A 132,125-nucleotide genomic window follows, 5' to 3' on the forward strand; every position below is an offset into this window, starting at 1 on the left:
GTCATGATCTCGCAGTTCACAAGTTTGAGCCCTGTGTCTGGCTCTGTGCTGACAGCTCAGAGCCTGGAGCCTGCTTCCAATTCTGTCTCCTTCTCTCTCTCTGCTCCCTACCCCACTCACTCTCTGTCTCAAAAATAAACAAACATTAAAAAAAAGAAAGAAAACTGAAAGGGACCTTACCCTAGAATCAGTTTCTAAAGTATTGAAGAACAGGGGCTACTGGGTGGCTCAGTCGGTTAGGTATTCTACTTAGGTTCAGGTCACGATCTCTCAGTTTGTGAGTTCAAGCCGCTCGTCAGGTTCTCTGCTGCCAACTCAGAGCCTGGAGGCTGCTTCAGATTCTGTGTCTCCCTCTGTCTCTGCCCCTTCTGTGCTCATGCTCATGCTCTGTCTCTCTCAAAAATAAGTAAAACATTTAAAAAAATTTTTTTTAAGTATTGAAGAATACCACATTAATTAGAACCCTATTTACGTATTTATTATTTTCTTGGAAGATTTATGTGAGATTTCTCTTTGAAGTTATTAGTGCTCTTGATGAAATGAAAGTGTAATTTTAAACACTATTGAACTATATACTAAACTATATATTTTCACAGCAAGAACAGACTCCACCAACACAAAGCCAGTCAGTGTATTTTATTCACTCAGCTGTGTGCCAGAATGATGGGTATTTCCCTAGAACTTGGCTCCAATGGAAAATGATCACAGGGGTCTTCCTTTACAGGGTACTAGGTGATACAGTGCTAAGAGAACTCCCCTCAACTCTGCGGCATATTGTGTTTGAAACAGGGAACTTAAGAAATCTACTTCGCAGCTCATAACCTACTGAAGAGAATAGAATGATAGAATGGAAAATAGCCGGAGTCATTGTGGTCAAAGTTTATTTCATGAAACTGTTCGCTTCAGTTACATGCACACGTATGCATTTTTATGGTGAACTGGAACAAAAAGCTGAAGAGCTACTGGTGTGTATTATGCGGCTGAAATGTGTGGCGCCCTGCAGTGGATAAGTAGTGAACCAGACGGGCCCGGTCCTTGCGGGCTTCACAGCTGAGGTGCAGGATAAAGGTCTAAACTGGCCTGATTGAAGACTGGAAGGAGAGGTGGAATCGGAGAGGCACTTGAGGCACAGAGATGCTTAAAAAGAATTCAGGTTTTCTTTTTTCTCAACTGCTGGCCAAGCTAAACATGCTGGGGGCAAATCTGCAGGCTGATGAGAGAACTCGTGACCCCGGATAGGTTATCTCGTGAAAACGCAGTTTGTCCATGAAGTTTACTTGCCGTTATCTCAAGACGCTGTGTGGTCAAAAGGATGAAAGAGAGCCCAGAAACACTCGGACTTCTGTGCTTGGAAAATAAACTGAACAGGATTGTGATTAAAGTCAGCGAACGAAGTAGATCAGCTGAACGTTAAATCGTTTACGTGAAGTCAAAGATAACTGAAATCTCAGATGAGGTATTTGAGACCGAAAGGAAGCACTTTTTTCACACAGCAAGTTCTGACCATGTAAAACTTAACTGAGAAGATGGAATTTGTGGGGGCACCTGGCTGGCTCAATTCAGAAGATCAAGATCTCAATTCTTGATCTCGGGGTTGTAAATTTGAGCCCCGCATTGGGTGCATAGATTATTTAAAAATAAATTCTTACCAAAAAAAATGGAATTTATTCCAAAGGTTAACTTTGTAACAGTTGAAAATAGGAGACTGGGCCCAAATTGGTTAGCATTCCTTCAGTTAGTGAACTAGTTACTGAGCGCTTGCTGGGCGTGGCACTCGGACTCTGGGGAATTAGAAGATAGAACATAGTTGGGCACAGGGAGCTTACAGTCTAACTGCAAAAATAGATAAGATCCAGGAGGCCCTGGAGACAAGCAAGGGCTCAGTAGGGAGCCAAAGGGGCAGAGCAAGGAGAGAAGGCTGCCTGCGCTTGTGGTGGACGCTCAGGCCCTACTGGGTAGCTTAGTGACCCGGGGCGGCTCTCAGAACTCTGAGCTTCCTTTGCTCCTTCTAAAACCCTGCGAGTGTGCTTGTGTACATTCAAGAAAATACAGGAAAATCTCTAGCACAGTCCTGGCACATAAAAGATCCTAGATGAGTGTCTGTCGAATCTAAATGGAGACGGCTTTTATTTATCTGGGACAGAGGAAGTGGTGTGAGGTAAAGCAAGAGTGACTGTATCTTCTCTATAGTACTACCAGGGGTGTGCTGAAAAATAGTGGAAAATAAAGTTGTAGGGTAGGGCCCAAGGGAGAGAACTCTGGAGGCCAAGCTGAAAAATTTGAACAGATACAACAGGCAATAAAGAAGCGTTATTTGTACTTAAGCAAAAAGGATCTTCTGCTATTTAATTATTCAAGGAATATCGATTAATCATTTATAGTAGGCTGGGCACTGCAGTTCGGATACTGGGGAAACAGCAGCCCCTTCCCTCAAGTGGCTTCACTCTGGCAAGAGAGAAGAGACCTATTGTTTTAGAGATGTTTTACTTTATTTAGATCCCATTTTAAAAAATATAAGTGCCATGAAGGCTAGGGTTTTTTCCTTTACTATTATTAGTAGTAGCAGCAATTTATTTTAAAAGTTTTTAAAAATGTTTTATTTATTTTTGAGAGAGAGCAAGAGCAGGGGAAGGGCAGAGAGAGAGAGGGAGACAGAGGATCTGAAGCTGGCAGCGCAGAGCCCAACACAGGGCTCAAACCCACGAACTGTGAGATCATGACCTGAGCTGAAGTTGGACACTTAACCAACTAAGCCACACAGGCACCCCTTAAATTTATTTTTATTTTATTTTTTAAGTAGGCTTCACACCCAGTGTGGGACTTGAACTCATGACCCTGAGATCAAGAGTCACATGCTCTACTGACTGAGCCAACCAAGCATCCCTCCTTTTTTAAAAAAAATCTATTTTGTTCACTAAGCATCTAGAACAGTACCTGGCACAAAATTTGCACCATAAATATTTATTAAATTAATGAATATTTGAGATTTTGAATTCTTAACCAGTACAATGTCCTTGAGACCATTACATAATTAAGATATGGCTATTCGAGGGGCGCCTGGGTGTCTCAGTTGGTTAAGCATCCAACTTCAGCTTAGGTCATGAATCTTGCGGTTCACAAATTTGAGCCCTGCGTCGGGCTCTGTGCTGACAGCTCAGAGGCTAGAGCTTGCTTTGTATTCTGTGTCTCCTCTCTCTGCCCCTCCCCTGCTCATGCTCTGTCTCTCTCTCTCTATCTCAAAAATAAACATTAAAAAAATTTAAGATATGGCTATTCTGTAGGTTGAATAAGAGTTCTGAGGAAGCAAATGCAGACTTTCAACCTCACTAAGAGAGTCCCAAGGTGATTAGTAAAATATCTGTACAATTCTAATGATACCAATATAGTCCAATTATCCATATTATAGTCGAGTTAAAAAATCTGGGAGCAGTGCTAAGTATGCTGCTTTTTTCTATTGGCTTTTTTCTGTCGTATATTTTTTATTGCTAAAAAAACTTTAGATGCATACTCTATTCTTAAATGACTAATGCCACTTAATATTGAAAACTCTACAGTTCAAAAAGTAAAAAATACATTATAAAAGATCATATAAGGATCTTCTGCAAACATACAAGAGGAGAAAAATATGGTTTTATGGGGCACCTGGGTGGCACAGTTGGTTAAGTGTCCTGCACTTGATCTCAGCTCGGGTCATGATCTCACAGTTTGTGAGTTTGGGCCCCACATCAGGCTCTGCACTGAAGGTGTGGAGCCTGCTTGGGATTCTGTCTCTCCTTCTCTCTGACCCTCCCCTGCTTGTGCTCTCTCTGTCTCTCTCTCAAAAGTAATAAATAAACTTAAAATTTTTTTAAAAAAGAAAAGTATGGTTTTAGTCATAGCCTTTTGTATGGAAACTCTGTAGCATATTTGAGGAAAGATCAAGTAGTACCCTCCCCATTTTGTAGGACATGATTATTCCATCTGCTCCTCTAGGAAACTTAGCACCTGCTAATTGACTAACATGATTCCCTGAAATTTTGCTGTAGCCATAGATGGTTCTAGAACATAAAAACAAAAGAGATCTAAGAACAGCTGTCATAATATAAGTTTCCTTTAAATTATAGAGGAAAAGGGAGGGGGTGGAGGGCTGGGTTAAATAAGTGACGGGAATTAAGGAGTGCACTTGACGTGGTGAGCACAGGGTGATGTCTGAATTGTTGAATCACTATATTATACACCCAAAACTAATATGATACTATATGTTAACTAACTGGAGTTTAAATTAAAACTTTAAAAATAACTAAGTAAATAAATAATAATTTATAGGGGGGGGGAAAGAATCAATATTGACCAACTGGGAAGAACTAAATAAATACTTACATAGTCATAAATCATTTTAGTTTTATATATCTAAATGTTTTAATGCAGTAATGTATAAAGCAGAAGCAATTAAGTAATTTAATACCAACAGAATTTATACTTCTGATGGGGGAAGAATGGATCATCTCAGTTTGTGGTAAGACACACAGATGCTTCCTGTTACTCTGTCCCAAACGATGTTAACATTAACCTCAGAAGAGGCCGTTAAGCCAGTTTTGAGCTAGAAATGGTAAGCATTGTGTTTCTCTCTATGGAAGGAGGGAAGAATTATGTTACCTAAAATGTATGAGCAGCAAAGTTAGAGTACTTTATACAGTAATCACCGATGATGTGATCAATGATCATTCCATCCATGCTGTATGTGTCCATCTCTCTGAAATAGAGCTAACAAAAAACGTATAGGGGCAGACTCATGATACCATTCCTAGAAAGCTCATGTAGCGGCACCTTGGTGGAGCAGTCGGCTAAGCAACCAACTCTTGGTTTCGGCGCAGGTCATGATCTCCTGGGTCATAAGTTTGAGCCCTGGGTCCTCTTTGCTGACAGTGTGAAGCCTGCTTGGGATTCTCTCTCTCTCCACGCTTCCCCCTGCTCATGCTCACTCTCTGGAAGTAAATAAATAAACTTTGAAAAAAAAGAAGCTCATGTAAATACTCCATGCAGGCCATTTGTCCTTTTTTTTTTTCTTTTTTCTATTAGAAGGGGGGTTTCTATCTTGTCTGAATTAAACTGTTTGAATGGTCTGTTACTGAATTCTTTTTTGGTTGCTTCTCTTTATCCTGACTTGAGCTCAGAAAATTTCTGAAATGTTCATTCTTTTAAGCTGTAAAAGGATCTTGTATATTTATTGTTTATGCCAACTTCTTAATTTGCAATAAAAGGAAAAAGCATACAGCAAAGCAACAGCCACAAAAAGCCTCCACTGTGTACTAAGCTTTCCAGATTTTCATTTTTGGATTATATCCATTCATAGTATTTGCTTTCATTAATCTGTATCAGTGCCTCAAAATCATTACAATGTTGGAGCATACTAAGTCTTCCAAAACACATCAACTCTTCCAGAATTTTTCTTAAAGGAAAACAGAACTATTAAAAAACAAACAGTAAGCAACAGAACTATTTCAGTTAACAACCTTTTATTTATTTTTTAAAGTTTATTTTGAGAGAGAAAGAGTATGAGCAGGAGAGGGATAGGGAGAGAGAGAGAATCCCAAGCAGACTCCATCATGACCTGAGCTGAAACCAAGAGTTAGATGCTTAACGTTCTGAGCCACCCATGCGCCCCTCAGCTAAGAATCCTAAAATACCACTACAAACTGCTATTTGTGTTACCTAACAACTAGAAAAACCGGGTTCCAGCAAGTGATTTATTTACGGTTATGTAGACTAGCCAGTTCTAGAGAGAAATGACTGCATGTTTTGTTGTAGTTTTTGTTATGAACTAAACTGCAGATTTCACCAGTTTACCACTACCATCTTGTGTCTGCTCCAGACCCTCAGTCTTTCCTTGTCTCTCATGATCTCAACCGCCTTGAAGAGTACTGGTCAGTCATTTTGTAGACTCTCCACTTGGGTTTCTCTTATGTTTTCCCATGATTAGATGAGGTAGTGTATTTTGGGCAAGAAAATCTCATATGCCACAGGTCCTTTTCAGAGCATCCTATCAGGGGGCATATGTTGCGATGTGTTACATCTGCATGTATAGTTTTCTTCTGCTGCTGGAGTAAATCACAGAGCCAGAGCTGTAAGAAGCCACCCACTTATTAACTTACAGATTCTGGATGTGAGAAGTCCAGGCAAGCTGCAGCTGGGCTTCCTGCTCAGGGTCTCACAAGGCCAAAATCAATGTGTCCGATGGCTGCATTCACATGTGGACCTTTTGCCCCTCTTCCTACCTCATGCAGCTTGTTGGCAGAATTCAGCTTCTTGGGTAGAGGATGGGCCCGTTTTCTGGCTATCGGCAGCCAGGGATCACTCGCAGTTCCTAGAGGCCACTCTCAAGTTCTGCTTGCATGTTGCCTCTGTCTACAAGGGCAGCAGGAGCACTTCCCAGACAATCCTTTTCATACCTCGAATCTCTAGCTTCTAGGCCAAGATTTAAAAGACTCATAAAGGGATTGGGAGAGCATGGGCCTCTTGATCTTGGAATTATAGGTTTGAGCCCCATGTTGGATGTAGAGATTACTTAAAAATAAAATCTGACAAATAATAAAATAAGTAAAATAAAAGGTACATACAATTAGGCCAGACCCCAACTGACCATCTCCGTTTTCTTTTTTTTTTTTTCTTTTTACAAATAGTTTGTCAAGTTGGTTTCCATATAACACCCAGTACTCATCCCCACAAGTGCCCCCCTCCGTGCCCATCTCCCCCTCCCCCCCACATCCATCAGTCCTCAGTTTTTGTCAGCATTCAAGAGTCTCTCATGGTTTGCCTCTCCCCCTTTCCCCCACCATTTCCCCCCTTCTTCTCCCCCTTGTTCCTCCATTAAGTTCCTCCTAATCCTCCTATACGTGCAAACATAGGATATTTGTCCTTCTCTGCCTGACTTATTTCGCTCAGCATGACACCCTCAAGGTCCATCCATGTTGCTACACATGGCCAGATTTCATTGTTTCTCATTGCCATGTAGTATTCCATGGTATAGATAAACCACATCTTCTTGATCCATTCGTCCATTGATGGACACTTAGGCTCTTTCCATGTTTTAGCTATTGTTGAGAGTGCTCCTCTGAACACTGGGGTACATGTGCTCCTATGCATCAGCATTTCTATATCCCTTGGGTAAATTCCTAGCAGTGCTATTGCTGGGTCATAGGGAGTTCTACTGTTAATTTTTTGAGGAACCTCCACACTGTTTTCCAGAGGGGCTGTACAGTTTACATTCCCACCAACAGTGTAGGAGGGTGCCCGTTTCTCCACATCCTCGCCAGCATCTCGCGTTCTCTGATTTGCTCATTTTAGCCACTCTGACTGGTGTGAGGTGGTATCTCATGTGGTTTTGATTTGTATTTCCCTGATGAGGAGGGATGCTGAGCATCGTTTCATATGTCTGTTGGCCATCTGGATGTCCTCTTTGGAGAAGTGTCTGTTCATGTCTTCTGCCCATTTCTTCACTGGGTTGTTTGTTTTTCGGGTGTGGAGTTTGGTGAGTTCCTTATAGATTTTGGATATTAACCCTTTATCTGATATGTCATTTGCAACTATCTTTTTCCATTCCGTTGGTTGCCTATTAGTTTTGTGGGTTGTTTCCTTTGCTGTGCAGAAGCTTTTAATCTTGATGAGGTCCCAATCATTTATTTTTGCTCTTGATTCCCTTGCTTTTGGGGATGTGTCAAGTAAGAAGTTGCTGCGGTGGAGGTCAAGGAGGTTGTTTCCTGCTTTCTCCTCTAGGGTGTTGATAGTTTCCTGTGTCACGTTCAGGTCCTTTATCCGTTTTGAGTTTATTTTTGTGCATGGTGTGAGAAAATGATCTAGTTTCATTCTTCTGCATGTTGCTGTCCAGTTCTCCCAACACCATCTGTTAAAAAGGCTGTCTTTTTTCCATTGGATATTCTTCACTGCTTTGTCAAAGATAAATTGGCTGTATACTTTTGGGTCCACTTCTGAGTTCTCAATTCTGTTCCATTGGTCTATGTGTCTGTTTTTGTGCCAATACCATACTGTCTTGATGATGACAGCTTTGTAGTAGAGGCTAAAGTCTGGGATGGTGATACCTCCCATTTTGGTTTTATTTTTCAGTATTACTTTGGCTGTTTGGGGTCTTTTGTGGTTCCATACAAATTTTTGGATAGTTTGTTCTAGTTTTGAGAAGTATGCTGGTGCAATTTTGATTGGAATTGCATTGAATGTGTAGATAGCTTTGGGTAGTAATGACATCTTATATTTATTCTTCCTATCCATGAGCATGCAATGTTTTTCCATTTCTTTGTGTCTTCTTCAATTTCCTTCATAAGTTTTCTATAGTTTTCATTGTTGTTGAGTTGTTTAAACACCACTTCTCGCCAGGTCTGACAGATCTAGTTCAACTTTGGAAATGTATTTGGGACCATCTCCCTTTTCTTAAAGTCAACTGTGTCACATACTATAATCTCATTACAGGATTAAAATCCATTATATTCACAACCTGGATGCAAGGCATATATATCAAAGGTAGGAAGGACAGAGGGAGTGAGCGGGCATCTTAAAATTCTGCCCGCCACACTAATGATTATTGATCTTGATTACTTAGTTAAGCTGGTGTCATCTGGATTTCTCCACTGTACAGTTACTGCTTTTCCATTTATAATTTTAACATATCATGGGAGGGGCACCTGGGTGGCTCAGTCGGTTAAGCATCCCACTTCGGCTCAGGTCATGATCTCACGGTTTGTGAGTTCGAGCCCCACATTGGCCTCTGTGCTGACAGTTTGGAACCTGGAGCCTACTACGGATTCTGTGTCTCCCTCTTTTTCTCTGCCTCTCCCCTACTTGAGCTCTGTCTCTCTCTCTCTCAAAAATACATAAAGATTAAAAAAAAATTTTTTTAATGTCATGGGAGACATACTTTGAACTACGTAAATATTCTGCTTCTGTTCAAACTTTCCCATATTAGTTGTAACATTCAATGGAATTGTCCATTCTCCTCCATTCATATATGTATGTATGTATGTACTTATTTTATTATGGAGTCATGAGTATATATTTATATTTTACTTGGGGAGTTATAATCCAAATTATCATTATTTCATTGTTCAACTTCCAGCTTTAGGCATTGATAGCCTTTTCAGGCTAATGTCTGTACCCTTTTGACATATGCTAAACTTTTTTTTTTAGCACTTTCTCACTTTCTGATACCAGAAAGTATTTCTAGATTCATTTTATATATTTTTCCTACCCCAGCCTTGGAATGAATCACTTTTCAAAGGATAACTCCAGTTTTGTTTTGTTTCTTATTTTCTTATTCTATTTATTTATTTATTTTTAATATTTTAATTTATTTCTAGGAGAGAGAGAGACAGCGTGAGTAGGGGAGGGTCAGAGACAGAGGGAGACACAGACTCCGAAACAGGCTCCGAAACAGGCTCCAGGCTCTGAGCTGGCAGTCAGCACAGAGCCCGACGCGGGGCTCGAACCCACGAACTGCGAGATCATGACCTAAGCGAAAAGTCGGACGCTTAACCGACTAAGCCACCCAGGCGCCCCTTATTCTATTTATTTTTAAAGTAGACTCTATATGCCCAGCACGGGGCTCGGACTCATGACCGTAAGATCAAGAGTCGCAGGCTCTACTGACTCAGCCAGGCACTCTAGGATAACTCCGGTTTTAATCCAAGGGAACTAGAAGTAAATTTCAGTTTGTACTGACTACAAATTAGTGTCTCCATAAGTTAAGTGCAGATTAATAAATGTATAATAGAAACTTGGTGTCCTAACAAAGTGCCACAAATTTAGTGGCTTAAAACAACATAGTTTAGGGTCACCTGGGTGCCTCAGTTAAGTGTCTGACTCTTGATGTCAGCTCAGGTTGTAATCTCATGGTTTGTGAGATAAAGACCCACATTGGGCTCTGCACTGAGAGTGTGGAGTCTAATAAGGATTCTCTCTTTTTTCCTCTCTTTCTGTCCCTATCCCTCCTCTCTCTCTCCCTCTCTCTCAAAATAAACTTAAAAAAAAAAAAAAACCCAAACCCCAAAACAACATAGATTATTATCTTACAGTTCTGTGGGTCAGAAGTCCAAAATGGGTTTTACTGGGCTGAAATTAAACTATCAGTGGGGTTGCATTCCTCTGGAGGCCACAGGGGATAATCTGTTTCCTTGCCTTTTCCAGCTTCTAGAAGCTACCTGAATTCCTTGACTCATGATCTCTTCCTACATCTTTAGAACCAACGGCACAGTGTCTTCCAGTCTCCTGACTCTCATCCTTCCTCCTGTCTCCCTGTTATTAGGATCCTTCTGATTACGCTGGCCCCACTGGGATAATTCAGAATAATCTCCCCATCTCAAGACCCTTATCTTAATCCTATTTACAGAATCTGTTTTGCCATGTAAGGTAACATACTCATATGTTCACAAAATTAAGACACGGACATTTTGGGAGCCATCATTAAGTCTATCACATGAATATATTTAGACTAATATATATGGACTAATGGGACAATCAGGCCATATAAATCAGGCAAAAGGGAAACATCTCTTTAATAACAGGTCCCTTTTTACTTTTCCTCCATAGCTCAGTAAGTCACTGTTTTAAAAATTGCAGTATTGGGGGAGTCTGGGTGGCTCAGTTGGTTAAATGTCTGACTTCTGCTCTGGTCATGATCTTGTGGTTCGTGAGTTTGAGCCCCATGTCAGGCTCTGTGCTGAGAGTGCAGAACCTGGAGCCTGCTTCAGATTCTGTCTTTCCCTCTCTGTCTGCTCCTCCAATCACACTGTTTCTCTCTCTCTCTCTTTCTCTCAAATAAATAAATAAATAAATAAAGAACAAAACATTAAAAAGGAATACTAAAATACAAAATAAAATGTATTTAAAATTTTTTTCAGGGGTGCCTGGGTGGCTTAGTCGGTTAAGCGTCCAACTTTCGCTTAGGTCATGATCTAGCGGTTCATGGGTTCGAGCCCCGCGTCGGGCTCTGTGCTGACTGCCAGCTCAGAGCCTGGAGCCTGTTTCAGAGTCTGTGACTCCCTCTCTCTCTGACCCTCCCCTGCTCACGCTGTCTCTCTCTGTCTCTCTCTCTCTCTCCTAGAAAGAAATTAAAAAAAAAACATTAAAAAAATTAAAAAATAAATTTTTTTCAGTAAAAAAATAAAAATTGCAGTATGTTTGCAAATTTGTCTAAATTCTTCATAAAAGTGTCAGTGCTCTTCCATTGGTAGGACATTGGTGGGTTTTTAAAAATTTTTTTTAATGTTTTTTATTTATTTCTGAAAAAGAGAGACAGCATGAACAGGGGAGGGTCAGAGAGAGAGGGAGACACAGAATCCGAAGCAGGCTCCAGGCTCTGAGCTAGCTGTCAGCACAGAGCCCGATGCAGGGCTCGAACCCACGAACCGTGAGATCATGACCTGAACCTAAGTCGGACGCTTAACCGACTGAGCCACCGAGGTAGGACATTGGTTTTGATTTGTCCTCATCTGTGTCTGTCTTCCTCCTTCATTTGTCACCAAGAGCACAGAATTTTACAGGACCACACACAGTTGTAAAAGCAATGACTGTAATATCCCATGATGCATTACTCTGTGGACCAAAGAGCTTGATTCATATAACCTGAATGCACTTTGCTGGTTGGAAACTACATTGCTGGAGCTAAATGAAAAAAAAAAATTAAACATTCTCTTCATACTTGGCTTTAACTGTGAATTTACTTTTTATTCATTTACTTATTGAGCAAATGTTTGAATGCCTAACTGTGTAGACACTGCACTAGGTACTGGTGATGACTACTACTGGGCATGTAATAAATCATGATTCAAAATATGGGATATTGCTTTTAGTAGCTAAACCTCAGGGAATAATCCAGGTATCCAAAACTTATATACTTATTTTCTGTCTGGAAGGTTACTTCTAAAGACAAGGTTTCCCCGTTCTTATTACTTTCAACTGACTAGAAATAAAACTTTTGATGTGAAGTATTACGTGGAAAAAGCCATAATGTTTTCTACTCTAGTCCTAAACTATAGATGGGTTGCATACTAAATCACAGACTTCTAGGCACACATTTTTTTGAAAGTAATCTCTACATCCAATGTGGGGCTCAAACTCACAATTCTGACATCAAGAGTTGGATGCTCTACCAAACTGAGCCAGCCAGGCATCTGTAAGTATACATTTTCATTCTTCCTTTTGAAAGGGTGAAATAAACACTTACCAAGCACTTACTATTGGTTAGTGCTTTGCATATATTATTTAGTTAACTCTATGAGGCAGGTGTTCTTATCATTGTCATCCCCATTTCAATAGGTAATAGTAATAGAGATAACCTAGCTGATAAGTGGTCGAGCCAGGATTTAAATCTGGGGAATTAACTGATTCCAGAACTTTCTTCCTTAACACACAAATCAGTGTGTACATTTAAAAAAACCTTTTTTTAACGCTTATTCATTTTTTGAGAGAGAGAGACAGAGTGCAAGCAGGGGAGGTGCAGAAAGAGAGGGAGACACAGAATCTGAAGCAGGTTCCAGGCTGAGCTGTCAGCACAGAGCCTGACATGGGGCTGAAACCCATGAACTAGAGATCATGACCTGAGCTGAAGTTGGTGCTTAACCAACTGAGCCACTCAGTGCCCCACAAATTAGTGTGTACATCATCACATAGCGCTACCACCCAGTAAATAGTGTTGGATATAATGATTGCCCCAAATATAGTGAACAGAAATTTTAGAAACACCCTCAATGCTGCAAAGGCTTAGTTAATCAAAGTCTTGTTGCACACAATAACTAGAACTTAAGTTCATCATTGAGTTCATTGTCTGTTTGATAGACAATGAACGTCAGGCTCTGTGCTGACAGCTCAGCCTGGAACCTGCTTCAGATTCTGTGTCTCCCTCTCTTTCTGCACCTCCCCTGCTTACACTCTGTCTCTCTCTCTCAAAAAATGAATACGTGTTAAAAAAAGGTTTTTTTAAATGTACACACTGATTTGTGTGTTAAGAAAGAAAGTTCTGGAATCAGTTCTCTCTGACTCAGAGAGAATAAAGCTCCCAGCACAGTTATTCAGAATAAGGCAGAACTCATGCTAGTACCTGTTTTGCATTGCAATTACTTTCCCAAAACTGAAAACTGCTGTCGAGTGGGTATTTGTTATTATTTATTTGTTATAATTTTTCCAACATTTATTTGAATGCTTGTGTCCCTTCAAAAATCATACACTGAAATCCTAATGCCCAGTGTAATGATTTTAGGAGGTGGGGGGAGATGCTTAAGTCACGAGGATGGGGCTTTCGTGAATGGGATCAGTGCTTTTATGAAAGAAACCCAGGAGCTCCTACCCCCTTCTACCTTGTGAGGCACAGAAAGAGGTGGCAGTCTGCAACCTGGAAAGGGCCTTCACCAGAACCTAACCATGCTGGCACCCTGATGGTGGACTTCCAGGCCCTGGAACTGTGAAAAATAAATTCGTTTATGAGCTACCCAGTCTGTGGTATTTTTTTATAGCAACCCAAACAGACTAAAACAATATTATTTTTCTAGTTCTTGGAAAAATCCTGAAACACTTGGGTATAAAAATTTTGGCTGCCTAGTGATAAATTCTTAAAAATAAATTCTATTCTGGGGTGCCTGGGTGGCTCAATTGGTTAAGTGTCTGACTTTACCTCAGGTCATGATCTCACGGTTCATGAGTTTGAGCCCTGTGTCGGGCTCTATGCTGACAGCTCAGAGCCAGGAACCTGCTTTGGATTCTGTGTCTCCCTCTTTCTTTGTCCCTCCCCAATTTGCATTCTGTCTCTTTCTCTCTCTCAAAAATAAATAAATGTTAAAAACAATATTAAAAAATATATATTCTATTCATCCCTAATTAGAATGTTTTTCATGTTTATGTCTACATTTGAGTACATACATGTGTCATTTACAAAAATGTGTAGTTTTCTATTCCAACACATCTAAGTCTAAAATATTTTCGTATCAGGAGGCTGGGTGGCTTAGTCGGTTAAACATCCGACTCTGGATTTTAGCTCAGGTCATGATCTCACAATCATGAGAAAGAGCCTAAAATTAGGCTCTGCACTGGGCATAGAGCCTAAGATTCTCTTTCCCTCTACCCTTCCTCTGTTCATGCATGTACTAAAAATAAATAAATAATATTTTCTTGTTGAAGTTTGTAGATTATTTCCTAATTATTTTTAAAAATACATAAATCGGGGTGCCTGGGTGGTTCAGTAGGTTGAGCGTTCAACTTCGGCTCAGGTCATGATCTCACCGTTCATGGGTTTGAGCCCTGCGTTGGGCTCTGTGCTGAAAGCTCGGAGCTTGGAGCCTGTCTTCGGATTCTGTGTTTCCCTCTTTCTCTGACCCTCCCTTGCTCACGCTGTCTCTCTCAAAAATAAATAAATTTAAAATTTATTTTATTTTGGTCTTGGGTAAACTAATAAGCAAATCACCCAGAGCAGAGTATGAAATTATCTAGTTTGTCAAATGGTAACTGCCTCTCTATAAATTTGGAAAATACAAAAATGTAGAAAAATAATCCATTTATTGACTAGTAACCCTTACGCTGTATAATTTATTGGTACTTTCATTTCTTTAAAGTTATTGATAGACAACCCTATTTGTGAATCACTTTCAAGTGATTCAAAAATAAAATAAATTTAATTTTAAAAAATTAAAAAATATATATATAAATCTAGGGGTGCCTGTCGATAGAGCAAGAGACTCCTGATCTTGGGGTTGTGAGTTTGAGCCCCAGTTGGGCATAGAGCTTACTTAAAAAATAAAATACATACACACACACACACACACACATATTGGAAAGGGGGGAAATGGATTCAATTTATATCACCATTTGTGCAAGTCTTTGAAATACGGACACACTCAACAAGAAAGGACATTAATCAAGATAACCGTAAGTTTTGGAATAAAATAGAAGATGAAATTTATAAAGTGTGACTTATATAGTCCAATAAAATACACATAATCTAAAATATAATTTGAAAGTTTTGTCAGCATATATATGACTACATATGATTAATTTCTACTGAATTGCTAATCACTTGGAAGTGATTCACAAATAGGGTTGTCTATCAATAACTTTAAAGAAATGAAAGTACCAATAAATTATACAGCGTAAGGGTTACTAGTCAATAAATGGATTATTTTTCTACATTTTTGTATTTTCCAAATTTATAGAGAGGCAGTTACTCACCATTTGACAAACTAGATAATTTCATACTCTGCTCTGGGTGATTTGCTTATTAGTTTACCCAAGACGAAATTTTAAGACCTTAAGCCATATTATGAACATAGTCCTCCTAAAGAAAACATACATATTCATTATTAATGGGAAAAACAAAGTGGTAAAAATTATTTCCTTTTTTTTTTTTTTAGAGAGAATATCTGTCCTAGCTTTAGAAAATTGATGATCATCACTGTAAACTTTGCTCAGGGGCACCTGGATTGTTCAGTCAGTTAAGCATCCAACTCTTGGTTTCAGCTCAGGTCAAGATCCCACATTTTGTGAGATCAAGCCCCATGTTAGGGTCTGCACTAACAACAGGGAATCTACTTGGGATTGTCTCCCCCAACCCCCTCTGTCCCTACCCCACTGGCTTGCTCTCTTTCTGTCTCTCAAAATACATAAATTTAAAAAAAAAAAAAAGAAAGAAAACTTTGTTCATTAATTTATTCATAAAATATTTATAGTGAGCCTACCTGCTAAAAGTATATCAAGACTTATATAGATGGTCACACAAAATAAATGGTTGAGAAACTGTCTCTACCAGAGTTTCTGATGCACATGTATGAGTAAGGCACATGTTATGCGTTTAGTGACCAAAAAGATACCAGATTTCAATTCCCTATCAGGCCCCATAGTTGTTTCCCCTGGTTCCTAGATGGGTATCCCTCCATTATAAGGGTTCTTAATGATACATATGAACAATGTGTACATTCATATTTGTGCCTCTATACCCATAGGTGGGAGATAAAGTAAGTAGTACTTAATATCCCCATTTTACAGATTCAAAAAAAATCAAAGACCTTCTCATTTAATTCAATCACTGAACTACCATGACCCAGGCCCCAGTCTAGGGCTCTTTGGCTTGTGGTTTACCTCTATGCACTTTTTTTTTAAATTTTTTTTAATGTTTTATTTACTTCTGAGAGAGAGACACAGCTTGAGCAGGGGAGGGACATAGAGAGAGGGAGATACAGAATCGAAAGTAGGCTCCAGGCTCTGAGGCAGCTGTAAGCACAGAGCCCAACGCGGGGCTCGAACCCACGAACCGTGAGATCATGACCTGAGCCGAAGTCGGATGCTTAACCGACTGAGCCACCCAGGAGCCCACCTCTATGCACTCTTAATCAAATAACAGAAATGATATGAGGAAAGGACTGCTTAGATAATTACTCCCTCAGATAAAGGACTAAGATGACTTTCTAGTACTTCTCTTAGTAAATTTTTATTTGATTTTCTATTCGATTTTATTTTTTAATAAGATTTATTTTATTTACTTATTTTTAAATGTTTAGTTTTGAGAGAGAGAGAGAGAGTGCAAGCAGCGGAGGGGCAGAGATAGGAAGACAGAGGTTCCAAAGTGGGCTCTATGCTGATAGCAGCAAGCCCAATGTGGGGCTCCAACTCATGATGAGATCAGTGACCTGAGCTGAAGTCAGATGCTCAACTGACTGAACCACCCACGTGCCCTGCTAATAAAATTTTAAATACAGCAAGAGGACAGCTTGTTGCCTCTGATAAATTGCTGCCTCCCTAAAACAAATGATACATTTGGAGGAAAAACTTTTCCTGTTCAAATAAAAATATACTGCTCTTTGACTTCATGATGTCATTTCAAGGAATTTGCCCTTACTGATATACTTAGAAAATGGGGTACCTGGGTGGCTCAGTCGATTGAGCATCCAACTCTTGATTTCAGCTCAGGTCATGATCCCAAGGTTGAGGGATCAAGCCTCACATCAGGTCCCACGCTGAGCATGGAGACTGCTTGGGATTCTGTCTTTCCCCTCTCCTCTGGCTGTGCCCTCTCTCTCTCTCAAAAAAAAAAAAAAAAGTATATAAATATTTATGCACAAGGGTATTCATTACTGCATTATCTATAATAAAAAAAAGTCTAAAAGAATCTAGAGAAAGGCCTAAATAACCCATCAATAGGGAAGCAGTATAGCATAGTGGTTAAGAATTGCCTGGATTCAAATCTCATCTCCACAATTTACTAGCTATGTGATCATGGACAAATTATCCCATTGTGCTTCTGGTTTACCCATCTGTAAAGTGGAGCTAATAACAGAATTTACTTCATTGGGTTGTGATATTTAGAACAGTGCCTAATCCATAATATATGCACAATATATTTTAGTTACTGTGTGGGTAGGAATTGGGATAAATTTTGGTAGAGGCACATATTAAAACACTAGGCAACGATCTTAAAAAGACATCCCTATATACTCTACTTAACCAAAAAGCAATGTCTACCAACTTAAAAGCAGTCTCTGCCAACTTAATCTCCCTCCAATGCCCAAGAAAAAATTTAGCTAAACTTAAGTTGCCTAAACTTAGTGCATATATACTGAAGAACAAAGAGCAAATTCTTTGAACTCTGGTGGAAAAAGCATCTGGGGGTTTTGGAGAAGGAAGGTGAGAAGCTCTGTAGCAACTGGAGTGTGAGGAGAGAATAGGGTAGCCAACACTTTTGAGGTATTAGCTTTGTGAGTAGGTTCAGGGGAGAAAAGCGGCCAGGGAAAGAACTAGGGGTGTTATCAGACATTGAAATTGGTATCTTTTTGGTCACTAATTGCATCCATGTGCTTTACTGCATCAGAAACCCTTAGCAGAGACAATAATTTCTCAACTGTTTATTATGTGTAATCCTGCTGAGTCACAGGGTGAGTCAATGCAGCTCTTTGGGAGGGAGGTACTCACACGGGAAAAGGAATGACCTCTTCTGGGCAGATGGGCCAATTTAGGAAAATTGCTTGCCCAGTGCCCTAATCATTGTATCTTGGTGCCTGGGAAAAATTGCCTGTTATTCCCAAGAACGAGCAGTTGACTTGTTCTACTCAACCTTGAGGATCAGGCTTAATAACTCAAGTTAACATCAGAATCTTCAAATATATAGAGAATGTTGGGTTCTGCCCAGGGAATAAAACTGAATAGGCACAGTTCTTGCCTAGTAGCCTTAATTGCCAAGCTATTAAGTATATTAGGAGGTGATCGTTAAAAGCACAGAAAGAAGCTCCTAATAATTTCTCTGGTGGTTCACCTGGCAGAAAGGTTTCCTACCCCTCTTAGGGTGTTACTCATTTTCCTTGTTAAAACTGCTTTTCAGGGCAGCTGGGTGGCTCAGTCGGTTAAGCGGCCGACTTCGGCTCAGGCCATGATCTCGCAGTCCATGGGTTCAAGCCCGGTGTCGGGCTCTGTGCTGACCGCTCAGAGCCTGGAGCCTGTTTCAGATTCTGTGTCTCCCTCTCTCTCTGACCTTCCCCCACTCATACTCTGTCTCTCTCTGTCTCAAAAATAAAATATACGTTAAAAAAAATTAAAAAAAAAAAACAACCTGCTTTTCTTGGGGCACCTGGGTGGATCAGTTGGTTAAGCATCCGACTTTGGCTCAGGTCAGGACCTCACAGTTTGTGAGTTCGAGCCCGGCATCGGGCTCTGTGCTGACAGCTCAGAGCCTGGAGCTTGCTTTGGATTCTGTGTCTCCCTTTCTCTGCCCCTCCCCACTCATGCTCTGTCTCTCTCTCAAAAATAACATTTTTTAAAAAATTTACAGAAAAACCTCCTGCTTTTATTACACAGGAACTTAATGAATTAAACCATAAAATATGAGTGGAAGAACCAATTCCAATCAAAAAGTTCACAGTGGAATAAGATGTGGATTCTTAAGACTCAAATATATTATTAAAAATGATTAGGTATCTCTTTTCTGGCCATCAGTAGATTTATACAGGGAACCAATGTTCTTAAAACCATTCCTTTACAAGATATTTGTCCTAATATTCCAATTTCAGATGAGAACTGTCCTGGTTTTTACCAAAGGGCAATACATTTTCTATACCCAGTCACAGTGAAGAAAAAGGTGGAGAGTATAGGGCAGGACAACTATAAATTGGAATTGGTAGAAAATGTACCTCATGTGTAAGTGGGAATGACGTGAGAGGGAAATATCAGGTAAGAACACTAGAGGCAAACCATCAGAGTTAGAGTGAAAGAAATAAGGAACACATCTCATCTCCTATGGAACAAAAGGTTTAAAGGGAGATGGATACCACATTTGGCTGATAAGGTGGATAAAGGAGAGGGCATAGGTCACAGAGCAAGGACACACACAGGAGTTACTGAGGAATAACCCCAATTTCCTAAGGGAATGCTGCTGCCCAGGGATACACTACCTTTCCCTTGCCACTCCCTGCGGGTTTGCAGGTACAAAACAAGCCCTACCCCATGAAGGGGTGTGCCTGTTTAGTTCCTGCTACTAAGCAAACAATACACTTCCACTTCATGCTTTATGGGAATTGTAGTTTGGGGTTTGGGGAACAACAGGAAGGCATATGCTATCTTATTACTTAACTTTATCCACGTAATGTTGCACCTCAGATAAAGACCAGGTTGCTTCCAGTCTTAAAAAAGAAACAGAAACAGGCAAACACTGTGTGGCCTTTATTCTTCTTGACGAGGGGAAAAGGAGATTAATAAAATTTAGTCATGCTTTACTGCTCCTTTTAGATTTCCAACATTATCCCAGGCCTTCCCAGCAGCAAAGCAGATGCTTCTATTCTAGAACAATGGGGCAAGGTCACCCCATCCCTAGTAGCATGAGGAAAATCCTAAAGTCTTAGAAGAGTTTAAAGACCTCAATATGCTCAATTCCTGTCCTAGTTTGCCTTTGTGATTACAAAACTTTCTTTTTTGGAGGATGCCTGGGTTGCTCAGTCGGTTAAGCGTCTGACTTCAGCTCAGGTCATGATCTCACGGCGTGTGGGTTCAAGCCTGGCGTCGGGCTCTGTGCTGACAGCTTGCAGCCTGGGTGCTTCTTCAGATTCTGTGTCTCCCTCTTTCTCTGCCCCACCCCCTCTCACTCTGTCTCTCTCAAAAATAAATAAACATTAAAAAAATTTTTTTTAAACCCAACTTTCTTTTTTTCATTCAGAAAACAATTAATATACAGTACACAGTTTGGCAGGGAGGTTACTTATTCTGCTGAATAATGTAGTAAATCCTCTAAGTGGAAATGGAAGGGAAGTCCCTAGAAAACTACAGTTCAGGTTCTATTGCAGTACTCAAACTGTGATACTAAATATGTTATCTGAGGAACACTACTTCGTTTGGACCTAGTACTTACTCAGTCTACAGCAACCCAGGCTGGACAATCTGAAAGCAACTTAACAAAGACTCATTTCCTCCTATAAATAGCCTTAAGCCCACAAAGAACATCTCAGCTACATATGCCAAGGATCTTCAGCTATATTTAAAAGCTTAAAGAATTTGAGCCAAAGGGAAGGGCCTCAACACTATCCAATATATAACAGGGCACTTACCAAGCAGCAGAGTTTGTATGTGGTGATTAGAAAACAGTTACAGATTAATTGGTATATTATAGACACTTCATTTTATAGCTATTAACGGTCTCTTTCTTTCTCTCTCTACAGTTCCCTCTTCACTGCTGTGGTAGACTCGGGGCCTATGGCAGGAACTAACTGTCCCTCAACATCTCCCCTTGTGGCAGTTTTAATTCTTTGACACTCCCCCCAGGAGCTGTATGCTTCCAACCCATGAATGTGGGTGCACTTCGAGACTGGCTTGACTAATAAAGGACAGTGGAGGTGATGGTATATAACTTCCAAGGGTAAGTCATAAAAAACCTTGCAGCTTCCTTCTTGGTCTCTAGGAATGCTCTTGGAGCCCTGAATGCTCTACAATTATCCTGACACTCTCATGCTGAACAGGTGGATGCTCTGGAAGACAATCTCATCTGAAACTGTCCTTCTAGAATTCCAGCCCAGGAGCCAAACTTGTGAGTGAAGACACTACCTGGGAACTGAGTCTTCCAGTCATCCAGCCGAGGTTCCAGCCTTACAGAACACACACATTGGTCGCCCCCATCTCTGCTCTGCCCTTTCTGTATTCGGACTCATGGAATCATCTCATGAGCATAGTTAAGATAGTTGTTGTTTTACATAATTAAGTTTTAGGGTAGTTTGTTACACAGCAAAAATAACTAAAACACCTTCTCTTAGAATTGTTTTAGGGGTGCCTGGGTGGCTCAGTCGGTTAAGCATCTGACTCTTGATTTCGGCTCAAATCAGGATCTCATGGTTCATGGGATCGAGCCCCACATTAGGCTCTGAGTGGACAGTGTGGGGACTGCTTGGGATTCTCTTTCTCTGCCCCTCCTCTGCTCGTGCTCTCTCAAAGATAAATCAATAAACTTAAAAAAAAGCAATCTCTGTTCTAGTTGGGTAGATGGCTATACAACTAGAAGTTATACTTCCCAGCCTCCTCTCTTGCAGGTGAATGTGGCTATAAGCCTATAGTCTATGATATATGAGTGGAAATGATGCAATTTCTAAGTCATGTCAATAAATGTTAAAGGGCAGGTGCCTGGGTGGCTTGGTCTTGAGTATCCAACTCTTGATTTTGTCTCAGATTATGATTCCAGTGTTGTGGGATCCAGCCCCATCTCGGGCTCTATGCTGACTGAGCGTGGGGCCTGCTTGAGATTTTCTCTCTCTCTTCCCCTCCTCCCTGCTCACACACACTCTCTCTAAAAAATAAAATAATAAAATATAAAATAAAATAAAACTCCACTTCCTGTCTCTCACCCACGTCTTAATGGCTGATAACTGGAGCAGCTATCTAGGATACACAGATATTTCGGATGGCTATCACGGATTGGATTCCCCAGGTAGCAGACTCTGAGAAGAGTTTAGTGTACAGAATATTTATTAAGGAGTTTCCTGGAGGTCAATATCTGTAAGGAGGGAAAGAAAACAGAAATGGGCAGAAGGAAAAGGTGAGCTGCAATGCAGGCCCAATGACAATCTCCTCCAACTCCACAGAGAGCTCAGGAGCTAGGATCTAAGATAGCCCTCCAGAGTTGTTCTCCAGTGGATCTAGAAGGTCAGGCCTTTATACTCCCACATGGATCACTGTATGTGAGTCATCCTACCATATGCTTTTGCTAGGTTATAATTACAGCATATTAGTGATCTATTATTGCATAATAAAATAACCCAAAACTTAGTGGCTAAAAACAACAAAAATTTAGTACCTCAGTTTCTGTGTATCAAAAATCTAGAAGTCTATGCGTTATAGTCAGCTCAATTGGGGACCAAAGGACTCAGCTCACTCACATGGTTGCTGAATCCTTAGCTGTTGATTGCTGGCTCCTTAGCACATGGTCCTTTTCATAGGTGGTGTATGTGTCCTCTCAACATGGCGGACGGTGATCTGAGAGGGAGAGAATCAGAGAACACCCAAGATGAAAGCCAGTCTTTTAAAAACTAATCTCAGCAGGGACATATCTACTGATTACAAGTGAATCAGTAAGTCCAGCCAACACATAAGAAGCAGGGATTACAGAAGGACATAAGGGCATGAATCCCGACAGGCAGGGAACATGGGGGTCATCTTTGAGGCTGCCTACCTCACATAACATGCACTTAATTGTGTATCATGCTATTTTTAGTTGTCACCAACTTTGATGTTTTGTTTTACTACATATTCATTAATAAAAAATTTTTTTTTAATGTTTATTTTTCAGACAGAGTGCGAGCAGGGTAGGGGAAGAGAGAGAGGGAAGCCCAGAATTCCAAGTGGGTTCCAGGCTCTGAGCTGTCAGTACAGAGCCCAACGTGGGGCTTGAACTCATGAACCACTAGATCATGACCTGAGCTGAAATCAATGCTTAACTGACTGAATTACCCAGGTGCCCCTACATATTCTTCATTTAAATGCTAAGAGTGTTGGGGCACCTGGGTGGCTCAGTTGGTTAAGTACCCAACTTTGGTTCAGGTCATGATTACACAGCTTGTGGTTTCGAGCCCCATGTCAGGCTCTGTGCTGACAGCTCAGAGCCTGGAGCCTGCTTCAGATTCTGTGTTTCCCTTTCTCTGTACTTCCCCCACTCACACTCTGTCTCTCTCAAAAATGAATGTTAAAAATAAATAATAGTAAAAAAAAAAAAAAAGGGCTGTTTCAAATAAAAAAACTGCCTATAATCTGTCCTTAATTCTCTATCTCCACAATTATAAAATTCACATGTAATATTAGATTTCTTCCTACAGCCCTTTTCAGATCCAAAATTATATGCTTCCAAATAAATGTTATTCATCTTTTGATCTCTTTACATATCAATTGAAATTAAATATTGTAAACTAATGAGTAGTCCTAAAGCACACATTTGTCATTTTTTTCAATATCAACATGTTTTGTAGTGTAAGTTATTTAAAAAATATTAAGATGTCAGGGGCGCCTGGGTGGCTCAGTCAGTTAAGTGGCTGACTTCGGCTCAGGTCATGATCTCATGGTTCTTGAGTTTGAGCCCCACATCAGGTTCTGTGCTGCCAGCTCAGAGCCTGGAGCCTGCTTCCGATTCTATGTCTCCGTCTCTCTCTGACCATCCCCTGCTCGTGTTCTATTTCTGTCTCAATAATAAATAAAACATTAAATAAAATTTTTTTTAATTTTTTTTTTAAATGTTTTTATTTATTTCTAGGAGAGATAGAGAGAGACAGTGTGAGCAGGGGAGGGTCAGAGAGAGAGGGAGTCAAAGACTGAAACAGGCTCCAGGCTCTGAGCTGGCAGTCAGCACAGAGCCCGACGCGGGGCCTGAACCCACGAACCGTGAGATCATGACCTAAGCGAAAGTCGGATGCTTAACCGACTAAGCCACCCAGGCGCCCTAAAAAAATTTTTTTTGAATATGAAGATGTCAAATATTTTTTTTAAGATGTCAAAGATTTTGAATATCAGTCATAGGTAAATAAATCCTTTAAATTTTTCAATGGTAAAATCCACAAATACTTTAAGCAAAAGGTATTTTGTTCCATGATCCTTGTTCTCTTAAAACCTAGACCGGAGATCTAGTCATAATTTTCTCCTTAGCACTGTCTCTTGGGCTAAATTAAATAAGCAAACGAATTAAAGTACTACGCAATTGTTAACGATATTTAAAATATTGGTTATGGGGCACCTGGGTGGCTTAGTTGGTTAAGCGTCCGACTTTCGCTTAGGTCATGATCTCGCGGTTCGTGGGTTCAAGCCCCGCGTCAGCTCTGTGCTGACTGTCAGCTCGGAGCCTGGAGCCTGTTTCAGTCTGTGACTCCCTCTCTCTCTGACCCTTCCCTGCTCGTGCTGTCTCTCTCTCTCTCTCCTAGAAATAAATAAAACATAAAAAAAATTTTTTTTAATATTGGTTATTAAAAAACTATTAGGCAGTTATCAACTGTCTTCATCATTATTCAATGGTGGCCATTTTTGTCTATATTCAATTTTTTTTTCAACAGAACTTCATCAGATTTTTTCACACTCATTTCCAAAAGTTGATTCAATCACAAACATAAAGTCTGCCAATGCTAAGATACGACTAGCCTCACAAAGTGTCCTAGAAAATAGCTTGTAATACTCACGTGTATCATAATTTCTATTTGAGCCCTCATTTTCACAACCATACCAGACCTTTTCTAACAAGAGATTTGTAATATTACCAGGGACGTCTTAACAGTAGTCATGACATGTTAACATTTTTAAAAAACACCTCTTAGCACTGCTTTACTTCTTTTCTCCTTATGTGTTATAGCAGGAGCATAACTGGTTAGAGTAACAATAAGGCTGAGTGCATGTTAGCCAGCTTATGTTGCCAAAAGGAGCCACTGGCTCCCTTTGTGCCCGTCAATTGCTCTGACCCTCTCTCTTACTCCATCTATCTATCTTACTACCCTTACTTTACTAGCAAATATTCTTCCCCTCTTCTGATATGGTTTTGCTCTTAGAAGCAATTTCTTTTAAGGGTCAGAACCCAACACTCAGTAAATCTACTTGACTGGTAAAAGTCCATCAGAAGAAACACAGAGTTCTGCATAATACATTTTCACAACCTTGGTGGCTGGTCTGTAGTAGCAGTGTTTTGTTGACTAGGTTGACCTTGGTAAGTCATTTAATTTCTTGGAACCTTAGGAAAGGAATGCATTTCTTTAGAAAAATATAAGCTGGAGATTATATTAGGCATGACTTTCTCTCACAATCAATAGTTGAGTTTTTCACTTGATTCATTTAGAATGGGGACTTTTAATTTTAGGATTAAGAACTCTCATAGGGGTGCCTGGCTGACTTGGTCGGTAGAGTGACTCCTGGTCTCTTATGAATTCGAGCCCCATGTTGGGCACGGCATAGAGCTTAAAAAAAAAAAAAATTTAAAAAAAGGAACTCCCATGTATGGTTAGTGGCAACCTCCAAAATTGTGAGCAAAATATTGAGTACACGTTTTCCTCTAATAATGGTCTTCAGATATTGAGCACATTGAACACTTACCATGTGTCGAGAAGTAAGCTAAGATTTTCACAGGTTTTCTGACCTCCTAATAACAACTCTTTTAGGTTAGAGGTAAATACAAAATTATTCGATTTTTATCCCCATTTTACAAACAAATAATATTAAAATTTTTCTAAATACATTTCCAAAGTTGAACTAGATCTGTCAGACCTGGCAAGAAGTGGTGTTTAAACAACTCAACAATAATGAAAACTATAGAAAACTTATGAAGGAAATTGAAGAAGACACAAAGAAATGGAAAAACATTGCATGCTCATGGATAGGAAGAATAAATATAGTTAAGATGTCATTACTACCCAAAGCTATCTACACATTCAATGCAATTCCAATCAAAATTGCACCAGCATACTTCTCAAAACTAGAACTATCCTAAAATTTGTATGGAACCACAAAAGACCCCAAACAGCCAAAGTAATACTGAAAAATAAAACCAAAATGGGAGGTATCACCATCCCAGACTTTAGCCTCTACTACAAAGCTGTCATCATCAAGACAGTATGGTATTGGCACAAAAACAGACAGACACATAGACCAATGGAACAGAATTGAGAACTCAGAAGTGGACCCAAAAGTATACAGCCAATTTATCTTTGACAAAGCAGGGAAGAATATCCAATGGAAAAAAGACAGCCTTTTTAACAGACGGTGTTGGGAGAACTGGACAGCAACATGCAGAAGAATGAAACTAGATCATTTTCTCACACCATGCACAAAAATAAACTCAAAACGGATAAAGGACCTGAACGTGACACAGGAAACTATCAACACCCTAGAGGAGAAAGCAGGAAAACAACCTCCTTGACCTCCACCGCAGCAACTTCTTACTTGACACATCCCCAAAAGCAAGGGAATCAAGAGCAAAAATAAATGATTGGGACCTCATCAAGATTAAAAGCTTCTGCACAGCAAAGGAAACAACCCACAAAACTAATAGGCAACCAATGGAATGGGAAAAGATAGTTGCAAATGACATATCAGATAAAGATAATATCCAAAATCTATAAGGAACTCACCAAACTCCACACCCGAAAAACAAACAACCCAGTGAAGAAATGGGCAGAAGACATGAACAGACACTTCTCCAAAGAGGACATCCAGATGGCCAACAGACCCATGAAATGATGCTCAGCATCCCTCATCAGGGAAATACAAATCAAAACCACACTGAGATACCACCTCACGTCAGTCAGAGTGGCTAAAATGAGCAAATCAGAGAACTCTAGATGCTGGTGAGGATGTGGAGAAACGGGCACCCTCCTACACTGTTGGTGGGAATGTAAACTGGTACAGCCCCTCTGGAAAACAGTGTGGAGGTTCCTCAGGAAACTAACAACAGAACTCCCCTATGACCCAGCAATAGCACTGCCAGGAATTTACCCAAGGGATATAGAAATGCTGATGCATAGGAGCACATGTACCCCAATGTTCAGAGGAGCACTCTCAACAATAGCTAAAACATGGAAAGAGCCTAAGTGTCCATCAACGGACAAATGGATCAAGAAGATGTGGTTTATCTATACCATGGAATACTACATGGCAATGAGAAACAATGAAATCTGGCCATGTGTAGCAACATGGATGGACCTTGAGGGTGTTATGCTGAGCGAAATAAGTCAGGCAGAGAAGGACAAATACCATATGTTTGCACGTATAGGAGGATTAGGAGGAACTTAACTGAGGAACAAGGGGGAGAAGAAGGGGGGAAATGGTGGGGGAAAGGGAGAGAGGCAAACCATGAGAGACTCTTGAATGCTGAGAAACAAACTGAGGACTGATGGATGTGGGGGGGAGGGGGTATGGGCATGGAGGAGGGCACTTGTGGGGATGAGCACTGGGTGTTATGTGGAAACTAATTTGACAATAAACTATTTGTAAAAAATAAATAAATAAATAACTCAACAAACAATAATGACTGTACTTTACTGGATATAATTATGAAGGCATAATACTTTTTATTAATGTATTTGTTATAATACAATTCACGATAAATTTGGAGAGCATTCTGTATGGAGCTTAGGCATTTAGATTTTACCTGTACATGTATTCAAGTTTCATAACTATCCAAAATGTTTATATTTGAGGCAACATGGGACAATAAAAATATCTCAAATTTAAACTCCCTCACCTTTAGACTCTAACTCTGTAGCTTTAAGCAAGTTAGTTGGTATTTCCTGGATCTCAAAACCTATTAGTTGCAGGTTTTTTGTGAAAATTAAACATAATGTACTTCAAGCTTTAGTGATACATATTTAGAAGGTCCTCTTTAAATGATATTATTCTTCCCACTGTTTCTTAGCCTTCTGGCTAAGATCAAGTGTAAATGAGTATCATTTTTCCTGGGTATTTTCAGACTTTTTCCTTCACCCAAAGGGACTTGGCCTTGAGCCTTTGTAGACCTTCTCATTGCTGACTCTTTCATTACTGAGAATCATAATTCCATCAGCCAGGTTAGTCTCATCTATATGTTTTCTCTTCTATCTGGGAGCTCTTCTTCAGAAAATCTTTTTTTTCCTAGCAACCACCCTTAATGTTTATGTCCACAATAACTTTACTATTAAGCATTACATGATTAATAGGCACTCATTAGACAGGATTGCCTTATTACTTTATGTGAAAATGAGCCAATTTTATCGACCACTGCTTACCCCAGACAGGGTACTTATGGAATTACAAGTTCAACACACACTGCCTAGATGGCAGCCCAAGGATGCTGCACCATTTTGGTTGTAATATGTCACCTCCTCTCCACTTGAACACAATGTTCCCTCACCAACAAACCTATGAAATCTACAAACATTCACTGAAAAGTACTGTTAAAATACAAAACTGGCAGCATATGCCCCCTCAAGGTCAGCAATAGTGCTAAGCGGTAAAGAAGAAAGGGGCAGAAAGTGTGTGCTAAATTCAAAAGCTTTCAACAAGAATTTGTACAATTTCAGGCAACTTAGAATTTTAAGTACTTCAACCAAAATACATTTCATAATGTATCACTAAAGGAGATAAAGTTCTGAAAAAGCTGTTACAGGTGACAAATTTTGTACAATTTTTGAAGATAAAGTATCAATGACTTACTATTATTTAAAAAATATTATTGTATCAAGAATATTGCATCTAAGAATTGGGCTAAGTCTTTAGTGAAAACAGGAATAAGGATTATAAAGCAAAAGGATTCTGACCTTAGGTTGTGAAAAAAATTTAATATGGCTTTAGCTTATCTCCTAGATTAACTGTAAAATTTTTACCTCCCTATTATTTTGACAACGAAAATTATGAAAGCTTTGGTTTTTTTCTATTATTGGAATAATTTAGTTCATTTAAAATTACAGATGGTATTAATATAATGAATATGGTACAATAAAGATCTAAATTATATCTCTTAACTCCTTCATGCTAGTGGTGTATGTGTGTGCATAATCTCTTACACAAAGAAAAATGTCACATAATTCGCCATGACATAGAAACAGATTCAAGAGAAAACAGAAAAATGGACCATCCATTAAGCTTCTCAACGCTAATTCTTAGAAGTAACAATCTATAGGAGCTGTATTAATGGGAGGGAATTATGTGTAGCAGGAAAGAACAATGGGCTGTGGAGTCAGAACTAAGCTTGAGTCCTTGAATTTGCTGTGACCTTGGGCAAGTGATCAAATATCCCTAGGCTTCGGTTTCTTCATCTGTAAAATGAGAGAACACTATCTCACTGAGTTGTAACAAGGCCAAAACAAGACAATACACATAAAACCAGAGTGCTCAGCACACAGAAAAAGCTGAATAATCATTATCTACCGTTATTATGATTATTAGTTATAATTATTCAAGACCATATCTGATGTAGGATTATATTTATATATGTATTTTCTGTTTACCCAGCTTGACAGAATGCTCAGATCTTTTCTTTAGCACTGGAAAACAGTGGGTCCTAATGGAAGGACCATTTTACAAACATAAATGATAAATGAAAATAAACAAAAACTCTTATTTTAAGGATTTTCTTTGTATGTGTCACAAAGATTACCAATGCTTTTACGTGAAAGAGCATCTGTAAATATGTTCATTAAACTATTTAACAATGTTTACACAAAACACATAAATGTTTCCAAAACGTCAAAATTTACTAATAATTGCAGTATCATTTCAAATAAGCATGGTACGACCTTAAATATTACATCATTCAGATTATTTTTTAAAGAGATAAACCTGTAGGAGATCACTCCAACATAATTGTCCATTAATTATTTGTAACAAAACGGGGTTCCTAGTAGATGTTTCAGCATATGGATGGCTCCTCTACTGCTTGGGCACCTTCTGTGACTGCTTTGACACATTTGGCCATGGTCTGTGAGGCTCTGCTAATTGAGTCTGAAAAATATTTTTAAAAGTGCATTTTGATAATACAATTTTTTAAAAAGCACACAGTAAAACTTTCTTGTTGCATATATTCAGAAATAACAAAAAAAGACTATAAACCTCTATGCAATTATATATATAATGTGAGAGCAACAAATTCAGAAGATAAGTCCCTTATTAGCTAATACATGTTTTTAATAATTACTCCTAGGAATGATTAAATAATTATATATAGCCATGGAGCACTTGGGTTGCTCACTCAGTTAAGTGTCCGACTCTTGATTTTGGCTCAGGTCATAATCTCACAGGTTCATGGGATCCAGCCCCATGTCAGGCTCTGTGCTATCAGCACAAATTGGGATTCATTGTTTCTCTCTACTTGTACATGCTCTGTCTCAAAATAAACCGAAAATAATAGTAATAATTATACACAGCCATACAATGTGTCAGTATGCAACCATTAAAAATATTATGGAAAAGTATTAAAAACAAGTAAAATATGTGCAAAATACTATTATGGAAAAAAAGTTTATAAAGTAGTATGTGTACAAAAATCCACCGAATTGTATACTTCATGAGTGAATTTCGCAGTATGTGAATATTTCAATAAAGATGTCAACCCCTCTAACTAGCAAATGAATAATCGTTATCTTTTGATTAAATAAATATATGTGTATATCCCTAGATGACTGACAAAATGTTAAAAAAAATAAATGTAGTTATTTTTCTGGATAGTGGGATCATAGTAATTGTTCTTTGCTCTTTGGACTTAAGTATGCATTCTATAACAAACATAACTAAAAAATAATTTAAAATAATCTTAGATACAAACTTAAAAAATTAAAAAATATACTGTTTTAGACAGAAAGTTATTTAAAATCATTTATAAATTACCTCATAACACAGATTACCAGGTGTTATTTAAAAAATTTTTTTTAATAGTTTTTATTTATTTTTGAGACAGAGAGAGACAGAACATGAGTGTGGAGGGGCAGAGAGAGAGGGAGACACAGAATCCGAAACAGGCTCCAGGCTCTAAGCTGCCAGCACAGAACCCGATGTGGGGCCCAAACCCACAAACTGTGAGATCATGACCCAAGCCGAAGCCGGATGCCTAACTGAATGAGCCACCCACGCACCCCACCAGGTGTTATTTCATACCAAGTGTAAGATTTGCAGTAAAGAAGTTTCAGTAAGTGTGCATTCCTTAAAAACATTCCTAACAATGTACATCAGAAGCACTATTTAACAGGAGTCATATTTAAATATTTTGATGTTTCTAATATATTTTCAGAAAAACTTTCGCAATTTTGTCTGTCACTTAAAAAAATGCTCTCTAAATTAATATACAGTGATTTTATACCCAACAGTAAAATTTTCTATTTAAAAATGCTTACATTTCAGGAAAAAAAAAATGAAGAGTAAAATCAGACAATATATAAATGACATTATTTCTGATGTTTGAAAATTTTTAAAAATTAAATAAAAAACATCAAATATTCTCAATAACAGGTTGGAATCATTTTTTAAAACATCCGTTTATTTTGAGAGAAACAAAGGGAGAGGATGAGTGGGAGGGGGCAGAGAGAGGGAGACAGAGGGTCTGAAGTAGGCTCTGTACTGTGAGCACAGAGCCCGATACAGGGCTCAAACTCATGAACCATGAGATCACGAGCTGAGACAAAATCAAGTCAGCCATTTAACAAATTGAGCCACCCAGGCGCCCCAAGACGTTGGAATCATAATGCTAACTTAGGTGATCTTCTACCTTTCCACCCCTCATATTTGGCAGGCATGCCGACAAACGCGTACCTGTCATGTAGAAGTCTTTTATTGTCAGCTGAGGTGGAACCAGCGGGTCAGCAAGAAGTTGCTGGTTCACTAGCTACAAAAAAAAGAAAAACGTATGAGATCAACAATAGAACTGAAAATTAACTAATGCCAGAGGATACACTATTAAGAAAACTGCATACAGGTAAGTTTTTACCTTGGAGAGCTCATTTGCTTGCTGGAAATAATTGGCTCCTTCGACATCATCATATCGGACAAGATTCGGAGAGACTTCCTCCAATCTGTTCCTGACTTGATCCAGAGTATCATATGGAAGAGTCATACCTGCAATCTATAAATTTCAGGTCCCCAAATTTGACATAAAGCTTTAGTACTTAAAAATTCAAATCATACATAATTGCAACTATAGTGAAATAATGTTGTGCCAATGAAATTTCTATTGTTCATTAGTATGTGTATTAAGTGGTTAAGTGGAGAACACAATGGCCAAAAATTCTAATTCGTAAACAGCTGTCAGTACATTAATTTCTCTTTAGAAATTGGACTGATTATGAAATAAATGATTAAAGAAATAATGGTATGCTTAATCTGAACGCTCTTGCTAACCTGATATTGATCATAAACAAAATCTACAGACAACTATGTACTATTTTAAATCTCATGATTTTTTTTTTTTTACAATAAAAAGAGCTAAAAAGTATTTTTAGGCAAAAAACACCCCAAAACTAAAAACACCAATATCAAACCCCCATTTTCGGAACATATTTTTCCAACAGAGATTATTCAAATCATCTCTGCACTTCAGACTTGCATCTTCCTTGACTTTGAAAATCAGTCTGTCAAGTGAACAATTCAAACATCCCTTTAGCAACATCATGAAGAACAAATACCTCAGAGAGGGCTCTTATAATTTTCCAGTCTTCTCTTGCCAAGCCAGGGGGTGTCACTGCTACTCTTGTCTGCTGAGCTCGGCCCTCAGTGTTGACATAAGTGGCAGACTTTTCTGTGTAAGCAGCGCCCGGAAGAATAACATCAGCCATCGGAGCTCCAACATCACCATGATGTCCTGTGAAAAAATGGAAAATGTAAACCATATTTTAGTAAAAAACTGATTAGGTATCATACATGAACACAGAAGATACCCTTTTTATATCTAAGAATTTAAAAAGTGTTAAAAAAAAAAGAATTACAAAATTGTTTACCAAATTAAATATATAAAACAATATAAAAACTTTCTGGAATAAAAAGCCCACACTGCCCACAATTCAACTCCCTTCCCAAAGGAAATTACTGATAAACATTTGCTATGTGTCTTCCCAGATTATTTTTTGCAAATACAGAAATATGTATATCATACATACATTATTATGGGCAACTAGGTATATTATTCCTCTTGATAATTACGAAGTGGAAGTGCTCAGATGTATGTTAGTGGAATTTGGTAAAGTAGACTGAAACAGTAGAGGAACAAAGATGTAGGACAGGAATAACAGTGATAATACTGAAAAGACCATAAACAGAAAATTATACAAAATAGTTTACTGAAAGACTGAAATAGTATAATGAAAGTTTTAATAGTTTAACAAAACTGTTAGAAGGGAAAAAAAAACTTGAATTAAATGAAAGTTACAGAACAATATTTAGAGTCTAATCTCATTTTTGTATATACACAGAAAAATATAGGAAGCACACATTTCAAAACCATCATCAATGATCATCTCCGGATAGGATTAGGAACTGGATTTAATTTATGCATCTTGCTTTAGTTTTATCAAACAAAAGATATAAAATATTATATAATGCTTTTTATGTGCCATGGCAATAAAAAGCTAATTAATAAATTTATGGTGTTTTGTAAAATGAAGTAGAGAGTTATGTAATACTTTCCCCTGTAAAATATCCAGGAATACCTGGACTCCATTTATTCCAAGGAAATTTGATTATATTTATGAGTAAGTGTTCAAGAAAATGAGTCAAACACAAAGAAGCCAAGGGAGTACTGTCAAATATATTTCATTAAATGTTCTATAACATAATACTCATGACTTTTAAACTTTTTACACTGTTCACATAAAAGTGCTTTCCTCTAATTATATAATAATGCTAAATGTTCTTTGAAAAGTAGAATTTTAGTGTTATATAATATTTAACCATATAAATAAACCTTAATTTAACCATTCCTGTCACTGAAGCATTTAGATTTCTTTTAATTCTTTGTTATTAGTTATCATTAGGTAGTAATTTTTTTTTAATTTTTTAAAATATTTATTTATTTTTGAGAGAGAGAGCAAGAGAGAGTACGAGCAGGGGAGGGGCAGAAAGAGAGGGAGACACAGAATGCAAAGCAGGCTCTAGGCTCTGAGTTGTCAGCATACAGCCCAATGTGGGGCTCAAACTCACAGACTGAAAGATCATGACCTGAACTGAAGTCAGATGTTTAACCAACTGAGCCACCCAGGCACCCCTATGTAATAATTTTTTTGAAGTAATCTCTACACCCAAAATAGGGCTTGAACCCACAACTCTTGAGATCTACAGTCAGATGCTCTACTGAACGAGCCAGCCAGGTGCCACAGGTAATAATTTTTTTTTTCTCTAGGTAACAATTCTCAATAGCAGTATCAACTATGTAACTAATAAAACCTATGATATGGTTTTTAAAAAAATATTGAGGGGCACCTAGTGGCTTAGTCAGTTAAGCATCCAACTTCAGCTCAGGTCAAGATCTTGTAGTTCGTGGGACTGAGCCCCACGTAGGGTTCTGTGCTAATGGCTCGAAGCCTGGAGCCTGCTTTGGGTTCTGTGTCTCCCTCTCTCTGCCCTTCCACTGCTCACACTTTGTTTCTCTCTCCCTTGAGAATAAATAAACATTAAAAAATATATATATTTATATTATATATGTTATATTATTAATATTAATATTTATAAATATATATATATATTTTTTTACATTGGAGCCCGTGTATGAAATTCTTGAGTGGAAAATATTCAATCCACTAAATATATTGCCATACAGTTTCTAATCTACACAATATTCGATTCTCTTCTGTTTCTGGTGTCACAGATGCTACTTACCTTGATAAATAATAAAACAATCCTTTGGCAAATCCTGTCGAGTGACACAACCTCCATCTGCTCCCAGGAGAAATAACACTTTGGGAGGGCTCTTACGAATTTCTTCCACCCCAGGTTTATAGCCAAGGTCCAAAGCAGCTACTTGGCTTGCAATCCTGTAAAAACAATTAGATTTTTAACACACCTGCAGTGTTATAATTATAAAATTTAAATGTGATTCTTGAAATGATACTTAATCTCTTTTCTAGTCAATGATGACAAAGACCTTCCCTCATCTTCCTTACCCATTTTAAAATAGAAGTCAAAACCAGAAACAGTAGTTTTTTACTATTTTAAGAATGCCAAACAAAGAAACAAGATGCTCAGAATTAATGGAATAATTCTGGAAACATTATGCCAATTGAAACTGTCCTAAAATTGATTCTCAGTTAACACAGTAAGCCAAAAAATAGTCGTTAGATAAAACTTAGATGATTTTGATAACCAAAAGGGAGAAATTAAAACACCACTCATAAAACTGTAACTTGGAGAAAACTATAATTAGTTCATTGGTGTGTGTCCTCATGGAGTTCTTTCTATGAACATATACTACTCTTATAAGCAGAAAATAGCCCTTTAAAAAAAGAAGTTGGGAATAACTATACTCTGAACAACTGGAAGTCTTCGGCTAATTTGCTACTGTTAACTTTCTTTCAAGAAATAGTAGCCGTTCTGAGGACCTACTATATATAAAGCAGGTTGGTGTTTTACCTATTTGTTTGCAGAGAAGAGCAGGTCAAACCAACTCCTACCAGATGCTACTACTCTGCCAAACCGGGTAACATCAAAAGAATGAAACATTTAAAAAAACAGTATCAAATTTACACAGTGAAAACTATAAAACAACTTTGAAGGAAACTGAAGAAGACCTTACTAAATGGAAAGACATCCCATATCACATGTTCATGGATTGGAAGACTTAATACTGTTAATACTCCCCAACTGAACTTATAGATTCAGTGCAGTCCTTATCAAAAATCCTAGCTGAATACTTTACAGAAACTGACAAGCTGATCCTAAAATTCACATGGTTTGCAAAGGACCCAGAATAGCCAAACCTATCATGAAAGTAAGCAAAGTTGGAAGACTCATACTTCCCAATTTCAAAACTAACTCAAAACTACTATTACCCCAATAGTAATTTTTAATGTCCCTCAGTATGAGTCTTAATATCTCTCTCTCTCAAAGATCTGGGCAGAGACTCACATTAACTTATGACAGAGTCAACCTCATCCCAAAAAATAAACCGAGGAAGCCTAAGTTTACCTTTGCAATAAAAGATACGTCCTAATAAACTAAAATGAACTTTCATAGAAAGGAAGTCTTTTAATATGAAGTGAAAAACAAGGTTAATAAATTAAAAATTACATCAATGTTAGTGGTCTCTAGAATGAAAACCGACAAACTGATGGAACAAAATTTAAGAAATTTTCTCTAGAGGTGCCTGGATAGCTCAGTCGGTTAAGCATCGGACTCTTGGTTTCAGCTCAGGTCATGGTCTCGCTATTAGTGACTTCAAGCCTCATGTCGGGCTCAGTGTTGGCAATGCGCGGTCTGCTTAGGATTCTTAATCTCCTTCTTTTTGCCCCTACCCCATCTGCATTCTCTCTCTCAAAATCAGTAACTTTTTTTGAAGTTTATTTATTTTTGAGAGAAAGAAAGAGCATGAATGGAAGAGGGTCAGCGAGAGAGGGAGACACAGAATCCAAAGCAAACTCCAGGCTCTGAGCTGTCAGTACAGAGCCTGACATGGGGCTCGAACCCAAAAATCCTGTGATCATGACCTGAGATGAAGCCGCCCACTTAGCCAACTGAGCCACCTAAGCATCCCAATAAATAAACTTAAAAAAAAGCGGGGGGGGAGGCACCTGGGTGGCTCAGTTGGTTAAATGTCCGACTTCAGTTCAGGTCATGATCTCACGGTTCGTGGGTTTGAGCCCTGTGTTGGGCTCTGTGCTGACAGCTAGCTCAGAGCCTGTAGCCTGTCTTTGGATTCTGTGTCTCCCTCTCTCTCTCTGACTCTTCCCTGCTCACACGGGCTCTCTCTCGCTCAAAAATAAATAAAACATTAAAAAAAAAAAAAGACATCTTCTCTAAACCCAGAGAAAAAGGAAATGAGAAAAATTATGAGAAAAGAACCAAAGTCTGAAGGCCACCAATGCATAACAAAAGAAGCTCCTGCATGAGAGCAAGTAACTAAGTAAACCAATAAGCTTTTCCTGAGCTTAAAAGAAAAAAAAAAATCAAATCATTTCAATTTGAAAATGGAGTGTACCTATGATATTCCCAAGCAAAGGCATGACAGCCAAGTGTCAACCACTTATATTCTGGTAGAATTTTTTTCTAATATCAAAAATAAGGAACCTCAAAAATCAGGAACCCAAAGGATAAGCAGGCAGACACATACACAATGTGTCAGGTCATTCTCAGTGACAAAACTGGGATTACAGGAGACTCTCCTTAAACATTAAATGAAAGGATGAAAAAACACTGAGTATTTTTATTAGTAGTATACCTTGGTTCAACAAAGGTAACAAGAGGACTTGTTGCAATTGAACCAAGGAATACTAATAGGATACAGATTTTCAAAATGTTGTCAGTATTGCTATTTCAAATACTTTAAATAAATATTATTTATTACCTTGGGGTCTCTCACACAGAAAGTAAAGGTGTTTAATGTACTTTGCATCTGCTACTGAGATGCTGTTAAATATTAAGCTGTTTGTAAATCTAAATGTGACAGCATAAACAGAACACATGTACACAAATTACTTGAATTTTACAGTATATAAAACAATTACTCAACATACCTATGAAGGATATTCATAACTTTCCAATCACCAGTAACACCACTACTCATCCGAATCTTTTGAGCAATGTTGGAAACAGTTGCAAGAATTGCTGCCCCATCATTTCTTTGGAGGGCAGAACTGCCTAAAACCACCATTGGCTTTTTAGCTTCGTGTAATACCTACTTAAAAAAAAGAATTTTGATTAAAAAAATCTTAACCATCAACGAAATCTAATCAGATTCACATCTACAATATGTTGTTCCAAGTTTAGGTTTTAATGTAGAATGTCTTTGATTTTTACTAGTCAACATATAGACATACATACAACCAGATTTAACCAAAAACATGTTGCCAATGCCCCTGTGAAATGGCTAAATGAGAATCAGATAACATAGATTTTCTAATACTAAGTATTGAGAATGAAAGCCTTTCCCAAATATCCTCTGGTCAGAATGATTATGGGGATGTCCCAGAAAAACTGGGCAATGTCCCTACAGAGATTCAGTTGGTACTAACAGGAAAAAATCCCACTCAAGTACCTACTCCCTGTGCTCCAGACAAGAGGAAAAGAAAGAGAAAGCAATGGTTACTAGGATACAATGCAGAGTACCGAAGACTTTAAGGGCTCTGCTTCCCAAACATCAAAACATAAAGGGGAGTGCATGCCAAAAGCAAAGGAAATCACAGATTTGGGGGAGGATAGAAAAATTAAAAGCTGAAAACTATACAGCTCACTCTCCTGTCCACACTCTACATCATTCCTCAATAAATACATGACCCAAATCAAAGAATCAGCACGAGAATTGCGCCTACATACTACAAGAGGACATTTATCACAAGAATTTCCCAAGAAAATGTGAAGTGTGACAGAAATAGTTTTTAATACCCTCAGAGAAAATGAAAAACATACTCTCACTTGAAAAGAATAACTAAAACAGTGACAAAACAGAGAGTATCATACAATAGATTTTTGTCACAGAACTCAGGAAAGAACTGAAAGAGAAACAAATTAGAGATGAACACCATTCCAGAAACAATAAAAAGCAAAATAAAACAGGGGCGCCTGCGTGGCTCAGTTGGTTAAGCGTCCCACTTCGGCTCAGGTCAGGATCTCACGGTTCGTGGGTTCGAGCCCCGCATCAGGCGCTGTGCTGACTGCCAGCTCAGAGCCTGAAGCCTGTTTCAGATTCTGTGTCTCCCTTTCTCTCTGACCCTCCCCTGCTCATGCTGTCTCTCTCTCAGAAATATATAAAACATTAAAAAAAATAATAATAAAACATGACTTCAAATATAGGGACAGGGTATAGGAAATCATATAAAGCAAACTAAAAAAGAAGGAAAGAACATAGGGAAAAGGACAGAAAAAAGATACAAGAGGGGATACAGTATCTGCTTCGTTGGTTCTTTCTTTTTTTGTTAGGAGTTCTTAACTAAGAGCACATCCCTAACAGAGAATAGACTTAAATTTAGTACAGTAAAAAAACACACTAATCGTCTTCTGGGGCTTGGAGACAAGAGTTAGAAAAGAGGGACACTTTTAAATAAGTATTTTTTTAATATTTTTGGTAACTGCAATTGTGATGTTTTTCTTTATTCATTCTGAAAATTTTTTTAACATTTATTTATTTATGAGAGACAGAGAGATGAGCATGAGTGGGGAAGGGGCAGAGAGAGGGAGACACAAAATCAGAAGCAGGCTCCAGACTCTGAGGTGTCAGCACAGAGCCCGATGCGGGGCTCGAACCCATGGACTGCAAGACCAGGACCTGAGCTGAGGTCTGGTGCTCAACCAACTGAGCCACCCAGGTTCCCCAGTGATCATGTTTTTCCTATTCAAAACAAAGGAACTGGGCTTAGGGGCCTTGTCCCACTTGACTACGCCAGAGGCCACCCATCTTGGAACCATGAGAAGAAACGTGCGCACGCGCACACACAAGTAAGCAAAGGCACAGAGGACAGGAAAGCAGGAAGGAATGCCCTTTCATGATGACATCCTTAGACAACCACATCGTCTGTCAAACTGCCTACCCTCCAGAACTGTTATGTGAAAAGCAGAAACTTCTTACAATTTTTACCAATCAGCACATTTACTCCTCCATACACACACAAATACTAAAATAAAAAGAACCTGGAATCTTCACAGTGAAAAGTGCAACAGAGAACATAAGACATATTCTGGCAAAGTTATTAACTTTCAAAGATAAAAATCCAAGTATAAAGCATCAAGAAAAAAGTTTCTAGGAGACACTTGGGTGGCTCAGTTGGTTAACTGTCCAATGCTTGATTTTGGCTCAGGTCATGATCTAACAGTTCTTGAGAGCAAGCCCCGCATGGGGTTCTGTGCTGACAGCACGAACCCTGCTTGAGATTCTCTCTCTTTCTATCTCTCTATTCTCTCTGCTCCTACCCTGCTCAAGCTCGCTCTCTCTAAATAAATAAACTTAAAAAAAAAAAAAGTACCTAGAGAGTTAAAAAAAGAAAAAACTAGGACAGGGATGGGGGAAATATGACTGACATCATACTTAACCACAGTAACAAAAGGCCATGTCTATAAAGTTCTTAGAGGAAAAAAAAAACGAGCGTGGCTCAAGAACTTTGTATCCTGCCAAGGCTCTCTTCAGGAATAAAACAGACATTCCCAAGCAAGAACAGTGTACATATGAACCCCTCTTGGAAAAGTAAATTAAAACCTATAAATACCAGACAGCAATGAGATACATGTAAATAAAGTACTCAGTAAGGAAGGACTGGTAAAATTTAACGATAACTCTTGAAGTAAAGATTTCCTAAAGTTGAATTGTGTCAGTTTCACTTCAATTTCTTTTCCGATAATTTCAAGTAAAATTAAACTCTGATACATAAAAACAGCAGGTATAACATGTTCTCATCTTTGTTTGCCTATCCATTCATCCATCTTGCTCTATATATGAGTAGAGATGATTATGATTTTTCATCAATACTTATTTGGGTTGGTGGAATTTGGGGTAATGCTTTACGTTCTTCCATTTTCTTTTCTGTATTGCTGTAATTTTAGATTTTTTATTATGTTTATTTTGAGAGAGAGACAGAGAGAGAGAGAGAGAGAGAGACAGAGTATGGGTGGGGAGGGGCAAGGAGAGAGGGAGACAGAATCTGAAGCAGACTCCAGGCTCTGAGCTGTCAGCGCAAAGCCCGACGCAGGGCTCGAATTCAAGAGCTGAAGTCAGACACTCAACCAACTGAGGCACCCAGGTGCCCTTGTACTGCTGTAATTTTTAACAGTAATCACATATCATTATTACAAAAACATTAACTTTTTAAAAATACTTTTTAAAAATCAACAAAAGTAGGTACATATAACTTGAGAGCACCTGGCTGAATGGATGGCTACCCAAAGCAATCTCCTGAAGAATTTTGGGGGAGTCTCCCAGATGGTCATATCTGTAAGTGAGATCCACTGGGCTGCCAATAAGGGCCACTTTTAAGTCATTGTGAAGCCAGCTGAAATAAAAATGACACACTTTGTAGAGCTAAATTACTAAATCAGAATAGTCATCAGTCTCATCAATGCTACAAGCAACATTTATTTACGTTTACAAATGTTAAAAGCACAAAAACCCTCACAGAACATTTAACCTTAACAGATATAATTTATTGCATACTTTTCAAAATAACAATGCTGCAAAAATTCACACTAAGCTAAGTCAGTGAATTAATTTGCAGTGTTAACTAATTAACCCTAAGCAACCTATAAATAAAACCTTTAATTTTAGAATAAATGATTTATAATTTTTATTTTGCCTTATCAAAGAGTTAATCATCTCTTAATTATCCATTAAGGCCATTTTAATATACTTTATGAAAACAAACAACATCGTTCATATTTATTCATTCTCTTTGACAGGGAAGTACGGAACCAGTGCTTCTAAAGTAGTAATAAATGTGGTGACCATGTATTGTTGTCTGAGGCAGTGCTGGTTGTCATCTGTTACCCTGGAGTAATTAATCATTCTCCCTTTCATTCTCAACAGTGTCTCACATTATAGACAGTAAATTACGCCAATCTATTTGTAAGTCTCTAAGATATGAAAAGATGGAGGTATTCTACAAAATATCTGGCCTTGCTCTTAAAGAAAGTGTCAAAAAAGAAAACTGAAGAGTTATGACACTAATTGCAACATGTGACTTGAAACTGGATCTTGGGCAGGAAAAAAATCATCATAAAAAATTAAAAAAGAAATTATGAAAAAATTGGTGCATCTTGAATTATTTCAAAATAAGAAGATAAAGTAAAAAGATCAGCAGGAGAAGAGGGAAGGAATGGACTTATTAGAAGCAGCCCTCCAATTATCTTTTGGAGCCTATTCCCACTAACACTATTAGGAATCAGCTAAATAGTCATTTTTCAAATGTAAAACAAATTATTATAATATTTTTAAAACCGTTAACTATTACTAACCTCTTTCGAATTCTAGCATTAAACAGTGGTGCCTCAAAACGTGGATTTGTACCAACCAGAAGGACAACATCTGCCTCTTCCACACCAGCAATTGTAGTATTAAGAAGATAATTGGAACGCAAATCTGTGCTAGAGATACAAAATTAAAATGCAGGTTTACTTCAAAACTAATACACAATGACAATCCATGGAACATTCTCATGTCAACAAACCCAAAATATTCCCAGACAAAAAATTCTTAGGAAGTATATATTTTTTAAATGTTTTATTTATTTTTGAGAGAGAGAGAGACAGCGTGAGCAGGGGAGGGTCAGAGAAAGATGGAGACACAGAATCCGAAGACAGGCTCCAGGCCCTGAGCTAGCTGTCAGCACAGAGCCCGACACGCTCAAGCCCACGAACGTGAGATCGTGACCTAAGCCAAAGTCAGACGCTCAATGGACTGAGCCACCCAGGCGCCCCAGGAAGTATTCTCAATTACATCAAAGTTTCAGATACTTACTGATAACTGGATTCTCTAATGGTTCCTGGCTTGATTTTGGTCTATATATGTGAAAATAAATTGGGGGTTATGATAGAGAATCCAAGCAATCACATATCAGTCACTGAGGCCATAGATGTATTTTTTTTAATATATCCTTTTAAGTAAACTTTACCACCAATATGGGCTCGAACTCTGAACCCCAAGATTAAGAGTCACCTGTGGGGAGCCTGGGTGGCTCAGTCGGTTGAGCATCTGACTTTGACTCGGGTGATGGTCTCAGAGTTTGCAGGTCTGAGCCCCATATCAGGCTCTGTGCTGATGGCACAGAACCTGCTTGGTATTCTCTCCCCCTCTCTCTCTCTGACCCTCCCCGACTTGCAATCTCTCTCTTTCTCAAAATAAATAAACTCCAAAAAGAATATTAGGGGGAAAAAAAAGTCACCAGCTCTACCAGTTGAGCCAACCAGGCACCCAGATGTACTGATTTAGACACAGCCTGTCACAACACCAACAAGAAAGCAAGCGTAAATGCTAGCGTCTACTGCTCACCCAGCTCCCGCAGTGGGAAAGACCTCTTCAGTGCACAAGGTGTCCGAGTCCATTCGATTAAGCAAATCTTTGAGAGCGACCAGGGCTTCAGCATCCACCAAGCCACCTGCAATTGCTGCCACATCCTTGCCTTGAACACTCCGCAACTAGAAATGGATGAAAAGGGTATCACCAAAACACCTCCATTCAGCAAAGACCACTGCTCAGAACACAAAACAATAAAGCAGTTATTTTTAAATTAATTTTAAAAAAATTTACATCTAAGTTAGTTAGCATACAGTGCAACAATGATTTCAAGAGTAGAATCCTTAATACCCCTTACCCATTCAGCCCATGCCCCCTCCCACAACCCCTCCAGTAACCCTCTGGTTTGCTCTCCATATTAAAGAGTCTCTTATGTTTTTGTCCCCCTTAGCAGTTATTTTTAGGTATAAAAAAAGCAACAAACTTTTGACTTAAAAGGTTTACACTAATTATTACTATGAAAGTGAGAAGCAAAGGTGTACACGAGGCCAATAATACCACCAGCTTGGAGGGAAGCTGTTTTAAATTAGGGACCTCATTGGGGCGCCTGGGTGGCTTAGTCAGTTAAGCGTCCGACTTTCGCTTAGGTCATGATCTCGCGGTTCGTGGGTTCGAGCCCCGCGTCGGGCTCTGTGCTGACTGCCAGCTCAGAGCCTGGAGCCTGTTTCAGTCTGTGACTCCCTCTCTCTCTGACCCTCCTCTGCTCACGCTGTCTCTCTCTCTCTCTCCTAGAAATAAATAAAAATATTAAAAAAATAAATAAATACATAAATTAGGGACCTCACAATAATGAGGACTGGAGAATGAAGACTGGAAATAGAGCTGAATACAACTTCTTCAGAAGTACCTACCGTTCCCTCAAGCCCTTTGTATATGCTGTCTTTCTCTGACAAGAAAGCCATTCTCTCCACTTTTGCTCTGGCAAGTTTGCATTCATTCTTAGATTTTGCCTAAGTCACCTTATGTAGGAAGGCATCCTTAGTATACTAGTGGTGGTTAGGCACCCCTCCCATAGGCTCTCTCATCCATGATTTCCTGCACAACTACCGATAGCAGCACATGTTACCTGACTGACCATGCACTTTTCCTACTACAAAATTGAGGGAAGTAGGGACAATATGTTAGTAGTCTCTATAGCCCTATTTCCAGCATATCTGGCATTTGGTTCTTTTTTCTATTTTGTTGGGTTGTTTTTTAATTTTATTATTATATTTATTTTAATGTTTTATTTATTTTTGAGAGAAAGAGAGCGAGCGAGCAAGGGAAGGGCAGAGAGACAGGGAGACACAGAATCCAAAGCAGGCTCCAGGCTCTCAGTTGTCAGCACAGAGCCTGATGTGGGGCTCGAACTCACGAACCGCGAGAGCATTACCTGAGCCAAAGTCGGATGCTTAACCAACTAAGCCACCCAGGCGCCCCTGTTTTTCAATTTAGAGAAGAGAGAGCAAGTGAACACAACTAGGGGGGAGAGAGGAAGAGGGGAAAAGAGACATAATCTTAAGCAGCCTCCACATTCAGTGCAGAGCTCAATGAGCGGCTCAGTTCCACAACCCTGGGATCATGACCTGAGCCAAAATCAAGAGTTGGATGCTCAATAGACTGAGCCACCCTGAAGCCCTCTGGCATATGGTTCTTCATAAACGCTTGTTAAATGGAAGGCAATCTTGGTAAGAGAAAAGAAGCAAAGACACATACATCCCCCCTCTTTGTTATAAAGATGTCCCTTGAAAACTGCAAATACTATTAATTCTAAATTTCAATTTTTTACCATTCCAGCTACACGAGAGAGTGCATCCTCCCAGGAAGTATAGGTTAAAAGCCCCTTTTCGTTTCTGACCATTGGCTCGGTAAGTCTTTGACGTTTTAGCCCATCATAAGCAAATCTAGGTAACAGAAAATACACCATTTATCAAATTTTGCTAGAGGCAACTATAGTTTTCAAGTTGACAATCTAAAACAAACGTTATTTAAATACAGTATTGTTTAAAGTGTCAAATAGAATAAATACCTGAAAACAAATTACTTCAGGTCTTCTGAAAGATGAATTAATAAATATTTTATGAACATCATCTAAATGAAAACATCATCTAAAAAGTTTGGGTTCTTGTGATTTGTTTTCAGCTACCTGAATAATCTTGAAATTATAACACAAAAAAATGTGACAGTGAAAGAAGCCAATTGTTTAATCATTTTTTTCCCAAATCATTTTTATTTATAAAACTTGAATACCTCCAGATATTTTAAAAATTATGATGTGCAAGCTCTAACTTATATTTAGCTTTTCTCCAATGAACAAACTGGAATAGATTAAATATCTTAATTCCCTTCAATTTTTCTATCTGGGAGGAAAAACGTATCTGTCAAAGTTAATAGGAAAGCCACTATTAACGCTAGTTTTGTCCAATTCTCTATACAAACAGTCCAGATTTACAATAATCTATATTTATTAACTGATTTATAAGAATAAAGGCAGTCACTTAAAATTAAAGTTACTATAAAATTTAGTTTAAATCAATTGCAACAGTAAAGGAAAACAACGTAGAACATACCTGGTTTTATCAGAGATCCACTCTTCATTGATGTCCTCATGCATCCTTGGCAAAATCCGCATCACCTCTCCGGTTCTTGTGCTTACCACAATATTACTTCCAACTGCATCCATTACATCAATGGATTCTGTCTTTCTGAGAAAATAAACACCTATATTAACTATACTGATTTTGGCAATAAGGACAAGGTTTCTGATAACTGGTCTATCAAAAACAAAAAATTTTTACAATGGCTTTCCTTTCTGAATTTCTAAAAATAATGGGACTCGGAGAAACTGCAATAAAAAAAATACCCTCATATTTGAATACATCACATAAATTCCTACTTTAAAAATAAGCTTTAAGAACTGTTATCTAGGAGCACCTGGGTGCCTCAGTTAAGTGTCTGACTCTTGATTTTGATGGAGGTCATGATCTCATGGTTCGTGAATTTGAGATCCGTGCTGGGATCCCCACTGACAACGTTTCTTATTCCAGGCTACCTGCGTGAAGACTGGGATTCCCTCCCTCTCTCTCTCTCTCTCTCTCTGCTCCTCCCCCCTTGTGCTTGCATGTGTACGCTCTATCTCTCACAAAAATAAACTTTAAAAGAACAAATACATAAAAATAAGAACTGTTAAAGAATATAAAAGCCAATGGTAACGGCTCTAAATGGCCAACTATGATTATCAAAATAAATAGCAAGAGGGTAAGATTTTTGGGTATGGCCAATTAAAAAGCCTGACAAATTCTTCCCACAAAAAAAAAAAAAAAAATAAAGCTGGACAAAATTAACAAAAACAATCAATTCAGCACTTTGGAAATCTACCAAAGGCAAGCACCATCATGAGAAGCTTTTATGTGAGGGAAAAACTACTGAACTTCAAGCAAGAAGCAAAGAGATCAGTGGGGGTGTGTCTTCGGGCCTGTTCTCATCCCTTCCTACCACCTGGACGGGGGTTCTGCCAGGCTGAGGAAGGCCGTGGAGATGGAAGTTTCTTTTCTGCTTGCATTATGGGAGACGCAGAAGGCAAAAGAAAAAAATCTCTACTTGAACATCTCACCTATGTTCTGTGCTCCATCCCCCTAATCCTTTGATATATATATAAACACATGGCTTAAAACCCAGAATTTTTGGGGCGCCTTGGTGGCTGAGTCGGTTAAGCGTCCAACTTCGGCTCAGGTCATGATCACACAGTTCGAGGGTTCAAGCCCCGCATCGGGCTCTGTGCTGACAGCTCAGAGCCTTGAGCCTGCTTCAGATTCTGTCTCCCTCTTCCTCTGACCCTCCCCTGCTCACATTGTTTCTCTCTCTCAGAAATAAATAAAACATTAAAAAAAAAAACCCCAGAATTTTGAGATATACCCATATTCTGGTGGAAGTTTAAAAATGTGAGGGCAATTTAATGATGTTTCCAGAACCTTAAAAACACTCAAACTTGTTGCAACTACCTACTCCATTTCCTGGTTTAGAAGAATCAAGAGATATACAAGAAAACTTATGAAGAACAATTTTTATCATAAATTTATAGCTATATAGAAACAAATGAAATAATAATAGGAATTGATTAAATAAAGGATGATATAGCCACATATTTGAAAATAATACAGAATGAGAAGAGCCTATACATTTTTAAAAATCAAGACAATATTACTCTTTTGAAGAACAAGTGAATACAATTGTGTTGTTAAATACTTTGAAATTATTTTCCAAGAAAACTATAATTAATTTGCACAGGTCATCCTATCCTTTAATCTATCTACTTACCTTCCATTAAGAGGGTTTTACTTAAAGCAAGTACATAAAAACTTAGCAGACCAAAACACTAGAATACAGGAAGAAAATAAATCTTAAAATTTTTTTGAATACTAGCCAATTAAAGGACAAAAAACAAAATGTCAAAAATTTGAATACCTTGTTTCCCAAGGGCGGGCAGTAAAAGCATAGGGCTTCGAAGTCAGGGCACCTACAGGGCAGATATCAATGATATTTCCAGACAGTTCAGACATGAACATCTTTTCAACGTAGGTGCCAACTTGCATATCATTTCCTCTGCCTGTTGTTCCCAAATCGTCTACTCCTGCAATCTCACTTGCAAACCTGCAAGATAAAAATGTACCATCAAATGGTCAAATCCAGCAAAATTATCTCCTTTCCTATGATCACAAGATAATGATTTTCAAAACACTAAAAAGACATGAGTTTATTTTCAATGGTGAGCAAAGTCCTTGAAGAAAAAATTGTTCAATATTTGCATGTAATTTAATCACAGCATAACACAAACTGCACAAATCATAGGTATAGCTCAGCGAGTTATCAGGGAGTTAATGCTTGTAGCTTTTTATTTGTAAATTCCACAGAAGTTATATTCACTGAAAGTGAACAATTCATTTTATTGGCTTATGCAGAAAACATTAAAAACATCCCTCTTCTCCCACCAGAAAAAGTTGCCTTTTTTTCCTAGTATTATTATTCTACCAAATGTTGTGACTATTAAGTATGTGAGCGATATTCCAGAAGAGAGAAAGAAAAACATTACCTGATGCAGCGAGTACACTGTATACATCTAGTCATGATAGTCTTTACCAATGGCCCAATGTTCTTGTCCTCCACAGCACGTTTCCCCTCTAAAAACCTGCTCCTATCACTTCCAAACATCATGGACTGGTCCTTAAGTAGATTAGGAGAGAGTTATTCCAATGCTGCTAACGAAATTAAATCCTGAGACAATCAAAAAGATTTATGAAGTCAGACAACATACCTGCAGATCACATTCACCTCCCTGGTCACAAATAGGACAGTCCAGTGGGTGATTTGCTAACAAGAACTCCATCACACCTTCTCTGTATGAAAAGTTGTAATATATAAAATGATATAAATTTTTGGCACTCGAAATAGCTTAGATTTAAGCTATCTAACCTTCAGAGATGTACCTTTTCATATGGTATTAATTCTACTTTTATTACAGAAATGCCAATGCAACCATCATTCTAGTATTAGACACATAGTCTAAAAAATGCTTACAGAAGTCCAGGAATAAAATATCATTAAAGAATCTAGAAACTTATGACTTTTAAAAACACAAAATTACCCAAAGTTGCTCAATGATCTTCAGAAAACATTAATTCAAAACAAAACAGGGTACCTGGCTGGCTTAGTCGATCAGGTGTCTGACTTCGGCTTAGGTCATGATCTCGCAGTCTGTGGGCTAGAGACCTGTGTTAAGCTCTGTGCTGACAGCTCAGAACCTGGAGCCTGGTTCAGATTCTATGTCTCCTTCTCTCTCTGCCCCTCCCCACCTCATGCTTTGTTTCTCTGTCTCTCTTTCAAAAAAATAAACAGTAAATTAAAAAAAAAAGCACCCACACAAATGCACAGCAAAAATGAATACAATTAATGCCTATATAGTAATAGTGTTACTTTAATAAAATAATCTCAGTTCAATAAGCCCCAGGCTCTTTATTCATCACAAGTTGAACAAGTTACTAAATAAGAGGTTTTTCTTTTAAGTTTATTTATTTATTTTGAGAAAGAGCATGAGCAGGGGAGGGGCAGAGAGAGGGAGAATCCCAAACAGGCCCTTGCTCTGTCAGTGCAGAGCCCAACATGGGGCTCAATCTCATGAACTGTGAGACCATGAACCGGAACTGAAACCAAGAGTCAGACACTTAATCAACTGAGCCACCCAGGCGTCCCTTAATGCTAATTCCATTCTAGGCTCAAATCCATAAACACCTGCCTTCACCTCCTCAACATGTACTTACTTCTACTGCTCCTGGAAGTCAAACATGCCAACTTTTTCAGAACTTGCTACTGAATTTCTCATCTATGGTATGGTCTAAATACTGAAATGTGCAATTTTCTGCTCTAAGAAAAGTTACTATGCTAGATAACATTCAAGTACCTTGCTTTCTTAGATTTCTCTGAGTTTGTCAGGATATTCCAACCTTTCATTACTGGCATGGCACAAGCAGCCACAACCTGGAATTTCAATGGAAAAATGTCTAAGTATTTGTATTTAATTGTAATTATAAGCAATCCAACATATAAAACATTAAGTTATACACTTGATGTCCATCGATGGAAGAATGGATAAAAGAAGATGTGGTATATATATACAATGGAGTATTACTCGGCATTCAAAAAGAATGAAATCTTGCCATTTGCAACTACATGGACGGAACTAGCGGGTATTATGCTAGGCAAAATTAGTCTGAGAAAGACAAATTATCACATGACTTCACTCATATGAGGACTTTAAGATATAGAACAGATGAACATAAGGGAAGGGAAGCAAAAATAATATAAAAACATGGAGGAGGACAAACCGTAAGAGACTCTTAAATACAGAGAAGAAGGAGAAGGTTGTTGGAGGGATTGTGGGAGGGGGGATGGCTAAATGGGTAAGGGGCTTAAGAAGTCTACTGAAATCATTGTTGCATCATGTGCTAACTAACTTGGATATAAATTATAAAAAAAGTTATATGTTTAAAAACAAGCACGGTATTTTTGAAGATTCATGTTTTTAGTTTTCACAGTCACGATACGATAATCTAACGCTACATTTCTCTTGGTAAAAAATAAGTCTTGTACTTCTGAATTCTTTTCTCCTAGTCAAAGCACCTTTATATAGAGACTATGAAACAGAACACAAATAACTGTGTTCTGATTATCAGGTACACTGAATTAAAACTGTAAAAGACAAAATGAAATTAAAAAGAAAGTGAATCTCTTCCACTGCAATCCCTTTCTCTAGTGAAAATGGCACTACGTGAGCGCTTCCAGCGTATTGCCTGACAATTCCACATCCTAGTTGTCACATGGCGATTTGGAAATACTGGCACTGTAAGAACTCACCTTTAATTTCTCAATCTGTTATAATTACATAGTGCTTGCATTTATAAAACACTTTCATCAATGTATTTCCAGTTTTGAAATGAACAGACTCAACTGCACAAAATAATAAATTTAGATACAATTAAACAGGGCTAGGTTTCTCCACTACGATTCTAAATTAAGTTCGCTGCAAGATTTAAAGTTTTCAACCTTCTACAGCATGGTGTGGAATTTTAGGTATCAAGTACCTTAGGAGCTTTCTCAATTTCAACAAGGCACATCCTGCAATTTCCAGCAACAGACAATCTTTCATGATAACAGAATCGAGGGATCTGCATGCCAACCTTCTCACAAGCCTAGAAGACAAGGTAAAAAATTCTTGCATTAGAATAATCTGACCTCATCCTTGTCTTGCCTAAAACAGCAAGGAAAAAAAATAGGCTATAACCACCTGCCTTATTTCTCCTGTCAATAAATATCTGTATCTTTATTCATTCTTCCTCTCTAAAGAGATTTCCTTCCTCTTTTGCTCTTGATTCCTGCTCCTATCTGCTCTGAAGCCTCATCTGAGGCCTCAGCAGAGGCCTACACCTTATGTAGAAGTAACTGAATAAACAAACCTCAGATTGTGCTAAAGGTCTGACTCTTCATTTTCACTCTGAATCACTGTCCACAAAGACACCCCTTCGAATTCTGTCCCTGCGGCTTCACACTTGGACTTCCCATGTACTAGATGCAGTGGGTCTAGTACAAGCAAGATCTTGTCCCAACCTTCATACTAGTTCACATTCCAAATGATTATACCCAAACCCTCATCTGGAGCCCTGACAGTCTACCACTTCTCCAAGTTTTAGACTTAAATAGTCCTGTGCATGGATATGCTCTATGGACAGTTAAAATTCAATCTCTTTGTCCCCTATGATACATCTCCAAATAAGCTAACAAAGCCAGAAACCACAAAAATTTTCCTGTTCTTCATTGTGCCTAAAGGCCAGTCTATCTACAATTCACTCTCCCTGAATCTATCCTCTTATTTTCATTCCCACTGCCACTATTTTAGGCCTTTCATTTTCATTCTACTAACACAAGATACTCGTCCCTCGTCTTTCACACAGGTGTTATTATTCTCCAAACCAACATCCTCTACAATCACTGTCAAGTACTTAATTGCCATGAAAACTGTTGATAGGTCCAACTATAAGCTCTTTTAGTATCATCACATATCTCTTCTTTCATTATTGAATCTCTTTATTAGAGTAATTTGATTTCCTGTTATCTCATCTACTATATATACCTTTGTTCCAACAAGAGCAAACTAAAGCTTCTTTGCCCAAATATAAACACTTAACCTTTAAAAATCTCCTCAGGGATCACTGGAGATATCCCTAACATCTCCATCACTTCCTACATATCTAGCAAAAATATTCTCCACTGTACCTTGAACATATACTCTGTTATATATTTATTGTTTACATGTCTATGCCTGGCACTGCTAAATTAATAAAGAGCATTTAGGTCTTGATAACTTGGCAGACAGAATGAAAGTATTACTTCTTCAAAACCAACTTTGTTAGTTCTCAAGGAATCTGGAGAAATTATACATTTAGAGCACGAATTCAAGAATGTAACACATTTCATTTATTTACCTGCTTTGTAGGACACATTCTTAAAAATATTACTAAAAATAGAAAAATCACATGAAATGAAAAGCATCAAGCAGTTCACAACAAGCAAAGATTATCTTTTCCCCAAATTTAACTATATTAACTTATAATTTATTTTTGGTAACTTCAAATTTCTAATGGGTATTTACTTGGAAGGCAGAAGTGAAACAAAATAACTACCATAATTCACTAGGAAAATCAGAAATAGATAAATGATGGCTCACTTTGAAATGCCAAGATTTTAAATCCAACTTATTTTCATATAATTTTACTGTCCATAGTTCTTTTATGAACATTTATCAAAGAACCTGGAAAATTATAAAAGTAAATAAACAGTATAACAGAAATAAATTGATATAAGAAAACAGAACATATGTAAAAGTAAAGAATGAGAACATATTCCTACTTGGAGGACGGTAGTTCCTGGTTCCACCATCACAGACTGACCATCGACAAACACCTCAATTAGGTTGCTTGCTGCTGTGGTAGTTGTTCGAACTGACCATCAAAAATATGGAAATAAGAAATAAATTAACAGAGTTAGATTTATTATAGCAGAAGATGATGGATTAACTCTAACCTACAAGCCTAAAATTTTTCATTTTATTCAATTCCCCTCTATTTCTCTAGATGCCAACTTATAAACTACTGAATTAGTAAAAGGTTTTCCAGTCCTGAATACCAAGGTAGAATACGGCTGCCCACTTTTAATGGTAGTTTAAGTTGAAATTTTTAATGCCACTTAAAGTATGTTCATGGGAATACTACTTTTCAAAAGCAGGACAGCTTTTTCCATTTTGGCACTGATAGACAGTTCCTACTACTTTTTATTCCATGACAACTTCTATAAACTATTTAAAGGTATATTTTTTAAATTATTCTATTCAACTAGGGTCATTTGTTTCTGTTTATTTAAAACAAATTATGAGTTTAGGGTCTTTTAAGAAACATCACATAAACCAATGAATTTACAAAGATAGTAAATGCAAAAATAGTACCCACAAATGCAAAAAAAGAAAAATACTCACCACATCCTTTATGAGACTTAGAAAGGCCTATTAAGGCCCTTTTTAGAGGTATCCTTAACATGCTGCTAAAAAAAAAAAAAAAGAAGAAGAAGAAAGTTACGTTATATGAAAAAATAAAACCCTAATTACAAAATTTTTGGTAATAGTTCATAAGTTTTCTAGCACTTTACATACATTATTTCATCGAACATTCACAAGTCCTGATAGTTTTCCTCAAATTCTAGAGATGAGAATACTCAGTTTGAGAGAGAATAACTAACTTGTACAATGTCAAGGAGCTGAGGAGTAGCTAGTATACAAATTTATGTAAAGGGCAGTTTTTTTTTTTTAATTTATTTCTGAGAGAGAGAGAGGCAGTGTGAGCAGGGGAGGGTCAGAGAGAGAGGGAGATACAGAATCTGAAACAGGCTCCAGGCTGTAAGCTAGCTGTCAGCACAGAGCCCAATGCGGGACTCAAACTCACGAACCGCAAGATCATGACCTGAGCCGAAGTCGGACGCTTAACCGACTGAGCCATCCAGGCGCCCCGCAGTTTTATTGTTTTTAACTATCAACAAATAATCAAACGTAAAATACTACTACATAGTAATATAAATTTTAAGAATAAGTGAGCTTATCCTTAATACTATGTAATAAATACCTATGTTTCTGCCTTCATTTCATATCAATACTCATTCTAACATTTCATGTTCTATGCAGTTATCTACTAAATGTTCATGAGATTCTGAGCTGGCTCAGATGTCGAAGCCTCTAACGTATCTAGAGTGTCATTTTCTGTGCTGAGTAGTACAATTATTTTACAGATTTGCAATTATATGTCTGTTCTACCCTCACTGTATTAATGAACTTCTCGTATCTTTATATCGTCAGTGCCCATTTCCAAGGCTGATACACAGTAAGCTCTAAAATATTGGTTCTCAGGGGGCGTCTGGGTGGCTTAGTCGGTTAAGCGTCCGACTTTCGCTTAGGTCACGATCTCATGGTTCGTGGGTTCGAGCCCCGCGTCGGGCTCTGTGCTGACTGCCAGCTCAGAGCCTGGAGCCTGCTTCAGTCTGTGACTCCCTCTCTCTCTGACCATCCCCGCTCACGCTGTCTCTCTCTCTCTCTCTCTCTCCTAGAAATAAATAAAACATTAAAAAAAAAAATTTAAAATATTGGTTCTCAGGGTGCCTGGGTGGCTCAGTCAGTTGGGCAACTGACTCTTGGTTTTGGCTCAGGTGATGACCTCATGGTTTGTGGCTTTGAGACCCATGTGGGGCTCCGCACGGACAGCATGGGGCTTGCTTGGGAATCTCTCTCCCTCCCTCTCTGCCCCTCCTTTGCTCGTGCTCTCTCAAAATAAACTTAAAGATTCTCTTTCCTTCTCTCTGCTCCTCCCCCACTCACACTCTTTCTCTCAAAATAAATAAAATTTTAAAAACAAATAAATAAAATAGTGGTTCTCAACCAGGTACAGTTTTGCTTCCCAGGTAACATTTGGCAGTATCTGTACACACTGTTGTCACAGCTGGCAGAAAGCTACTGGTATCTAGGGGGTAGAGGCCAGGGTACTACTAAACATCCTGCAGTGCACAGGAGTCTCCCATAATAAACGTTTGTTGAATTACTGAAAGAATGGGAGTGAATTATATAAATAACATCAATTAAACATATACATAAGCAAACAGAAACGTCCATCCACTTGATCATAAAGGGCTTAGAACTGAACATTTTGTCTATTCACTTGATTAAATGGACTCCGTATCTAAATTATAATTTTTCACTTGGGGGGGGGGGCGCCTGGGTGGCTCAGTCAGTTAAGCGCCGGACTTTAGCTCAGGTCATGATGTCATGGTTTGTGGGTTCAAGACCTACATCGGGCTCTGTGCTGATAGCTTGGAGCCTAGAGCCTGCTTTGGATTCTGTGTCTCCCTCTCTCTCTGCAACCTCCCCCCCCCACCCTGCCTCAGCTCCCACTCTGTCTCTATCAAAAGTAAATAAACATTAAAAAATAATTAAAAGAATAATTTTTCACTTGGAACCTCTAAAAATGGAAAATTACATGATCAGAATGCATCAACGTAGGGGCACCTGGGTGGCTCAGTTGGTTGAGCAAACGACTCCGGATTTCCACTCAGGTCATGTCATGGTTTGTGGGATCCAGCCCTACCTGGGGCTTTGCACTGACAGCATGGAGCCTGCTTGAGATTCTCTCTCAATCTCCCCCCCTCCCCCCCAAGCACTCTCAAATAAGCTTAAAAAAAAAAAAAAAAAGAATGCATCAACACAATGACTTTCAAAAGTAAACAGAGTGGAAGATAGTATGTATACTTGAGTTTTAAGCGTAAAGTTTCACATATTACAGAAGAGGAATAACAGAAATTTTGTAATTCAGACTTCAGTTAATTCACAAAATTCATTAATTCAGAACTTGTGACACTGAATTTGCAGACATGAAGGCTACCACATACCAGTGAGTGATTTTTGGTAAATCAGAGTTTCTGCTTAATGTATATAGATCAGGAAGAAAACAATACTTGCTAGGCTATCTATGTGTTATTAGTAGGAGTTCAATAAATGTCAATCAGAGCTAAATTCAACATAGGCAGAAAGCCACTGAAGATCAGTTTCAAAGTCCTCTTCCTTGGTACTTCCTCTCTGTACCATACACACACATTGTGTATATAGCTTTATTATTCCATCTACTAAACTGTAGGTTTGGTAATTGATTTTAGTACCTAAACTTTAAGCTTCTTGAAGAGGAATGGTGCAATTTGGTCATTTCCCTTTTCTGAAGACCTAGCCCTTGAAAAAATAACCATCAAATAATCTTATCAAGTTCCAAAATGAGTAGCATCTGTTTCATTAAGATCTACTGATATATAAAGGTAAATCTGAAGTTGCTGAATTAAGAGTAATGACAGACTGAAAATCAATAATAAATATTTCACACAACAATATCAACACTTTCTTACTATTATTTTGTCTTCAATACAAAACCATTGCCCGCTTTAGCTAGGAAATCAACCAGAAATAGGTTGTCTCCTGAAAACCCACCATGGAATGGAATAGTGCATAACCCCAATGAGACACAGTTTCACCAAACTTTAATATGTACTTTACGCGTATTTATCTATTATCTATACATGTACTTTACGTGTATTTATCACGTAGGAATGGAGATAATCGCCTCTAAATGGGAAAATGCTGATCATCCCAATCATTTCTAAAACTAGACCGGACATCTTTTAGTACAGGAACAATTCGATGTGTTCCCCACCACATATCCTGCATCCATGCACCTCTCTCGCTCCAAGGCACCACTCTATTGGAAGCCACCATCATCTTGCCTGTACTATTATAAAAGCCCCCCAAGAGGTCTCCTGGTTTCTACACTGTTCCTACAGCTTCTCTCTCCCCTCTTCCCACAGGCTGTGACCTCAGACTGAAATGCTATTCTTTCAGATCCTTCTGGCCTCTCCTTGTCCTTCAAATTCGGGCTTAAAAACCATTCTTCAAGGAGAGTTTCCTTGATCGGCCTATCTTAAACTTCCTAACTACTCCATAGTCATATCACCCATTTTATTCGTCGTGGACTCGGTTCTAGTTTATAGTAGATGCCCAATAACTATTTGCTAAATGAATTCTATTTCTAATCTCTGGCCGAAACTTAACTTCTACTTTGCTGGAATTTAAAAAAGTGCAGGTGCTCTGACAGCCTTATAACAACACCCTGCTTAAGATGCACACGCAATTCGGTGGGAAAAAAGAACATTCCGTAAGGAAGTAACTTGACGTTTATTCATCAGACACAGTTCATTCACGTTACATTTGCAATGCCCTCCACTCGTCCTCGAGCAGAGCTGCGGCGCATCCACGGTCTCCCGGTACATGCATTAGATCCCAAGAACTTTTAAGCAACGTAGCTATGTTATTCGCAATGCGACCTTGGGCGAAGTTTTTAAATATCATTTTCTTCAGTTTCTCCGCCAGTGAAAGGAGTGAAAAATGTTACCCTCCGCCCCCCGCACTCAATGCACAAAAGCGAAATCAACTAAACCCACCCCCGAGGAGTGGATGGTTGCTAAGGCAATAGCGGCCAAACAAGGTACTGTCCCAAGTATGGGATAACCTGGTGGGGACAAGGCTCACTGCACAGGCCCAAGTCACTTTACATAGGTCCTCTCCCGGGGAACAAAACGGCCGCGGCTCCACAAAGGGCAATGACCTGCGTTTCCCTTGCAGACTGAAGGTCACCCAGAAGCCTGCCTCCGGACCAGCGCTCCCAGGGCCTCCTACTCCTCCACCTGCTTTACGCTCCAAAAGACCAGAGACCAGGGCTACCAGCCCTCACCTGCCGGCTCTCGGGGGTTCCGGAGGCGGGGTGGGACACGGCGCCCAGTCAAGGACAAGAGTAGAATGAGTCACCTGGGCCAAAGGAAACAGTCCCGTCAAGAAATCAACTCCTATGGCAAAAGGCACCTCAGCCTTCTCACCCAAACACGACCTCACCTTCCCCCTGGAGCCGCCGAAGCCGCTCTGCGGAACTGTCTGCACCGCACCAACCCCCTCAAAGAGACCGGATTGCTTATTCAATATGGCGGCCTCGGCTAACCTCGCCCGCCGGGCCCGGAGAACGGGAAGCCAGGAGGGACTAGAAACCCCAGATTCGACAGTCCCGCTCGGCTTGAGTTCGGCAATTTCCGTCAGCTGGCCAAGAGGCGGGGCGAAGGGCGAGCAGTTTCGAAGGGGCGGGAGCGGGAGGGGATACAGTTTGGAACTGCAGTTCCGCCGGAAGTAGTCAGGCGCCTGAGGCCGAGCGTCTTCGGTCATCTCCGGCGCCTCAAGGGGCGGTTCCTTTAGTCTTCCGGGGCCGTGGCTGTACTAATTTAAGAAACATCCTTTTGTATTAACTTATTTCTAAACACAAAGGCCAGCGAATAATTTGTGGGCTGTTCAATTCAGAGCCACCGAGCTTTACATTGAGGAATGAAGATATTAACGTACTTTGACCTTTAACCTTCGGCCCCGTGCGGCAGAGGGAAACGCCTACGTCTCTATATAAGGCATTTTCCGGCCTCTCGCGGCCCCTTTTTCCTCAGAGCGCAAGGGACGTGTACCTTGCGCTCGTGTTTTCCTCCGCTGCTGCCCGGTTTCCGGATCAGCCCACGCCATGGGCTTTGGAGACCTGAAAACCCCCGCCGGCCTCCAGGTGCTCAACGACTACCTGGCGGACAAGAGCTACATCGAGGGGTGAGGACGGGCTGGGGCCCGGCACCCGCGGTCGGGCCACGTGGCGCGGCCTCTGCCGCCGCCAGGGGAAAAGCAGCGGGACTGCAAGGGTGAAGGGTTAAACCTGTGCTTTCTTTCCCCTGGCGGGATTCGGTCGGGTTGTTCCTCATCTTTACTCGGTTAGTGAATGTGAGCCTGTAGGTCTCGGTCAGAGGTTACAGTCCGAGGTCCACAAAGTAAGCAGGGACTTCTCAGGACAGGGCGCAGGACCAAGCACGTGGTCCTTGAGCTTAAGGAGTTTACTGAAAAACTGAGTCAGCTCAGGTTGTCTGGTAGCAAGTGGGCCAGTTCCCAGCAATACGGGTTTGACCGGAGTGGAGTTTGTCATTGATTTCCCAGCGTTTGTGGTTTTCTTTTACAGGCGTGTGTAATTATTTTTGTGTTCTCGGCAGGTACGTGCCGTCCCAAGCGGATGTGGCAGTATTTGAAGCAGTCTCTGGCCCCCCACCTGCCGACTTGTATCATGCCCTACGTTGGTACAATCACATCAAGTCTTACGAAAAGGAAAAGGCCAGGTAAGCTTATCTTTGTATTTATCTGAAGAGCAGAATGCTTTCTAAGCTTGGACTCAGGATTTCCACGTGACAGAATTGGACCCAGACTAGTTTGGTTGGGATGTCGTGAGCTAAATATCTTTGTGACTTGAGAAGGCCAAGAGACTGAAGCCCTCCGTTTTTTCACAGAACAGGTAGAACATGGACAACAGCCATTCAACTTTTCCCCACACTGCCCAGACAGTGTGCCTCGAGCCCGACCTGGGGGGCCCCCCCCTCTGGGGTGAGAGAGAGGGTGGCTCATTCATTGAGTACTTGGCCATTCTTCTGAAACTGCCAACAAGGGTGGAAGTTTGGGGAAGTGGACTCCAGTTCACTAAGAATGGAAGTGAGCATACTTAATGAGATCTCAAATATTCATACTGAAAGAGTAAATCATAGTGAGTATTGAATGTAATAACGTCTCACATGCTACTAATGTCTGTTGGGTGAGGAGTTAAAACGTTCAAAAATATTTACCTGGGAATGGTTAGGGGTAAATTCTTGGTGCAAAAGGGGTCTATTGATAAATAAGGATGGAAATAAGTTCTGGTGTTTTGCCTGAAAACGAACGTCATACCGACCTAATCGTGGTTGAACGTAAATTTTTTTTTTCCCCCAAGCCTCCCAGGAGTGAAGAAAGCTTTGGGCAAGTATGGCCCTGCTAATGTGGAAGATACCACGGGAAGTGGAGCTGCAGATAGTAAAGATGATGATGACATCGATCTTTTTGGATCTGATGACGAGGAGGTATGACATAAATTATTAACATGTGTATTGGTGAGCTTAATCATAGGCTCTGAAATTGCCTGGATTTGAATTCTGGTTTCACCACTTTGTTACCTGACTTTTAAAAAGTCTCACTGCTTATGTGATGAATAAAACCAAATCACCATCTTTCGGCTGAGCTCGTGATGGATTTGCTTTTTTCTGATGAGACTGGTCTTTGTTGTGATGGTCCCTAGCTTTTAAGCTGAGGAGCAACCAACTTTGTGAAATATATTTAATTTTTCTTTACAGGAAAGTGAAGAAGCAAAGCGGCTCAGAGAGGAACGCCTGGCACAGTATGAGTCCAAGAAAGCCAAAAGTAGGTCATTTCATAGTTTGTGCTGCTTTAATTTCATAATATGAGTGATTTTATTTGAAGCTTGATCTCCAAAGTAATTTCCTCCACGTTTGTTGAATAGGTCGGTATTTTAGAGCACATGTAAGCGGCTCTTGATAAAACTTCCACAGCTACTGGTCTGCAGCTGCTCTTATGGTGGCAGGTGTAGCATTCCTCTGTGGGAAAGAAACTGTCACACCTCTTAAATACCTCTTTCTTAGCACGACAGAAAGTGGTTATGTGAGTGACAAACAGACGAATTCTGTAGTTTTGTTTGGCTGAGGAGATGACCCATTGGAAAACAGATAACGATTTTTAAAATGTCTTTACTGAAATGAAAAAGCTCGCATAATTGAGTGCCTGAATAATGCTGTTTGTACCCTTTTTAGAACCTGCCCTTGTTGCCAAGTCTTCCATCTTACTAGATGTGAAACCTTGGGACGACGAGACAGATATGGCGAAACTCGAGGAGTGTGTCCGAAGCATTCAGGCAGACGGCTTGGTCTGGGGCTCTTGTGAGTTCAGTCTTCACTTTTTGAAAATTGCCTTTAGTATTTTCATAATTACAACCTTTGTCAATGAACAGTCCTTTTCTAAGGTTTTTTTCCTCATGTTCTTTTCAGCTAAACTAGTTCCAGTGGGATATGGAATTAAAAAGCTTCAAATACAGTGTGTAGTGGAAGATGACAAAGTCGGAACAGATATGCTGGAGGAGCGGATCACTGCTTTTGAGGACTATGTGCAGTCAATGGACGTGGCTGCTTTTAATAAGATCTAAGACACGTCGTAGATAATCGCCCTTGAATAAAAGCTTGAAAGACAACCGTTGACTCTTGACTCTTACATGGGTCTTGACTCTTACATGGGGTGGGTTTTATATTGTTTCCATTTTGAGGGAAGAAATCCAATGGATGTATAATTCAAAAATAATATAACTGGGTCAGCATTGTTAGATACTTAGCCAAATTAGTCAAAATGGATTCAATCCTAGTATAGTTTCTGTACCCAGTGCGTGCATGAGGGTACCACTTTTACCATATTATTGCAAGTTTCATATTTGCTTTGCTTTCAAAAGAAATCCTATCAACTTGTGGAAATTTTGGATTAAGAAATTTGACTGGGGGGGCGCCTGGGTGGCTCAGTCGGTTGGGCATCCGACTTCTGCTCAGGTCATGATCTCACAGTTTGTGGGTTTGAGCCCCGCATCGGGCTCTGTGCTGACAACTAGCTCAGAGCCCGGAGCCTGTTTTTGATTCTGTGTCTCCCTCTCTCTCTGATGCTCCCTTGCTCACGCTGCCTCTCTCTCTCTCTCAGAAATAAAAAAATAAATTTGACTAGGGGTCCCTGGATGGCTTAGTTGGGTGAGTGCCCAACTTTTTCAGCTCAGGTTGTGATCCCAAGGTTGTGGGTTTGAGCATGGAGCCTGCTTAAGATTCTCTGGGTGGCTCACTTTGGTTGTTTGACTTCAGTTCAGGTCATGAACTCATGTTCCTGAGCCCCGCATAGGGCTCTCTGCTCTCCGTATAGAACCTCCTTTGGATCCTCTGCCTTCCTCTTTCTGCGCCTCCCCTGCTTACATGTGCTCTCTCTCAAAAATAAACATGAATAAAGATTTTCTGCTGCTTTGCCCTGCTTGGGCATGTGTGCAGGTGCTCTCTCTAAAACAAAGTGATAAATTTTTGACTAGATTTTTACCCTTGCAGGTTTATAATGGTTCAGTCCTTGGGTTTTTTTGCAGGGAGTTAACAAAGTTAATACCTAGGCTGGTTTTGCTCAGTGAGGATGTTGGGAGTATCTTAATGTTTGCTGGAATACTTAATGAAACATTGGGGAAAAGGAAATTAAGTGTTGAGATGGACCAATGACTTAAATGACTGGAAGTATAGTAAAACCTTGGTTTGTGAGCATAATTCGTTCTGGAAACATGACCCAAAGTGCTTGTATATCAAAGCGAATTTCCCCATAAGAAGTACTGGAAACTCAGATGATTTGTCAACCCAAAAATATTCATTGAAAATGTTTACAAAACTAATAAAGTACAAAATCTGAAGAAAAATAAACCTGCACTTAACCTTTGAAAACTCATGACTGGTGTGAAGGAGATGAGAGAAGAGGGCTAATATATAGGACGACTTTCACTATCACTAATGAATGTTGACAACAGTATTTTGTTTTTTTATTTTGAATGGAGTAGAGGGAGAATCCCAAGCAGGTTCCCAACTGTTAGCATGGAGCCCAGTGGGGGACTTGAACTCACGAACTAGATCATGGCCTGAGCTGAAATCAAGAGTCAGATGCTTAACCCACTGAGCCATCCAGGTGCCACGACTATAGTACAGCATTAACTCTTGTCATATACTGTATTTAGTGTAACTGGCAGTAAAGCAGCAGAGGAAAAGGTCTATATGTGCAGGCAGCCTGACCTAGAACGAAGCAAGGCATTCCTAAGTTTACTGTTGTATGGAAAAACAAAAGACTGTCCATAGGTGCTTTGAAGTGATTAAAAAAAAAAATACACTAGTGCTGGTTATGGGCACATTCCAACATTCTGGAAAATCATGGACTTCTGCCAAACACCGCAGCCTGAGACTGGCATCTGAGCACGTGAGACAATCGCCCACAATTCCCGCGGCAAGAAAGAGGAGAATCATTGGCTCAGTTTTGATTTGGCATTAGGTATCATGTACCACTGGTATTGCAAGGCCTTGCTTGTTTATCAAATTAAAATTTATGAGACCTGCAGGGGTACCTGGGTGGCTCAGTTGGTTAAGCATCCAACTTCAGCTCACGGTCTGTGGGTTCGAGCCCCACATCGGGCTCTGTGCTGACAGCTCAGAGCCTGGGGCCTGCTTTGGGTTCTCTCTCCCTCTCTCTCTCTCAAAAATAAACATTAATAAAAAAATGTTTTTAATTCATGAGAAATGTTTGCTCCTCTTGCAGAACGAATTACTTGTGGCCCAAGATTTTACTGTAATTTGTTGTCACCTAGGATCTTCAAGTTGGGGGTTACTTGAGACTGAAACTTCATACGGTTAACAAATTCCGCTTGAAAGCAAATATAATACGAGATGGGGTGTGCTTTGTTACTCAAGGACACCTAACCCAGAGGAGAAAAATAAAGGGTTCCCAAAATTTGTGACAAATTACAAACATTTGTCAAGGCAGATGTTGCAAGCTGAAAATAACACCTCATTTACTGTTAAGGGAGAGCTTGTAAGTGTTTTTGGCAATATGATTATTGAGTAGCATTCTGTCTTGGGAAGGGCGTTAGGTAACTAATTCTCAGGCTGTGGTTCACAAGCCCAGCCTGGGTGCAGAGGTGGGGACCAGGTGGCACATTTTACTTGGATTTGGAAAACTGAGAACCTATTGGGTGAGGGGACTTTGATAACTGACGTCATGCTGGAGGTAAGCACGGAGGTGAAGGCAGTACCGCTAAGTCAAGCATTGCCAAATACTAGAAGCCGCTGCATCATAGTTTGGAATTTATGTAACATTTGCCTTTTTTGTTTGTTTACAGTAGTCTTTATGAAAGAGTTTAGGAATTACTGACATCTGGAAGTCTTAATTTTGTGGCGCCCATAGACCAGAGATGAAATGACTTGAGGTCAGAATTTTCCTAGCTAAACCAGACAGTGTAACTGGCAATTTGGCACATTTGGGACAATTGCCAATTGATTTTCCTCTCAATTTGATTTTCTTTATATGGGAGATCACTTTACATGTGGGAAATTGTTTAAATTCGAAAGAAAGTGTATTTCATCGGTACTTTGATGTATTGATGACTACCACCTTCACAATGCACCACCATCCTGAGAAATTTCGCACTTGTCAGTGTCCCGAGAGCCAGCAGAGGGCGGTGCACTTCGTTTTCTGGAGAACCAGAGCCTGGGGATTATGGAAATGTTGCTATGGAAAGATCGAGATGTAGCAACTAGTGAAAAGTAGCTGCAAATCATTCACAGTCATTGGTATGTTAAAGGGATTGAGCTCAGCCAAAATGCAAAATATTGATAAAAACTAATGATTAAAAATTGGGTTAAAAGTAAAAGGAGTTAAATTTAGAAATGTCAAACCACAACTGTCTCGTAAATCTTAAAATGATAAATGATGAAACATGACTAAAAATCTTCACAGCCTCAAATATTTTTAGTGGTATCTTTTAATTTTATATTTTAAGAAATAGATGATACAGTAGCATAGTTCAAAAATCAAGAGGTTATACAGTGAAGGCTGTCTCCCTACCCCCCAACCCCAGGCCTCCTGTTTACCTCCGTAAAAGCAACTGGTCAATGTCAACAAGTTCTTAGATCTTTCCGGAACTAATGTAAGCATACGCATAGAGTAATTGTAGCATTACAATAACAAAGTGTTCTGAGCCTTTTACTTTGTCCACAGAAATAGACTTGGATGTCTTGTAAATTGTATCTTCAATATTCTGTATCAGTAAAAGCTTCCTCATTTTCTAGCAGTTATATAACCCTTTGTCTCATAGCTTATTTAGCCAGTCTGTTTATTGGAGCTTTCGATTGCTTTCAGTTTTCTGCTGGTATAAGCAATGCTCACATTTCATGTGAGCCACTGTACTGAATGACCTGTTTTTGAACCAGTGGGCTCAGAAAGCATATGTATACATAGGAAAACGAGAGATTTTTTTGTTTGCTTGTTTCTGGCTTTGGAGAAATAAGATAAAAGAGGCCACCTTTTTTTTTTTTTTGATGCCCTGTAAGTGATTACAGTAACTCAGAGCATACTTATTTTTCATGTTTGGCATCCTTAGCACAAGGCTGGGAACAGTGTGGGAATTAAAAATGATTCATTCAGTATCATGTTAGATGCTATAAAAATACAAAAGAAGAGTTAAGAAAACTACAATAGGGAGTTGTCTCAAGCACATAAAATTGTTAAAAATTAGTCATTTTGTGATTAAGCAAGTAATCCAAAAGTTCAGAGGCTTCAAGAAGGCTAGAACTTGAAGAAAGTTTTCTTTTTTTAATGTTTTATTTATTTTTGAGAGAGAGAGAGACAGCATGGGCAGGGGAGGGTCAGAGAGAGAGGGAGACACAGAATCCGAAACAGGCTTCAGGCTCTGAGCTAGCTCTCAGCACAGAGTCCGAAACGGGGCTCGAACCCATGAACCATGAGATCACGACCTGAGTCAAAGTGGCTCGCCCAACCAACTGAGCCACCCAGGCGCCCCTTGGAGAAAGTTTTTTGGAGAAGTTGGGACTTGAGCTGGATGGACTTTGATCAGCAATTTGTAAAAAAATGAAAAACACAAAGAACACATGAATATTCCAGGAGGGGGTAAAAGGCAGAATGATGATCAAGGCAGGAATAGGAGACACATTTGAAAGGCAACTGGAGGGGCGCCTGGGTGGCTTAGTCGGTTAAGCGTCCGACTTTCGCTTGGGTCATGATCTCGCGATTCGTGGGTTCGAGCCCCGCGTTGGGCTCTGTGCTGACTGCCAGCTCACAGCCTGGAGCCTGTTTCAGTCTGTGACTCCCTCTCTCTCTGACCCTCCCCTGCTCGTGCTGTCTCTCTCTCTCTCCTAGAAATAAATAAAACATTAAAAAAAAAATTAAAAAAAAAAAAAAAAAGAAAGGCAACTGGATCAATCTGGCTGCGTTTTGCAGTATCTGTGTTGTATCAGATGGGGTGGGGCCAGGTTGTACATTCAGTCAGTCAGGCTCCCGTGAGGGCCATGGGGGGCAGGACCTCGAAGGCTTCCAAGCCAGAATGGCAAAGGCAGACAGCTCTGACCGGAGAAGGTGTGGATGGAAGCATGTGAATTAAAGGACCATTAAAATCCTAACGTAAGTGAAAACGGGTAACTTACGGCATATATAATCAATGAAATACTTTATAAATGATATAATTAAAAAGTAACAGAGACTATATAGCAACATTGAAAAATGCTGTAGTTTTTTCCGTATCAGGAAAAGACAGGCTGTGGACAAATACAAATACCAAAAATGTTGTGTTTGGGGATAGAGGTGTACTTTTCCCCCAAAGAAATACAATTTGGCAATGGCAATTTTTTGTCCTTAAAGTAAAAAAAAAAAAGTAAAAAAATAACATGCCTCATATACATTGTCCATTTTGAACCCCATTGCAAGCCCATGAGATAAACAAAGCAGACACTGTTATTACCATTTATAGATGAGAAAACTGAATTCTGAGAGATGACTTGTCTAATGATTCACCTAGTGAGAGAGGAACTGAAACCCACGTCTTGGCCAGGTAATGTGTTGGAAATAGCATGAAAAATGTTCTTCATCTTTGCTTTTAGACAATTTAATCCTCTTTCATCGGTGTGACCCTTGCTGCCTATCTTCAATTAAGCAGAGTGAGAAGATAAAATCACATAAGGGTAAATTTAAAATGGATATTGAGACTGCTAAACACATTCTCTCATTACATGCTCTGTATGGATGATAATAGTTGCATTCAAGAAATGTCCCAAATGACCATCTGTTGTTTGGAATGCCACTGGCCTGCATAACTTTCAGTAAGTAAAAATCAAAGGAAAATGTCCACGGACTTCTCAAATTCATCCCCCAAAGCAATGCCCATATGTAAGATGCTGTCCAAGCCTGACATCAACTTGTGAAGCTTCTATCCTCCTTTCATCCCTACAAAATGGGACTATTCTCTTTTTTCTGATCACAGCCTGTTTTCCAGCCTTTGTACATTTGCCCTTAATGTGTCATCTACCTGAAAAAGCCTCTTTTCTCATTGGCACTTTTTAAAATTGTAGTCATTCTTCAAGGTGCACTTCAAATTCCTCTTCCAAGAAATCTTTTATTCTCCTTTTGACCCTTGCAGCCTCTGGGCACAAAGACTTTTATAGAACTTATATACTGTCTTGTTTTTGAATTCTCTGTGTAGCTCCCTTATGCTTCCTGTGAGATTTTTGTGTTCATCCAAGAGGAAACGATCTAATGTTTACTAAGCAGTTACTATGTCAGAAGGTGCCAAGAGCTGCAGTGATTAATGCCAGCTAATATTGATCAAGTTATTTATAGAGCTGAGTACCCTTCTAAGTGCTTTGCCTGCATCAACTCATTTAATTTCCACAGCAACCCTATGTAGCAGTTACTACTATCATCTCCATTTTAAGATGGGAGAAACAGGTCTAGAAATTTGAATTAATTTAGCCACAAGGTCACACAGCGAGCCTGACTTCAAATCCAGATAAGCCCTGGGACTTGCCCTCTTCCAAGAGCTTCTTTCCATTGAAGAGGCAGGTCTGTCTCATTGGGTCTCTGCCTCAGTCCCCGAGAGCCTGGATTATTTACTGTCCTGCCAACGAGGCCTGAGCTCCCTCCCTCCCTTCCTTCCCTAATTGCACCAGTGTCTGTCCTTTCCTCCAGCCTCTGTCCTTTTAGTCACTCAGCCCTGCTCCGAATCATTAGACCCCTGGAAAGCCCCACTAATGAGATTCTAACTGTTAGGGGAGGAGGCCTGGAGTCCCCAGGCCCAGGTCCAATGCTACTTCTTGGATCTTCCCTCAAACTGAGAATAAAAAATTAACTCCTGTTCTGCTGGGAAGTTCTGTCCTGGTTGCTACTCTCCATTAGCAGATTCCTGTCACATCCCCACTATCAGTGATTATTAAAGCTACTAAAACTAGAGTTTTTAGGCTGGGATCTAAGAACACTGATATTTTAAAAGCATGTTTCTAGGGAAGGACTCCTGGCTAGCTCAGTCTCACATGCAACTTAACTCTTGATTGCGGGGTCATGAGTTCGAGCCCCATGCTGGGTGTAGAGATTTTTTTTTTTTTTTTAATTTTTTTAATGTTGATTTACTTTTGAGACAGAGACAGAGTGTGAGTGGGGGAGAAGCAAAGAAAGAGGGAGGCAAGGAATCCAAAGCAGGCTCCAGGCTCTGAGCTGTCAGCAGAGCCTGAGGCAGAGCTCACAATTGTGAGATCACGACCTGAGCCAAAGTCAGCCATTTAACTGACTGAGCCACTCAGGTGCCCCGAGATTACTTTTTTTTTTTTTTTTTAAAGCGTGTTCTAGGGAAAGAACCCAAAACTTTCATTTGATTCTCAAATGAATTCAGTGTCCTTCTAAGAACTTTGAGACCCTCTTTAAAGCATATTTCTTTTTTGGAAGCTCTACTCTTCATATCAAACACTGAAACATATTGAAATCCCATATTAAATATGTTTTTATATAATTATGAAATATTTTATTTGATATAAAGGTGTATTTTATTTTATTAAAAAATTTTTTAATGTTTTATTTATTTCTGAGAGAGAGAGAGAGACAGTGTGAGCAGGGGAGGGTCAGAGAGAGAGGGAGACACAGAATCTAAAGCAGGCTCCAGGCTCTGAGCTAGCTGTCAGCACAGAGCCCGACGCGGGGCTCAAACCCACGAACCGTGAGATCATGACCTGAGCTGAAGTTGGATGCTTAACCGACTGAGCCACCCAGGTGCCCCATAAAGGTGTATTTTATAGATGTGTAATTAAGCATTTATTATTTTTGACTTTTCAAGTTTCTCTTTTTGTATTCTAGAGCCAATAATATTTTTTAAGATCTCAACTTTTTAAAAAGTTTTTTATTTATTGAGAAAGAGAGGGAGGGACAGAGAGAGAGAGAAATCCCAAGCAGGCCTTGCACTGACAGCACAAAGCCTAATGCAGGGCTCAAACCCACAAACTGGGAGATCTTGACTTGAGCCTAAACCAAGACTTGGACACTTAGCCAACTGAGCCACCCAGGCACCCAGAGATCTCAAATATTTTTATAGGCCCTTGGAAAGCTCCTGCTTACCAGGTAAGCATCACCTGCTCCCTAATTCCCTTCTGCTCTCGGTTGCTTAATCCCCTTCCTGCTTCTCAGCCTTCCTCTTTCTCCAGCAGCCTTGAGAATCTCTCCATTTGCTCAAACTAAGGATGAGCCTATGGAGTTCTCTTTGTCTTCGATCCTCCAGCTTTCCGCCTGTTCCTGGGAAATCAAGGCCTTTCGCTTGAGGGCAAGTGGAATATCTTAAACCCTAGTGGTAGAGGGGGCACACACTGACAATGAGCCCCTTTCTCCCTGCCTTCCCTCCATACTGGGTATGGCAGAAACCACAAAATGTGGGAATGGCAGAAGTTTGGGATATGCTGAGCTATCCCACACATTTTTGGAGAATAATTTACAAAACCAGATCTGATTGTTTTGTGGGCTAACAGTAAAGAATAGAGCCGATAACGATCTGAGATTAGTATTTCCAAAAGCTGAGAAATGAAATAAAAAAGGATTCTGATTCAAGAAATAATACATCTCCCAGTTTTCAAAATAAAGTCAAGAGATTACAGAAAATTGAATGCTTTTACAAATTGCAGTGAGTAGCAGAGTTTGTGTTCGTAAGAGACAAGGATACCAGCAGAGACAAGGGACAGGATCAGGATCCCTAAGAAACCCCAAAATCAAGAAACCCCAATGTTTATTCACTTCTAAACTGGGTGCTGTCTTCTTTCCTCTCTGAACAATCTACAATTTTTCTGGCTGTCTTATGACACTTACCACCGTCTACTTTGTTCTAGCATTGTTTTCATGCAGGCTTAATCTCTAGACTTTCTAAACTGTTAAGCACCACATGCGTCTGTATACCCCTTGGACGCTCAACTGTTTGCTTAAGGAATAAATGGATAGAAGGCAAAATACCATTACAGTCTAAAATGCAATGGGATTTGTACCACGAAAAGGTCACTGACTTAAAGGCATACTTTATTGGTCTTGTACTGATGCCTACTTCAATACAGCTATAGGAATAAAAGGTAGAAATATATCACTGTCCCACATGCTTTTCTGTTTCTGAAATCATTCTGAGATTGGGCTGGCCTGTCTACTATCTAGATGTCAATGTTTTATGTTTACAGCCATCTTATACATACTTGCATATACCCAGAGTTTTCCAAAAATGTTAATTATACTGATAACATGAAGGATTAAGGATAGGAGCATATCCCCATTGGCAGGTGGGGTCTATGTCACCTCCCCTTGAACCTGAACCGGCCTGGTGACTACTTTGACCAAGAGAGTACAGTGGATGTGATACTGTGTCAAGGGTCAGACATAGCCTTTAAGAGGACTAGATGTCCACCTTGGTTTCTTAGAGCCCTAAACTGTGCCATATAAGAAGGCTGACTACCCCCAAGGTACCATGCTGGAAGAGCTGTGAAGAAAAAGGAGAAGAGAGGAAGGGAAGAAAAGACAGTAAGGCAGAGGAGACAAGCTGTTCCCAACCTCAGCCACTGGGGTCCCCCCAGCCCAGCTGAAGCTCCAGACCGTGTGAAGTGGAGAGATGAACCATGTTGCTGTGCTTTATTTGAATTTCTGACTCAGAATTATGAGATATAATAATAATAATAAATTGTGATTTTAAGCAACTAGATTTTGGGACACTTCACTAAGCATTCATAGTTCACAATGTTTTAAACTACTATAACAAACTATTACTTTAATTTATAAATGTATGTACATAGATTTCAAAAAATAAAGAAATTAAGTACATGCTGTATTTTTAAAATATGTCTAATAGGTTACTTGTGCAAAATTAAAGTGAGCTTAAGCACATATTTTAACATTTTTGAAATGAGTGAAGCATATATTTAATATGAAGATTTAGGACTTCCAAATTACTAAGATTAAAAAAAAATAGCTGATACTGTGTCAACAGTATGGTATAAGTAGCAAAAATGACATAATTAAAGTCGCAGGCTGAAAAATGAAGATCTTTCCTAAGTTTTATACCCACGCAAAAATGTAATGCCAATAAACTGACTAAAAATAATAACAAAAAGATACTGTTAGTTCTATACCTTGGAACCAAATAATCTGAAAGCATTTGTCAGGGAACCCACACAAAAGCTTTGTACTGATTTGTGGAAGAGTAACCACTCACTGAGCTGTTTCCAGGAGACAGAGGTTCTTGGTCTCAGAGTTCCTGAGCTGTTCACTCACTGTACTAGAACAGCTGACTTCCCGCAGTGTGTGCTTTAGTATCTCAGCAACTGAGGCCCGAAAGTGAGTTTGGAACTTCTTACTAATTAGGACGTAAAGGATGGGGTTCAAACAACTATTGAGGAATGCCAAGCCAGTGGAGAGGGGGATGCCGGCCTGAAGCACCTGGTGGAAATAGCTACTATGGTGGATTGTAAGCTCCCAAATGCTAAACAGGTGATAAGGAGTCCAGCAAATCAAAAAGGCCATGACCACAGCTAGGATGGTCCAGAAATGCTTACTGGAGACCAAGATGCTTCGCTTCTTTACCTTGAAGATGAGACACAAGTAGCAAATGCTCATTGCGAGCAAGGGGAAGAGGTACCCTACAATAAATTTCACCCAGGTCAGAACATGGTGCCTCATGAAAGTAAGGTCAGGATCATGTTCGTGGAAATTGTTATAGCAAAGAGTGTGGTTATTGAACTCCAGAGTGTCCCGGAAGTATAGGGCAGGACCACCCATTAGAGAAGCCAAAACCCAAATGAATATAATAACTATAAGGGAGTTCTTTAGGGTTCGGTGCCGATGAGATATGACAGGATGGATTAAGTGGATATAGCGGTCCAGGCTGATCACCGTCAGGAAAAAAACACTAGCAAACATGTTCAACTGGGCAATGAAGGAATTGGCCTTGCATAACCAGATGCCAAAGGGCCAGTGGAAATTCATGGCTACATAGGAGATGTATAGAGGTAGAAAGAGAAGAAAAATGAAATCCGCGATAGCCAGATTGAGGAACCAGAGAGCGGTGACTGTCTTCTTCCACTTGAACCCTGTGAACCAAATAACCATGGCATTTCCTGGAATGCCCAAAATAAATGATAAACAGTACAATGCCAGGGAGACCCAGTGAACAACTCCCAGGTTGGCCTTCTCCTCCAAATCAGACTCTGAGGAGTAATATTCCAGGATATAGGAGTAGTTCTCAAATTCTTCAAATAAGGTTTCGTCTAGATCTTCCATGACCTTGTCAAGTGGAGAATGAGGATATCTATAGAAGCAAATTTTAAAAGAAAGAAAACAATGTTTAAAAGAAGAGGAAATGTTCAGTGAATAAGGAACATCAGGATAAAAAATTTCATCTTATGAACTAGAAAAAGTCAATTTTTGGATAAGATCTGTGATTATATTCCAGACGTCCAAATCTTGGTGGACCTCAATGTTGTTCTGATTACTCTCAAAACTGTGAGAACTCATTTTTGTAAAGTATTCAGTAAGTGCCAAATTAAAATGATGCAGGTTTAATTTCTTTATTCGTAAGACTTAGGTCCTGACTCTAACATTCAATAGACATATATTAAGTTCTTACACTGCATGATTATTTTATGGAAGATACAAAAGAAAACAGATGAATACTTACGTGGTGATGACTTCAATTCCCTTAGTTGCACCCTGACTTCCCAAGCTATAGGCAGAGTTCCAACTGCTTCATCAATCCACCCACCGGGATGTCACAGACAAGTGCTGGAGATTTTGACACCCTATTTTGCATCCATGGATGTTTTGATTCTATGTTTATGAATGCAAACATGCTTATAAGAATTATATCATTATGGAAGACTTTTCAATCAAAAAGTATCTTTCGGAGTAGACCTGACTACGACCATTTAATTTCTATATCAATTTCCTATAGAGTGCAGCTAACCTTTATTTAAATTTTTATTTCCTTAAAATTTCTTTGAATTAATTTGAATTAATTATCTTTTACATTTACAACCAAAATATGATTTTTTAAAATGTTTATTTATTGGGGCGCCTGGGTGGCTTAGTCGGTTAAGTGTCCAACTTTCGCTTAGGTCATGATCTCGCGGTTCGTGGGTTCGAGCCCCGCGTCGGGCTCTGTGCTGACTGCCGGCTCAGAGCCTGGAGCCTGTTTCAATCTGTGACTCCCTCTCTCTCTGACCCTCCCCTCATGCTGTCTCTCTCTCACTCTCCTAGAAATAAATAAAACATTAAAAAAAAAATTAGAAAAAAATAAAATGTTTATTTATGTATTTTCAGGGATGAAGAGGGCAGAGAGAGAGAGGGAGAGAGAAAGAGAATCCCAAATAGGCTCTGTGCTGTCAGCACAGAGTCCGACGTGGGGCTCAAATTCACAAACCATGAGATCATGATCTGAGCCAAGATCAAGAGTCAGATGCTCAACAAACTGAGCCACCCAGGAGCCCTGAAAAATTTTGATTTATTAATCATTTTATTTTGTTTCTTTTTCTCCACACAAAAATTTATCTATTATAATTTCACCCGAACTTAAGTTTTCTTTCGTGACCTTCCTCCCTCCCCCCCAAAGGGTTAAGAAGACTATAAAGTCCATCTTTTCATTCAGAATAAAGTGCGCTGGATGCGATTTTAATGATCTCAATTTTATTTCTTGTTATTTCTGTCTGTTATATTCAAAGTCGAGTAGAAAAAAGATGAACAGTTGCATTTATTTCATGGAGCTATAATCATTAATGGGGCAAATATGTAAGATCTGGGATTACAATAGGGTTAGAATGAAGAGGTCAAAATATCTCGTGTTGCTCAGAGACATCTTACACTCGCTTCTGCTAACTTTGAATTCATTATCCCACCTAAAATTGTCTGAGGAATCTGGCAGGGCATAATTAAAAAATAAAAGCAATTGATTTGCATCCTCCCAGACCCAGCTACCCTGCTTTATTTTTCAATATTCAGCTCCAATGCCACTTTTTCCTAGAAACATTTCTTGATATTACCTTCCGCCAGATAATTGTAATAATAGTAACTATTAGTATAAATAAAAGTCAATATTATTGGGAATTGTCTGGGGGCCAGTCATGTATGATATAATCTGATTCTCACAAGCATCTTATAAAGTAGGTGAGTGGTACTATTATGATTTCCATTCACAAGAAAGGATACTGAAGTTTGAAGAAGCGTAGTGAGTTGCTCAGGCACACAACCTATAACTGGAAAGTCAAGATCTAAATTCAGACTTGTTGAAGCCAAGACCTGAGCTCTTAGCTACTACAACACTATGTGACACTGTACTCTTATTGTACTTAATATACTATATCATCATTGGTTTATGATTAATTTCTGCCCTACCAAACTCTCAATTCCTTGACAACAATGCCTTTCATCCCTGAACCCCATGGTGCCTGGTACAAGTCTTAACATATCACAGATGCCTAACATGGGCGGAATAAATGACTGGCTCTGCTACAAATCCTGTTCAGAACCAAATGCAACAGAAGAGTTCGTGAGTTCACCCCTGAGTCACTGTCATTGCCAGACTCTCTCTGACCTTGAGTATGCCCAGGATCTTGGCTTTTTTCTTGACACCAAGTCTTTTCCTTCATGTATCCCTATTCAGTGAGCAAGAATTGGCTTCTTTCTTGTTGCCTTTTTCTTGCAGGTCTGGGATCTTATTCTGCCCACTGCTTCTGGTGCCTGGGCCTCCTCAGTGTCAAGTCTTTTCTAGCCTAATGTCTAACTTGCTGTCTTGGTTTTCTGCCTATATACTGGGACACCTTTTCCTTCCTGGTGCCTATGACCTTTTAGGCTATTAGGAATTCTGAAGCCAAATGGTCCACCCACATGGCAGTCTAAATCTCCTTACAAAGTCCTAAGCAGGAAGTAGAAGGAACCTCATTCTCCAAACACAGAAAGCCAAAGGAATAGCTAATTGCACTGCAACAACTATCCTCACCAAAGGTCAGAAGCCTTTCCTTCCAATGCCATTACTGACCTTGCTGGGCCAGAATGATCACAGGACCTGCTGAACTACACCCCCCACCTCTTTTCCCAGTTCTCTTGGTGGAGGGGGGGCAGCACCTTGCAAATGAGTGACTTAGGCCAGCCGTTTCAGAATCCCTTCAAACAGAAAACTCTGTATCAGAGAGTTTCCCAATCTTCCAGAAAGCAGATGAGTTGATTAGACACAACATCCAGGTAGTTCAAGCTTGGAGAAAGATCTTCAAGAGTTGCTGAATGTTGCCCAGCCAAAACCTTCACAGGAAATATATATAACCTAGGAATTCCCCTACGATTTAGAGCCGGTATTTTTGCGTGCTGATGATGGTGAGGGGTATGGGTAGGATGGCAGAAAGAGGGAAGGAAGGCAGAATTCAGCAACTCCCCGCCGAGTCCTTAGACAGACAGCTAACCCTTACGGACATATTCTCGTAGAATTTTTATACCTTGCTGATATGTTGCTTCAGTTTATAGGCACCTCCAGATCGAATTAAGTTTCCAAATTTCACACCTACCCACCTATCTAGCGACCATATTAGTTTCACAGGGCTGACATGACATAAACTTAAAATCTTAAAATTTTAGGGGCCTCTGGGTGGCTCAGCAAAGCAGCCAACTCTGGATTTTGGCTCAGGTCATGATCTCACAGTTTGTGAGATTGAGCCCCACAGTGGGCTCTGCACCGACAGGGCTGAGCCTCCTTGGGATTCTCCTTCTCCCTCTCTCTCTGCCCCTCTCATGCTCTCTCTCTCTGCCTCTCAAAAAGAATAGGGGTGTCCGGGTGGCTCAGTTGGTTAAGCGTCTGACTTCAGCTCAGGTCATGATCTCATGGTTCGTGGGTTCAAGTGCCATGTCAGGCTCTGTGCTGACAGCTAGCTCAGAGGCTGGAGCCTGCTTTGGATTCTGTGTCTCCCTCTCTCTCTGATCTTCCCCTGCTCACGCTGTCTCTCTCTCTCTCAGAAATAAATAAAAAAACATTTTTAAAAGATGAATGAATAAACATTTTAAAAAATCTTAAAATTTTAAAACAAATTTATTGTCTCACAGTTTGGAAGCTGGAAGTCTGAAGTGAGGGGCAGGCAGAGGGGTTTCCTTTGAGGGAGGATCTGTCCCATGCTTCTTCCCTAGCTACTGGTGGTGTGCTGGCAAGCTTTGGCCTTTCTTGTCTTGTTCACATGACACCCTAATATCTGCCTTCATCACCACATGGCATTCTCCTATGTGAGTGTCTGCAGTCTCTGTGTCCAAATTTCCCCCTTTTATAAGGACACTGGCCATCCTGGATTACAACCTACCCTAATGGCCTCATTTTAACTTGATGACCTCTGTCAAAAACTGGTGCAGCCCCTCTGGAAAACAGTGTGGAGGTTCCTCAAAAAATTAACAATAGAACTCCCCTAACACCCAGCAATTGCACTGCTAGGAATTTACCCAACGGATATAGGAGTGCTGATGCATATGGGCACATGTACCCCAATGTTCATAGCAGCACTCTCAATAATAGCCAAAACATGGAAAGAGCCTAAGTGTCCATCAACGGACAAATGGATCAAGAAGATGTGGTTTATCTATACCATGGAATACTACGTGGCAATGAGAAAGAATGAAATCTGGCCATGTGTTGCAACGTGGATGGAACTAGAGGGTGTTATGCTGAGCGAAATAAGTCAGGCAGAGAAGGACAGATACCATATGTTAGCACGTATAGGAGGATTAGGAGGAACTTAACGGAGGACTGTGGGGGAGGAGAAGGGGAAAAATAATTGGGGAGAGGGAGGGAGGCAAACCATGAGAGACTCTTGAATGCTGAGAACAAACTTAGGGCTGATGGGTGTGGGGGGGGTGAGGAAGGGGGGTGATGGGCATGGAGGGCACTTGTGGGGATGAACAATGGGTGTTATATGGAAACCAACTTGACAATAAACTATTTAAGAAAAATAAACAAAGGGCTGCTGACAAAGATTTTAAAAAAACCCAAAAAACAAAAAAACCTTAATTCCAAATAAGATCACATTGTGAGATAATGGGGGTTGAGATTTCAACATCTTTTTGGGGGGAGGGAGCACAATTCAACCCATACCATGAACCTAGAGTTGACAAGCACCATTTCTGAATTGTAATCACTCGTTCATTCAGTATGTATTTTTAAAAAAATCTTTAACGTTTATTTTTGAGAGAAAGATAGAGAGAGACACAGAGCATGAGTACAGGAGGGGCAGAGAGAGAGGGAGACACAGAATCTGAAGCAGGCTCCAGGCTCTGAGCTGTCAGCACAGAGCCCAATGTGGAGCTTGAACTCACAAACCGCAAGATCATTCAGAACATATTTAATAAGTGTCTCCATTTCTCTGGGACTATTCCAGTTAATTGCGCTTCCTCACTACATGAGACAATTATTTCTTCCCTCTTAGTTTTTAGATTCTAGCAGAAAAAGATAGACAATAAAAAGCAAATTACATGCTATTTAAAAGATGGTAAGGGCTGTAGAAAAAACTGGGGGAAAAGAACAGAATAAAGGGAAAAGGCAAGGTGGTTTTAACTTTCAGTGGGATGAACAGAGAAGGACTCATTGAGAAGATGGCAACCACAAAAGATGGGGGGACATGGGGTAAGGGAGTTCGTTATGTGGACCTTGTAGGCAAGCGTGTTCAGGCAGAGGAAACAGCCAGTGCAAAGGCCTATGGCAGAGTGCATCTAACATAGTCCAGAAACAGTAAAGAGGCCGGTGTAGCTAGAAGACAGTGAGCGATGTGAGCAAGGGGAAGAGTGGAAGAAATGAAGCAAGAAGGGTGTGTGGGAGGTCAGATCATGTGGGCGGTTGTAGGCCCCTGAGGGACGCTGGCTTGTACTCACAGGGAAGTGGGAGGCCATGATGGATTTTGAGCAGAGGTGAAATGTAATCTGTTTCTATTACGAAATGATCCCTCCTTCTGCTGTGTTGGGAACAGACTGTTGTGTGTGGTGGTGGCGGTGACAGTGGCAGTGGGGCACAGCAAATCTAGACGTAGCAAGACCAATTCGAAGATTATTGCAACAAGCCTGGTCAGAGAGGAGGGTGGCTTGGATAAGGGTGGTAGCAGAAGTGATGAGAAAGGACTGAATTCCCTTTTTTCTTAAGTTTATTTCTTTTGCGATTGAGAAAGAGGTCGGGGAGGGGCAGAGAGAAGGAGAGACCGAGTCCCAAGCAGTCTCCACACCGTCAGTGCAGAGCCCACTGCAGGACTCGAATTCACAAACCATGAGAGCGTGACCTGAGCCAAAACCAAGGGTTGGAGGCTTAACCACCTGAGCCACCAGGTGCCCCAGGACTGAATTCTGTTTATATTTTGAAGGCAGAATCAGTAGGTTCCTTGGCGGATCAGTTGTGAAGGAGAAGAGTCAAAAATGACCCCCAGACTTTAAGGGGCCCTCCGTACCCGAGTCTAAGGCCCTTTGCTACCCTTTGTTCCTCCTCTCATTGGCTAGGCTATGGACCCAATGAGCAGCTATCTTCTACCATGTGGATGAGGAAAACATGTTTTTTTCATAAGCTAGAAGAAGCTTGGCCCTCGGATGACCTCATCTGAGGGAGCGGAGCAGCCCTACCTCTCCAGACTTCCTTTTTCTGCATTACTAAGTGAGAAAATATGTGCCCTGCTATTCTTTTGGGCTTCTATTAAAGCAGCAGGGCTTGTATCCTAACTAACTTAGCTCCTCTAGATCTTGCCGTGAAGCACTATATGGAGACCCGCCATGCCCACCTCCCGTGGAAAGAGGCTGTAAGAAACCCTCAAGGTAGGAGCTACTCCTAACAGTGGTCATGGCTCCCGGAGACTTACTGGCAGAGAGAAAGTGGGGTCCTTCCTCTAGGGACAGCAGGAAGACAGAGGCTGCCTTTGTAGGCGAGATCTCTCTTACCCAAGGCAGCATTTCCATCCCTCTTTATACAAGGAATGTACTTTCTGATCTGCCACAGTCACCACGGCTTCCAAATCTCTCATTTATGATACCTTCGAGAATACCGTCAGCACTCAAATTAGTAATCTTTGCTTAACATTGTACCCTGTACCTAGAAAGAAATGAAATCACTGCAAAACAAAACTGTACGCATATGAGACAGAATACATACATATAAAGTACGGATAACGTGATCTCAAAATAATACCTGCAACCTCAAAGTAATTATTAGTCTGCAAAGAAACCTCGCTACTTTGTGCACTTCTGCCAACTTAAATTTAAGGACCTATAGAGATGACTTTTTAAATTTTTAAGAATTGGTATTCTGCTGTCTCATCAATCATGCTGTGTTAGACTTGTCTGTTTATACTCGGTGGGATAAGAGAGAGAGCAAAAAAAGACACAAAAAGAAAGCATGAAAAGATGTGTCCTCAGCCTAACCACGTGTACATACACTCACGTGCATACATACACATAACCATATGCTTTTTGAGAAGTGATGGAAGGCTGGCCATCAGACTCAGTGGTGAAACTGGAGAAACATCTGGGCAATAGAAATGAGCCTTGCTGGGCAGTGACCAGAAATGGAGATGAATAGCAAGCGAATTAAGTCTTCAAACCCAGGCTTAAAGGAAACCCTGTCATTTATTAAATAGGCAGAGTCAAACCGTCTTGGCTGGCAGTGACTTTCCACTGAGACCTCATATAGCTTTCTCAATTTAGAAATGCTTCTAAGAGCACAATAACCATGTCAGGATGAGACGTTCAGACTTGCCTGAAAAGAGGAAATAGCTACTGTATTTGTCTTAAACCCCATATGTGCTGCTGAAAGGCAAATAAATAACTCTGCCTGAGATAAAGACTAACAGATATACATGACCATAAAAGCATTTGAGTAGCCACTTAACTAAGTACCAGGCTGCACTGTGGGTGTGCATATATACAGGTCCATCAAGTCTGTTAGAAATGTGTGATAAATGCTCGGTGGGGAGCAAAGGTCAGAGGACTACCCCTGAAGTCTGCGGTTTGGTTTCCAAACAATATGAAGAGGGATGTTTACCGCAGGGATTCAGCTTCTGTGAGGACCCAAGTAATCACATTCCTGGGTTACATTTACCCAGGGACTCAAGTAGCAAATGTCTAGTCCTGGAGCAGAGAACTATCTTTTTTTTTTTTTTTTAAATAAACTGGTCTATGATCTATTCAGATTTAATAGATAGTAAAGCCTGAACTGTTTTCTGAATAAGTAGATTTCACTGCAAGAATCCTGGCAGAAAGCATGGTGATAAATAGTCTGTAAAACCCAGATGATTTTGGGGAAATACATCTGGTAGAAATGTGTATCATTAAACTTTTAAATGTGGCTTTAAACTTTTAAACTTTTAAATGTGGCTTGGCTATAGAAGGAAACATTTTGTTTATCTACCTTGACAAAATGCAGAGATTCCTTCTGGCAGAACATGTGGTGAATGCAAGGGGGTTTAATTGAGCTCCACAATGGGGCGCCTGGGTGGCTCAGTCAGTTAAGCATCCAAATTCGGCTCAGGTCATGATCTTACCGTTCGTAGGTTCGAGCCCTGCATAGGGCTCTGTGCTGACCGCTAGCTCAGACCCTGGAGCCTGTCTTTGGATTCTGTACCTCCCTCTCTCTCTGACCCTCCCCTGCTCACACTGTCTTACTCTCTCTTAGAAATAAAGAAAACATTAAAAAAAATTTTTTTAATTGAGTTCCACAATGATGAATTAGATGGATTTTTATGGACTGTTGCAAAAATGACACCTAACAGAATCTTATGAGAATTTAGCCTCTAAGCTACTTTGAACGGAGAGAAGGATATGATGTTGTTGATCTTTGTCTCTGTGGATTGTCCATGTGAAGTTCCCCCAAAACCTGGTAAAAAAGAATTCAAGAGCTGAATGTGTCTCCTTTGAAAAACTTGAGGGAACATGTATTTTACTTCTGAATGAATGACAGTAATGAGTGGAAAGAATCAATGGCCATGACAGAGAAACTCTGGTGAAAACCACAGATCGGTGATCCAGCAAAACTTTGTTTTTCAAGGGCTGTCTTCTTAGGGAAGAGAGATTTTTTTTTGAAAAGCGTGTGTGTGCATGTGTGTTGGCAGGGGGGTGAGGGAGGGAGCTGGGGGAGTTAAGGGAGCATTGCTCAGTATTTTCCACTAGCTGTCAAATCTCTATACCACACCCCAGATTATACTCAAGATGCTTGACACCAGTAGAAAATTATGCTGCCCTTTGGATGAACAATCTCTGCTTGGAAGACGTTGAAGTACTGCAGAGTTTTATAAAGATTCCTGCTGATTCACTTAAGGGAAGCCAGGGAAGTTTAAATGGAAATTAAAGGTTGGGTGTGAGATTGATCCTGCTGGTGGGGAGGCGGTAGAGCGGTGACGGTCACATTGTTTCTCCCATCCCAAGCCTGGAATAGCGCAAACCTTCATAGCGAAGCAAAACTGCCCCAGGGGAGTGTTCTGGTAAATGAAGGCCTTTGAATGTCATGCTTAAGTACTTGGATTTTATTCCATTGCCAGTTGGGAACAAATAAAAATGTTTGTAGCAGGGAGTGACACCACCAAAGCTTTGTTTTTGTAAAGACCATCTGGCAGCAGTTTGGAAGAATGTTGCCATGACTGAAGACAAAGATGGAAGGGCCTTAGGCATCAGAGTGAGAATAAAGATGAGGGAGACATCTTTGAGAGACATGCACTTAGGAAATTAATAGAAGATTTCAGGAAGTTTAGCTAAACCTTCACAATAACTTTTTTATTCAGTTGGCATAAAAGTCAACCTCAAATAGAAAAGCTAACAAATTTTAGGCATACAAATGTTTTATTCACTTTTCAAGGCAGTGGGGTTGGGAGAGAGTTCTTTGATGGGAAAAAAACCACAAATGAATTGAGTGGAAATGAAATGATACCTACTTTCATTGTTTTGGGACCAAGGTCTTTTCATAAAAGCCACTTGCTGGCTGACCAGAAGTACAGCCCCTACGCTTCGCTTGGAGAGTTGAAGAAGACAAAGCACATATTTGAAAAGTCAATGCCTACTTACGTTTCAGTTGTTTTAATGCTCCACCCAGAAGTTAATATCCAGATTTGTACAATCCGTATGGCTCTGTGGACTGCTGGGAGAAAACACAATGACTAACCTTGGGTTGGTGACAAACTTTTAGGCTTAATTTCTTTGCAAGACTTTCAGCTAATTAACACACAGATATAAGTTAAATATCCAGCAATAGGGGTGCCTGGGTGACTCAGTCGGTTGAGTATCCTACTTGATTTCCGCTCAGGTCAGGATCCCAGAGTCGTGGGACTGAGTCCCACGTTGGGCTCTGTGCATAGTGCCTGCTTGAGATTCTCTCTCTCTGCCCCTGCCCTGCTTACTGTTGCTCTCTCTCGAAGAAAAAGAAGTTGATAAATAAATAAATAAATATCCAGCAACAAAATGATCTGTGGGCTCTGGAATCAGAATGCCTGTTGTCAGATCCCAGTCCCACCTCTTCCTGGCTTAGACAAATCACCTACTCCCTCAAAACCTCAGTTTCCTCATTTGGAAAATGGGCATAGTAATAGCACTAACTCATAGGGTTGCTGTGATGATCACATAAGGAAATCCTGAAAAAGAAGTTTGGCTTAGTACCTGACACATTAAGCATGTTCAATAATTGTAGCTATTGATTATTACCAGTTCAGGACTAAACAGAGCACATAGTGGAGGTGGATGTGTTTGTGTGACTTCATGAGCAGGGTGAGAAGATGTTACATAGAGATTTAAAAACTTGGTTTGGGGACAACTGGCTGGCTCAGTGAGAAGGGCACTTGACTCTTGGGCCACCTGAATGGCTCAGTCAGTTGAGTGTCTGACTTTGGCTCAGGTCATGAGACAACGTTCATGAGTTTGAGCCCCACATTGGGCTCTCTACTGTCAGCGCAGAGCCTGCTTGGGATCCTCTGTTCCCTCCTCTTTATGCCCCTCCCTTGTTTGCACTCTCTCTCTCTCTCTCTCAAAACTAAACAAACATTGAAAAAAAAGAAGAGCATTCAACTCTTGATCTCGGCGTCATGAGTTTGAGCTCCATGTTGGGTGCAGAGATTACTAAAATAAATAAAACTTTTAAAATATATAAGTAAATAAATAAATAACCACTTGTTTTGTTTTATGGGCTTCTTCTTTTTAAAAATATTGAATCTCTACGCAGTTCACACATTATTAGATGCCTGTCTTCTGAAGGTGTTTGAGTTGGGGGCTCTGATTATTATCCCCAAATCTGGCCAAAAGTGGTGAAAAAATAGAATACCATGAAACATTATATTCCTTTTACTTCTCTCTCTTATAACGCTACTTACTTACCTTTGAATAAAGATATAGTCTAGGTCTTTTACATTTTTCTTTTCTTTTTTTTAATGTAAGCTCTATGCCCAACATGGGGCTCAAACTCATGACCCTGAGATCAAGAATCATGATCAAGACTAACATGCTCTATCAACTGAGCCAGCCAGGTTCCCCGACATAGTCTAGGTCTTTATCTCACTTCTTTCCAAATTTTTTTCAGAGTCTGGGAGAATCACCATCATCAATAATGCAATGTTTCAAAGCCTTAGTCATAGCAAGGAGAATTCCTCAAATCAGTATTTCCTTGAAAAGGGATTTTTCAAGTAATTTTTTAGCAGAAAGAATATGGGTACTGAATTTGAAAACCTTGATGACACAGGACTTGTGTAGCCTTATTTTTGTAGAGCATATGACTAGACCCCTACTGGAGATCTGAGTTTTCCCAGTCTATGATTTGGATATTTTTGTTCATATGAACGATCATCACTAAAGCTTTCATCCTTTTTAATGGCTCTTGGCAGTGTTATGTCTCCTGAAGAATGGATTTTAGAAGCAGCAGTCACAACAGAGCACCTAACAGATCACATAACTTTTCATAAATAGATACCACCCATGGTTTACATTCAGAAAAGTTTGGGGACACAGTTGAAGTCTGTGCAGCTTCCATACCTGTTTTCTATTCTATTTCATCATTACTTGGCACTAAAGATGTTTTGCTTCTCAATCACATATTGTCAATGACATTTACAGAATAGGGGGAATACTTGGTTTAGGGTAGAAACTGAATGGGCAGCCATTGGATTCTTACTTTAATTTTTATCAAATTATTTCCTTCGTTAAGGAGAGAGAAGTCTATTCTCCTGCAGAAGGAACAAAAATCAAGGGACTTGTAGAATAGACTGAAGTTGCAGCCACTTCACAAAACAATACTGTTCTCCATTCAGAGAGGTAGAAAGTGAACTTGGTCTAGGAGGTGGAAGGGAAACTGGTTTTGGTTGCAACAGTAATGTTTTTTTTTTTTTTTTCAACACAGCAGCAAAAATGTGTGGGGTGGAGGGAAGGGCAACAGTTCTAGAACTTCCTCCCATTCATGGAAAATTATGGCTTACAATATGTATTTTTTTTATGCCTGGCAATATCTTTGCCTTTCCCTCCACTGCTGAGAGGACGTAGGAGGGAGTGTGGGATAAAATGTAGTTGTGGAAGATAAAGCCTAAGTCGAAAGTCTTTCCAGTCAATCATTACCAAACAGTTGGGTGCCAGAATCATTATTTTGATGGTTTAGAGCCATTTGTCATGAACATTTAAAATTATTTCATGGTAATAACAGCAAAGCTGGCAACCTCAGCTCTCTACTTTGTCATAGTCGATCTGTATTAGGTGTAGTTTGCTGAGGTCAGCAAAACAGATTTTGAGAAGACCACTGGAGAGTGAAAACAGTGTGAAAGGAAGGACCTAGGAGACAGAGGGCACTTGAAGTTACATCTTTCAATGGCTGGAATGGTTGAGAGAAACCAGTGAGAAGGGAAAACTGAAGGAGCCTGATAACTCTCTTCAGATACTTGACCATGAGAAAAAGTAAGACATTTATTCTCTGTGTTTCTCATGTTGGAGCTAGGACCAAAAAAAAAAAAAAAAAAATGTTGGCATAACAGTCAGGAAAATCTTGGCTTAGTAGAAGCAAGAATTTATAGCTGTTCAAAACAGAGGATGTTAAAAACTTACCAACCAACAAATGGAGCAAACAGATATGTCGCATTGGATGGGCACTAAGGGGGCGTGGGCAGAACCAGCATGGCTGCCGGTTGGGGAATGCTCCAGAATGCACTGATGCACGCACAAAGAAGGGGTCTTTAACACCATTCTTTAAGGCCAAGAATCTATGACAATTATTTTTGAGATTAGTTTTGAGCCTTTATTCTCTATCTTCCAATTAGGAAACTGGAGATGAAGAAAATTACAGAAGATGGAATAACCATTCAGCTGGCATGGTTAGAATTCTTATCCAAATTTGTGAATGTCCTTAATCCTGAGGCACCCCAAGCACAAGAACCCTTTCTCAGCCAATAGATGTAATGAGAATCTTTTTCTAGAGCTTCACCTGTGGCTAAATGAAAAAAAGAAGAAGAAGAAGAAGGAAACAAAAAATGAAGTACTCTTCTCTACAAACAAGGATTACTAGAGAGGAGGAAGCTGAGAATGATATAAGACAGCTGGCTGGGTTCTTTCTTAGACTCTTCCCCCGCCACTCACCACCTGCCGCCCTCACCTCCAAGCCCAGTACACCAGCCTCTGTGCACAGGTTGTAACTCTGAGCCGCTGACACAGCTGCACATTAGTCCCGCGTCACAGGCCCCCATTTACCCAGAAGCTATTCTGTTCCTGGGTCTGGTCCTAACTCTGTGGCCAAAGTCTCTGCAAAATGTGGAAAAGTGAAGACCCACGCTGTCTGACCAGGAGCCTAGACCGATTCCCATGTAGCCCCACGGCAGCTGGATATCTGAGGACATTCAGGCAGGGCCATATTTTTCACCACTCCATAGCAGGTGAAGTCCCTCCTGGTGAACTGGACCATGTATGAACCCCGAGGACTGGATCTGCCAAGGGTTTCTCCTTTCCTCCTGGATCCTTGGGATTTCTTGGTGCTTCCCAAGGGCAAGGGTACTTTCAAATGTTTGGTACCCAGGTCCTAGCTTAATACTTCAGGCACAGGACATGGATGAGAGAGAAGAAAATCAAAAAAGGAGAAGAAAACTTTTAACCCGGTTTCTAACTCTAGTCAAAGAAGCCCTCCAACCAAACCCAACTGTGAGGCTGCATTCTGTCCAGAGCCTTTGAAAGGACCCAGGTTCGTTATGGAAGCAGTAGTCCCTAGGGGTGACCCAGTGTCACATCTTGAGTTTTCCCTCCACGCTCTTCAGTCTGTTTCCTTTTAATTAAAAAAAATTTTATTATTATTTTTTAATGTTTTCTTTATTTCTGAGACAGAGAGTGTGAACAGAAGAGGGTCAGAGAGAGAGGGAGACACAGAATCCAAAACAGGCTCCAGGCTCTGAGCTAGCTGTCAGCACAGAGCCCAATGCGGGGCTCGAACCCACGACCCGTGAGATCATGACTTGAGCCGAAGTCGGATGCCTAACCGACTGAACCACCCAGGTGCCTCCCCCCCCCACTTTTTTTTTAGTTTTTTAAAATGTTTATTTATTTATTGAGACAGACAGACAGAACACGAGCAGGGGAGGGGCAGAGAGAGGGAGACACAGGATCTGAAGCAGGCTCCAGGCTCTGAGCTGTCACCACAGAGCTATGAGATCATGACCTGAGCAGAATTCCGACACTCAACTGGCTGAGCCACCCAGGCGCCCTTCAGTCTGTTTCTTATTAAAACAAATGAGAGCCATTTTACCTCAATACACTACTGTGGATAGCTTGTGATCTATCTCTGAACATCTGGACATCTCACTCTATGCATTCAGCGACTCCTTTGCAACTTACAACTATCCCAGTTCCGGGAATATCTCCTTATCATTTGTCCCCCTCAGTCTAGCCAAAAGTTCAGATTGCACAGCACAGGGCCAAGGTGAGGGTGAGGCGAGTGAGGCAAGGTCAGACAAGTATAGGACCAGATCCTGACTTCACTTAAAATTTTGGGTTTTTTTCAGGAGATTTTTTTGCACTTCATTTTAATTAATGCGGTTTTTAGTACTTGTTATAATTTTGCATCAGCTGACTCATCCTGGCACTAGCCCTGCTACTTAAGTCCACAGGTACTAGGTAGCCCAGTGTGTTGAAAGAACACTAGAACTAAGGAGAGGGGGGTCCAAGTCTTAGTTCTGGGTGTCATGCAGGGCTTAGGAGGAGTCACCTTCCCATTTGGGACCCCAGGAATCTCATTTGGGAATTACAGGTGGCACTTAATTTTATTTAAAAAAAAATTCTTTTAAGTTCATTTATTCCTTTTTGAGAGAAAGAAATTGCTCAAGGGGCAGAGAGAAAGGGAGAGAGAAAGAGAGAGAGAGAGAGAGAGAGAGAGAGAGAATCTCCAGCAGGCTTTGCACTGGCAGCGTGGAGACTGACACAGGGCTCGAACCCATAAATGGTGGGATCATGACCTGAGCTGAAACCAAGAGTCAGATGCTCAGCTGACTGAGCCACCCAGGTGCCCCCGTGACATTTAATTTTAAACTTTTACAAGAAGCTGAAAGATGTCAGGATGATGCATTCTAGATCTTTTACTCCTTCGTGTAGCACCGAATCTGGTGCTTTGCACAGAGCGGGCATTCAAAATGTGTCTTCTAATCAATGCTTTTTTTTGCACATTGAAACAAAATTATAGACCAAGGTCCAAAATGAAAAGTCCACACAAATTAAAAACATTTTGTAAATAAAAATCAAATCTCCCCAAACAAGAATATGTCCCTCCCTCATTCTTCCCGGGGAGGAACAAAAAAAAATTTGAAATCATTGCTCTTTGATTTCTTTAATTATGGCAAATTCTTATTGCTTCTTTTTATTTTCTGGGAAATATTCTATTTAAATATTTCAGGTCTTTAGTGAAGCAGACTTGTGTAATCATCCAGCCCTCAGGGATTTCTTTCCATCTAAAGATACTAGTACCACCCTAATGAGTCAGATTTCATAAAATGTAACATCTGTGAAAAATGCTTATAAACATGCAAGCATACCCAAAGCAGCTGGAGAGTTTCAGGAGAAATAGACTCTTCACTTCCTAACTAGTTCTTCCTACCTAAGTTTGCATAACTGGAAGGTAAGGAGAGAGGGGCGCCTGGGTGGCTCAGTCGGCTAAGCGTCCGACTTCAGCTCAGGTCATGATCTCATGGTTTGTGGGTTTGAGCCCCGTATCGGGCTCTGTGCTGACAGCTAGCTCAGAGCCTGGAGCCTGCTTCGGATTCTGTGTCTCCCTCTCTCTCTGACCCTCCCCTGCTCACACACACACTCTCTCTCTCTATGTCAGAAATAAATAAAACATTAAAAAAAAAAAGGAGAGAAAGCATTTGTATTTCCCCCCTTTTTTTTTGACTAAGAAAAAAGAAAAAAGGAAGGAAGGAAAGAGCGAAGGAAGAAGGAAGGAGAGAAGGAAGGAGAGAAGGAAGGTAGAAGGGAGGAAGGAAGGAACAGATAGGTCCCAGTTCAGTGATAAAACTGATGACTGTATTTTAAGAGCTTTCCTTTGTTCTTGGCTCATTTAATAATAGTCATCTTTTTAACTTTTTAAATGTTTTTTAATGTTTTAAATTTTTTAATGTTTTATTTATTTTTTTGAGAGAGAGAGGGAAAGACAGCATGAGCTGGGGAGGGTCAGAGAGAGAAGGAGACACAGAATCTGAAGGAGGCTCCAGGCTCTGAGCTGGCTGTCAGCACAGAGCCCGACGCGGGGCTCGAATCCATGAACCGTGAGATCATGACCTGAGCCGAAGTCGGATGCTCAAACGACTGAGCCACCCAGGCGCCCCAATAGGCATTGTGTACTTCCTCTCCATAGTGGTAGAAATGAGAGGAAAGAACCACCTCCAAGACCTCTTAACGACATTATTTTGTAAATTGGTCTTGGATGCAAAAACTACACAGTAAAATAATTTGCATTTATTTAATATCTTTCTTTCATATTTGATAGGACTCACATTGTCCCAGAAACAGAGGTGTCGTACTTGAGGAAAAGAAATGGGATCTTGTGAAGGCCATTAAGTATGGTGGTTCAGGAGAAAGAATGGATGCACTCCTGTCTACTGTTCCAATTGCTCAGTACTTTGGGTAACTCAAAAGCCAAAGGCTTCACTAGGTACTCAAATCAGCATCTATCCAAGTAATATAATATATCTTCATTGAAATGTAACACAAGCAGTTAATCTCCTGGCAAGGAACTTGAAAGGAACTCAGTAACAAACCACTTGATACAATAAAAAGAAATTAAATTCTACTTTTAGAACAGGTTCTTGTATCTTCTCTGTTCATCACAGACTTTCTCTAACAAGGCAAAGTTAGACAAACTGTTTTAAGCCTAAAGTCTAATTATTAAAAATTATTAAAAGCAGAAAAGAGGGGCTTGTGCTGACAGCCAGCTCAGAGCCTGGAGCCTGTTTCGGATTCTGTGTCTCCCTCTCTCTCCGACCCTCCCCTGCTCATGCTGTCTCTCTCAGAAATAAATAAAACATGAAAAAATAAAAATAAAATAAAAATAAAAGCAGAAAAGACATGCCAATTCTAAGTTCATCTTTTTTTTTAAATTTAATCCAAGTTAGTTAACATATAGTGTAATTATGATTTCAGAAGTAGAATTTACTGATTCATCACTTACATATAACACCAAGCACTCATCCCTGAATGCCCATCACTCAGTTAGCCCTTCCCCTTCCCCACTCCCCTCCAGCAACTGTCAGACCGTTCCCTGCATCTAAGAGTCTCTTATGGTTTGCCTTCCTCTCTGTTTTTACCTTATTTTTTCTTCCCTTCCCCTATGTTCATCTGTTTTGTTTCTTAAATTCCACATACGAGTCAAATCACATGGTATTTGTGTTTCTCTGACTGCTAAGTTGATCTTTAAAACCACCATACAGAGTCCTACTAACAGTAACCATAGATGGCTTGAGTTGAAGACACTTTAGTTTTGTTTGCAATAAGATAATAAAGTTTTGAAGGTTCTGAAAAGAGATACTCAGAATGGCCTTTCTATCACTTCTAAAAAAACCAAATTCCACCATACTGACCTGAAAAATGGAACTGCAAGGCAGTGTCCAGAATGTTCATTAGAAACTATCTGTCTTCTCTCACTTCAGAATTCACTTGTTAGGCAACACCTGCGTTGAACTTTATGCCACTTACTGTACAAAGCAAACCATCTTCTCTGACAGGTTTTCCTAGCTGGTAACGTGCTTAGGTAGCAGTTACAGACCCTGCATTTTTTTCCTAAGATAGATTTGGTAAGCCTACATCAAAGAGATACAGAAGATGGACTAATGGCTTTTTCAGTGCCTTTTAAAAAAAAGATACTTCTTTAAAAAGTTTTTTCATATTTAATTTGAGAGAGAGAGAGAGAGAGCAAGCGGGGGAGAGGCATAGAGGGGGAGACAGAATCCCAAGCAGGCTCTGCACTGTCAGTGCAGAGCCCCATGCAGGGCTTGAACTCACAGACCGTGAAATAATGACCTGAGCCGAAGTCAAGAGTTGGATGCTTAACCAACTGAACCACTTGAACGCTCTTTTCAGTCCCTTTTTATCATCCAGGAGAAGGGAGTCAATGTGGCCTACGTGGGCTGGGTCCCAATCAATCACACCCACTTCCACTTCCACACAAGGGTGTGCCACTCACCAAAGGCACTGAGATTAGCATCCTGTGGCAACTGGTTCTGACATGTAGACGTGCTCAATTTCTGCACCAACACAAGACTTCTCCTTGACCGTGAGCTCAATGTGAATAAAGAAAGGGATGTGACCACTTAAAAAAAAAAAAAGAAAGAAAGAAAATAGGGAAAAAAGGTGAATTTGCTCTTGAACTGTTTAAAAAGAATTGAGGGAGTATTTGTCCAACTCTGCTTGAACTGGTCAGGTTGCACCTGGGGTAGCTGTATTTTTGTCTGAGAATTACAGTTTAAGAGGAACAATGGTAAATTGGAGCATGTCCAGAAAAGAGAGAACAGGATGGAGGGAAAGTTTAAAGCTATATCATGTGAGGAAAACTGAATGAATTGGTGGAAGCTATTTATTCTGGAAAAGAAAAAACAGGATAACCCTTTTTTAAATTCATTTTTTTTTTAGTCATCTCTGCACCTAACATGGGGCTCAAACTCGCAAACTCAAGATCAAGAGTTGCATGCTCTTCCAACTGAGCCAGCCAAGCACTCCCGGGTAGGATCACTTTTTCAAGTGGTTCAAGGTTTGGTATGCAGATGAGGGAACTTTCGTCTGGCTAGAAAGCAAAACCAGGGACATGAGAGAAAAAGATATTTGAGCTCAACAGAAGGCAGAACTTGCTAAAGATTATAGTGGTTAAAAATTGGCATTTATTCATTTAAAAATATTTATTTAAAAAATGTATTTTTAAAATATTTACTTAGAGAGAGAGAGAGAGAGAGAGGCAGAGAGGGCCCAAACAAGCTCCGTGCTGCCAGTGCAGAGCTGAACACAGGGCTCAATCTCACCAACTGGGAGGTCATGACCCAAGCTGAAGCCAAGAGTCAGACGCTTAACCGACTGAGCCACCCAGGCGCCCCTTATCAGAAAACATTTTCAAAAATATTTATTGAGCATCTGCTATGTGTTCTGGGCCCTGAAGAAATAGTAGTGACTAGTAGTGAACAGAACCCACGGAGCTTTCATACTAGTGCAGAACTAAGTCAGATGATGGCACATTTCCCATAGTTGGAGATGTTTAATGAGGCAATTACAAACTGAGGGTTTTGCAGGAGGAAACCAGGAATTAAGTGTGACTGGGCTTGATGACATCTAAAGAACTGCCAGCCCTGAAGCTCTATGTTTGGCTTACTCTGATGTTGTACTTGATACAGTTTGCTGGCTCTCCTGGCCATTGGTCAGGATGTACAGCTCTGATTCTGTGGCTTAGCCCTACTTTCCCAATCAATGCATCTATGCCTGTGCTGCCTTCGCTCAGTGCTCTTGGGAGGCTGGGGTTGCATGAAGGACAAAAGGAGAGGACAGTGTAGAATTTCTTTCACATGTAATGTAGTGTGAAGGGAAACAGTTTTCTTATTTCTCATTTTGACTCCCAAAGATGTAGCTGCCATGTCTATTTCTTTTCATCTTTTTCAACTTGCCATTATTAGGTGGGGAAATGGGAGTTCTCCCTTTACAAACCAATTTCTGTTCTTTAATCTCTTTGAAAGAAGGTGAAGGAGGGGCGCCTGGGTGGCTCAGTCAGTTAAGCGTAGGACTCTCTACTGCAGCTCAGGTCATGGTCTCACGGTTCATGAGGATCGAGCCTTGTGTCAGGGACTGTGCTGACAGCGTGGAGCCTGCTTGGGATTCTCTCTCACTCTTTGCCCCTCTCCCATTCGCTCTCTCTCAAAATAAATGAATGAACACTAAAGGAAGGAAGGAAGGAAGGAAGGAAGGAAGGAAGGAAGGAAGGAAGGAAGAAACAAACAAACAAAAATAGTGAAGTTAGTATGGCTAAAGATCACAGAATTGTAGTCTGTTAAAGTGAAATGAGATGTCAGAGACAATTTAAATCTACTCCTTTCTACATGAGAAAAACATAAAGTAGAACACTTATAAATACCTAAATGCTGAGGGAAATGGGTAGAAAAAATAAATAATAAATAAACTTAAAAAGAAAAAAGAAGATATATCTGAAGCAGATACCTAAAATGTAGCACAGAGAGACAATAAGATGGAAAATAGGAAGAAAGCCTAAAAGATAAAAGAGTAAAAAGCCCTCACACATCACCAAATCAATGTTGCAGAAGGGAATAAATCCTTGTGTTAACCAGGTGCCTAAAGGAGGATCATTATCAAAGTCTAGGTTGTGTTTGGATGTTTTGATCCTCTAATAATAGGATCATAAAATAATGGCCATAATATTCCTGATCAGGACAAAAGATGACGGATTTGGGGATAATTCAATCTGGTGATTCTCAGATGTACCAGGTATCTTCTCTTCTGGAGAGGAGAGGGACACTTACTGTTCTGCCTTGATAGCATCCACAGACCCTCATGTCTTCATTTTGGGAAGAAGGGTCAGTTTTGAAAACAGGATCCCTGGGGCCTTCACCTAAATGTAGAACAACCCCCTAAAAGAGTAAAACTGGAAGACAAAAACTCACTCTAGAAGGAAATCGATAGAACAACTTCCTAAAAGAATTAAACTGGAAGATAACTCATTCTAGAAAGAAATCAGTTCGAATGACGAGCAACAAGAGAAGGGGGGAGAGTCAGCTACTGGGGGGGTGGAAGGTGTCTGAGTTGGTGGGGCCCCTCAAAGATAAGGAGAGAAAAGGGGGTGGTTCAAGCCGACTCTGAAGCTGAACAGCGGGAAAAGACAATGCGATTCTCCAACAATGCAGTCACCACGGCCTACATAACTTTTTGTGCCTTAATATCTATACACTCAGGTGTGAAGTGACCGTGTAGGTAGAACCTTCTTAGGAAGGCTATTAGTAGCTCAAAAGCTTGGTGGAGTTATGTTTCTGGCAATATGGTCCTCTAGCTACTCCCGATATTTTTTAAGCACTTTTCACTACAAAACCTCTAAAAACACCCCACTGAACAGGGGAGACTGGGTGGCTCAGTCTGTTAAGCATCCAACTTCGTTCCAGGTCGTGATGTCACAGTTCATGGGTCTGTGGGTTTGAGCCCCACACTGGGCTCTGTGCTGACAGTGCTTTGGAGTCGGTGTCTCCCCTCTCTGTCTCTGCCCCTCCCCTGCTCACATTCTCTCTCTCTCTCTCAAAAATAAATAAACATTAAAGAAATTTGTTTTAAACCCCTCTAGACTAAACATAAAAAATCATCTTTTTCTTATTTACTTATTTATTTAAAGCTTATTTATTTATTTTGAGAGAGAGCATGCACATGCAAGTGGGAGAGGGGGCAGATAGAGACAGAGACAGGGAGACAGAGACAGAGAGACAGAGAAAGAATGTGGAGCTCAAACTCAGGAACCGTGAGATCATGACCTGGGCTGAAATCAAGAGTTGGACACTTAACCGACTGAGCCACCCATGTGTCCCCCAAATCGTCATTTTAAATGTATGGCTGAGCTGGCAAGAAAGTAAGGAAAATTCTTAGTGGCCTGAACTGAGGGGGGCCGGGGGGGGGGGGAGAACAGGAATCCCAAGAGACATCAAAGCTGTAGGCTGTCCCATGGCTAATGTGACCTTTCCTTTGTTGTTATCACCATGCAAAGCTCAGAAGGTGTAATGTAGGACCTGGAAATTTCCTTAAATGCCTAAAACCAATAGACTCCCAGTGTTTGGTGAGGGGCTCTGTCTGCATGTTCAGCTCTGCCTTGGCCTCTATTTTCTGCTTGCAGAACCTTCAAGGTCAGCCAGAGGTGACAGCTCAGGGCCTTTCCGTGGCTTTCTTGGTCACGCACAGAGCCCTGGCATGAACACAGCCTGTACTCCCATGTGGCCTTCTGGATTCTCAGGTAGGTATCAGAGCTTTTTCAAGCCTCTCTGTATGTGTCAGTCCTCAGTCGTTCTTTTAAAGCTTTTGGCGTTAGTCTAATGCTTTCCCCCCGCTGGTATCCATTACTCTGGCAGCTGCAAAGCTAAGTAACTGCCCGTTATTATTTTTGACAAATGCTTATGGGGGAAAAGCTTTTCACAGTAGGTGAGCGGACTTAGTTCAAATATAGATAGTCTTGCAAGTGAGTTTTTCCAAAGAGCCACCAGACAGGTCATAGAACAATTCTCTGGGAATGAAGCTCTGAAGGATTTCCACAATTGCTTTCTGTTCCTTTCAGTTGCCCCCTGGCTGCTTGCTGGTCTTCACTGAGAATGAATGCAGGCTGCTAGTTTTCAAGAATATTGCAAAGCAGGACGAGACCAGGGCAAGTTAAAAATGCCACACGGCTCACTTCCTCTCCTGAGATTGAGCAGTTCTGAATTTTGTTGTTTTTATCTTTATTAAAAACATTGCTTTTATTCATTTTTGAGAGACAGAGTGTGCAGGTTGGGGAGGGGCAGAGAGAGAGGGAGACACAGAATCTGAAGCAGGCTGCAGGCTCTGAGCCGTCAGCACAGAGCCCGATGCGGGGCTGGAACTCACAAACTGTGAGATCATGCCCTGAGCCGAAGTCAAGTCGCTTAATCAACTGAGCCACTCAGGTGCCCCTTGTTTGTCTTTAATGAACACTCTCAAATTTAGAGTTATGAAAAAGTTGAATGTGGCCATTTTGCCAGTTTCTTGTTGCTCTGTGGAGGAGAGGATTTTCAGAGGTCCTTACTCTGCTATTTTTCCTCATGTCACCTGAACAGGAATTTGAATAGGTATATTTTTTAAATTTTATTTTTGAGAGAGAGAGAGACAGAGACAGAGCATGAGCAGAGGAGGGGCAGAGAGAGAAGGAGACACAGAATCTGAAGCAGGCTCCAGGCTTTGAGCTGGCAGCACAGAGCACCCGACGTGGGGCTCGAACCCACGAACCGTGAGATCATGACCTGAGTCGAATGCTTAACCAACTGAGCCACTCAGGCGCCCCAGAATGGGCACATTTTGTGCATATGGGAACCGCGTGGCTCAAATGGCATGTTCTTTTAAAAATTAGGTTTATGAAATCTAAGAATAATAGTGTACCCCACTTACTAGTTAAAGTCCTATGTAAACACATATGTTCTTCCACCACCTTCTTCTCCTTCCTAAACTTGCTTTAGTTGTAGATACTAAACGTGAATGAATAAATAAATGAGTCAATCAATCAACCAGTCAATCAATCAAATTTGTGACTCACCAAAGGGTCCAGTACAGGAACCTAAACACAATGAATATTCAAGAATTGATGCTAAATCAAAATAGGCAAAATTGACCAATTCTGTATTACATTTTATCCTACATATAGCAGTAGTAAATCCTTAGCTTTTATTCATCTCATGTAAAGTTGTAGCTCTATGTTGAAGATTTCCCACTTCCCTTAATGTTTATGGGATATAGCTTAGTTTGAGTGGAAAATGAGCACCATCATAGAGTTTCAGCAGTGAATTCTTTCCATTAAAGATAGGGAAAAAAGGAGAAAGGAGGAATGGAAGAAAGCAGGGAGGAGAAAGGAAGATACCCCTGTTCCTTTGTCAAGGTGGTGGCCATGGACAGATTTTGAAAGTATTTGACAAATACCTAGCAGAGATAATTATTTTCCATCAGAAAACTTGTGGGGCGCCTGGGTGGCTTAGTCGGTTAAGCGTCCGACTTTCGCTTGGGTCATGATCTCACGGTTCGTGGGTTCGAGCCCCATGTCGGGCTCTGTGCTGACTGCCAGCTCAGAGCCTGGAGTCTGTTTCGGAGTCTGTGTCTCCCTCTCTCTCTGACCCTCCCCTGCTCACGCTGTCTCTCTCTCTCTCTCTCTCCTAGAAATAAATTAAAAAAAAAAAAGAAAAGAAAACTTGTAACTAGCTCAAGTGAGGGACATTAGTTAAAGAAGCCTGTCTGGAAATAATCTGAAAAGATCCTTATGTCTCATGTCTTCCTTAATTTGTTATAATGAATGAGTCATAATATTTTAAGAGGATTAGAGCTGCTTATAATTAGTGCTACATTTAAGGGACTAAAGAAGCTTTAGTAACAATATAATATAATATGATTATGGTACAATGGAATATGATGGGACCAGACAATATTCTTTCATTTCCTGTTTTCACTTGCAAATTACAAAAACAAAACAAAACAAAGCAGCTTTTCCTTTCATTCTTTGTTAGAGAGGAAGATGTGAAGGTTAAGTAGTATCTGGCTATGTACATACACTCACACACACAAATACTGAGTTAATTCAATTTTAAGTATGTGCAATAAAATTGATGTAATAAATCATTTTGTCTCTACTTCTCGAAGACTCTCCTTTATTAATAATGAATATAAGAGCAGGCCTTCAATGGCTATTCTAGCAAAGATAGTCCACATCTTAAAAAAATTACTTTATCTGTATTACTACTTAAAATCATCGAATTAAAAGCAAATCGTATTTTCCTCAGTTCTTGTGACATTGAGTCACAAGACTCAAATTTGAAAAACACTGAAAAATAAGAATGTTCTTCAAAATATCAGGCCTGGTCTGTTTAGTCTTTGTCACAGAAAAACAAATAGAAAGGTAGTTCCATGTTAAAAGAGAAAGGAGGGTCACCTGGGTGGCTTAGCCAGTTAAGTGTCTGACTCTTGATTTGGGCTTAGGTCAAGATCTCAGGGTTCATGAGTTTGAGGCCCGCATCGGGCTCTGCTTGAGATTCTCTCTCTCTCTCTCTCTCAAAATAAATAAATAAACTTAATTTTTTAAAAAAAATTTTAAGAGAAAAGAGGGGCGCCTGGCTGGCTGTCAGTAGAGCATGCAACTCTTGATCTGGGGCCATGAATTCAAGCCCCACATTAAGTGTAGAGCTTTCTTTATTAAAAAAAAATAATAAGACAGGGGTGCCTGGGGGGTTCAGTTAGTTGAGAGACTGATTCTTGTTTTCAGCTCAGGTCGTGATCTCACAGTTTGTGAGTTTGAGCCCCGAGTTGGGCTCTGTGCTGACACTGCAGAGCCTGCTTGGGATTCTCTCTCACTTCCTCTCTCTGCCCACCCCCCCCATAAATAAATAAACTCTAAAGAAAATGGGGGGAAAAACAAAAAATGTAATCTGTGACCATGGATTAAATATTAATTTTTTATATTTATCTTTTTTTTAGTGTATTTATTTTGAGAGAGACAGAGAGAGAGAAACATAAGCAGGGGAGAGGCAGAGAGAGAGAGAGAATCCCAACCAGGATCCAACTAGGCTGCAACTGTCAGTGCAGAGCCTGAGGTGGGGCTCAAACCCAACCATGAGATCACGTCCTGAGCGGAAACCAGGAGTCAGACGCTTAATGGACTGAGCCACCCAGGCGTCCCTATCTTTTCTTTTTTCATTGAGGTATAGTTACTGCACAGTCTAGGTCCACGTTCAAGGGAAAATGTTGCCTTTGTCGTGGGGAGCCATTAAAAGACAGCATCCAAGTAGCAGCCTCAGGCACTGCTGTTGCTGCACTGAGCTCCCCCTTCCCAGGGCCATGCCCTGCTGGAGCGGCTCAGCTCCAGTGACGGCTGACACAGAAGTAGGAAGGCCTGGCCATCATGCCCCAGTGGGGGATAATTCTGACGGGTCCATTTTGGCTTCCCAGGTCCATCTCTGGCTACGGTCCTACCCTTGTAGCTCAATTTCTCCCCCTGCCCGGTTGTCTCTCCACCTTCTACACACGGTATGAACCCTAACCGCCCAGCCTCATATCTGCTCATTCAGCTCTGGCTCCGAGTATTGTTTTTTTTTTTTTTTTTTAATGTTTTATTTATTTCTGAGAGAGAGAGAGAGAGAGAGAGCGTGAGCAGCAGAGGGTCAGAGAGAGAGGGAGACACAGAATCGGAAGCAGGCTCCAGGCTCTGAGCTAGCTGTCAGCACAGAGCCCGACACGGGGCTCGAACCCACGAACCGTGAGATCGTGACCTGAGTGGAAGTCGGACGCTTAACCGACTGAGCCACCCAGGCGCCCACCCCGAGTATTCTTTTAGAAAAACTCAAACTATCACACAAGATGGATATCAGACAACCTCCAAATAAGGAACATTTTTTAAAAATGTTTTATTTATTTTTGAGAGAGAGAGAGAGAGAGAGAGAGAGAGCATGAACAGGAGAGGGTCAGAGAGAGAGGGAGACACAGAATCCGAAGACAGGCTCCAGGCTCTGAGCTGTCAGCACAGAGCCCGCCGCGGGGCTCGAACCCACAAACTGTGAGATCATGACCTGAGCCGAAGCCGGACGCTTAACCGGCTGAGCCACCCAGGTGCCCCGGAACTTTTTTTTTTTTTTAACGTTCTGTTTTCTTCAAAAATGCCATTGTCATCAAAGATAAAGAAAAGCTATGGAAATGTTCCAGATTAAAAGAGACTAAAGAGACATGGCAACTAAATGTAATACATGATGCCGGACTGCATCCTATACTAGAGAAAAATAAAAGGCCAAAAGGAACATTATTGCATCAATTGACAGAACTGGAACATGGATTAGAGACTGGCTAAAAGCATCGCATCAACTTAAATTTCCTGTCATTAGTAAGTATGTAATGGTTTGTCCTTGGTCTTAGGAAATAGACACTAAATATATAAGTAGAGGCACCTGGGTGGCTCAGTCAGTTAACCGTCTGACTTCGGCTCAGGTCATGATCTCACGGTTTGCGAGTTTTAGCCCCATATTGGGAGCCCCCTTCAGATCCTCTGATTCCTTCTCTCTCTCTCACTCAAAAACAAATAAACATTAAAATAATAATAATAAAACATCTGAGGAGAAGGGGGCATGAGTTCTGCAACTTCCTCTCAAGTGGTTCAGAAAAACTACATGGACATGTACACAGAATATAAAAACAAATGGAGCAAAATTTTAATAATAGGTGAAAGGGATTTGAGAGAACTCTTTGCATTTTTCTTGCAACTTCTTTGCACACTTGAAATTATCTCCAAATAATAAATTTAAAATACATAAATAATTACAGGCCAACCAGATACAGCAAAATGTTCATCATCAATCTAGATTATAAGTATATAATCGTTCTCTGCACCATATTCTTTCAATTTCTCTGAATGTTTGAAATTTGTCATCATAAATAGCTGAAAAAATATACAGGCCAGGATATTTGCTATGTCTCGAGTATTTAAGGCTTGCAAGACTATACTTTTTGAAGCACTATGTCCTGATATCAGGTAGAAGCCACAAATTTAATGGTTACTTTATCTATGATTAAACAAGAGAACACATGCCGATTAGATGCCCCTGTCTAAAGTAGCACTCTTAAAAACTGTTTTTCAATGTTTATTTATTTTTGAGAGACAGAGTATGAGCAGGGGAGGGGGAGAGATAGAGGGAGACACAGAAACCAAAGCAGGCTCCAGGCTCTGAGCTGTCAGCACAGAGCCAGACGCGGAGCTCGAACATGAATTGTGAGATCATGACCTGAGTCGAAGTCAGCACTCAACCAACTGAGTCACCCAAGCATCCCTAAAGTAGCACCCTTTAAATCATTATTTACCTCTTTACTCAATGAAATTCCATTAGATATACAGTGTCAGCTCTGAGTACGAAAACTGTCATTTTTTCTTTTTTGAGTTTATTTATTTTGAGAGAGACAGAGAGTGTGAGTAGGGGAAGGACAGAGAGAGAGGGAGAGAGAACCTCAAGCAGCCTCCAAGCTGTCAGTGTGGAACCCGATGCGGGGCTCGAGCCCACAAAACCGCTAGATCATGACCTGAGCTGAAATCAAGAGTCAGACATTCAACCAACTGAGCCACCCAGGCGCCCCAAAACTGTCTTTTTTAATTCCCTGCTATATCTTTAGTTGCAGGAACAATTCCCAGAACATGGAATAGGCTCAATAAATATCTGTGGAAAGAACGAGCGAGGAAGAACTTAAATAAAGATGATTTTGGCATAGTTTAATACTTTAACCCACTAACTTGTGTCAATACAGTCAAAATTAAGTGTGGCTCTACTGGTTTTGCTTACTTTCTCTTTCTTATTGCAAGTTGGGAGAATCAGAATGCTGGGATGATTGCAGCAAGTAAGTAGTTCATCTGGACAAGCCTGGGCCGGGGAAGGGCCAGGTAGTGCTGCGAGGCTCCTAGAGGGAGCAGCAGAGCCTTCAGAAAGCAAGGCCATTAGGAAATGAAGTGTAGCCGGGGACCTTGAGGAAGGAGGTGCAGCCGCTGCTGGGGGCCTCGGAGGGGAGAACTCACCACGCAGGACTGGGGCGACTTGAATCCCGGAGAGCTGAGGCTCCGCAGCGCGCGGAGGAATGAAGTCAGCCGGCTGCGGGAAGCCCCGCGTCGGAGAACACAGCTTAGTTCAGTAGGTCAGTAAGACCAGAAATAAATAAAGCTGCAGGAGACGATCAGCCAGGAGTCAGAATGCAGACATCAAGACTGGAGCAAGAACCAAGAGGAGCCTAAACAGATGTGGAAATGGAGCGCGGTAGCCTGGCCATCGGTTTTGTCTTGCTTGGATGTTTGCCCACAGGGAGCTGGGTGGAAGTGTTAACCACAAAACAACAGCCTTCCCATGATCGAGACCTTGCGGTAAACCACCGGGGCTTGCTGACGGTGCTGGTGGCTAACGGGGGCTCAGTCGCAATTGGCAAGTGTCACCCTGAGACACAAGCTGCTGTTGCTTTGGAGCACCCTTTATATTTTACTTGACTGTCCTGTACTTAATATTTCTTTCTTTTTTTTTTTTTTTAATTTTTTTTAATTTATTTCTAGGAGAGAGAGAGAGAGACAGCGTGAGCAGGGGAGGGTCAGAGAGAGGGAGTGACAGACTGAAACAGGCTCCAGGCTCTGAGCTGGCAGTCAGCACAGAGCCCGACGCGGGGCTCGAACCCACGAACTGCGAGATCATGACCTAAGCGAAAGTCGGACGCTCAACCGACTAAGCCACCCAGGCGCCCCCTGTACTTAATATTTCTACTCCCCGCTCAGAGTTGGGGCAAACAGCAAGGTATCAACTGAGCCTTTAATTTTTCATCTCTCTCACCCTGCCCAGTACCCTCCTGCCTCATTTTCAAATGTAGAAAGCTGCTTGCCCCCGAGGCAACTCTTACTTAAAATAATTTGTTGGGGCACCCGGGTCGCTCAGTCAGTTAAGCATCCGACTTCAGCTTGGGTCATGATCTCGTGGTTCGTGAGTTCAAGCCCCACATCCGGCTCTGTGCTGACAGCTCAGAGCCTGGAACCTGCTTCAGATTCTGCGTCTCCCTCTCTCTCTGCTCCTTCTTGCTCACGCTGCCTCTCTCTTTCTCTCTCTCTCAAAAGTAAATAAACATTAAAAAAATAATAATTTGTTTAAATTTATAATTAAATATAACATTATTTAAGTTTTATAATTAAATTTAAAATTATTATTTTACATTGAATGATGAAAACTTATCCTTTTAACTAACAGACCCAGCAAATACCTAAAGTGTTTTCAAAGGGACATCTTATCGTTCTGCTTAAAAAAACCACACACACTGAAACCAACTTGACAATAAACTATACTAAAAAGCACACACACACACACACACACACATATACACTCCTAAACCTCTGGACACATTGAAGTGGAATATCAGAATTAAAATCAGTACAGTGGTCTTAATACAGAAGTATACTGTGAGACATGATTTGTGGTATGTAGGTGTCCGGAAAAATATGATTCATGGTTGGGTTTTATTTCAGATATTTTACCTGTTTACGGTAATTGTACTACAGAATGTTTCTTCCATTTTCTTCTTTGATCTATTTCATTAGAAAATACTCAGCCTAGGGATGCCTGGGTGGCTCTTTTGAGTGTCGGACTTGATTTCGACTCAGGTGATGATCCTAAGGTCGTGAGATCGAGCCTGGAATTGGGCTCTGTGCTGAGTATGGAGCCTGCTTGAGATTCTCTCTCAATCTCTCTCTCTCTCAACCTGTACCACCTCTCTCCCACTCACACACACTCTCTCTCAAAAGAAAAGAAAATGTGCAATCCATTGGCCTACAAGAGGACTTTACTAAAAGCTAAGTTACTGGAGGCGGAGTTATAATTCCAAAAGCAGACTAAGTTAGTATACCAGCAAAGCAAAGGCAGGAAAACATCAAAAAGGCTTAACTTCCAAGGATTAATGTATAATTTTACAGTAAGAAAATCCTGGAAAAAACCCTATTTTACTTTTACTACAAAATTTATGAGTTTTAGTTTAGTATTTATTTTTTTATGTTGAGTTACATATGAAGAGGAATGTCATAATTTCTTCAGTATTTAGGGGCTATCAGGAACAATTGTGAGAGGGATTGAAAGGGGAAGAAAGATTCTGAGTGTCCTATCTGGTGTGTCTTTTCAAGTACTCTCTGCCTGTTCTTATCTGAGTGTTTTACAGTTGGCGCACGTTGTCAACAGCTTAACACAAATTATCCTTGTCCATAGAAATATGAGTGAATTGTGCCTCCTAGAATGCAATTATCGTCCTGCGAATTCCTGGCCAGTTTTGCCAGTTTTGCAACTATTTCTAAATTCATTTCAACATTCCTGATGGCCTATATATGTGTGATACTTTGATTTCTCGTTTTTTAAAAAATATTTTTATGTTTATTTATTTTTGAGAGAGAGAGAGAGAATGAGCAGGGGAGGGGCAGAGAGAGGGTGACACAGAATCCGAAGCCGGCTCCAGGCTCTGAACTGTCAGCACAGAGCCCGACATGGGGCTTGAACCCATGAACCTTGAGATCATGACCTGAACTGAAGGCTGGCACTCAACCAACTGAGCCACCCAGGCACCCAGCCAATCAGTTAAAACTGATTTTCTCGTTTTAACCCATAGTAACATCTTACCGAGTCTATCACTCATTAATGAGTTAAATTCAACCTTTGAGACATGTTAATTTTATATTTGTATGTGAGTCATGATTTATCTGTTTAAGAAATTATCTTTTAATAGATATAGATCTTTGGTCCAAAAGTGTCGCTCTGTGCTCGACTGGTAAGGGCTTAAAAAATGTGTATGAGGTTTCTTTCTGGCCCACTCAACTTCCAGGACCTACACTTACCTCCCAGCCCTAGGATAATGATGGAACTGAACATCTAGGTGGGGAAAAACTTCCTCAGAGGAATGGAGGGCTCAGTAGAATCCCAGGCAAGTGGGGAAGGGCTTCAGAGCAGAGAATTCTGGGGGTATGGCTCAGTGGTGGAACATGTGACTGCAGAGGAGAGGATTCCAATGGCACCCCAAGTTTGGCACTGTGGAGGCAAATCCTTTCTTTAGAGATCCCAGACTCTTTTCCCTGTACCCCTATCTGTCGTCTTTAAAGACTGTGTGTTAGGGGCGCCTGGGTGGCTCAGTTGGTTGAGCGTCGACTTCGGCTCCAGTCATGATCTCGTGGTTAGTGAGGTCAAGCTCCCGCATCTGGCTCTGTGCTGACAGCTTAGAGCCTGGAGCCTGCTTTGGATTCTGTCTCCCTCTCTCTCTGCCCCTCCCCCCCACTCGCACTCTGTCTCCTCTCTCAAAAATAAAATAAAAACATGAAAGAAAAATTAAAGGCGGTGTGTTAGGAGCCAGGTGCCTAATACCATGGTTGAAATCAAGAGACACAAGCAAGATTGGTAGAACTGCTTTGCACAGCCAGAACACGGACACACTGTTTAAATATGTGCAGCCTTCTCTTATCTGTCTCTCTCTCACTTTTTTTCTGTTGTCAGACTGAGGCCACTTTAATAGCTGCTGCAGCTACTCAAACAGAGGAAGAGAGCCAAGCTCATGCTCTAACCATCCCTAAACTCTAAATAATTGGTAAGAGGTGGCGCATTGCCTGACCAACGCTGCAGTTGGAGAACACAGGCCTTTGCTCCCCGAGGACACTTACCTGGTGCAAGACTGGTGGATGAAGAGAAGTCCTAGCAGCCCCCAAAGACACTCTGGTTAGGCCTCATCTGTCACTGCCCTTGCTCCCCACTGTCCCTCAGGACATCTAAATATATCTAGGGTGTTTATGGAGAGTTGAATTTTAGTTCTAGATTTCCTTTCCCGTCTTCCATGTCTATCTTCTTTCTCTGTCCCCTTCGTCTCTTCATTTGTTAAACTTCCCTCTTTCCCGCCAGACCCTCATCACCGTGTGCTTTGATGAAACCCACAAGCCATCACAAGCATTTCTGGGCAGTATTTTATGGTCGTTAAGGACTAGGGCCCGGCGTCAGACAAACTAGGCCCTGGTTTCATATTGCCGTTCCACTTACTACCTACCTGTGGGGCCTTGCGAAGTCAGTCAAAAGTTCCAAGCCTCAATTTCTCCATCTGTAAAAGAGAGATCATAATAATATCTACTTGATTGGGTAGCTGTGGGGATAAAATGAGGCCATCACGTGAAGCTCGGGGTCTGCCACGTAGTCATCTGTTACGATGACTATATATGATGTTAAAAATCCATATGCTTTTCTCTTGATATTCTGTCTTTTGTCGCAGGGGGGCCCGGTTGAGAATTTAGAAGGGGAGGAGGAAAAGATATTTTTTTTCCTCGCTTATAACGGCAAATCAAAGGTACTGTTGCACATTTGCTCTCAATCCAACATAGAAACTGATAAGGTTCAGGACATGCAACCCCAAAATATGGCCCTTTGGTATACTGAATAGCTTAAGCTGAAGGAGTTTGGGAAGGCGGAGGGTTAGGGGGGACTCTCTGGCCTCCCTAGTCTCCCTTGAAGCAGGTCATAGGAGTCTCGTGGGAGAGGTGCCCTCCATAGACCTTGAGGAAAAGGCATCCTTACCTCCAAGGAAGGAGGGACTCTGAGAAGAATCCAAACAACAAACTTTGCTGTTTCTCTCACTTTACTACTCTCCGCTCATAGCCCTTCATCTTAAAACATTTTCAGAAGTTCTCATTTTTGGTCAAACAGTATAAAAACACTCAGGTATAACGGTTTCCCTGGGTCCTCATCTCTTCATGAAGGCTCCTGTGTTATGCCAAACTTGTATTTAAAAATCCGTATGCTTTTCTCTTGATATTCTGTCTTTTGTCACGGGGGCCCCGGTTGAGAATTTAGAAGGGGAGGAGGAAAAGATTTTTTTTTTTCCTCACCTATAATGGCAAATCAAAGACAGTGGTCACACATACCACATCATTTTTTTTTTAAATTACAATCAACTTTGTTTCTCCATCTATGATCTGGGGAGAGACCCCACCAAGAAACCATTGTTGGGTTGTTTAAAGAATTAGAACAAGATACTTTCCATGCAGGTAGAGCTCTCACAAACATGGGAACATTCCTAAAACCCGCCAGACTTTCTGCAAGAAGCGTGGCAAGCACCAGTCCCACAAAGTGACACAAAGGGCCACATTACAAGAAGGGCAAGGACTCTCTGTATGCCCAGGGAAAGCGGCGTTGTGACAGGAAGCAGAGAGGCTAAGGTAGGCAGACTGATTTTTCAAAACAAGGCTAAAATTACAAAGAAGTGCTGAGGCTTGAATGTGTTGATTCTAGCTGTGTTTTAAAGAGAATGCTGGCTATTAAGAGAAGCAAGCATTTTGATAAGAGGAGAAAGTGATCTAGCTCTAAATGTCATATTTGTTTTATTATGAAGACAATATAATCTTGAGATTATGTTCACTTTAAAAAAAAAAAAAAAGAGGGGCCCCTAGGTGGCTCAGTAGGTTGAGTGTCCAACTCTTGGTTTTGGCTCAGGTCACGATCCCAGAGTCACAGGATCAAGCCCTGCATAAGGCTCTGAGCTGAAAGTGCAGAGCCTGTTTGGGAGTCTCTCTCTTCCTCTCTCTCTCTGTGCTCTTCCCCACTTATGCTCTGTCTCAAAATAAATAAATAAATAAATAAATAAACATTAAAAAAAAAAAAGAATTATAAGGATGCCTGACTGGCTCAGTGGGTAGAGAGCATGTGGCTTTTGATCTTCAGATCATAAGTTCAAGCCCCATGTTGTGTATAGAGTTTACTTAAAAAAAAAATACACAGGATATGCATGTGTGTAGTGCAATGCCTGGTTTATAGCCAAGAATTGCAATATATCATTATTATTATCTTACTTTATTAATTCATCTTTGAAGTGGGGTGTATCATGAAATAATTCACATAACTAACATGACTTTGTTCAAAGGTTGCAAATTCTTAGGCTTCCAGCTAATGTAATGATCACTAGCTGTAATCAGAGAGCTCATTTGATATTATTCAGGATTAGTTTATCTAACATTTGGATTTATGTTTCATTCTAAGGAAACATCAGCAGAAACATACCACTGTGAGCAACAAAATAATGTTTTCCTGCTGTTACTGTAAAACTACATTGTGCTCATTCCTTCCTTTCCAAAATAGGACATTCTGATCCTGTGATAATGTTCTACCAAAGGAATTTATTTATTTTGCACCAAATGATTCGTGTAGATGAGTTCATTTCTTGTGCTGAAGACGGGTCTAACATAGCTAGGGCTTCTTGCTGTGGTCTCACTGACTTGCTGTCATCCAACTGGCTAGAAAACACAGGAATTATCTGGCTCAGCAAGAAGAAAACCAGCTTTTCGAAAGAAATTCTTTTGGGGCATTCTCTCAAGTTTGATGAATATGTTATTTACCGATTGCTTAAGAAAAATGTAAAATGGAAGAAATGGTCATTCCTTAGGAAATTACTGAACACTCAGTGGACTTGAGCAGATTACATTTCACATGGCAAAAAATAGATCTAGTTTTAAAAATCAAGCTTTTGTTTATTTGAGGCTGAAATAAATGAATGTGAATAGTATTTTTTAAATTTTATTTATTTATTTTAAATATGTCTACACCAACATGGGGCTCGAACTCATGACCCCAAGATCAAGAGTCACATGCTTCTCTGACTGAGTCAGCCGGGCACCCCAGAACGTGAAGATTCTTGTAAATATTTTAATAAAAGTTTAAAATGGACAGACACCCTCTACAATCATTTTCTCCCCCTCCTAGTGTTCTGGGAGATGCAATACCCTTCTGAAGAAATCTTTTTTTATAGTGCTTGGCATATTATAATCCTTCCTATGATATAATCAATTTTAAGTGTGTGCTGGGGTTTTGAATCTTGCCCTAGTCAATCTCTCAAAAACAAAAACAAAAAAAAAAACAAAGGCAAACCATGGAGAAATGCCATGTTTATACATAAAATATCATTCCAGAGCAAGGCCCCTCTCCTAGATAAGGTGAGAAGAACTTCGTCATTTTACTACCTTCTAAAGTTTCCCCATCTTCTTGGTTAGTGCATGTGAAGGACTATACTGAAGTACACATTTTGTGTGTGAGCATGTTGATAACGAGAAAATGACCCGGGAGGTGAAGGGCTATTTGAACAGGGCTAATGAAATGGAAGCCCATGTGGGGCAGAAAGATAATCAAACAGAAAAGTTATGTTTAACATTCGTTATCTGATTGGGTAAAAGTACATAATTTATTATTTGTTTTTTAGTTTTTTAAATTTATTTTGAGAGAGAGAGCTTGAGGGAAGGGCAGAGAGAGAAGTAGAAAGAGAGAGGCTCTCAAGCAGGCTCCGCACCATCCGAGTGGAGTCTGACATGGGGCTCAAACTCACAAACCACAAGATCATGATTTGAGCCAAAATCAAGAGTCAGACGCTTAACTGACTGAGCCAGCCAGGCGCCCCAAGAGTAAATAATTTATATCAACTTAGTATTTTTCATAATGTAGCTAAACAATTGATTTGATTAAGCTTTTATTTCCTGAACTTGCTGGTTGTTTTGGATTGAGGAGAAAATCACCAGCTCTATTTTCAGATGTTACTTCTAAATGAACTCTTCTCTGACCACCAGCCTGTCCCTCAGTCTCCATGAAGGTCACTGCTCTATATGCTTTACTTGTAATTGTTAGTTACATATTCGAATACTTAATAAATGTCCCTCCTCCAATAGGCTGTGGTCTTTGCTTGCCTTTATATCCCTAGAGCCTAGCTCAGAGCCTGGCAAATAGTAGAGTTCAATAATATTTATTGCCTGGTTAAAAGCCTACTTAGTGACTTTTGATAGAAGACATTTATGTCAGTGGCATCTTGACAGTAACTAACAATAATTTTTATCTGAGAAGGCAAAGGTGAGTTTGAAGCGAGAATTCAATTTCTTGATAGTCATCAAATTATTAGTTCCTGTGTTCAGCTCCTCTTTTTTATTAGAGGTGTTAAAAGAATGTTGAGTACTTAGGAAAGCTAGCTTCCCTCCTTCTGAAGGATGTGTTAAATCTGTTCAGCCACTTAATTAGACAAGGACTTTCAGTTGACAATGGGTCTTACTTCCAGGGAAAGGTGACGAAATTTTCCTCTAAAATCTTACAAAAGCAAACTAGCTTACTATTTCATGAGTAACTCCTAATTAAAACCAGGTCACCCGGGGGCACCTGGCTGGTTCCACCAGTGGAGTGTGCAACTCTTGGTCTTGGGGTTGTGAGTTCGAGCATCATGTAGGGTATAGAGAACTTAAAGATAAAAATCTTAAAAAAAAAAAAGAACAGGTAAATAAAAAATAAATAAAATCAGTTCACCTAACCACATGCAAAAGGACGCAAATACCAGGCACACCTATTTATATAATACCATTTAACACATTACAGTAATGCCTAACATTTTCTGCACACTTGGGAAGTACTAACACAACGTTAAGCCATTTCACGTGCATTTTCACATTTAATTCTCTCAACAACCCTGTGAGATACTATTATTATTTCCATGAGGCAAAGAGAGGTTGGGCATTTAGCAATAGTGTTGAAACTCAGACAAGACTTCTGGGTCTGTTTGATTTCAGAGACTTCCTTCTCAAACCTGTGCACCACCTGTCCATAGTGATTATCTGTGGATGTGTTTATCTCCCTTATTAAACTGTGAGAGCCTTACAGGCAAAGATTATGTTTTACTCATCCTTTATGTTTGTTTGTTTTTGAGAGGGATAGAGCACTCGAGACAGGTAGAGAGAGAGGAAGACAGATGATCTGAAGTGGGCTCTGCACTGATAGCAGAGAATCTGATGCAGGGCTCAAACTCACAAACCATGAGATCATGACCTGAGCCGAAGTCAGATGCTTAATGGACTGAGCCACCTAGGAGCCCCTAACATTAAATATAGTTAACTATATAAATATAAATAAACACACACAACTAACAAATATTTAGGCAAAATAAGTAATTATACATATAAGTATCCTACTATTTTTATTAAATTAGTAATCCATATTTTCTGTTGAAGTGTAAGAAACTACCATTTTGTTAGGTCAAAAATGGTCAAGTCAAATAACAGCACTTTTAAAGGGAATAACCTAATTTTTAAAATCTATGTCAACTCTTTTTTTTTTTTTTTTTTTTTTTATTTATTTCTAGGAGAGAGAGAGAGAGACAGCGTGAGCAGGGGAGGGTCAGAGAGAGAGGGAGTCACAGACTGAAACAGGCTCCAGGCTCTGAGCTGGCAGTCAGCACAGAGCCCGACGCGGGGCCCGAACCCACGAACCGCGAGATCATGACCTAAGCGAAAGTCGGACGCTCAACCGACTAAGCCACCCAGGCGCCCCAAATCTATGTCAACTCTTAATGATATAATTAGGCAGAATACTCCATTACCATAATTTTTTTTTCCTATTCAAACAGAAGTTCACCATTACAAACTGTCAAAGAGAAAGTTCTATGAAAAGTTAAGGGTGTCATATCCATAAGCACTATGTTCCAGGTCTAGGGATCCAACTTTACATACGAATTATTTTTTATGCCATTAGGGACAAGTGTGGTCCTAATGAAAATTCAACACCACACACATTTTATGAGGCTTGGCTCGAATTCTCTCTTTTCCAAGCTGCCAGGTTGCAGACCTCCTTTCAAAGTCCTTCTCCACGAAGTCCTCCCTTTTTCATAGCAACTCTGTCTTCATCCCAAGCCCTGATGCACCCCCTAGTGTTCCTCAAACACTTCTGGAATGATTATATTGCATGTGCTTATAATGATCATGTTGTGTTAAATCGTAAGGTCTATTATATGCAATTATGTCAAACATTTGAAATGGCAGAACTAAACCCAACTGATTCAGTTATTATACGAGATGATTGGTTGGCCATAGACAATTCTTTTTTTTTTTAATGTTTTTTAAACATTTTTGAGAGGCAGACAAACAGCACGAGCAGGGGAGAGGCAGAGAGAGAGGGAGACACAGAATCTGAAACAGGCTCCAGGCTCTGAGCTGGCAGCACAGAGCCCGATGCAGAGCTTGAACCCACGAACCAAGAGATCGTGACCTGAGCTGAAGGTGGACGCTTAACCAACTGAGCCACCCAGGCACCCCAAGATTTTTGTTTCTTTAAAGTAATCTCTACAGTCAATGCGAGGCTTGAACTCACAGCCCCGAGATCGTAGCCTAAGAGCCGAGCCAGCCATGTGCCCCCTAACTTCCCTCTTCCACGTGGAGATGAAACTGCGGGTAAGACAAAACAACAGAATATTTAAACCATTCAAGAGTCCTAACACACCTTATTCATTTGCTTTGTTGAATTCCTTTAGCACAAACCACGTCTTTATTTGTACATGGCCTGCAGAGAGCTGCTGTGTGCAGCACTTCATATGCTGAAATTCACACGGGCTAGTGGATTGCTGTTTTAACAATGAACAAGAGCCCATGAGGCCAACGAGGACCACATCGGATGGTTGGCTCTCCCCTCTCCATCAGTTCCCCTCACAGACAGAAACTCTTCCACAGGCAAAACCAGGTCTTATTTAACCTCTGCCTTTCCACCTTCTAATTAATCATTAATATATTATTTCAATTAATCAATTAATATATTAATTAGGCTGATGGTAGGAAGGTATAATTTCTTACAAAACATTGGTGCCTGAATCATGTATACTCTGTTCCAACTGGCACTATTTTCTTTACCAATGAAGAGCATTTTTCATCGTATTTGAGAATCAATGGAATAATCAGAACATACTATGATAATTGAAGCATATGAAAAAACAGTTTGAGTGAGAGATTTGTCTTGATTAATATTTATTAGGTATCCACTGTGTGTGATGGGTATCCATTATATAGATCTCACTGAGCAGTGACTTAGCCAGAGATTTAAAAAGGACGCAGGGGGAGGTGGATTGTACTGCTGGAAGAAACCTGGCCCATCCATTTTATTTTAGAGAAAAGGAAACTGAGGTCCTAAAGGTTTGCTCTGCTTCCAGCCATGGAACCTGCTAAAAGCATAGTTGGTATTAGATCTCTGGGGTGACAGGCAAAAATCAAAATAGCAAGTGTGAAAGACGTGCCCTCACAGATTTGAAGCATATTTGGAAACTGTCCAATTCCAGGGAATGCTGTTAGGTGTGCCTGGGTGGCTCAGTTGGTTGAGCGTCCAATGGTTTTGTCTCATGTCATGATCTCCCAGTCGTGAGATCGTGCCCTGCATCGGGCTCTGTGCTGACAGCGTGGGGCCTGCTTGGGATTCTTCTCTCCCTCTGCGTCTCCACAGTTTGTGCGTGTGCATGCACGCACATACACTCTCTCCAAATAAATAAATAAAAACAAATAAATAAAATTAAAAAAAAAGAGATAATGTTGTTAGTAATCTTCATTTAACCAGTTCTGGTTTTTTTCTATCTATTGCATTTTTATACTATCAGCTTTTAGTGTACTCAGACTTCACTACTTTCATTTGAAGTTTTGTAAGGCAGAAACTGTTAACTAAAGTTAATGTCAACAAAGAAACCAGGTGAATTAGAACTGAAGAGGCCCCCATGAGATCAAATGATTTAACTTTTTTGTGGTTTTCATGAAAATTGAAGGCTGAAGAAAAAAAATAGGAATTTTCATTATGATAAGGTTTTTAAGTGATAAAAGTAATAGACTATTAGTGAAAGTTTAGGAAAAAAAGAGCTGTATCACATGAAGAGGTCCAGCATGCACCACTGTAGCATAAAAATTACTATTTTTATTATGATTATGATTATGATTATTTTAAGTAGGCTTCAATGCCCAGTGCAGAGCCCAGTGCAGGGCTTGAACTCACGACCCTGAGATCAAGACCTGAGCTGTGATCAAGACCTGAGGTGAAATCAAGAGTCAGAGGCTTAACTGACTGAGCCACCCAGCCACCTCTGAAAATTATTTTGAGCAGAAGGCATTTGAGGTCCCAAAATAACTTTATGAGTTGTCATAAAGACCCTCTTGGAGAGCAACCTGGGAAGACTGACCCCTTAACAGAGATGAGGTCTCCACACCACACCTAAACAGACAAGGGCCCAGTTATCTTTCTAAAAAGTCATTTGTTTTCCCATTCCTTTATTAAGGGATGGTATATAAATTAGGAAATCATAATTTATGATTTCCTTCCCTCAACTTCCTAATTAAGATGGTATATGAACACAAATTCTAATTATCTGTCCTTTTTAAAAAAAATGTGTATTTATTTTTGAGAGAGAGACAGAGCATGAGTCGGGGAGGGACAGAGAGAGAGGGAGACACAGAATCCAAAGCAGATTCCAGGCTCTGAGATGTCAGCACAGAGCCCATCGTGGGGCTTGAACCCACAAACCATGAGATCATGACCTGAGCCAAAACCAGGAGTTGGATGCTTAACCAACTGAGCACCCAGACACCCCTCTAAGTCAGCTTAGTTTGCAGGCCTTCAGAATTGAACATAAGAGAATAGAGAGAAAGTTTTCCCTCCCTAACGTACCATCAGTTTACCATCAGCACATCATAAGCTCACTACTGGCTTACCACCACTATTTTCATATTTTCTTCAGTTTTTTCAACTGCATTTACTTTTTACATAATTATTATTAATATTGTTAATATTATAAGCACCCATCCATGATGCTCCATAATCCTCCAATTATGGTTTCCTAATTCCTAAAAGATATTTCACTGAGATGCTATATAAGAAATCCTTTACTCACTTCCTACCATTGGATATTTGATTGCTTCTGATTTTTTAAAAACTACAAATAATTTGGAAAAAAGAATTTTGAGCACAAAGCTTTTCTCCTTTTAAAATTACTCCCATAGGTTATCTCCAAGTGTGTGGCCTTTGAAAAGGGAATATTGAGTTAAATATCTCCGATGACAATTAGTGGTAAAGTAACAAAGAAAATATTTGGCATTCAGTTACGAACTGAATGACTGAAGTCTCAGGTAAAATCAGAAATAAAGACCATGAGAAAACTGAAAAAGCATTTAGTGTCTGGAAGATGTGAAAACGTGACGAGAATTTATTGTCAGAGGAATTACTTGAACTGGCTAATTGAAGACCCACAGAAAGGTCCATTGGTCTTTTTTTCCCCCCACACACCAAACAAAATACTGGCGGATTCATTAAGCAACAAGTTTGGGGAAGCTTGGGCGGATGAGTTGTTTTAAGCAAAAAGGGCCAATTTGAAAGAATAATTGCTGGTAAAGGTTATTAAATTTTCATTTGGTTTTCATTAGCTTTCACTGGGAGGAAAGGATAAACTATTAGACAAAAAGCAATTGGCTCCCACCTCCCAAAAGAATAATCACGTTAGATGAACCTTTTCTCCCAGCAATTTCCCTGCATTTAGCCATTTGTCCTTCATTAGGAGAGCCCAGGTACCAATTATTCTAACAGGCAATTGATTATGAGATTTCAAAAATGCAGCAACAACAAAGAAATGTTTGTTCAGATGAACCACAAGCTATTTATCTTTAAAAGAGAGGGGGGAAAAAAACCCAACCAACCACATTTACAGCTCAGTTTAGAACTTCCCCCCTACCTTGTCATGTTAAAGAGGGTAAAATCAATTTTCAACTCAGAGCACCATTTTCTCCCACTAGTTTTCTCTAAGTGGCCTTTCCACAAATGATGTTTGATTATTTCTGAGTCACAACTACTTAAAATCCACATTTATGAGCTGTAATTTTCTAGGTAAAAGCCGAGGAAATTACTGAAAGTTCTTTGCGCCCTCCCACCCCCTCACCCCGGCAACATGCTCATGTTCTCTCTTTCGGTGTTTGAGGTTTAATCAGCAGCAGCAGTAGCAAACCTGGTTATGACCTTCCCTAAACACTGTGACAGGACCAAAAATAAGAATCTGCACATAGAGCTTTTCCTAAACTATCGGGAGTCCTTTTTTCTTGTCTGCCAGCTGGTAGTTAGTCAAAATACTGTTTTGTAAATAAATCATCTGCAGAAAATCCTCATCAGGTTGGCTGCAAATGTGTCAGTCTGAGGAAAACAAACAAGAAAGCACTTACCAGCTAATTTACTTTGAGGAGAGAAGCTATTTTGATGCCTGGGTGTGACCTCCCCGCTCCAGAATGAAATGGAGGGTGGTTTTCAGAACGGCTACGTTGTACACTCTTTCCCAGCCTCCTCATTTGGCTTTTATCTGGCTTTTGAAATGACACTGTAAGAGAGTGATGTTGGGTTTCATTTGAATGTGGTTCTTGCCTTCCTCCACCACCCTCCATAAAAATTCATCATGTATTCCAGGAAACAAGTAAGCGATGAACGAACTGCACAGATTAATTCTTTTCTCAGCGTGTATGTGTGTATAACTGAGGTTTGTTTTTTGAATGGAAACCATTGCTATTGGCTGCAGTGCCGGAGGCTGAAAAGTGATGGGAAGGCACCAATCCTTCCTTTGTTTGGTGGGCTTTTGCTTATGAAAAGTCAAGTTAAATTTCATTCTGACGTTGGACTGAAAAGAACCTTAGAATGTCAAAGGAGAGCTCTTCAATTGCACAGCAAACTGTAGGGCTCATTAGGAGAGAGATTTTACTGACTGGGTTTCAGTGTGCTTCTGACAGTGAAGAATTGTAATCACACATTAATTAGGTGTTTTAGTTTTTATTTCTTTATCTACATGGGTTGCGAGAGAACGCTCTTAGGACCTGAGGAAATTGAATGATTGGTTTTTTATCCCTCCTCTCCTTCTGTGGTCCCGGCAGATGTGAGCCTATCTGTGTATCCGAGGCAGGGCTCAGGATTGAGAAATTCACAGGATGAGAAACATGGAGGCGAGCCCTAATGTGCTTAGCTTCCCCCTGCAGAGCTAACGTGATTTTTGTAAGCTCTAACAACAGCTTGATCATGTGATATTGGAAACTGAACATTAGGTCATAAAACATGGTTAGGCCAGCTAATTGAACACTGTTAGGTGAGCTGCCAGGGACACACGCGATCTTGTATTTGACTGAAGGCTGGCAGAATATGTCACCCCAAAACATGCCTCTTTGGCATAAAGATTATTTTGAGCTGATTGTTTTGAAGACACTGCAGATGCAGAAGCAGCTCTGAAAACAGAACTGACGTTACCCTTTGGTAAAGGAACTCTATACCGATACAGGAAATTTACATTAGAAAGGGGTCCTGTATCAGGAAGAGAGCTAAGATCAGAGATGACTTTCTCACCTGAGAGACTCGTCTGCTTGGCAAGGCAACCTTTGTTTACCAAACATTTCCTCTCCTCACCTTCCTGGGAATTGCCTTCCCCGGCTTTCAGCCCCAGACCTCAATCCCTTTCCTTAGTTCTGCATGGTATGTAATCCTCAGTCTTTTGAGTCTTTTGAGTCTCATATTCTAGTGGGGCTCCCGTATATACATAATTAAAATAGGGTTTTTTCGGGGCGCCTGGGTGGCTTAGTCGGTTAAGCGTCCGACTTTCGCTTAGGTCATGATCTCACGGTTCGTGGGTTCGAGCCCCGCATCAGGCTCTGTGCTGACTGCCAGCTCAGAGCCTGGAGCCTATTTCAGAGTCTGTGTCTCCCTCTCTCTCTGACCCTCCCCTGCTCACGCTGTCTCTCTCTCTCTCTCCTAGAAATAAATAAAAATTTAAAAAAAAAAGTAATAAAATAAAATAGGGTTTTTCCTCCTCCTGTTAATCTTTTTTTTTTTTTTTTTTTTTTTAAACAGGAGGGAGTCCTAGCCAAGAACAGTGAAAGGTAGAGGGGAAATTATTTATTTTTCCTCCCTCCCCTTCATGACCAAGTCTAGAAAATCTAAAGCAGTAATACACGTGGGGCCGGATGCGGGGTGGGGGGTGAAGCATATCAGAATAACCCTAGGGGATGTGTGCACATGCTTTTTAAAAAAATATATATCTTTCAACCCCATAAGGATGTACCTTGTCCAACATTTGCCCCCATCCCTTGATTCCACAGAAAATAACCACTGTTAATAATCTTTGCATATTTCTTTTCCGTATTATCTGAGCATAAATATGGTCGTTGGAGGAAGTAGTGGTAGAGCTCTCTGCTGGAGACTTCTGTAGTCACCAGTTCCTACTCTTTTGAATCAGCAGTGTTAGCATTTGTTAATAGTTGTATGTACGGGGCGCCTGTGTGGCTCTGTCAATTGAGCATCCGATCTCAATTCAGGTTGTGATCTTGCAGTTGATGAGTTCAAGCCATGCCTCAGGCTCACTGCTGTCAGAGCAGAGGCCGCTTAGGATCCTCTGTCCCTTTCTCTCTCTGCCCCTCCGCTGTTCTTATTCTCTCTCCTCTCTCTCTCTGTCTCTGTCTCTCTCTCAAAAATAAAAATAAAACACTAAAAAATAGTTATATGTAATCTTCTGTAATCATACTATAGTACAATCTCATCCACAAAAGCATTTTGAGGAGAATTTTGGGAAGTGTTGGCTATTTTACATAGCTTTGACTTTATTTTTTGGCAGTAGAGCAGGAAGCATTGAGTGGCAAAGGGTAGAGAAAGAAGGAAAGGGAAAGGACAGTTAGCAAACATTTACTAGGTACCAAGCACAGTTTACGCACTGAAACCCAGGAACGTGTAAGCTCTTTTTGTTCCAGGATTTTATTTTTAAGCAATCTCTATGCCCAACGTGGGGCTAGAACTCACAACTGCGATCAAGAGTCACATGCTCCACTGACTGAGCCAGCCAAGCCAAGCACCCCAGTGTAACCATTTTTATTTTAATGTTTTCGTTACTCGGGAAAACAACAGAAGTGAAACATATGCTTACTTAGCTTTGAAATTGCTACCAAAAAGTCAGGAACAGTAAATAAAACCTCTCAGCTAATGACCCGATAGTTTGCTGTGCATATGAAAGAGCTCCCCTTGGATACTGTAAGATAATGCCTTATAGTTGATCCATTATTCAAACGTAGCTGAAACTGCAGGACTCACGTGTAGTAGAGGTAACTAATGTGCCACACAATCACAAGGTGCGGTGGCTGTCAGCCAGGCTACACTGGTTAAGGCGGTGGGTCAGTTCAATGAAGATGGCGTAACAGAGCCTCTACCAGATGTTGCATAGTTGTTCGTCCTGAGCATTCGCTCTCCAGACACCATGCTCTTAAGAGACCTAGTCACTGGGGGCCCCTGGGTGTCTCAGTTGGTTGAGGCTCTGACTTCAACTCAGCTTATGATCTCCCAGTTCATGAGTTCAAGCCCCACATCAGTCTTTGTGCTGACAACCCCCAACCTCCTTTGGGTTCTCTGCCCCCCCCCCCAACCAAATGTGCTCTCTCTCTCTCTCAGAAATAAATGAACATTAAAGAAAAATTATTTTTAATTAAAGAGACTTAACCATTAGCTATCTGTCTCTCTATGAGAAGAGATGTTTCTGGAATTGAGTGAATGGGGGAAAGGGGCAGGCATAACTTCTGCCACATAAAAGGATTTCAGGACAGTGCCACCACTTTCTAAATGCAAATTCTCTGAAGCCTGTTGGGGTTAGGATGTCAAGGGGTCCCTTGGGAGGGGCATGTGTGTGTAAGCAAGTCCACAGGGCCATCTGGGCCCAGAGGAGAAGATTTACAGTGCCTTTATCATATTTTTTGGGTAATGGCATGTCTCTCTCTAAAAGCAGCTTATCTTCACTGATGCTTGTGATTTCACTGTTAGAGAATTGTTCTTTGGAAAAGATGACATTTTAAAAGAAAAGCTTTGTACTAATTTAGTGAAGCTCTAACAGTTAGAATGGGCCTGGCAATTTTAACAAGGGCCATCCCCTCTCTGCATCTCAATTCCACCAGAAAAAAATTAGGGTCAGCAGCTCCATCTCCTCCCTTTTCATGTGATCAAGATCTTAATTCTTTTCCTTTTTTGTTTCATGTTAAAATAGGCTACTTGCCCCAAACACCTGAGGACTCTGACAATAGAAATTTTAGAAATAGTTATTTGGGAAAATAGTCAAGTCACATAGTTATTTGGGAAAGTAGTCATGTCACATTAATGATAATTTCTAAACTTTTTGTTGTCACCATATATTAAAAAAAGAAGAAGAAGAATTCAGCCTAGACCACTGGAAAAGAGAGAGTATACAAGCAGAACTTTTCTTATGAAAGAAGCTGTTTTGCGGGGCACCTGGGTGGCTCAGTTGGTTAAGCTCTTGATTTCGGCTCAAGTTGGTGAATTTGAGCGCCGAGCCGTATCCTGCTTGGGATTCTCTCTCTCTCCCTTTCTCTCTGCCCCTTCCCCTGCTCTCTCTTGCATTCTCAAAATAAATGAATACACTTAAAAAAAAAAAAAAAAAAGAAGCTGGTTTGTGAAAAATGGGAAAACTTCCCCTCTCATTTTTTCCCCTCTGGTCCTACAGAGAGATGATGGTGTCTTTGTTTAAGTGCCCTTCTTTGGCCTGTTTCTTCAGGGTCAGAGATTAAACGTTGGGGCCTTTATTGGGTTGGACAGGGAGGCTGGAACGATGCAAAGCTTTTCCTAGACACTGAAATGGACTCACGGGCGCAGACTCCGTGGCTCTGAGAGGCCACACAGAGGAGCCAGGCTAACCTGGCCACACAGGGCCGCTTGTATGCCACTCAAAGCAGAGAATTCTGAAAGGCCATTAAGGACAAAGCCCTTCTCCAAATTCTTGCTTTTAATTCTGGATGGCCCCTGCAGGAAGGGAGCATTGAGGATGCTCAGGACGCCTGTTGGAGGATTTAGCTCTACATCTTTTTAATTAAAATACACAAAGCTCTAATTACCTGCGGAAATGTGGGGAACGGCTTGTATTGTTATCTCTAATTTGAATAAACCTTCTCTTTTAATATGCCAAATGCCAAACCAAATGAGATCTGCAGAGAAGGATTTAGAATGGTTCTCCTGGCTACCGAATCTCAGATGCTGAGGGCCTGAGGCTTTTGCGGGGCGCAGCGGGCCCCTCTCCCGAGGTCCCCGAACCGAGCTGCACAGTGAGGCGTGTGGGCAAAGGCTTCAGAGCTCTGCGTTAATAATTTCTCTGGGAGAACTGGTCGCAGCTACTCTAATTCTTGGAAGAAGTATTTCCTCTTTTTGTAACCAAGGGAAGTAAATAACCTTTTCACTTATTGCCCTGGAAAAAGAAATGTGGTTTGCCAGCGGTTAAATCAATCTGCTGTGTGTCACTTAGTCAACAGGCATCTGGGTGACACCATGCTTGGTCCTGATTCAAGAGAAAGGACTGCTCGGGGAATTCAGGCCCCTCCCAATGATCTACTCTAATTATGCTACTTTTCTCGTTAAACTGCTGATTATGGGTATGATGTAAGTACATCTGTATTTTTCTAAAATGTCACATTTTGGGGAAGGGAAAGGATCAGAGAATAAAGCATATTTTCTCCACTTCTGTAACTGGTTCAATCACTATTTGCATTTTTCATTAGGAAATTGGTAGCCTAGGGGCACGCTGCAGCTGCACACGTGTTTTGTTTGCGCTGCACAGTGTTTTCTGGAGTTTGAATTAATTTCCATCATTTAAAAAGCAGGAGAGCTTACATCGCCGTCCTGATGATCATCTCCTCATGAGAAAACTGACAGAGCCCGGTAACAATGGGCCTGCGTCCCAGAAGGACAGGGCAGAGGAGGCTGGGTGGCGGCGGTAAAGCAAGGCGCTGCTTTCCGGCTCCGTCCCTTTGTCCTGCCCTCCCGACTGCTGGACAATATCCATCTGACCCTCCCGGAATTTGCCCTTTCAACCCTTGTTCTCCTTTCTAATTCTTTTCCTGTTGAATTTCTTCAATTTAGGGAAATTGACAGAGAAGTCTTTGGGCAATCCTGTTTACTACGTGAGGGATTTTAGGTTGGTTTGTTTGTCTTTTCATAAAAATGAATCCTCTGCATTTCCCTAGTAAAACCTGAATGCATTATAAAATAGGATTAAATTAACACAGCCGACTTTAACCTGCTTAACTATGAACAGCGGTATGCCAAAGGAGGGGCATTGGGGCGCCCACTGCCCAGGTGCAGGCAATAAGAGAGGGCCCTGTCTGTAGGGGATTTAAAAACAATAATGAAACCAATTAAAGCCCTTCTGCGTTTTGTGTGACCACCACGTGCCAGCAATGCTAAACAAGGTCAGTGATGAAACACTCCTCCCTTCAAAAATCCTTTTGTTGCCTTAAGGTTTAAAGAATTGCTTTGGAAAATATAAGTTTTAATTTTACATATATATAGTATATCCAATATACTGTGTAATTACATATGTACATACATTGTATTTTACAAGGTGTTTTACATGAAAGTTTATTGTTCTTATTTTACTTCTTGTTACTTTTTAATTTTTTTAGATAATCAACTTTTTTTTTTCAGGAGTAGAATTTAGTGATTCATTACGTACATATAACATCCAGTGCTCATCCCAACAAGTGTCCTCTTTAATGCCCCTCCCCCATTTACCTCTTCCCCCGCCATCCCCCTCCCAGCAACCCTCTGTATTTAAGAGGCTCTTACGGTTTGTCTCCCATTACTTATTTTTTAATAGACAATGTGGTTTAGATGGAAGTACATTGAAAAAGCTTCTAATTATAGGTACAGCCCCAGAGCCATATGTGGACTCAGTTCTGCTTTCTTTTGAGATTAAATCGGTAATGGGTCCAAATCATCCATCGGTACAGTTCATGTTTCCTCACTGTGATACTACATATGCTTGCATTTAGACTATAGATTTGAAACACACAGCGAAAGCACATGGTAACAATGAAGAAACAGAACTTAAATCATTTCAATTTCTTCATTCCATGCCACTACTTGGAGCTTTTAGTTATATTTAAAATGCGAAACAGCGAAAGAAAGGGAGAGTTGCAAGGTGTGGTATATTTTGTTTGGCAAAGTAAATTTTAGTCCACAAACTTTTTCTTTTTCAACTGAATTTGGATAAAAATTTTAAAATTGAAAATAATTATATATATATTTAAATGTTTATTTATTTTTGAGAGAGAGAGAAAGAGAGCACACGAGCAGGGGAGGGTCAGAGTGAGAGGGAGACACAGAACCCGAAGACAGGCTCCAGCCTCTGAGCTAGCTGTCAGCACAGAGCCCAACGCGGGGCTCAAACCCATGAACCGTGAGATCATGACCTGAGCCAAAGTCGAATGCTTAACCGACTGAGACACCCAGGAGCCCCATAAAGTTAAGAATCATTTAAAAAATTGTTGTAAAATGAAAAGACTAGGATGGGGTGCCTGGGTGACTCAGTCATTTGGGCATCCAACTCTTGATTTTGGCTCAGGTCCTGATCCCAGGGTCGTGGGATCAAGCCCCACGTTGGGGCTCCGCGTTGAGTGTGGAGGCTGCTTAGGATTCTCTCTCTTCCTCTGTCCCTCTTCCGCTGGCCCTCTCTATAAAAATTAATTAATTTTAAAAATGAAAGACTGGGGGCACCCAGCTGGCTCAGTCTGCAGAGCATGTGACTCTTGATCTCCGGGTTGTGAGTTCAAGCCCCACACTGGGTGTAGAGATTACTTAAAAGTAAAATCTTTAAAAAATAATAATATGATGATGAAAGACTGGTTCAAGAAATAAAAGCGTTATAGCAATGACATGATTTAGTAGTTGTCTAAATTGTACCTTCTGCAGACAGATCAGTTTCACTAAAATTCAGTTATTAATTGCTGATGTAGAGGAGAAGTATCTTTTTCTCCTATCCGTTTAAGGGGGGGGGGGGTTCTGTGAGAAAAGACAGATTAACAAGTGAAAAGCATACATATTTATTTAATGTAAGTTTTCCATGTCATGGGAGCCTTCATAGGAAATAAAGACCTGCAGAGTGTTTTGTGCCAGGTTTGATGAAGAATGGAAAGTCATGAAAAAAATGTTGTGGAACAAAGAAGGGTATGAGAAAAGTGTATAAACTGGGGGAACAGCAAGTTCCTTTGTTCAAATCCCTCCTGGCATCATGGACATAAGGATGCTCCTTTCCTCAAGTATTGGGAGGGCGCCTCTCCCACGAGGGTTTCAGGACCTGCTTCAGGGCAAGGTCAGAAGGTTCTTCCTGCTGCACATGCTCTTTCTCAAATTCCTTCCTGCTTAATATATTCAATATGTCAAGGTGCCATAATTTGGGGGTAGCATGTCCTGACCCTTGTCACTGGAAGGTTATTTGCAGGAAATATTATTATATCAGACAGCAACCAAGGGATATGCAGTCATATTGTTAATTAGATATAAAAAGAAACAGTTAGGCCTGGGAACTTATTATATACATTTTAACAAAGGGTGTTTTCATTGTGGAGAAGAGATAGACAAAAGAAGAAGGGGAGGTGGGCTTCTAGGGGTGATAAGTTTGGGGAAGCTGATGAGGAAATGTTTGGTAGATAAGGGTTGTTTTAATAAGTGCTATAGTCTGAATGTTTGTGTCCATGCCCCATACAAGATTTTTATGTTAAGTCCTAACCCTCCACCCCGGAAGTGATTGTATTAGGAGAGGGGGGCCTGTGAGAGGTGATTGGATCATGATGCAGAGCCCTTGGAAATGGGATTAGTGCTCTCGCAAAAGAGCTCCAGAGAGTTCCCTGGCCCCTTCCACCCTGTGAGGACACAGCAAGAGAGTGCCGGCCGCGAACCGGAGAGCCCTCCAGAGCACAATCATGTTGGCGCCTACCTCGGACATCCAGCTTCCAGAACTGTGAGAAGTAAGTTTCCATTGTATATACAATATGCAATCTGTGGTATTTGGTCACAGCAGCCTGAATGTACTAAGACAGGAAGGGTTGTTAGGTAGGCTCATGAGTGCCATCATTAGACATGAGGCATTCTCCTCTTCCTAGTACCAGAAGGGAGTCACTTTTTTTTTTAAGTTTATTTATTTTTGAGAGAGGGAGAGCGAGCGAGCATGAATGGGGGAGGTGCAGAGAGAGAGGGAGACACAGAACCCAAAGCAGGCTCCAGGCTCTGAGCTGTCAGCACAGAGCCCATTGTGGACCTTGAACCCACAAACCACAAGATCATGACCTGAGCTGAAGTTGGACTCTTAACCGACTGAACCACCCAGGTGCCCCTCCCTCTGTCTCTTTTGAATCACATTTTTCTCTGACTCCCTCAGGGTATGTTAATAAAACTATGTGATTAAATTTGGTGAGTTTTTTTCTTACTAATCTGTCCCTAGTCAGTTTTTTTTTTAATTTAATTAAAAAAAAAAAAAAAAGAGGGAGATGGAGACACAGAATCCAAAGTAGGCTCCAGGCTTTGAGCTGTCAGCACAGAGCCTGATGCAGGGCTCGAACCTACGAACCATAAAATCAAGCCCTGAATTGTAGTCAGACACTTAACTAACTGAGCCACCCAGGCATCCTGAGACTCTATTGTATATGAGAATTTGTTACCTTTAAAAAGGCGAGTTTTTGCCCTGCTTTTAAGCAGAAGGAGGAAGAACAGAGAATTCCTTTGGTGTCTGCTGTTTCTTAATTGCCTTCAATTCAAAATAATCTTTATGCCAAAGTGTCATATTTGGGGATGGCATATGTTTCAATAACCTCATAGACTCAGCAAGATGCATTCAGAATCATGGGGGTCATTCTGTTGTTGTTGGAGCATTTTGTTTTTAAAAAAATTAAAAATTTTTTTCTTTTATAAAATTGTGGTTAAAAAAACACGTAACAGAATTTGCCACCTTAACCATTTTTAAATATACCATTCAGTAGTTCGGTATTCACACTGTCATGAAATAGATCTCCAGAACATTTTTTCACTCTGTGTTTTTTTTAAGTATAGTTGACACATACCTTTACATTAGTTTCAGGTGTACAACACAGTGATTCAACAAGTCTGTGGATTATGCTGCGCTCACCTCAAGTGTAGATACCACATGCTGCCATATAACGCTATTACAATGCGATTGACTATATTCTGTATGATGTGGTCCTTTCATCCCTGTGACTTATTCATTTCATAATTGGAAGCCTGTGCCTCCCACACCCCTTCACCCCTTTTGCCCATCTTCTCCTTCCCCTCTGGCAACCACCAGTTTGCTCTCCCTATTTATAGGTCTGTTTCTGCTTTTGTTGTTGTTGTTGTTTGTTTGTTCATTTGTTTTGGTTTTTAGGTTCCACATGTAAATAAAATCAAATGGTATTTGCCTTTTCCTGTCTTTTCATTTCACTTAACATAACACCCTCTAGGTCCATCCACGTTGTTGCAAATGGCAAGATCTCATTCTTTTTTATGGCTGAGTAGTATTCCATTATATATATATATATATGTATGTGTATATATATACATATATATTCCATTATATATATATAGTCCTGACTGTATATACATATATATACATATATATATATGTCCTGACTATTGTAAATAATGTTGCAATAGGCATAGGGGTGCCTATATCTTTTCAAATTCATGTTTTCATTTTCTTTGGATGAATACCCAGTGGTGGAAAAGAACTTTTAAATCTTCCAAATGTGCAACTACATACCCATTACAGTAGAACTGCTAGTCTCGGGGCGCCTGGGTGGCTTAGTGGGTTAAGTGTCCGACTTTCGCTTAGGTCATGATCTTGCAGTTCGTGGGTTCGAGCCCCGCGTCGGGCTCTGTGCTGACTGCCAGCTCAGAGCCTGGAGTCTGTTTCAGAGTCTGTGACTCCCTCTCTCTCTGACCCTCCCCTGCTCATGCTGTCTCTCTCTCTCTCCTAGAAANGTTCGTGGGTTCGAGCCCCGCGTCGGGCTCTGTGCTGACTGCCAGCTCAGAGCCTGGAGCCTGTTTCAATCTGTGACTCCCTCTCTCTCTGACCCTCCCCTGCTCATGCTGTCTCTCTCTCTCTCCTAGAAATAAATAAAACATTTTAAAAAATTAAAAAAAAAAAAAGAACTGCTAGTCTCATACTGAATTTTTAAAAGACATTTCAAAAAGGGGTGCCTGTCTGGCTTAGTCAGTGGAATATGTGACTCTTGACCTTGGGGTCATGAGTTTGAGCCCCATATAGGGCATAGGGATTACTTAAAAAAAAAAAAAAAAAAAAGGACGTTTCAATGGACATGTTAGGCAGAGAAAGTACCTCAGGCTTAGTAGCTGGAATGAAGAAAGACAATGTGAGGAGCCAGGAGCGAGGAGCGAGGGAACCAACTTCACAGCAGCAGTGTGGGTGGAAGGAACGGAATGAGAAGGTCCTGAGGTCCCGCCAGGGACCACCTGATTTCCCAGGAGAGGCAGAGGTCCAGGTAGAGTTACTGGAGAGACTAGAAAAGGGCCCAGGCCATTATTTTTTACCGCAGTCTTTGAAGATGCTGGGTATCCTTGGACTGAACTTGTCCATGGACTGAGAGATCCGCTGCTTTGTTCAGGCTTTGCTGCTCTGTAGTCAATGTCATACCATACTACCTTCCACCCGCCCATTCAAAGTAACTGCCAAAGGGGCGCCTGGGTGGCTTAGTCGGTTAAGCGTCCGACTTTCGCTTAGGTCATGATCTCGCGGTTCGTGGGTTCAGGCCCCGCATCGGGCTCTGTGCTGACTGCCAGCTCAGAGCCTGGAGCCTGTTTCAGTCTGTGACTCCCTCTCTCTCTGACCCTCCCCTGCTCACGCTGTCTCTCTCTCTCTCTCCTAGAAATAAATAAAAACCTTAAAAAAATTTAAAAAACAAAGTAACTGCCAAAATAACGAACATTTGTCAATTAAAGAAGTAGAAAGCTTATCCTAGAATTTTTGGAAAATAGAAAAGAACATAACATGACAATTAAAATCACTCCAATCTCCACCATTTAGAGTGCAAACCCATGACATTTTGGCATATTTCTATACTTTAATTAATTAATTAATTAATTAATTTTTGTAAGTAATCTCTTCCCCCAACATGGAGCTCAAAGGCACAACTCCACAACCCAGAGAGCAAGAGTTGCCTGCTCCACCGACTGAAACAGTCAGGTGCCTCTATTTGTAATTTTTTAAAATATCTGTATTTTATTTACTTATTTATTTTTAATATTTATTTACTTATGAGAGAGAGAGAATGAGCTGGGGAGGGGCAGAGAGAGAGGAGGACAGAGGATCTGAAGAGGGCTCTGTGCTGTCAGCTCAAACTGATGAATTATGAGATGTGGGGCTCAAACTCATGAACTATGAGATCTGGACCGAGCCAATGTCAGATGCTTAACTGACTGAGCCACTCAGGCATCCCCCAAATTTCTATATTTTAAAAATATGTGAGGGGCGCCTGGGTGGCTTAGTGGGTTAAGCGTCCCAACTTTTGCTTAGGTCATGATCTCGCGGTTCGTGGGTTCGAGCCCCGCGCCGGGCTCTGTGCTGACTACCAGCTCAGAGCCTGGAGCCTATTTCAGAGTCTGTATCTCCCTCTCTCTCTGACCCTCCCCTGCTCATGCTGTCTCTCTCTCCTAGAAATAAATAATAAATAAATAAATAAATAAAAATAAAAATAAATAAAAAAATAAAAATATTATGTGAGATGAGGTTGTACCTGCAATTTTGTAACCTGCCCATGTTACTTACACTATGAGCATTTTCCCATGTCATTATATATTATTCAAAAACATATTTTTAATGATTGCGTAACACCATACTCTTCAGATGTTCTTTACGGCATTTTAAAAAGTGGCAATTTTATTGCCGTCCTAGAACATGAGAGTTGTCATGCTGTCTTCAAAGCAATTCCTGGTATCCTTTGCTAAAATAAAGCACTATCAAGCTGGATCCCAGAGATAAGCTTATTTTATGAACTACTGAAATGAAATATAAAATCCTAGCACAGGAAAAGAAAAAGCCATCAAGCCCTAGCACGGGCTGCATTTTAAGCAAATAAAAACAGAATCTGGTCCTTTTTCTGTCAACAAACAACTTAGAAAGCTTTTCCATAAAATTAAATAATGATGCAATGTGTTATCCACTACATTTGTAGCAGCATAATTACAATAATGAGACAGATTTAATATAATGAGACTCCATATTTTTAAAATGCTAAGTCACGCCAAGCATGCTATTTGGTGTTGCCCAGTTATTAAACCATTTAATATTTCCATTTAAATTTTATGAGGTCCAGGAAGCAAAGTGAAAAGAAATTTTGTTGAATTATAAGCTTATTAGGTGGGAAAATGAAAGCTTCTCTTGCATCCTCCACAGTCAGTTAACAACAGAGTTGCAAGTTTATAGCTTCAGTTAGAGTTCAGGAGCTCTTGCCAATGAATACAAATTTGTGGCACTTTGAAGAGCATACTTAATATTTTATTTTCTTTCCTGTGATTTCAGTTACCAAAGCATTGCAGTAAATGTCACACTTGGAAACTCACCTGGGAAAACTTCCCCCAAATCATTATGGTACCAGTACACATAAGGGTGATCAAGGCAAAGAGCAGGGCACTGGTGGCCAAAACACAATATGGAAACGGTATTGAAAACCTTATTCGCTGGGAAAAAAGCAGAGTCAGATTGACTAAGTAACATTGTACTGTGAGAGTCCTGAGAAAGACTTTGACCACATATATTCTAAGAGCGGTCTTTGCTCTCTAGAACAGACAAAATTTTGTGATTAGTCATTTGATTCAGGGCGAGAGGGGATACCAGCACATACAGACTGCAAAATCTGGACTGGAGAACCTGGATTCTAGTTCTGACTGCTCTCCCACTGACTGGCTGAATGGCTTACACAAGTTTCAGGGATTCTCTAAACCCTGGTTTTCTTCTCTGGAGAATGATAATGGTGTTACTCGTATCACAGTGTTGTTGTGAGGTTTCAGTAAGATGGTGTATGTAAATCACATAAACAGTAAGGTCTCGATACATGCTTATATTCTTTATTACGTGTCATTTATTATGCCTTGCCCTGGGGACTTCCCAGTTATATTATCTGTTGATGACATGCTACTACCCGCTATTCACTTTGTAGCAGTTATAATTGCCTCCTCAAAATCCATTCCTTCCTTCTTTCTCATCATCAGAGCCACAGTTTTAGTTAGGACAGCAGTGTATCCAGATAAAACACTACATCTCCCGGCTTCCACTGAAGCTGAGAATGGCTGCTAAGATTTATGTGGAAAACATTGGCTGGGGCTTCGAGGAAAGCTGGCTGTGCTTCAGAGGTATGCCTTGGAAGGTCAGTAAGATGATTGCAGCTTCAGCAGCTTTTTGGAACTATAAGAGAACAAGAAGTTCAGGGGAGAAATTACAAAAAGTCTAGAATCCTGGAGGTCTCGGCCTTGAACTTCTTGAGGCACTCAAGGGATGTCAGCAACATTTGACTTTCAAACTTACTGTTTCTTGAGAGATACAAGCCTTTAATGAGTTTAGGTCACTATTACTTTGAGTTTGTTGTTATATGTTATCCAACCAAATTGTAGCTTTTACCATATTAGAATCCTTGAAAGATGATGACATCATCATCATTCAAGGATCATTATAACAAAGTCTCATTTTGTGAAGTAACCTGCCTGAGTAAGCTTGTTTGTGAAACAAACAAAAAACCTAACTGAGGGGCGCCTGAGTGGCTTAGTCGGTTAAGCGTCCGACTTTCGCTTAGGTCATGATCTCGCAGTTCGTGGGTTCGAGCCCCACGTCGGGCTCTGTGCTGACTGCCAGCTCAGAGCCTGGAGCCTGTTTCAGAGTCTGTGACTCCCTCTCTCTCTGACCCTCCTCTGCTCACGCTGTCTCTCTCTCTCTCTCTCCTAGAAATAAATTTTAAAAAATATTTTAAAAAAAAAACAAAAAAAAAAACCCTAACTGACTAAGAATCAATCTACCTCACAGTGTTTTCATAAGATTGGAATGAAAAAGAAAGGGGTGCCTGGATGGCTCAGTCAGGTGAGCCTCCACCTCTTTTTTTCAAGTTTATTTACTTTTGAGAGAGACAGAGACAGTGTGAGTGGGGGAAGGGCAGAGAGAATCCCAAGCAGCTCTGCACTGTAAGCACAGAGCTGCATGCACAGGGCCTGAGGCAGAGCTAGAAACTATGAGATCACGACCTGAGCTGAAACCAAGAATCAGACACTTTAACTGGCTAAGCCACCCACACATCCCAAGAGTCAAACTCTTGATTTCAGCTCAGGTATTGATCCCAGGGTTGTGGGATTGAGCCTCAAATTGGGCTCTGTGCTGAGCCGTGGAGTCTGCTTAAGATTCTCTCTCTCCCTCTGCCCTCTCTCCTGCTTGTGTGCACTCTCCCTCTCTAAAATAAAATAATAATAAACTAAAAAAACAAAGAGGAAGAAAGCACATAAATTGACTTGTCTAATATAGTCCTGGCATGTGGCTTATAGGGGCTAACATTTACGGCTATCACAAAAGAAAACAAACTAGAAGAAAATCTTGCTTTGTCTTTGGAGTAGAAACCAAGGACGACCATTTTCATAGATCACTTGACGTTCTGTATTATTATTTTCCTAAACTCATTGTCTGATGAATTCGTTATTCAGGAGGATATCAGCTCAAAAGTGACAGAGAAGGAAAGTCAGTGAGTCTCCTCAGAAGGCCGGAGGCACAAGAGTGCTCTGTGCATATAGAGAGCAGCAGCAACAACCCGTAACCTCCTGATGTTGTTGCTGGGATAGGAGAGAAATCATGTAATTGTGTCCAGTCTCTGAGCTCAGAACCATTATGTCAGGTAGGATGTAGATTCAGAAAAGTGAGGGGTGCCTGGGTGGCTCAGTCAGTTAAGCATCCGACTTCAGCTCAGGCAGTGATCTTATGGTTCATGGGTTTGAGCCCCACGTCGGGCTCACTGATGTCAGCCTGGCAGCACAGAGCCCGCTTCAGATCCTCTGTCCTCTCTCTTTCCCCCCTCCCCTGCTGACTCTCTCTCTCTCAAAATATAAATGAAAAACATTAAAAAATTTAAAAAAAGAAAAGTGCAGCTACGCCGGGTCCTGATGGCCTGGCTCATAATTTCCTGCTTCTCTACTCCGGTTCTGGTGTTAACAACCACAGCATCCTGACAGAATAGGAGCAAACTCAGCAGCTCTGGGTGAAGAGTTTGCATGGTGGAAACACACACAACGACCTTCACCCGAATCTATGGCGGTCACAGGACTGATGGTCCCTTTGAAGCCCTCAGGATATCACTGCCAAGAGCCCTGAGTGAGATCACAATTCACATGCTGAGGAGCATTTGTGTACTAGCCACTCTGTTTTAGCATTAACTTGTTTTTAGTTAAGCTGGAAAAGAGCAATAAGATGTCAGAGACAGCTTCCAGACCCTGTATGTTTGCCCCATCTCCAGTTGAGTCTTACTGGACTTTGGAGACAGATTTCTCTAAAAATCCTTGGCAGTGTCCTAGACATCTTATGGTGCAGCAACAGTGTCCAAGATAGTGTGCAAAACACGTAACAGATAAGATTACTGCTTTCCCTGCATTCTGCCTTGCTCATCCAAACTATGACCTAATTTAAGTGGAGGGAAACATTTTCTATGGCAGTCAGTCATAGCAATGTCATACATATTTGGTGTAGAATCAGTAACCGCATTTTAAAATTATAAACCATTTTGTGACATTGTACGAGCTAACTCAATGCTATGCGATATATGAGACGCACTGAAATCAAAGGTATAATGGTACTTCTGCACAATGGAGTGTTCCACAGGTGAAAAAGGAAGAAAGAGAATCTCTATGTAGTGACAGAGTGTTTGACAAGATAGATTTAGAACAAAAAGATGGGTCCAGAACTGCATTATAGTATGCTATCTTTTGAGTAAGACAGGGTATGCATGTATGTATGTGTGTCTGTGTATATTGACAAAGATTCTTTGCTTGACTAAACTTTACTAGGGCTCCCCACAAACCTTTTCCTCAATAATGATTCTTCCTTGTAAAAGTCAGTTTTAGCAAAAATCCTGCTAGGTTACCTTAGGAGAATTCCCCACCATGATAAATAGCAAATACATGTGTGAAACTAGCAGATTCATCTCCAACATTCAAGAAACCAAGTGGTTTCCAAGCCTTTGGACTATGCCCCTAGGTCCCATTTCAAGGCCCCTAGACCTTTGGTAGGATTATTGACCCTCCTCAAGGGAGAGAACTTCCTTAGGATGACTCCTAAGGAAGTCATAAAAGAGATCTGCAAGGCCCGAGTTACAAATTCAGTCTCAGAAAGAACTGGATAGGAAAGAGTTGGATGTTTAATCCACTTAGATGGACTTTGGAAACACCAGTATGGCTATTTGGTTGCTCCTAAGTATACCTCCCAAGTCCTTGTGTATGGCTTACCCAGCATGACCCACCACAGAAAGGACAAATTGCAGGGTATATTAGACAAACAGTGGTTTGGATCTTTCCCATGGAGGAGAGTGGACTCTTGCTAAGCTGACTTAGCAGGATTCTTGCTAATACCAGATTCTTTAAGGAAGTGATCTGATGGGCCGAGCAGAAGTTTCAGGAGTCTGACTAAAGATTTTTTTATTTTAAATATTTTTTATGTTTATTTATTTATTTTTGAGAGAGAACGACCACAAGGAGGAGAGGGGCAGAGAGAGAGAACCACAGAATGTGAAGCAGGCTCCAGGCTCTGCACTATCAGCACAGAGCCCGACACAGGGCTTGAACTCAAGAACCATGAGATCGTGACCTGAGTCAAAGTCAGACACTTGCTTAACCGCTTAACCGACTGAGCCACCCAGGCCCCACTGACTAAAGTTTTTTTGTTTGTTTGTTTTGTTTTTAATTTTTTTTAATGTTTTATTTATTTCTAGGAGAGAGAGAGAGAGAGACAGCGTGAGCAGGGGAGGGTCAGAGAGAGAAGGAG

General features: G+C 40.5%; 3 protein-coding genes and 2 non-coding genes across 7 annotated transcripts; 3 read left to right on the forward strand and 2 right to left on the reverse strand.

Annotated features, from left to right (window-relative positions):
* Nucleotides 1-28,065: 28,065 nt before the first annotated feature.
* Nucleotides 28,066-57,759, reverse strand: NDUFS1 (NADH:ubiquinone oxidoreductase core subunit S1). Of its 2 annotated transcripts, none has more exons than XM_039218002.1 (19): nt 57,651-57,759; nt 53,160-53,221; nt 52,538-52,629; nt 50,716-50,823; nt 49,536-49,612; nt 48,393-48,474; nt 48,171-48,301; nt 47,546-47,731; nt 45,652-45,786; nt 44,871-44,985; nt 43,079-43,224; nt 42,046-42,174; nt 40,958-41,087; nt 37,626-37,786; nt 34,777-34,931; nt 32,592-32,767; nt 31,898-32,032; nt 31,723-31,795; nt 28,066-29,922 (listed from the first exon to the last, which is right to left on the reverse strand). In XM_039218002.1, exons 2-19 carry the CDS (start codon nt 53,218-53,220, stop codon nt 29,831-29,833), a joined length of 2,184 nt encoding a protein of 727 aa, XP_039073933.1. In that variant the 5' UTR covers nt 53,221; nt 57,651-57,759; the 3' UTR covers nt 28,066-29,830. The 2 variants fall into 2 exon arrangements, with proteins under 2 accessions (XP_039073933.1, XP_039073932.1); XM_039218001.1 differs by having other exon boundaries at nt 53,160-53,224.
* A 449-nt stretch (nt 57,760-58,208) lies between these two features.
* Nucleotides 58,209-60,891, forward strand: EEF1B2 (eukaryotic translation elongation factor 1 beta 2). The gene is made up of 6 exons (XM_039218006.1): nt 58,209-58,391; nt 58,823-58,945; nt 59,587-59,713; nt 59,984-60,050; nt 60,458-60,583; nt 60,692-60,891. The coding sequence occupies exons 1-6, from the start codon at nt 58,312-58,314 to the stop codon at nt 60,844-60,846; spliced, it is 678 nt and encodes a 225-aa protein (XP_039073937.1). The 5' UTR covers nt 58,209-58,311; the 3' UTR covers nt 60,847-60,891.
* LOC120220832 lies at nt 59,827-59,905 on the forward strand. Its single transcript, XR_005525669.1, has one exon. It is a non-coding gene; the product is annotated as a small nucleolar RNA SNORD51 (small nucleolar RNA).
* LOC120220833 lies at nt 60,192-60,325 on the forward strand. Its single transcript, XR_005525670.1, has one exon. It is a non-coding gene; the product is annotated as a small nucleolar RNA SNORA41 (small nucleolar RNA).
* A 9,497-nt stretch (nt 60,892-70,388) lies between the features above and the next one.
* GPR1 (G protein-coupled receptor 1) lies at nt 70,389-114,609 on the reverse strand. 2 transcript variants are annotated; one of them, XM_039218004.1, is made up of 4 exons: nt 114,487-114,609; nt 104,520-104,570; nt 81,804-81,876; nt 70,389-72,069 (listed from the first exon to the last, which is right to left on the reverse strand). In XM_039218004.1, exon 4 carries the CDS (start codon nt 72,039-72,041, stop codon nt 70,974-70,976), a length of 1,068 nt encoding a protein of 355 aa, XP_039073935.1. In that variant the 5' UTR covers nt 72,042-72,069; nt 81,804-81,876; nt 104,520-104,570; nt 114,487-114,609; the 3' UTR covers nt 70,389-70,973. The 2 variants fall into 2 exon arrangements, with proteins under 2 accessions (XP_039073935.1, XP_039073936.1); XM_039218005.1 differs by lacking the exon at nt 114,487-114,609 and having other exon boundaries at nt 81,804-81,873; nt 104,520-104,541.
* Nucleotides 114,610-132,125: the final 17,516 nt, after the last annotated feature.

Source organism: Hyaena hyaena, unplaced genomic scaffold, assembly GCF_003009895.1.
Source record: "Hyaena hyaena isolate Hyena2069 unplaced genomic scaffold, ASM300989v1 scaffold_729, whole genome shotgun sequence".
In the NCBI taxonomy this organism is placed as follows: domain Eukaryota; kingdom Metazoa; phylum Chordata; class Mammalia; order Carnivora; family Hyaenidae; genus Hyaena; species Hyaena hyaena.

Coding starts and splice junctions, on each gene's coding strand:
- NDUFS1 (XM_039218002.1), bottom strand. CDS start 53,220: ATGTTAAGGATACCTCTAAAAAGGGCCTTAATAGGCCTTTCTAAGTCT. Junction 31,796..31,897: donor AAGCAAATGAGCTCTCCAAG/GTAAAAACTTAC, acceptor TTTTTTTTGTAG/CTAGTGAACCAGCAACTTCT. Junction 29,923..31,722: donor AAAAGACTTCTACATGACAG/GTACGCGTTTGT, acceptor AATATTTTTCAG/ACTCAATTAGCAGAGCCTCA.
- EEF1B2 (XM_039218006.1), top strand. CDS start 58,312: ATGGGCTTTGGAGACCTGAAAACCCCCGCCGGCCTCCAGGTGCTCAAC. Junction 58,392..58,822: donor GACAAGAGCTACATCGAGGG/GTGAGGACGGGC, acceptor TGTTCTCGGCAG/GTACGTGCCGTCCCAAGCGG. Junction 59,714..59,983: donor TTGGATCTGATGACGAGGAG/GTATGACATAAA, acceptor TTTTCTTTACAG/GAAAGTGAAGAAGCAAAGCG.
- GPR1 (XM_039218004.1), bottom strand. CDS start 72,041: ATGGAAGATCTAGACGAAACCTTATTTGAAGAATTTGAGAACTACTCC.